We start from the raw sequence: 131,615 nt of genomic DNA, 5'->3' as shown, positions 1-131,615 counted from the left end.
CCACTCCCTGCAAACACCCAGATCATCCTGCCGGCAATGAGGAAAGCCGAGTTTTCTGAACTTCCAGCTAGATACATCATTTTGCCTCAAGAAACAAAGTGGTCACGGTGTAAAGAACACGAAATTTGAGATTCAGACTGTAGTCTCAGCAGGCTTATTGACCCCCAGCAAGTCACTTATCCCTGCTGGGCCTGAGTTTCTTCATTTGTAGGATGGAAAATACTTGTGTTGTGAGCTGAACTGTATCCCCCTCCAATTCATATGTTGAAGGTCTGAGCCCCAGTACTTCAGAATAGAAGCATATTTGAAGATAAGGTCTTTAAAGAAGTGACTGAGTAAAAACGAAGCCTTTAGGGTAGGACCCTCATCCAGTATGACTGGTGTCTTATTAGAGGGAAAATGAGGGGTGCCTACGGGGCTTGATCAGTTGAGTTTCCACCTTCTGCTCAGGTCATGATCTCATGGTTCATGAGTTTGAGCCCCGCAGCTGGCTCTGTGCTGCCAGCTCAGAGCCCAGAGCCTGCTTCAGATTCTGTGTCTCCCCCTCCCTCTTCCCCATTGCCCGCAAATAAACATTAAAAAAAAAAGAGGAAAAGAGACACCAAGGGCACATGTGCACAGAAGAGAGCCCTTCTGCTAACTGAAGAGACAGGCCTCAGAGGAAAGCAGTTCTGTCAGCACCTTGACCTTGGACTTCCAGCCTCCAGAACCATGAGAAAATAAAGTTCTCTTGTTGAAGTCACCCGGTCTGTGGTATCTAATCATGGAAGCCCCGGCAAACCAGTACAGCCTGTTTTACAGAAGAATCCTGGAAAAGCCTGGTACATAGTGGGTATTTGAAAAGGGTTAGCTGTTGCCCTTCCATAGTCAGAACCAAGGACGTGGGGTCAGAACCAAGGACGTGGGATTGTTTTGCATTCGGAGGCCGCCATGAGAGCCAGCCTTCTCTGCTGGCACAGTCTGCCTGGGGCAGCCCGGAATGTGCACACTGCGTGGCCAGAACGCCCTCCGCCTTGGACAAGACTAGAAAGATAACGAAGGGTTTGTCAGTTCTTGTTCAAGCCACCACCTTCCTGTTTGCACTTGTTGTGACAGCAAACCCTTGCTTCATTTCAATGTCTCTCTGAACAGGCCTTGATCTCTAAATACCAGCTCAATTTTCATGACATCTTTCAAGATGAGTTAATGACATCTAGGGGGCTACTTGGAGTCACTGTTGAACTACCGCTCAAAGTAGAATGGATTACTCATAGCACATAGTCATAGTTTTTCGCATCCGTAATGTGTGCATTTTGCTAACTGTAGGGCATCTACCTTTCCATGTCTGCCTGCCCTCACCTATTCTTGGCCATGCCTCCATGGTCTCTTGTGATTCAACAGGCTCCCCACCTGATCCTTTGAAGTTTATCTGAACCTCCAGCCCATGAAGGGAAAAAAGACCATATTTTGTCTTGGCATCACTGGATATCCTTACCTGCATCTGTCATAAAGCAGATATTCCTTCAGCTCCAAAATCTATATAATACTCTTCAAAAAGCAGTAGCCATTAACTTCTTTTATTTCTGGGAATGGTTCCCAATCATTTGTTGGAGAGTAACTCCCATGACTCAAGATTACTAGAGTATGGTGTTGTTTTGTGCTATTTTGAGCCATTAAGAAGACTTTTGTTAATTAAAAAAAAGTTGTGGATGTGTTCCATTATTTAGAACCATTCTGTCCACATGTGGCTGTGGCGTACTTGAACACAACAGATTTCAAAGACTTAGTATAAATGATGAGAATTATTATTAATAAGAAGTGTATCATTAATTTTTATATTAATTTTACCTTGGAATTATAATAATCTAGATGTATTGGGCTTAATAAAATTTATTCAATTAATGTTACTCATTTCTTTTTACCTTTTTTTTACTTTGAGAGAGACAGCACGCGAGTGGGGGAAGAGCAGAGAGAGAGAGAGAGAGAGAGAGAGAGAGAGAATCCCAAGCAGGCTCCACACTCAGCACAGAGCCCGACATGGGGCTCGATCTCATGACGGTGAGATCGTGACCTAAGCTGATTGACTGAGCCACCCAGGCGCTCCATTTCTTTTTACTTTTTAAATGTGATTCCAGAACACTTTAAATTACATATGCAGCTCACACTCTGTTTCTATTGGACAGTGCTGGCAAAGAAGAGAAGTTGAGACACCCAGAATATTTTTAAGTGGCTTTCTCTAAGTTCCATGGAGAGTCTGACAGCCTGACCAGGGCTCTGCCAGTAGAAGCCTACAATCCTACGAAATGGGAATGGCACCATTTGACATGGCTCTTTGAAAACATCTCCCCAACACCAAGATCTCCATCCCCCACTTTGTTTCTCCTGAGAAGAAAGAATGTGGAGATGTGGAGATGAAGCCCAGAGGATGAACAGGAACCCATAATCCTCTACGAGTCTTAAAGGGTAAACTGAATAACCCAAGAATTTTCCGTCCCTGATGTCTAGAGCAGTCATAAGAGTGGTCTGTACTCCCACTACCACATCAGAACACGTCTGACTCAGAAAGATAGTGAAAGATTCACATGACAAATATTTTCATTCTGTTATCTCTTTTTTACCAACCACAGTTGAGGTCACTCAACAAATCCCCAAATGATGTCACCTAAGATACTGAAGGGATCATTATCTTGCATTGGGACTCACCTAGGTGCGCATTGCATCCCATAAAAACATGAGGCAATGATAGGTCACCCCAAGTGACTTTGTCTCTGCCTTGAGGAGGGGAAGGCCACACATAAAGACAACCAGCCTCTAGCAGGACAGACTTTGCTGCGTGGGGATCATGCTCACGGCACAGAGGTCCTTCTCTCACCCTGATCTTGCCTGTGCCCTTAAACCCTCAACCCCGTTGGAGCCATTCAGGAAAGACCCCTGACTCACCCACCCACAGTCTGAAATACCTTCCTTATCTTGGGGTCACCGCGAGACCGGCAGGAACCTTGATACAAGAGTAAAATAAACGGTTCTGTCAACAGCTTGAAGGGCTGTTAGTTCATCGGAAACTCACTAGGTTCTTTCCAGAGCTTATTTATTCGGACTTTACATATGACTATAACAAAGCAATTTAATAGCTTCACTAGAAACGACGGGGCAGAAGAAAACAAAACAAGGAAGTACTTCCAAACAGACTCTGAAAAGATGTCAAAACTCGAGGAAGGGGAAGATGATGAAAACTATTTGCAACCCCAAAAGCACAGCAGCTTCGAGCTGCTTGGTATAGCGCTGTCTCAGTGTGGTATTCATAACACCAAAATAAAAGAACTGCGATAATCCAATTCATTGTATTCAAAAATTATTATTCATATTAATGCCTCAGAGGGCATTCATGGATGTTTATAATTTGTTCCCTGTTTTCTGCTTTCAAAGGCTCAAAGATATGTGATATTTAAAAATATTTTGGTTCATTTCCCTTAAATGTTTAATCCTTTGCAAGGGGTGAGCTTCAGTTCTGGTTCATTCCCCCAACAATCCCCACAAAGGAGGCTTTCTAGGAGAGAGGGTACTAATGATGTTCATGGAACCTACGTCCCTGTAACGCCCCCGGGCAGAAGTGCGTTTGACTCAGCCCCAGGCAGGAGCCCCTCCCAACCGTCCCTGCGCCCAGGGCCCGTCATTTTGTTCAGGGGCCGCGTGGGCCAGCATCCTGGTGCAGGCGACGCTCGGGCCTGCAGCACGCTCTCTTCTTCCCGGCAGATGGGCCAACCCTCGGGGGAAAGGAAGTTCTTCTGAGATCCTCCTGTCTTCGTTCTTCCCAAATGGGCTTTGCTATAAAAAGCAAATTAAACAGCCATTGTTCCTTTCCTCCATGAAGCTGGCAGACGGACATCCTGCCTAATCCCAAAGCTCCCGGATGTTTGCTGCGGGCCTGCAGATGCCTGCTACTGCTTAGGCAGGAAAGAAGAACTTACCCTCCACTGGGGAACAGAACGTGTCTTGAGCTCTGAGCCTTCCTTTTTCATTGGGGCCTTTAGTTTAGTTTAGTTTAGTTTTATGTTTACATTTCTTATTGAAATATAGTTGACATATTAGTTTCAGCATATCATTTGACCGTTATATACGTCATGCTGTGCTCACTACAAGTGTAGTTACCACCTGTCCCCACGCAAAGGTATTACAATACTTTTGACTGTATTCCCTACGCTGTACTTTATATCTCTGTGACTTATTTAGTTTATAACTGGAAGTTTGTGCCCCTTAATCCCCTTCACCATCCCCCCACCTACCTCCCCTCTGGCAACCACTAGTTGTTCTCTGTATTTATTTATGAGTCCGTTTCTCTTTCTTTTTTCCTCTCTTCCTTCCTTCCTTCTCTCCTTTTTTTTTCTTTCTTTCTTTCTTTTTCTTTCTTTCTTTCACTCTCTCCCTTCTTCCTTCCTTCCTTTCTTTTTTCCTTTCTTCCTTCCTTCTCTTTCTTTCTTTCTTTCTTTCCTTCCTTCCTTCCTTCTTTCTGTTTTCCTTTCTTCCTTCCTTCTTTCTTTCTTTCTTTCACTCTCTCCCTTCTTCCTTCCTTCCTTCTTTCTTTTTTCCTTTCTTCCTTCCTTCTCTTTCTCTTTCTTTCTTTCTTTCTTTCTTTCTTCCTTCCTTCCTTCCTTCCTTCCTCCCTTCCTTTCTTTCTTCCTTCCTTCTTTCTTTCTTCCTTCCTCCTTTCTTTCTTTTTTCCTTCCTTCCTTCTTTCTTTCTTCCTTTCTGAATGGATAAAGAAAATATGATGTATGTACATGATGGACCCTTACTCAGCCATAAAAAAGAATGAAATTGTGTTGCTTGAGACAACATAGATAGACCCAGAGGGTATTCTGTTAAGTGAAATGAAAGAAGTCAGACAGAGAAAGACAAATAAATACCATATGATTTCACTGTTACATGAAATCTAAACAACAAGAGCAAAAACAACAACAAAGAAAAACAGACTTGGGTCTTTTATTTTCAGTGACATATAATACACAGCAGAAGGGCTTTCATTTGAACTCTGGCCTGGAGAAGTACTCCCACTGATTTACAAAAAGGCTTAGAAGGAGCTAATCGGAGGAGATCCTAAAGGACTGGCCCTCAAGTCTTCCCCTGCCTGTGAAAGTGTGTGACATTTCGCAGTGAAAGACTTACTTCAGTGTTTTTGAGGGTCCCGCTAAAACGCCAGGTAGTCAAAAGGAGATTATGTGGAATGACTGGTGTGTTATTTAAGTTGATTGTGTTAAATATTTCACAATGTGTACATATATTAAATCATCATGTTGTATACTTTAAATGTATACAATTTTATTTGTCAGACCTCAATAAACCTGGAAAGAATAGAATAGAATAGAAGAATAAGTAGTCACCCATCCTAATGTAAAGTAGAAAACATAAAGCGCTTTGTAAAAGACAACGGAGGGAAAGACAAAAGATATTCTGAGCACTTACAAAGCAAGGCCTTGACGGTGGATAAAAAGGAAGTAAAACATCATCCATCCTCAAGTAACTTTGGGTGTCTGCAGAGAAAAGAGAAAAACTGGGAGAAGAGAGAGAAAGAAGAGCAGGAAGGGAAATTGGAAGAGAGAGAGGGAAAGGAGGCGACCTGTATTTCTCATATCGTAGCATTTATTATCATATCATAATATAATGGCTTGTGTAATACTCTCTCTCCCCTTCATAGACAGTACAGGATCTAGCTTGTAAGCTTTTACTTCATATTATTTTTTTAATTTACTTTGTATTAGTTTTAGATTTTTATTTTTATTTCGATTTTCACTGAAATCTAACATTTATCAATGGGTCACTGAAAGCTGACTCACAGGGCTAATCCTTCTGGAAGAGTATCTCTGAGGCTTCTTCGTGGACCGACCATGGGTAACACAGCACTGGCTGACGTTGTGTGACTGGACGGTGCCATTTCTATGGAAAAAGACGAGATCTCTCCCTTCACACTTTTATATGATCCTTAGGAACCATATCTCTTTGGCTGATGTAATTAATAACTTACAGCAAACAACTCAAATATCCACGTCATGACACTTCAAGAACGCTCGGGCAGAAACCCAGCATTTCCAATAAACCTCAGGGGAGCTCCAGGCACAAGGCACTGATAAGGGGCAGTTTTGTGTAACTGAGTCCCAGGAGGAAAAACAGATCTGAAAAAATTTGGTCTGAGGCTTTTAGCTTCAGGCCAAAAGGCTAATTATTCAAAATGATTTACTCTTCCATCTTTCAGAGTGAAGGCTAGAATAGGCATTTTAATCACTAGTTTCTGAAAAGTCAAGGGTAGCTACCATTGGGTCATTTCACACTTACCAGTTCTCTAAACCATTACTAAACTTGGGGGTCTTTGAGGTTTCTAACGTCAGCTCTCACATTAAGATTTTCAAAATGAAACTTCAGTACGTGTTTCCTGAACAGCTTCTCTCTACATGGTCAAGTGGACTTATTCTCAGAAAAGGAGAGCCACTTCTGGTAAATAAAGGACTGAAACAGGAAGTGAGCCCATGACAGTCGAGCAGAGGGTGTGAATGGTGTGGAAGGAGGAGGAAGTTTCCATAAGGGTGCTACTCATGCTCTTCCAGCCAGGGCTTCTCCACAGCAGGGTCTTCTCCCCCTCAGCTCCCCAGCTATGAGAGTCCTGGATAAAGCCGCTCTTTGTACCTCTGTAACCTCAGGAGCTCGTTTTCAGACCCCTGCCATTTCTCTGATGCTGCAGTATTAACAAAGCTAACATTGTGGGAGGTGCAAACTGTACTAGATTCCTAAGGCTGCTGTGACAAATGACCGCAAACTTAGTGGCTTGAACAATACAATGTATCATCTGACAGTTCTAAGGTCAGCACAGTCGGGCTGTGGTCTTACCAGGGGCCAAAATCAAGGGGTCAGCCAGTCTGTGTTCCTTCTGGAGGCTCTAAGGGAGAATCAGTTCCTTACCTTTTCCAGCTTCTAGAAGCCACCTACACTCCTAGGCTCATGGCCCCTTCTCTATCTTCCAAGCCAGCAAAGGCAGATTGAGTTCTTCTCGAATGGAATCACTTCTGCTTTTCTCATTCACTTGTAAAGACCTTGTACTGACATAGGTTCCGTCCAGACAATCCAGAATAATCTGTTTTAAGGTCATGTGATGAACAACCTTAATTCCATCTGCAATTTTAATTCTCTTTTGCTACATAGCAGAAGACGTCAGGATATAGGCCTCGTTCAGGGGGGCATTATTCCACCTACCCCACAAGCAAACCAAAATAAAAAGGATATAAAATGGGTACAACATATCCTCTATATTAACACACGTGAAAATATCTTGAAAACACCAGGAAATAAACGTGAAGTCAAGGTCAAACATAAAGAAACACAGTACAACATCAATTCACTGTATATCAGAAGAGGTCATTAATGAAATCAGGGTGGAATAAAGCACCCCAAGATCATCTATGAAACCCGGGCGGCGGGGGGGAACTTATGAAGCCATATGGCTACCAATACTTAGTGCTTGGGGTCAAACGTTCTCAAACCAATAGGACGTTCATGGTCAAACGTTTCCACAGTCAAATGTTTCGATGCAGCAGTGGATGATACTCAAAGAAGGAAACCAGCACTAAGTAAGCTGTCAATCACTGCAACATTTCGCATTGCCTTTGAAAGCAGCCCTGGCTTTCACATTATTTGTCTGATTCCCACCCCCACCCTCTCCACCTCTGAGTCACTGTGGAAAAGAACTGTTTACAGCTCAGGAGGCAAAGTTCTTACACGTCGCTGTAAAAACATGATTTGTTGTTGTTGTTTGGCAAGAGCTAGCACAGAGCAAATTGAATCCCCATTACCCTGTGTGTTGAAGTGGTTGTTGAAAATCTGACAAATATCTGGTGCCCCATTGGGGGAACAGTGCATCTTTGCACACTGCTTGAGACCCAAGGACCAATCTCTCACTCTGTCTCTTAGACTCTATTGAGACAGGGAGGCACCGCTGTCTGCATTTGGCAGACAAGGGAGACTGAAGTTCCAAGAGAACTGAGCTGGAGTCTGGACCTTTCTAGCACCGAGTCAGTATTGCTCTACTGTACTAACAGTCGCTCATCTAATCATCCCTGATGGCCCTACTGTTCTGTGACATTGCAGAGCTGGTGAATTCCTGGCTGTGTGTATGTTATTCAGATATGCAAGTTCATGTCAGTAAAGAGCTCTCTCTGTCTCTCCTCTAAGTTCTTCCAAATACTGAATTTCAATATTTTTTGTTTTTCTGTAAAATACTGCATCTGTAAAACTCTCTTTCAGGGTGCCTCAGGGTGGCTCAGTTAGTTAAGTGACCAAGTCTTGATTTCCACTTGGGTCATGATGTCACGGTTCGTGAGACGGAGCCTAGAGTCAGGCCCTCTGTGGACAGCATGGAGCCTGCTTGGGATTCTCTCTCTCCCTCTCTCTGCCCCTCCCCCACTCATGCGAACTCTGTCTCTCTCAAAATAAATAAACATTTAGAAAAATAAAAAAAATCTCTTTCTGTCTCTGTCTCCCTCAGTCTCTATCTCCCTTCCCTTCCTTTGGAAATTCACCCCAGTGTGTCACCTCTGGTGTCACATCTATATTTTGTAGTTAGGAAGAGGCAAGCTGTCTTCCATTGCAAGTTTCTGGGTACTTCCTCCTCTTAAGCCATCTCCATTCATTTTGCTCTACGTCTCTCCAGCCAGACTATCTTAGGTCTAATGCACTTGCCTTTCCTAAGATGACTTAGAGCTCTTTTCTTAGTCTCTGCCCAAATCATTGGTGGGCTACCCGTGAATTCCAGCCCTCCACCCCCACTGCCCCCGCCTTGCTGAGCTCTGCGTCTTCCTCCTCCTTCATCTGTTCATTTCAGCCACATTTGTAAGGTTCTGTCCAAAATGTTCTCATGGGAGGTTTTTTACCCCAGACCCACCCACTACCCTCCTCCCCTTCCCCATCTGGTAAACTCTTGCAAAATTTCCATCTGCCCTGCAACATTGTCACAACTGCTCTGCTTTAACAAATACACCCTTTCCTCTGGGGTGGTGGGGTATGTGAATAACAGCAGGTAGCAGCTTTTAAAAATAAGATCCAGAGACACAGTCTGACATTATAATTCATGAATGTAAATTCATGCAAGAATGGGAATGTGTTCTTCCTTTCTTCCTCAGAAGGGGCTTTACCCTGTCAAAGGAAAGGGAACGGGGTCTTATCAAGATACTCAGTCCTCTCCATTCACTCAACTGCTGAGGTTTGTAACACCTCTCCGGTGAGAGATGTTGCAAAAAGAACTTTTGCTTTGTTCAAAAGGCTTCTGTGCTAGAAAAAAAAGCTCCACGTTTCAGAAGAGCAATTAAAAGAAACCATGGAGCTTAAGCAAGGCAAGAAGAAAATCATTTTCCCTGGTGAGGCAGACAGGTGAGGGAGAAAAATGTTTGAAGATCAGAGGAGATGGGAGAGAGTGCTTGGCTAGCACAGAAATCTTGAATTGTCTTTCTGAATCAAGGGGCAGGATAGTAACACAGTCTTGCCCCAAAGCTTTTTTTTTTTTTAATGTTTATTTATTTTTGAGAGACAGAGAGTGAGCAGGGGAAGGGCAGAGAGAGAAGGAGACACAGAGTCTGAAGCAGGCTCCAGGCTCTGAGCTGTCAGCACAGAGCCTGACCTGGGGCTCGAACTCATGAACCACGAGATCATGACCTGAGCCAAAGTCAGCCGCTTAAGCGACTGAGCCACCCAGGCACCCCCCAAAGCTTGCTTTAAATGGAGATGTTTTACCCCATTGTCAGGCTGTTAGCTTTAGATTTGAGAGAATACCAGAAAGGGTTACTGTCCAGAAATACAAAACTATTTTGTTTCCCACTTTAAATGCTTGGGGAAAATACCAAATAGGAAAAACCGGACCTGAAAAAAAAAGTTGAAACAGAACACCGTAGAGGCAAGAACCTTATTCAACACTGCAGCCACCAGCCCCCAGAGAAGAATGGGTGGACTTCAGTGTTCAGAGCTACTAAGATTTTCTAGGATTTTCATTATACCTAAGGATAGAATGACTATTATTTATTTAGCAACTACTATAATGCCAGGCATGTTTCATAGCTCTAGAAATTACTGTAATCCCGCAAGAAACATATTTTTTACGCCCATTTTACGGTTGTGGAGACTACTATTTTACCGACAAGTTGGTATAGCCAAGACTCAACTCAATCTGATTCCACAACTGATGTTCCTTCGCTCTGTGAAGGCAAGAGAAGAGTGCGCACCCCTCCATACATGTCACTTAACAGTCTTCCCATAGGAAGCCCACTGATTCCTACCTTTAGGAATTAATGTGAACGACAGTCCCAATTCAAGCGCTTTGCTCCATAGTCCCCTTGAAGACATATTATTGAGCCATTTTTCTTGATGTTTAGACAGTGAATGCAGATATTTCCACATTACTAATACTCAGAATGAAAATGTCAACTGTCAACACAGAAGAAAGGATTCTTCAAGAGAGAGATGTGAAACTGACAATTTCTGATGAGACTTGAAAATCACTAGTATCTATGGTTAGTGTTCCTGGCTGCACATCAGACTCACCTGGGGAGCTTTATAAACTAAATGCCCTACTCTGTGCCTGGGGACTCTGTTCAGGAGGTAGGGGGCAGGGCTCGGCAAGCTGTACTTTAAAAAAAAATCGCTCTAATGGTTTTGATCTGCAGCCAGGGCTGGTACCCACAGACGCATGGTAAAAACAGACTTCAGATTTCCTCTCTGTTCTGTCACTTGCAAATGCAATCACAATGCAATCACAGAGAGTCACAAATCCCTAATCCAGAAACCCTTCCAAAGCAACACAAAGCAATCACAGAATAGTTTTTTTAAAAATGAAGGCCAACACCAAGCATAACTGGAGCAGGAAACCACCAGATGTGAATATATTAAGCTTTATTTTAAGAGATTGCAATTGGAAATTGTTTAAATACTAGAGAGTGCTGCGAGCTGACAGATGGCAAGCGGCACCGAGGAGGAAGGCAGCCTGGACTAGCAAGCACTACCTCAATCCCAGTCACTGTAGTGGGACACACAGGATTGTGTCCTTGACACTACTGGCTGCACCTGAACTGCCTTCATTTTCATTCAAACTTGATCCTTGAAAAAGGTCTCAAATGCTACCATGCTTAGAACTGGAATTTCTAAGAACACCAAGATCCCGCATGTATTATGCGTGTGTCCCATGTACAGAAGCTCCTCATTATCCTGATCATGGCCAATCACCACAAATGCCATGAGTTTTAAACCCAAGTGCACAGACTGCTGGGAGAAGGATAAGAGCGGTTTCCATGGGCCATAAACCGTCAGAAAGCACATATCAGCAGATACACATTCCTGCTGCCTTTGCTTAGTCTGGGGACCGCGTGGTAATGCCAGATATCCCCCAAAACTAGAGCCGCATCTGCCTGCTGCAAAGTGCTGGGCTCCGGGATCCACTCGGTTAGTTCTAAAGGTGTTTTGATGTCTTACGATGGTGCAGCTTTAAGAGTTTGGGGTCTCCGTCTTGGGTTCCTAGAGAGCCAGCACATAAACCCTGCAGTGAGCAGAGCTGGGCTGGAAGCTTCGGGGTGTGTGTGAACTCCGCAGATATGGCTCTGGGAGCAGCTGTGTAGCCCACTCCAGACAGCCCACCCCCCACATGTTGCCCGCCCTGCCACCTGAGCAGAAGGGTGAGGAACACTTTTCAAAGAAAGTCAGACTCGGTGAGCTAAAATGGGAAGGGTGCAAAGAATTCACCTGATAAAACTGGCGTGGGCAGAGAACAGCATGTGAGCAGCAACGTGGTCCATTCCAGGTGACAGAAGTTCAGTGAGACCAAAATATAGAGGAAGATGGTGAGAAACCCCAGGAGTTAGAGACGAGGCTGGGTCAGCAGCCTCGCTGATGGAAATGGCCTTGAAAAGCATGATGAGGAGTTTCAGCCTTATTCTAGAAGCCATATAGTTGAAAGGTTTAAAGCCAGGAAGTGCACACTGGCATTCTAGAACTATTCTGGGCAGGAGAATGGACCAGGAGGGGGTGTAACCAGTAAGAGGAGACCAGTTAGCAGGTCAGGCAGGGCGGGAATGAGAGTACATGCAGAAGAAGTGGTGTCGGCAGGACGTGAGGGTTAATTTGATCGGGAGGCAGGAGTTAGAAAGACAGAGAGAGACAGAGAGAGGATCTGTGCTGTGGTAGCTGTGGTGCTGTTTATTGAGGGTGAGACCCTTTTGGACTGGTTGAATTTGAGGCACTGTAGGATATGCAAGTGACTGTGTCAAGTAAGCAAATGACTAACACGCCTTGGGCTCCTTAAGGTCATCTGCCTTTTCCCCACAAGGTTAAGCCAGCAGCCCAGTTCATTCAGCCCTTCTATAGGCTCTCTGTGTTTCTCCCCAAGTGACATACTAACCATCACTAAAAAATACTCCAGGAAAAATGAATGAAAATGGCAAATGCCCAGTGGGGTGCTGGTAAATATTTACAAGTATTTACAAATATTTATTCCTCCCGTTCCCAAGGAAGCCTGGATTTGGACTATTTGCTGATTTCCGTGGTGTAGCTCTTTGTGCTATAGCCATGGTCAAGATACTAAGGGACACCTCTGAATGTGGACTTGGGAAGCGATGTGCAGATCAGCTTTGGCAAGCCAGCGTGAGCCAGTGGCAGCACACCATTGCACCCAGCCCATCAAAACTGAACCACATCAATGAAGCCTTCAGGCAGAGTCCAAACACTGACCCATCCGGCTAACCCCAGGTAACTTCTATTCTCCAAGCCATGTGTTTCACAAAAGTCCTAGAAAAACATAATCCTGTTAGGTGCTTGGGAAGATCAGAGACCTTATGGCGAAGTTGAGTTGAACCTGAAGTTGAGTTGAACCCTTAGATATCTGTTCTCTAAAACACGGGTCAGCACATTATAGTCCTTAGGCCAAACTGGGCCGGCTGCCTTCTTTTTAAGGTCTGCCAGCCACCAGTGATTTTTCCACTTTTAAATGATAGCATTTTGAATAGTTACATAAGAACCTACATCATAGTCTTCATTTTATGTGTTGACACACAATCCCTGAAGCCTAAAATATTTACCATTTGACCGTTTAAGAAAAAGTTCACTGACTCTTGCTGTCCTGAAGGTCCTGAAGACAAAGCCAATTCTGATCCCTAAAAGTTTTTAAGCAGCAAGGCTGTAGCCAGTGTTTTTCCCTCCCCACCCAGGCCATCTCCCATCTCCTGATTGGGCCGGGCCCACAATGGGCCCACAATGGAATTAGGAGACTACCTTTAATCAGCCTCCCCCCTCAAGGGCTCCTCCACCACTTGCTCCATCTGAGGCTAGCCCCGGAAGTCTTTGGGAGTTCCCACCATGTCTGGATTTGCCTGAAGTTCAAGCCCAGGGCCGGAGCTTTGGATTTCCCTGGAGCTGGGTTATGCAACCTACAAGTCCAGGGCTTAACTTCCTACGGGACAAACCTTGATCTGTGAGAGACAAAAGATAGAAGGGAGCCAGCAAATAAACTGCTTCTCCATTCCTCCTTCAGGGGACTATTCTGAACACAATATTTCCATGTCACCTGCCTTGGAATCATCCCGTGTGGCTGAGGAACTAGCTGTGTCCCTTATGAAGTAGCAGCTAGTGCAGTAAGGTAGCTTCTCTACTTCATTTCTCTTTTCCTCAATTCTGCTTACTCTGGGATTGTACCTCTTAATAAAGTATTAGCACTTAAGCTGTGCATTAGGCTCTTTTTTTTTCTAGGAAACGGACCAAAAAAATTCAGATGATAAAATATTATCTTTGACAATTCAACTCTGTCCCTAAACAATGACAACAAAAAACTAGGTCACCATGTCACACCTCCTAAATAACTTCAAATGGGATACAATTTTTTAAAAATATGCATGAAAGGAGCTTTTCAGAAAACTACAGAAGACCAAAGTATGATGTGATGACATTTTTAACGTCATAAGATACATTCATTAGAAAAGAAAGACCTAAAAAGTCAGGTATTAAAAAAAAGTTACAACTAAAAGAGAATGAGCAGAGGCAGTAAGCAAAGCAAAGAAAGACTAATTTGGGGAAATGCATCAGGGGAAAACAAGAAACAATCAAGACTCAGGTACTTGGGCTGTAATCTGACCTCAAAGGTGAGACCCAAGCAGACTAGCCAGAATGGATCTTACTTCTTTCCTCACCAGAGAAATTGAAGAAGCAGCTTTATCTGGGACAGAAATGAAAGGAAAATGGAAACCCAGTGTGGAAAAGAGAAACCAACTGCAGAGATGTGGTGAATGTGTTAAGGGGTATCAGGTGGGTTGCAGCTGATGTGACCGTACTTATGTCTCTGTAACTTCCAAGGCTGTTTTGTCCTAATGGTCGTTCCTGTCAGGACAGCTTTGCCTTCTACATAGATCTGTGCTGTGCTAAGAGACACTACCTAAGAACATCCTACTTTGAGGGATAAAAGTACTGGATCTCCAGCAACAGATTCTTGAAGGTGGGCGGGGCCTCTGAGCCTATTTGATTTACCCTTTTCCATATTTGTTAGCTTTTTTCATGAAACCCTGTCAAGCATTTATTGTTTTCTGTGACCCTAGATGAAGGTCTTAGAACTCGGTTTGTGCTCCAAATCCAAGAGCATCTAGGTGTATGGACAACAATGGATCAGTATCCAAAGTCACGCCTGGCGCCATGGACACCTAATAAATATTGTTCAGGAAATGATTGAATGCATGGCCAGTCCTTGAATGCCCATTTGTCCTCTTCCAGAGCGGGAAGCCTAGAACGCACTGTTTTTGTATACCCAAGCCCAGTGGATTTCAATCCCCTTTCCAAAGAATCAAGTGATTTCTTCCTTTGAGAAAAGAATGAGGAGCAGGCTCACTTATTCACCTCACTCTACCACATGATTTAAAATTCTGCCATTTAGGCGAAGAAGTTGGAAAATATCTAAGACAAAAGATTCCGTGGCTGTCTCTTTGCCTGAATAACCTCTTGGTGGGTCTCAAGAAGTAAGTGAAATAAGGTTTGCAAAGCATTTAGCACAATGTCTGGCACAAAGGCTAAATAAATGTTCATTGCAATGGTAGGTTTGACTTACCGTTGTTGCTGTGGCTGTGACTTACTTGTTAACTACTCCAGTGCAATAGTGAAATCATTCTTCGCATGCTAGACTTTTAATGAGCTCCATCCAAATGAAAAGTCTTATCGTAATCCTTTATCCAGACCTGCAGAGGCTTTCCTGAGATGATTTCCAAACACAGTCACACAATTTAAGCTTTTTAAAATGTGGAGGATTTAGGAGAGCTTTCTATGCAACAGAAGGAATTTGAGATTTTACAAGAAAAAACAAACAAGCAAGCAGACAAACACCATCCCTGAGCTCAGTACAGGGCTGAATTTTCCTGGAGAACGGTAAACATTTGGCTATGAATGATTTGCACTCTTAGAATTCGGGAAAGAAGTACACTCCACTAAGCCCAATGCCCCTTCCTCCTGCAGTGTGCAAGGCTCCCTCAAAACAGATCAAAACATAGCCACTGTTCTCACAGACACTCATGACCTCCACATGCCCAACCTCCCTTCATCCAGATTGCTCCTGGCTTCAAAGAATATTCTAAAATCCTGCAGGAAGAGACTAGGTAAGGTCCTAACCCATTGGTCATATTTACACAGTGTAGCTTGTACTGTCTAAGTTTATGGTATTTGAGAATGAAAACCAGAATAAAGTATTGAATTTTCTGGGGCACCTGGGTGGTTCAGTCAGTTAAGCATCCAGCTTCAGCTCAGGTCATAATCTCCCAGTTTATGGGTTCAAGTCCCACATCAGGCTCTGTGCCTCAGAGCCTGGAGCCTGCTTTGGATTCTGTGTCTCTTTCTCTGCCTCTTCCCTACCCACACTCTGTCTCTCTCTCCCTCTGTCTCTCAAAAATAAATAAACATTTAAGAATTAAATAAATAAATAAAGGCCTGATGTTGAGGTGCCTAGGTGGCTCAGTAGGTTAAGCATCCAACTTTGGCTCTTACAGTTTGTGGGTGGTAGCCCTGAGTGGGCTTTGGGCCTACTTGGGGTCCCCTCTTTCCCTCTCTCTCTCTGCCCTCCCCCACTCATGCCCCTCCCTCTCTCTCTCTCTCAAATAAATAAATTTTTTTTTTTTTTTTAATTTAAAGGAAACAGACTGGATGTCTCCAAGGACTTTTCCAGACCAGCGACATTCCAACACTTCATGAAGAAGAATGCCTCAGACTCTGGTGAAGACCCAGAATGAAAGAAGGTACTTGCCCTTGGGTGCTTGACCTAGGCTAAGACAGCAGCGCTTGGAAGAGATCAATATAAGGGGAGACAATGAAATATGCAGAAGTGGTGACACCATGACAGTTTCCATGATATTCGTGGATTTTAAGTCAATACTAAGAAAGCTTCTGGAAGAGTGAGTGCATCCATTTAGTCACCCTCAACTCATTTCAATAGTGATAAAAGAAAGAGGAGGGGAGATACTAAAATTTTACTCCATCATTTTCTAGAAATGTCCTAATTGTCCAGTTGAGATCTAGGGGAGAAAGCTGGTGCAGAGTCATGTTTGACTAGTCAGATATGCCCACAGGCTTGGGATCTTCTATATGAGGGGTAGGTCATCTTTCTGGGGCTGCCCTTGATCACTGCCCAGCTGAGTCCCCAGAAGTGTAACAGCTGTCCATCCTCCTTCCAGCCAAGTCCAGATACAACTTCCGCCCCTTTTCATGAGGCACACCATGTACTCGCCAGCAGCGGAGAGACAACAGCGGTAGTATTCGAACCAGAAAGGAGGTGTTATGGACTGAATGTTCGTGCCTTCCGAAAATTCCTATATTGAAACTTAATCTCCAACATGGTGGAACTTTGAGAGGGGATTAGGTTTAGATGAGATCTTGAGAGTGGGGTCTCCCTGTTGGGATTAGTGCCCTTATATAAGAAGAGAAATCTCTCTCTCTCTCTCTCTCTCCCCACCATATGTGGGCACAGCAAGAGGGTAGCCAATAGCAAGCTAGGAAGAACATAGCCACACTGGCACTGTCATTTTGGACTTCTCAGCCTCCAGAACTCGGAGAAATAAGTGTCTGTTTGTGGTATTTCATATGCCCCATCTATAGTATTGTGTTACAGCGGCCAGAGCTGACTAAGAGGGGGAAACTGCTAAATAGAACAGAAGTGGGTCCAACCACCTTTGCAATATCCTTTAAGCCCTGGCAAAACAACAGCTGCCTTGTTCTTATCCAATCTAATCTTTCAGAATTTATGTTCCTTAATTCTCCCATGTGGCCTCGATACAGACAAAAGAAGTACACGGCCTTTGCCAAATCAGGTGCCACCACGGTGCCAAGTCACAGGCCTCAGTCAAAGCCAGTAGGGCCATGCTCTTCCCGGCAACTACCCTATCACATACCTGGATGCGTGATGCTCGGGCATTGGGTAGGTGAAAAGTAAGTCTGTCTGGGAAAGTGGAGCTTTCCTAATGGTCTAAAGAAGAGGCGATTTCTTCTCTTAGCAAGAAGTCACATGGATTAGATGGACACTGAGGTCCTTCCCTGGAATCAGCACACAAGCTCTTGGATGCCCAGTGGAATATTCTCTACAATGGCTTCAGGAGGTGACTTTTCCTACCAGATGCAAGCCTGGGTCAGAGCACATTGGGCAGAATATACTCTCTCCCGAGGGCTCAACTGAACTCCAGCTGGACTTGAAAGCACCCACTTCAAAGGTGGGTGTTGAATTCAGCCACTTAGAACCCCATGAGCCCTCTTTAAAGAGCTTGTATCTAAAAAGAATGCAGGCTAGGATGGGGTCATCTGGATCTAGGTAAAAGAATCCTGACCCGGAAACAGGTAACACACAAATGATTTCTTTGCCTGTTTCCAGAGCCAACTTTGAACAAATCACATCAAAGTGGCATTTCTGCCTAGTGTTGAGCTTGTGCTTTGGCCACGTTGGAGGCTTTGGTAGTCCTGGGAGGCCCATTGGATCGCCAAGGCCAAGAGCGTTGGAGCAGTGCTCAAGAGCTGTAAGCGGGTGAGCAGCGATACAGAAGCAAATGACCTCTTCAGGAAGCCAAGTTTCTTGAACAAAGGGAATTCACTTCATGTAAATGAGAACTTAGCTGAGAAGAGGGAACACATTTCGAAATCCGTGGTTGTTAGTGTGGAAATACAATCCTTTGCCAACACCACACAGGTGCTGCAGAGAACAGGGGCAGGGCATGGCCTTTCCTGCAGTTTTATGACAGAAGGAAAAATGGCACTCACATCTGGAAAATGGGTGACTTCCACACGTGAAAAGCTGGCTGATTCCATCCTGTTGAGAATGAGCTGATGGATATTTGCCCCTGTTCCCTTCCCTTGTGCTGACTTTTACGGTAGTGGTGATTTTTTTTTTTTTTTTTTACAGGACAGAATTGAGGTTTTAATATAGTCGGTTCCCCTCCAGCAACCATTCAAGAGAGGTTAGAGGGACCATTGCATTTGGGGAGGAATCTGAGAAGGGCAGAACAGCAATGTAAGAAAAGGCAGTGACATCATACATGGAAGATGCAGACAGTTCTGAGAACACAAGTGAATTGAGTGACTCCAGCTGTGCTCAGACAAAGGGACCAGGAGGCAAAGTGTTTGCACAGATCAGTGAATGCCACTGGCTAGAAATTAGAGGGGCATCAGCTTTTCCTATCAGGGCAATGACACACGTGATCTGGCTCCCTTACCTAGTATCAAATTTTCTCATGCTAATACCCTGCGTGTACACACTGGCATCTGTACAACACGCTTCATTTTGTAAATGGTGCAATAAGGTACGGAGTCCATGAATTACTCACTTGAGAAAACCTAGTAGACGCTCTGTGGCAGAGCCAGTACAGGGCTCTAAATGTCCAAGATAGTGGGACAGGAATTTGAATCATCATCTTAGAACAGTTGTTTTTCTTAGATGCTGATACACACTCACATGAACAAACACCAGTTAGAGTTGCCAGATAACATACAGGAAATCTGGTATATTAGGATTTCAGATAAACACAAATACTTTTTAATATAAGTATGTGCCAAATATTATAAGTGCCAAGTAAGGGACATACTTCTACTAGAAAATCTCTCATTGTTCATTTGAAATTCAAAGTCACTTGAGCATCTTATATTTTCATTTGCTCAGTCTCACAAACCTAGTATCAATGGCTTTTCCTCCTGGGTCCCCATGGTTGGGCTGCTAGAAATGCTGTCTCCTCTCCTTGCATCTATTTAAATCATGCCCACTCTGTAAGGCTTAGGTCACACCTTGCCTATTCCAGAAATCTTTTGACTAGTCCCACTCATGCCATGTCTCCTTTTTGTGAACACCCGCACCATATTGTGATGGAGCAACTCGGGCTAGCCTGGCATACACTGCTATGCCCTATGCCCTTCTCATGTTGATTCGTAAGCCCTCACTGCCTCTCTCCAGTGATGTTTCTAGCCCCAAGGGTCAACCTCGTGTCTGACTCTCACTTTGTATCATCTCTTGCATCCATGATGGGACCAGGCAGAATAGTCAATAACGGATGGAAAATTTTTTGCTTTACAGTACACAGAGAATTAGACAAGGAGAAGAATAGGATTTTCATTTTCCCCGTAGTTTCTCCCAGGGATGAAAAAGGCAAAGGATAGAGGAGGAAGAGTCTAGAACGCTCAAAAACATGATTTGCACATACATTAAAGATAACATTTGTGTGTGAGATAAGAAGCCAAAACCAAATTGTAAATTAGTGTCATAAGAGCAGGTGCTATAAGGACCTGCAGATTTGCTTCTATGGAAATTTTCCTCCTCATCTAACATCTTGGCAAATACCATTTCATGCACTGAGCATTAGAGCTGGAAAGACCTTAGACATCATCTGGGTCAGACTGTCATCGTACAGGAAGAGAAATTGAGACCCAGAGAGGAAAGTCGCTTGTCCACAGTCATGTAGTGGGTTAATGACAGTCTCCTGGTCCCCAGGCAAAGCTCTTTCAATTTGTCAAGCTGACCTTTCCATCTCAGGGCCAGAGTCTCATGCCAGGAGGTGGGTTTTCAGCTCTGCTTATGTATGTATGTATGTATGTATGTATGTATGTATTTATTTGTGTGCCAGCAGGGGAGAGGGGTAGAGGGAAAGGGAGAGAGACAGAATCTTAAGCAGACTCCACATTCAGTGCAGAGCCCAATGCAGGGCTTGATTCAACAACCCTGGGATCATGACCTGAGCCGATATCATGAGTTGGACGCTCAACCAACCCAGGTGCCCCTCAGTTCTGCTCGTTTGAGTAAGAAGACATCTGTTGTCTTTTTTTTTTTAATCTATAAAAGATATTTACTTTTAGCAAGAAATTTAGAAGATATAGAAATACATAAAGATAAAAGTTTAAGTCATCCAGTAACCAGAAAAACTACTATGAATATATGATGTATTTGCTGCCATGCCATTTCCTATGCATAAGAGACTATAAACTCCATGAAGGCAGGGATTTAATTACCCTTGTTTGGCTCATATTGTCAGCTCCCAGCACTGTATCTGGAAGATAAAAGTCATTCCATCCATCTTCGTTGAATAAATGGCTACATAAATATGTATATGTGCATATAATTATGTTTATGTGATTTTAAAAAATTGAAGTCATGCCATTATAGTTCACTTAATGTTTTTTTCAGTTAATATTATTGGATAGATAGTCTCCTGTTAGGGGCACCTGGGTGGTTCAGTCGGTTAAGTGTCCAGTTTCGGCTCAGGTCATGATCTTGTGGTTCATGAGTTCGAGCCCCCTATCAGGCTTTGTGCTGACAGCTCAAAGCGTGGAGCCTGCTTCAGATTCTGTGTCTCCCTCTCTGTCTGCCTCTTCCCCGTGAGTGCTCTTTCTGTCTCTCTAAAAAATAAACAAACATTATAAAAAAAGTTAAAAAAAAAAAAAAAGATTGTTCCCTGTCAGTAAATATCCTTATATAACAATATTTCTCTTATTTTTATTTGTTTGTTTGTTTGTTTGTTTATGCTTTTATTTATGTTTAAAAGAGAGACAGACAGCATGAGTAGGAGATGTGCAGAGAGAGAGAGACACAGAATCTGAAGCAGGTTTCAGGCTCCAAGATGTCAACACACAGCCTGATGCAGGACTTGAACTCACAAACTATGAGATCATGACGTGAGCCAAAGTTGGACACTTAACCAACTGAGCCACCCAGGCACCCCTAATAATATTTCTAATAGTTGTAAAATTCTTCTATCATATAACTAAACCATAATTTATTGACACGTCTCCAATCAGTGTGTGTTATGGCCCTTTCCAAATTATTCTGAGTTACAAATAGTACGATGATAAACATTTCTAGAGATGAATTTCAGTAAGAATCAGTGCATGGGGAAACTGAGACTCTGTCTTCACCATCAGGTGAAGTTTGGGCAAAAAAGTATAGTAAGTGGCGTGCCTGGGATCATCTTTTCAGCCGCGTGTGCCATTTTCACTCAGCTTCCCTCACAAATCACAAACCTCAGATTGGAGCTGCCAATCTCTGACAGTAGATGTGAGGTAGTCAATTTCCATTTTATCTCTCCATGTGGGTGAGATAAAGATATCTGAACGAAAGAGCATTTCAGAGTTGAGTTCACCAGCCTTGTTCTTAGCCAAAGAGCACTAAAATCTAAATAAATGAAGTGTCCTCCTTTCCCCAGCAAATTCAAAATGTGTATTCCACTAGGAAAGCGACTTTGAATTCAAGAAAAATAATTTAGATGCTCCAAATCCCAAACTAAGTAATAGATTTCTTTTTCCAATTAAATCAGTATACATGAGTTTCCTGCTTACCCACACTTGGCGGAACATTTTTTACCGTGTATATTACATATCCACTGACATTCAGCCACCTCTGAGGTCAAGCTGCCTCTTTAATTTTCCCTTTTCACTGAAACAAAGAAAAACCAAAGCAGATCCTCCAATGGCCTGAAGCTTCTGTTCTGAGATTCCCAAGGGATCTTTGTGACATCATTGTGTGTGCTGCTCTGAGCACTGAGATAAAGGGAAGTGGCCAGGGAAGAAGCAGATGGTCCTTTCCCACCAATGTCACCTGCTTCTTTTCTCCTGTGTCCAGACTCACCTGAATTCCTGGTGTGAGGACATGACATCTGATTCCAGGATGAGGCAGAGAGCTTTGGTAACCTTTCTACTGTAAAATGTTCTGGTGTCGATATTCTGATGTGACTACAGACTACATCTGTTTCAGGATCACTCACATCGTGTCCTGGGAGCCAAGCCATGGCAGGACATGTAATGCCTCTCATGTAACCTTCCAGTAGGAATCCAACTAATGCAGATGACTGTGGCCATTTCTAGTCCCACCTTATATCCTGCTGCAGACTCAGAGCTGACTAGACTCATGCAGCAGAAACCTCAGGCATTCCAACTGAAAGATAGATTGGACAAGAAGAGCAAATATTTCTTATCTTATGAGCTAGTTCGAATTGACTAGTGGTAACTTCCTGCAGTACTATCTGAGAGATATCAGACCTCGTCCAGAGCATAGAAGAAAAAAAAGTTTCAGACTCACAGAGTGATGGGCCCAGAAAGAAAACTTAGCACACTCAAAGCCCTGAACTGTGACCCTGAGGGTAGGCATTTGTCTGACTCATCTTGTAACCCCAGTAGCTGACACAGTGCCTGGCGTGTGATGGACGTTGAGTACATGATTGAATGAAGAAACAAATTCTGAAAGTCTGGCCACAGGGCTTACGTTAAGTTGTTACTGATGGTACAAACAAAAGGAAATTCTCTGCAAAGAGAGAACATACTGGCAACACTTCATAGAGATCAAAACAAACCCTAAAATGAAAGACACCTCACCAGGAATTGCTAGGGAGGCACAGCACAGAAAGAACAGTGGAGATGCTGTCTCCCTTCCACCCCAAGCTCAGCCAACAATATGCTGAGTGTGGTTAACAGGGAAAGGCTGTATACCATACCCACTGGTGACAACATTTCAGGAGCAGAACCATCTGGAGTAAATGGGTTCCTACAAAATTGATGGTGTCCTCAGCCTAACTTCCCCCTCCCACCCACTTCTATTCTAGGGGAAACCAACTTAATTTTATATTATTAAAAAAAAATTTTTTTAATGTTTTATTTATTTCTGAGAGAGAGCGAGAGCGTGAGCAGGGGAGGGTCAGAGTGAGAGTGAGATACAGAATCTGAAGCAGGCTTCAGGCTCTGAGCTGGCTATCAGCACAGAGCCTGGCGCGGGGCTCGAACCCACAAATCATGACATCATGACCTGAGCCGAAGTCGGACATTCAGCCGACTGAGTCACCCAGACACCCCGAAAACAACTTCATTTTAGAGAGCCAAAACATCAGATATCTCAACCACCACCTCTGCAGTGAGAGCTTGAGTATCTGACCCAGTCTAGAAAGGGTTTCTCTTTAGTCAAACACTGTTTTGTCTACAGATGATCCCTTCAACCTTGGCCGTCAACTTTTAACCATGAGAAGATAATTCTAAGGATGCAGCCACTACAGGGAGGAGGGTAGAGGAGAAAAATGGGGAAAATCCAGTCCCTGGCAATACTGTTGGATGATAGAAGTGACCTGGAATGCCCTAATTAAGGAAAGTTTTTTGATGCATGATTTTAAAATTGTATTATTAAAGCTCCTTTAGTTGGGTGTTGTGTTGCTTTCTGTTAAAAACATCCTATTAGATTTCATGGCCACAGAAGAGCTGTGATAGGTATGACTCTAGGATCCAATTCACCTTTTAGAGCTGGTACCAAGTCCTTAATACAAGGGATGGAAGTTTTTCCCTAGAAGCCCAGGGGAGCCATTGCTACAGCCCAAGATTGGCTAAAACAGTACATGTCAAGTTGCAAATGACAAAGCCAGGCTGAGGAAAAGAAATTGTTCTAGAAAGGAATCATCCTTAGAAAACTGAGAAGAAATTGAAATTTGCAACCTTCCCTACTTTGTGCCTCCTAGGAGATTTTTCTTGAGGGTATGAAAAAAAAATCAAAGATCATCAAAGTAAAACAGATTACTTCTATTCTATTTATAGCTTCTAGGTGATAACCCTGACAGCAGCACCATTTATATCCTTACTTTCTTTTCTAATTACTACTTTTCTAAGTGAGTACTATAACAGAGTGTCACCAGCAATTCTCATAGGCAAAAATGAAAACATTTCAGTGGAGAATAAAGCTAACTTAAAAAAAAAAAAAAAAGGCAGTACAGTCATTCTGCAAAGATGACTGATAGTAAGAAAGAAGGAAGGGAGGGAGGAAGGAAGGCAGGAAGGAAGGAAAAGGAAGGAAAGAGAATGGCAAAGAAGAAGGAAAGAAGGTAGAAAGAAAGAGGAAAAGAATCTATTATTACAACAGATGTTCTAAATACTTGAGTAAAGAAAGTGATGAAAAATAAGTCTAATGCTCTGTCTAGTATTTGTGGTTCCCCCAGGATGACTTCACTACTGAAAATACTAGAACAATCCATTAGTAAGAGGCAGTGGAAAGAGCACAGACTTTGAAGAAGGGACACATGGATCCCAGCTATGCTAGTTGCTCTCTGCAAAACTCAGACCTGAGGTCAGCAAACTACGCCCACAGGCTGCTTCTCTGTTTTTGTAAATAAAAGGTTTTTGTTTTTTTTACGCAGTTGCAATCATTTGTCTGCATATGCTACAATGGCAGAGTTGAGTGGTTGTACAGAGGCCATATGAATTCAAGCCTAAAATATTTACTATTTTGCCCTTTAAGTAACAGTTTGCCCACCTTTGCATTAGGCAAATACCTAACCTCTTTAGACTCAGTTTCTCCACCCATAAAATAAGAGTAAGATTCAAAACAGATTTGAGCTTACAGAAGAAAGAACCAGTGAACTTGAAGACATATTCATAGAAATTTTCCAGTCTGAAGAACAGAGAGGAAAAAAAAGATTAAAGAAAAATATTCTCAGAAATCTGAGGGAAAAACATCCAGAAAACCAACGCACACCAGACAGAGAAAGAAAAGCAGAAAAAACATTTAAAGAAATAATGACTGAAAAATTCTCAAACTTGATTTTAAAAATATTAATCTGCAGGGGCACCTGGGTGGCTTTGTCAGTTAAGCATCTGACTTTGGCTTAGGTCATGATCTCATGGTTGGTGGGTTCGAGTCCCACATCAGACTCTGTGCTGACAACTCAGAGCCTGGAGCCTGCTTCAAATTCAGTTTCCCTCTCTCTCTGGTCCTACCCCATTTGCATTCTCTCTCTCTCTAAAAAAAAACTTTAATTGTTAATCTACAGATCCAAAGACCCCAAAGAACCCCATATAAGATGATCATAAAGACATCCACACCCACATACATTACAAACTGCTAAAAATCAAAGAAAAAGATAAAATCCCAAAAGAAACAAGAATAAATTGATAGATCATGTGCAAGGGAACAATACAATTAATGTCTGACTTCACATCACACCAATGGAGGCCAGAAAGTAGTGAGACAACATATTTAAAGTGCTACAAATAAAATATTGTCCCTGTCAACCAAGAACTTTATATCTGGCAAAACTATTCTTCAAGAATAAAGGCAAAATAAAGATGTTTTGGGTAAACAAAAGCTAAATGGATTTTTTTTTTCTCTGGTTTTCCTTCATGGTAAAAGAATATGAAACCAAACTAGACCGAATCCACAGGAAGCAATGAAGAGCACTGGTAATAAAAAGAATGGACCAATACATTTTTCCTCTTAAGCTTTTTATAACAACATAAGACTGTATAAAGCAACAATTATAACACTATTGCTGCATTTATAATATATATAAATGTACAATATATGACAATAATAGCATAGTGTTGGGGTGGAGATGTAATGAGTCAAAGTTGCTCTATTTTGCCAGAATTCAGTCAGTATTTACCTGAGTAGAGTGTGTGGAGTTAAGATGCAGACTTAACACCTAGGGCAACCATGAGAAAATAACTCTAAAAAATTGCCTACAGAATCAACAAAGGCACTAAAATGGTGCACTACAAGTGTTTAACATGAAAGATGATTATAAAAAAGGCACAAAAGATTAACAATTAAATGAATTATTATATGTAAGGCTTTTAGAACAGTGTTGGCAGATAGGACATGCCACGCAAGTGTGGTCACTAGTGTCCTTGTTGTGGCTGTTGTCATTCAACTCTAGGAACAAAAAGAGCTTTTACCCAGGAAGCTTTAAGGATGGTAAATCCCCAAGTGTGGAGAGTGGAAAGGGAGCTAGCAAACATCTGGAGAAAAGGGCTCTCTGATTAACTTCAGAATTCTTATGAAAATGAAAGAATTGTTAGAAGATAGAAAGGGGTTGGGGGAATGGAGATGAGGGGGACACTTGACCAAGAATAAGCCTCAAGGTCATGGACCCAAAAGACGTCTTGGAATTTTAGCCCAGAGAAAGGACTTCCATAAAGGTATCAGATTCGAAAGTTGTGTGAGTGACAAGAGCCAACTGAAGTTTGAGGCTGATGGTGTCAAGTTAATGAAAGACAAAGACAAAGGAGAGCCCCACCCACTGCTGCTTTGTAGCCGCCTTCCAAAAAAAGACTAATTCATGGGCTTCACTACATGCTAAAACTTCTCATTGAATCTTGAAACCCAGGAAGGCAGAAACTAATGCTTCCCACCGAAGAATGAAAGGAGTTGCACCTTGCTCAGGATTCAGAGCGCTTAAGTGGCAAGTCGAGATTCAAGTCCTGCATTTCCCCCCTCTGCTACTGTCTCAGTCAAATAAAATATCTCTGGTCTAAAACTGTAGATGTTAAGGGAGAGCTGAGTGAGCAGAGCAAAGGGGCCATAAGGAGGTACCGGGTTGCCCTGCATGGGCTCAGCCTCTTGACCCTGGGGAGGCCTCCCCAGGCACAGACACAGAGAGAACCGATGTGTTCATTTCCTGCAGCTGTTGTAACAACGTACCACAAAGTGGGTGGCTTTTAACAACAGCACTTCAGTCCATTATGGCCTCATCTTAACTGATTACACCTGCCAAGACCCTACTTCCAAATAAGGCCACATTCTAAGGTTCTGGGTGAGCATAAATTCGGGAGAATACCATTCAATCCAGTACAGGTGTCATGTGCAGACAAATGCCGCAGGACACTTGTCACGCATACAAGAAAGCCAGAGGGAATGTGCGGGGTGAGGAAAGAAGAGGATCAAAGTTAGAGCCAGGGGTGGGAGGAGGCTTTCCAGATGTAAAGGGGGCAAAATGGAACTCTTTTGAGACCCGTCCGGAGAACAAGAGGTGAGGGCACCATAGAAGCCACGGAAGTATAGGGTTTCAAGAGGGAAGATGCGGCCAATGTTGCAGAGAAGCCGAGCAATAAAACCCAAGCAGGCACTAGGAGCTGTGGCCATTAAAGCTCATGACGGCCCTTGTTGCATGGTTTCGGTGGAGCTACGGGAGTGGGGGCCTGGCTGCAGCGAGCTAAGGAAGGATGTGAGGACTGGGGGGTGGTAAGCAGAGACCGGTCTGCAGAGCATGTTCCGTAAAGGATGGGGAAGGTAGGTAGTCGCTGAAAGGGGTGCCGAGTCAGGAGAAACTTTGTATTCATGTACTGTTTTGAAGATGAGAGACACTTACCATGGTAATATGCTGAGATAGAAGATCCAGGCGTGATATATAGATTGTATAGTTTTCACGCAATGAAGGGGAAATTGATGAATCAGGCAACCTGAGGTGGTGGCCAGGGGAGGAATCACAACAGTTTGAAGAATAAGCCTTAGACAGAAAAAGAATCCCCTGAGACACAAAGAAGGGAGAATGCGTCCAGTTTAAAAGAGTGAAAGTTGCCACAGGAGATTAACCTGACAGCCTGAATCATAATGATGATAACAGTGATGGTTTTGTTATTAGTACTTGCTGTGGGAAGGGGCCAGATCAAGGACTGAAGCAAACACAGAGGAAGCCAGCCAAGCATTAGGGCAGCAGAAGGTTGGGGACCTCAGACTTGCAGCCACACCCACCTGCATTTCCTCCAGCGGACTGCTCTGCAAGGAATTGATCTAAGCTCCAGCATTTGTGCCCCAAACCACCACACAAGTACAGGGTGGATGGTGTATTATTTTAGCAATAGCCTGCATGAAATTGACATCAGAGTGTTGTAACTGAGCGTCTACCAGCCTAAGTGCGTGGTCTGTTCAAGACGGTGCTGCAAGTTTCATGGTTCTACTCCAAACACATAAACATGAGCAAAAACACAGATGGCCTCAGAAACAAGCTGAACATCTCCACAGGCCAGAAGCAGATGGGAACCAAAGCCATGGTTATAACTGGACCCTTGAGCCTCTTGGGTTCTGGGGTCTGAACCGGGCAGTGGTAGCTAAGAAAGAGGTCAGCCTGGGGAAACAGGGACTAAATGTGTTCCTGCTTGAGCCGCAGGTGGTGCCAGAGTTACCACGCTATGCCACCTGTAAGCAGTGGCTGAGAACGTGGGAACAGCCCGCTGCCTGGGACTGTGGCTGTGGTTTTATGGACAATCCTGGAGAGGATTAAGACTCAGCCCCAACGAACAGAAGTAACTGCTCACTGGCTGGAATGCTGGATGTGCTACACCCTAAAATCCCAGGCAGGCAGAATTCCCACCCAAATAACTGCAGATGGGAGTATGGTTCCATGTGGGGACCCCTCAAATTCACTGAACAGAGTGAAGAAAAAACAGCAAATGAGGGAACTGGCCTGTTTGAGCAATAGCAAGGAAGCCAGAGTGGAAGAGACAGAGGAAATAGGGGGACAGTGGCAGAAGATGAGGTTGAGGGGAAGCCAGCGGCCATATTGTACGGTAGGCAGTGGTGTTTGGGAATGTGATCCCAACACAAAAATAACATGACTTATTTTGGAGTCTAGATAAGCTAATCATGAAGATAACGTAAAAATTTAAATCCAGGTTATCCAGAAATTTTTGAAAATGGAGAACAAGGAAGGAATATTAGTCCTGCAAAACATCAAAATAGAAACCACAAGAAATAAAATAAGGTAATATTAATACACTAATAAGAAGATAGACCAAGATAACAGGTCTGAAAGTCCAGAAGTGGATCTCAATATAAACACTTTTAAATTTAGTATATACAAAGTAGCACTTCAAATCGGGGAATCTACTATAGACAGAGACTGACTTCACTAAAACATAGATAGGCATCAATATTCCAAAGGAAAACTAGCAAAAGTATATAAAGTTCATGGGGTGCCTGGCTGGCTCAGTTAGTGGAGTAGTGGAGCATACAAATCTTGATTTGGGGGTCATGAGTTCAAGCCCCACATTGGATGTAGAGTTTCCTTACTTAAAAACACAATAAAAATAAAATTGTTTAAAAATCAAGAGTTCACAAAAAGGGAACTCTAAGTGGCTCTTAAATGCACAAAGACTTTCAAAAGAAATGAAAAATAAAAACACATTAAGAGTTTTTATCTACAAGATTGGCAAAGATCCAATACACTGGTTTATACACCACATCGGTGAGTTTGCCAGTCATTTGCCTATTTTACTTTCAAATCCATTGCCAACTCTTTCCTTCCTGGCTAGTTTTAAGATGTACCGTATCACCACGAAGCATCTGGTAGGACAGCCGGCTGTGAGCTCAAGACTGCTTCTGTACAGCTGGGATGCTGTCCTAACAGGATGCAGGACGTGCTCTGAACCAGAAACCAATATATGTGTGAGATCGCCCATGGTGGCCAGGAGCAGAGATAGAGGAGTGGCTTCTCACTACACCTAATGGCCCATCACAGAAAGCTTCCAGTGCAGCAAGCCTGGGCTCTAGTCAATTAGGAGTATTGATTCCCAAGAGAGAAACATGTCCACCAGCAACACAGCATTAGTTGCACAGAACTGAAGTTGAGACTGCTGTTGGGCCGGCCATGTTGCCACGGAACCAATGGGCAGGGAAAGAGTTTACCATATTGGCTGCAGGGAATCATCTCAGTTACTCAGAAGAAATAGGGTTTCAGATACACAGTGGGCAGGGAAAGCTATGTCTGGAGCAGAAAGGAATCTCTCGGTGCCTCTTAGTACCACATGACCAGTAGTAAATGGAAGGCACTTTACTCAATAAAGGCACGACTATTATGACATCAGACCCTTGGGGAAAGAAAAAAGATTTCTGCCACTCCACGAGGTAAAGGTTCCCCAAACAGCCACGTGCTGGCAGAGGACAAAGGGAATATTGAAGAGGTCATATGAAAGGAGAGAGTAATGAACATCACCTGCAGCCTCATGGCCAGTTACAGACATGAAGGCGGAACAGATGTATCTGCTTTCATAGGTACATACTAAATTTTTTCTTTTTCTTTCTCAGTCCCTGATGATTATGTACGACAGATGCCGATAGGACTTAACTTCACAATCAGAAGAAACATCCAGACCTGAATGGGAGAGCCTAGGCTATTGAGACACCTGTGGTAAGTGAGGGGCTTTATATGTCCCCATCTGTGGGGGGGAAGGGCTTAAGTGCTGGTACAAAGGATAGGTGTGCTCTGTCACATTGCACAGGACATCATTGTTCCGTGGCCATTAAATACGGGCAGTGGGTGAGAAAGGGGCTGAGCACAAAAAATTGGGCTGTGCCAGGTACTGGCCTGATTTGCTCTCAGATCTGTTTCCCTTCTTTCTCTGCTCTGGTCTGTATTCATGGGAAAATGCATTTCCAAAGCTCTGGCTGAATCCAACCCTCTTCAGAAACGCGAGGCCTTGGCAGACAGTCCAGAGGGCAGTGGAAGGGAAGAGCCAGGGTATTCGCACCTGCACTCGCTGCCTGGCAGGCATCTCTATCCGGGGGCAGCTCCTTGTCCTCCAGCTCTCTCCTGTTTAAAATCCCAGCAGAGGATTCTTGTTTAACTGGCCCGTGGTTGATTTGGTGAAAAAATGGGAAAACCAGCAGGTGGATGTCAGAATAAGGTAGAACATTCTTTTCTGGCTGGAGTGTAAACTGGCAAAATTCCATGGAGGGTAATTGGGAGACATCTATAGATCTGTCAGAATTACAAAAGCATGCACCTTTTGTTCCAACATTTCCACTTCTGGAAATTTCTTCTAGAGGTACACTTGCACATGTTTAAATAATGTTTGTACAAGATTATTCATCACAGCGCTATTTGTAAAAGATTGGAAATTACCTAAAAATCCATGGGAGATAAGTTCAGTAGACCAGGATACATTCAATAGTGAACCAACTGCAATCACCCAAGACAATGAGGAAGTTTTTTATGCACAGTTAGGGTAGATCCCTGAGACCTGAAAAGACCTTGTCTTGTACCTTTACAGAGCAGTGCATATAATGCCACCATAAAATAAATGAGTGTGGCTACTGCATCTATTTGTATTCACAGCGATCTTACTTGGAAAAAACTAATAATTTTTTGGCTGCTTCTGATCCCGTCTTCTGTCCCTCCCAAGAGATTCTGGGAAGATGGGAAAAGACAAGAAGGAGAGTTTTTACTGTTTCCTCTTTAGTATATTTAGAATTTGGTAATTTATGCTGGATTACATATTTAAAGAATACATAAAGTTTAAACTAAAAAAAACCCCACACCTCTACACCACTTACACGAGACATACCTAAAATACACACATGCACGCACGGAGAGAGAGTGAAATGTTGAAAATAAATGGATGGAAAATATGTACTATGAAAAACTAAGTAAAAATCCAAAGAGTGCTGGAGAATAAATCAGAATCAGAGAAAATAAAAAGTAAGGCAAAAGCATTAATGGGGACGAAGAATGACATCATAATTTAATGGAAAAAATTCACCAATTGCAAATATGTAATCAAGCCAATCTAACCACATAGTCTTCAATGTATAAAGTTGAAGTAATCACAAGGAAGAAATTGACTGTACCAATACAAAATTAGTAAGGGCATAGACAATTGGAAGAATAAAATCAATAAGTCCGAGCTAATACACATAGAATCTTTCATCAACAAAGGGAGACACTACATTCTTTCCAAGTGCAGAGGCAGCGTGCATAGAAACTGACCGTGAGGACAGGGACAGAAGAAATCTCAGCGTGTTTCAAAGATTCCATGTTGTATAAGCCATCTTCTCTGACCACATGTTGATTAGAAATCGGCAGTGAAAAGATCGTTTTATAATATGCTTAGAAATTTAAAAGTCTGTTTTTTAAGTAAGTTGTAAACCTAAGGAGACATCACAGTGGAAATGACAAAATATTTGGAATGCACCAGCAATAACAATGGGTGCTACTAAATATCAAAACCCGTAGGAAGAATATTCAGAGGGAAATTGATAGTTTTGAATGCATCCATTTAAAAAAAGCAAGAAAGACTGAAAATAAATGAATAGACCATTCGTGTCTCAAAGCTAATACTTTTTTAAAAGTTATTTTTAAATTTGTTTATTTTTGAGAGAGAGGAAGACAGAATGCATGGTTGGAGGGGGACAGGATCAGAAGCAGGTTCTGCACGGACAGCAAAGAGTCTGATGTGGGGCTCAAACCCACAAACCATGATATCATGACCTGAACCAAAGGCAGACGTTTAACTGACTGAGCCACCCAGTCTCCCCGAAGCTAATACTTTTATAGAGACTGGAAGAAAGGATTCTGGGTTAGGATATTTGAACCCATGTACCTAATTTTCCCCCCTCCAGAGACTCCACCATGAAAGTGCAGTGAAGGGACTGCTTACAAGGACAGAAATGCACAAGCACAGGGAAACAGGAGAGGTGGGAGCAGCAGTAAGTTGTAGAAGCTAGAGCACAGGTGGGTAATGAGAAAGGACTCGCAGACGGGCCTCAACCCAATCCTCTGCTGGCCGTGGGGGGGCCGTGAGCAAGCCTGGTTTACAAGCCAGCACCCTCACAGGCTCAGACACTGGCAGCCCCAGGTCCCTGAACTTGGGAAGAAGAGGGGACTACATTAAGGAGGATTTGGTGAAAGCTATTTGGGAAACAGTTAACCCTTAGTTAACAGTTAACTTCCTGTTCTCCACACTGCTGATGACCAGGCAGGTGGTTGACCAGCAAGTCCTCTGGGCTGGAGGCCACTGAGATACAGTGGAAGGCATGGGTATCTGGGACGGTCTGAATGGCTGTGTCCCTCGCAACATTCATATGTTGAAACCGAACCCTCAAGGTGATGGGATTAGGAAGTGGGACCTCTGGGAGGTGATGAGGTCATGAGGGCAGAGCCTCTGATAGAATCCTGAGAGAGCTCCGTCACCCTTGCATGACACATCACAGCAAGAAGATGAGAAACCAAGTGCTCAGCAGGTGCTGGATCTTCTGGTACCTTGATGTTGAACCTCTCAGCCTCCGGAATGGTGAGATAATGTTTGCTGTTTATAAGCCTCCCGGTTTATGGTGATTTTGTTACAGCAGCAGGTGAGGTTGGCAAGTGATCCAGTCTCCTGCCCCAAAAAGGGAGATAAAGTGGCCCAGGCAACTGAACACTGAGGTCCCAGCCCTCTTCTGCTACTTGGTAAAAACAGGAAATTCTAAAACTTTTTTCCAAGAAAGGCACCTGGGTGGCTCAGTCAGTTAAGTGTCTGCCTTTGATTCTGTTCAGGTCATGATCTCGTGGTTGCATGAGATCAAGCCCGGCATTGGGCTCCATGCTAACAGTGCAGAGTCTGCTTGGGATTCTCTCTCTCTCTGCCCCTCCCACACTAGCATTCTCATTCTTTCTCTCTCTCTTTCTCAAAATAAATAAACAAACATTAAAAATAAATAAATAAATAAAGCTTTTCTCTAGGGAATCTGATAGTCAGAGAGGAAAGGTAGAAAGATTGACAGAGGGGTTTGTCCGACAGCCCCCCTTGATCCGTCTACAGTGAAGACAAGCGCTGACCAGCTTCACTATTCTCTCAATACTTCCAACCAGCTTTTAGATCTCTCCTCTTAAATATGAGCAGGTGCCCAGGATCACGTTCTCCCAAAGCAATTCATAAGCTCTCAAGCAATCTGAAGCCCTCGCATGACTTGAAGATTCTATTTAGCCTGTCTCCTCTGGCAGGGGAAATATTGCTCTTTCTTTGCATGGCTGACTTTGGACTGGCTACCCAGTTTTGGAAAACCTCCTTTCAAACCATCCTGAACTGGGATGCGTGCAGGCTGTAAAACTATAGTGAAACCGAGCGGCGCCTCTCCGGGAGAAGAACCGATAAAATGAGGTAGATCCATGCCATAGAGGACTGGGCTGGCTGGTCCCCGTTTGCACGCCCCGCAGATCCCTTTGCTGCCCTGCTCTGACCCCTGGGGAGGTGACCCCCACACGCTGCAGTGCCAGCCGTCTGGCTGACGTCCTCTGACTTCCTTTTGGATGTGACCAAAGGGAAAGAAGAGGCCAAAGAATAGAAGGCCTGAGAAGAGAGAGGTGGAGGTATTTATCCCCACACTCTGGCACTCCTCCGTCAGGAGCTACATCTGTCTATGCCATAATTCTTGTGGTAGCCCCTCTTCCTCAGCTCCAGGACTCACCAGTCTCCTCTGACACCATCCCTTTTCCTTGCACCTTGAGGCATAACTGAATCAGTACGGGAAAGTGGGGTTATGCAAAAAAAATATCCCGGGACAACTGGTGAGCCTTATGAAAAATATAATAAAATTAAATCCCTGCACTGCACACACACAAATCAATTCCAGGTCAATTAGAAACCTAAATTAAGGTTGGCAGGCCAGTAAAATTTAATGAAGAAAATATAGCATAATAGATTTATGACCTCTGGTGGGTAGTAGGAAGATTTCCTTAAAAAAGACAGAAAAAAAAAAAAAGAGGGCAAAACCTTTAACAACACATTTAATGATGTTAAATTTAAATCTTTTTGTTCATCAAAAGATACATAAACAAAGTTAGAGACAAGGCACAGTCTGGGAAAAGATATTTGCAACATTTAAAACTAACAGAGGATTGTGTTCAAAATTTATAAAGGATTCCTACAAATGAATAAGAAAAAAGACAAACATATCCAGGACAAAAGAGGCGAAGTACAGAAAGAGGCAAACCACAGAAGAAGAACGCTGAAAATAAACATACAGAAAACATATTCACCCTCACTGATAATTAGGGAAATGCAAATTAAATTTTTTTCTGAAGTTTATTCATTTTTGAGAGAGAGACAGAATGTGAGCGGGGGAGGGGCAGAGAGCAAGGGAGACACAGAATCCGAAGCAGACTCCAGGCTGTCGGATTCTACTGACTCAGCTGTCAGTAGAGCCCTACGTGGGGTTCGAACTCATAAACAGTGAGATCATGACCTGAGCCGAAGAAGTCTGATGCCCAACTGACTGAGCCACCCAGGCACTCCAAGGGAAATGCAAATTAAAACAACAGTGAGACGCCCTCAGATTGGTGAAGAATGTGAATATGAAAGAAATAAGCTATCAAGCCATGAAAAGACATGGAGGAATCTCAAAGGCTCATCACTAAGTGAAAGAAGCCACTCTGGAAGGCTATGTATTGTATGATTCCAACTATATGACATTCTGGAAAAGGCAAAACTATGGAGAAAAATAAAAAGATCAGTGGTTGTGAGGGGGTGAGGGATGGGAGATGCATAGGTGAGCACAGAGGATTTTTTAGGGTAGTGCAAATATACTGTATGATATTATAATCCTGGATATTTCTCCTTACCTGTTTGTTCAGACCCAGAGAGTGTGCAACACCTAGTGAACCCACAGGTTTTTGGGTCATTATGATGTGTCAACAAAAAATATCCCATTTTGGTAAGTGATGTTGATAACGGGGAAGGCTATGCATGCATAGAGGCAGGAGGTATATGGGAAATCTCTGACCTTCCTCTGAGTTTTGTTGTAAACCTAAAACTCCCCTCAAAGAAAATGAGTCTTAAGAAATGGTAATATGGGGGTCCCTGGATGGCTCAGTCGGTTAAGCTTCCAACTCTTGGTGTTGGCTCAGGTCATGATCTCATGGTTTCGTGAGTTCAAGCCCCACGTTGGGCTCCGTGCTGGCAGCATGGAGCCTGCTTGGGATTCTCTGTCTCCCTATCTCTCTGCCCCTCCCTCACTCATGCTGTCTCTGTCTCTCTCAAAATAAATAAACTTTAAATTTTTTTTAAAAATGTTAATACGGTAACACCAAAATTTGGTTAGAATGTGGAGAAATGGGACCTCACAGATGTGTATTTGGCAATATTCGCAGATCCAGCAATTCTGAGAGGTGTACATGCTGGAAAAAAATGTTGCATCTGCAAACTAGGGAATGGGCACTAGAATATACATTGCAGCATTTTGTAAAAGGCAAAGGAAACAGCACAAATATCAAATGGAGAGTGGATACATAAATTACATTACATTCATAAAATACAATTCTATACAGCAATGTAACAAAAAATGAAATAACATGAACAATCTCCAAAAAACAAAATGCTGGATAAAAACCAAGTTAGAAAAGGATCCTACCAAATGACAACATGTGTGTAAAGTTTTAAAATGTGCAAAACACCACCGTATATTTTTAAGAATATATACACGTATAGTAACAGTGTAAAAAAAAAAAAAAAAAAAAAGCAGGCATACAACTGACACCTACCAAACTTGGGAGAATGGTTACCCCCGGGGAGGGAGAGTGTGAGACAGGAAGCAAAGGAGAAGGGGAGCGATATGAAATGGGATTCCCAGGAGATGTCAAGTGTAGCTCCAAGATTTTATGGCAACAAAATTAAGAAGCTTTCAATGGAGTTGGGAAGCAGGTACATAAGCATTTGTGATTTTTGTATTTATTGTATGTTTGAAATATAAAATATTTCAACCAACTGTGATCTTAAAGGGTATTAAAAGAAATGTGGCACCATCGTAGTAGAAAGAAGACTCCCGCTCTAAGCCGTATTAGGAGGATTCCTTAGGAAGTACCATGTGCGAACTTGGACCACAGACAAACAGATGGTTGGCTGGTAAGCAGTGACCAGGGCCTGTCAACAAACACAAGCCAGGTCAGGGCAAAAAAAAAACCCAAAAAACAAAAAACAGAAGGATGCACCTGGGATGGTTAGCCTGAAGTTGAAAGACTTTCTGACATTTTACAAGCAGTGGGGCATGCCAGCCGCCCATGGAATGTCATCCTAGAAAGTGGCAGCTGGCCAGCTCCCACCGTGTATTCCACAGAGGGTACAAGTTCAGATGGAGGCAAATGCTGTTCGGTTCTCAGCCTCACCCTCATTGTACGGCAGCTCTGGCCGTCCCAATCCGTCATGAAAAGAATAACCGAACAAAGCTGCACAGAGCCAACCCTTCTGTGCCTTGCCAGAAAGGCACAAATGCCCCGACTGGCCTGTGGGTCCCAAACCAGATCCCCTGAAAGGCACAGCAGCCCAGTGGCAAAGTCAGGGTATCTTGTAGTCTTTCAGATCATCAGTATTGGTGTTTGCCCGAGCCTGGAGTGCTGTGTCTAAGTGATTAGATGCAGTGATCTATTTACATTCATTGAGCTAACCAATAAATGGGCAAAGAGCTCGTTTGTGACACTAAGTACAGCTTTCTCTCTATCGTGCACAGTCAACAACAAGCTTCCAATCACTTCTATTCCATTAAACATCGCAAATGAGAGTCCAAGGAGGAGGCTAATTTCCAATCAAACAGAAGAACCAAGGGGACCCAAATCTGTTCTCGTTTTTGCCCAGATGGCCATGTAGGCACACACTCACAAGCCAACTCGCCCACTTCAAAATATAACAGAGCAAACACACAAAAATAAACAAGTGACTAGATCCTGTGTCATGTGCTCTTTTGCTTTTATTATAGGCATCCATTTTTTGGAAGAAACTCAAGGGACAGGCTTTGGAGGCTCCACTATTTTGCAGGAAGGGTTACAGATATTGTAAATGGGTTTGCTTCCTGACTCGGTCCTCTTGCACAGGCTCTAGAAGGTTTTGCCACAAATGCACAGGCAGCCTCCAAGCGCACTACCATCTTCTGTTTGAGCCGATCTTACACTCAGCCAAATGAGAGCAGTACATCCACATTTCAGACCAATTTATTCTACTTGAATATAATGTGTCTCATTAATCTCTTCCATCTGTTGTTTATGTGCACGAACAATTCTAGTGGGAAATATAAAGGACTGACACAGGATTTACTACTTGGGCCTCTGAGTCCAGCTTTAATTTGTCAGGAGTTACTATTCCTGCAGATGGGACACAGATATCTCAGAACTGGCTCTCCCCCAGCCCCAGTGACATTGTGAGAACTTCCCCGTCTGCCCGGGCAGCGTTCCCGTGGCCAGTGCCGCACAGATGCTCATGTGTCAACCTATCCTGGTATCATCAGAAGTCAAAGGCAGAATAGGATTTCCAAGACAGGAACAGAGGGCCGCCAGCTCTGTTATTCAGGCGTTTTTCCTCTGCCTCCTGCTACTGCTGCTTTCCGATCGACTCATCGCTCAGTGCACTCTGCCTGTCCCCAGGCTCCGGACCGGACAGACAAAAGTCAATATCAGTTGGTGTTATACTTGGTAATGGCGCAGTTGAAAGTGCTCATGTGAGAAGACTCTGACATTAAATTGGTTCCATGGAGGATTGGGGATTACTGCCTATGCAGCTTCCAATCCCCACATCACCAAGGATAATCAACATCTTTGAGGGAAAATTAACACCTTATGAAAAGCCAATCTGAAAACCCCTAGTATAATTAGATGAGGATAGCTAAGTGTATTCGTTAGTTCAACGCATTTCTGAGGGTCCAATATGTGCCATGCTTGGTGCTGGACCCCAGAGCACTCGATGGTACATGAAACAGAGAATCCCTACTTGCCTAAACTATTCAGTGTTTTGCGTGCCCATTTCCCAAATTCAGATGTCAGAGTCCTAATCCCCAGTACCTCAGAATGTGACCTGATTTGGAGACAGAGCCATTACAGAGGTAACCAAGTTAAACTGAAGTCATTAGATGAACTTAATCCAATATGGAGACACACACACACACACACACACACATACACAGGGAGGATGCCCGGCAAAGATGAAGACAGAGATCAGGGTGATGCTTCTGCAAGCCAAGAAGCCCTGGAAATTGCCAAGAAACCATTAGACAGTAGGCAAGAGGCATGGAAATATTTTCTCACCAAGGCCGTAGAGGGAACCAGTTCTGCCAACACCTTGATCTTGGACTTCTAGCTTCCATAACGTGAAGCAGTGCATTGCTGTTGGTTAAGCTGCCTAGTTTGTGGTACTTTGTTCCAGCAGCCCTAAGAAACCAAATACACATGGCTTCCACAAAATAATGTCACCTAAAAGGGACAGATTCATGAAAAATTAGAAAAAGCTTTCCTGATTTTCCTTCGACCAGCTGAGGGATCTAGCTTCCAATAAACATGGCCGACTCCCGTCACTCCCAATGGCAACAAGCATTCCCAGCGATGCATGACCAGCCTCCTCTGCGGGAACGAGGGCCAGAATAAGAGGGCTCCTTGGAGGCCTGTAGACAGGACCTTAAGAGCCAGTGGAATAAGAAATAATAAGAAAAATAACCTCTCAGAAATTTGTCTGAGGGCTCCAGGATCATCCTGCCACTTTATTCATCTCAAAAGTTTCTGGGAGGTACTGGCTGGCTTCAAAGATATAAAATTTCTAAATTACTATTTCTAACTTAGGTTCTGATCCCATTTGTGCTGTCATAAATTCTATGACCTCGGGCAAGTCTTGTCTCCTCTCTGAACTTCAGTGCACCCATTTGTAGAGCAGAAATTTAGACTACAAGATACATAGGTTCTCTCTTTAAATTCAGTTACTATGCAATTTGCAGCTCACTAGTACTGGGTAGTCTATGAAAGTGATGATGATGATGATGATGATGATAAATGTGAGTGCTTCTTTTACCAAGCTTTGTTCTATGAAGTTTTATAAATTAATGAATTTAGTCCATGAAACTCTTTTGTAAGAAAAATAAAAGCAAGTAGCTCTTGATCATTCTCCAGTTTCTCCACGTACCCACACTCAGTGGAATAAAATAAGTTCTCACAAGGAAGAAAGTGAGTCTCAGCAGTGAGTAAAATGGTTCCTAACCTTTAGAGCACCAGATGAAATGGCCTGGACTGCCCTGCATGCTAGACCTGGGGCCTGAAGTCAGCTGCAGACACCCTTTCCCAGGCAAACAATCCAACACAAGTGGCCCGTGTAGCCTATTAGCAAATTCTCGTAAGCAATTCTACAGAAACCACTGGCCAAAAAGCCATTGACAGAGAATTCAGTGTGTGATGAAACCATTGCTAAGAATTCCACCTAGTCTAGAAACATTTTCCATGAAAAATAACTCCTCTCAGAAAGAGACAAAAGGCCAGTACATTATAGAGGCTTCTTGGTATTGCTAGGGGTCAATACTTTAGTCTGGAAACCAGAAGCAGTGAGGCCAGCCTAGAGGAGGAGGTCACTGGGGCCATCTCTCCTTTCACAGGGCAAGACGATAGGATCAAGATGACCAGGCGCCTCCCATGGTGGCCACCTGCTACCAGGAAAGAATTTACGAGCCCAGAAAGAACACTTCTTGGATCTCTCTGCTGCAAAGACAAGGAAGGATACGGTGAAAATTTGTGGGCTTAGTTCAGCCTCTTTTAATGCCCTCTTTGTAATTAGAGGATCTTTAAAAATTATACAAGTGAGAGCACTTTGAAAAGTGAATTAAAAGATTTTTTTAGGGGAGCCTGGGTGGTTCAGTCAGTTAAGCATCTGACCTTTGAATTCGGCTCAGGTCATGATCCCAGGGTTGTGGGACAGAGCCCCCCATGGGGCTTGGTGCAGAGTGTGGAACCTGCTTGGGATTCTCTCAATCTCTCTCTCACTCTCTCTGCCCCTCCCCTCCCTGCTTGTGCTCTATAAATAAGTAAATAAATAAATACGATTTAAAAAATATTCTTATTAATGCTAGCACCAAAACTTTAGTGTGCCTTGTCTTGTAACAAAAGACAAATCACTACATTTGAATCAATTATCCATTATTAAATCTGATACTATTTAGTCATCTCTATAGATCCGTGAGTTTGTCTTAAACCATCATCCTATAATGAACTCCTGAGCAGAGAAGCAATCAAAACTATAGATTCATATCTATGTGAAAAATCTATATGAATACATTGAACTAAAAAGAATCTTCTAGAATATCTGATCCAACTCTCTATCTTCTTACTGAGAATACCGAGATGCTAAAAGAAATAAAGTGATGTGCCTAAGATCACGCAGCTGGTTAGAGGAAGAGCTAAAAGGAAACCCAAGGCTTCTGACTCAGCACTACCCCCCCACCCCCACCTCCTAGATGGCCTCACATCCTTCCCTGCACTCACCTCAGTGACTCTCCACTGGCCTGCTTCTTTATTTCTATCTCTTGTGTGTGAAGATTTGGGAGCTGACCATCTCTGAAATGGAGCACCTTTAGAATTATATTTTTGAATATCTAGAAACATCATTTTAAGTGACTAGGCTTATAGCCAGAGTTTTCCACTGAGTTCTACCACCAAATAACTTGAATCTCATTTGCCAGACTTTTGTCCCTAATCTCCCTTCCCCTGTCCTCTATTAAAACAAACAAACAAACAAAAACAAAACAAACAAAAATCAGGAAGAAGGAACAAGGAAGAGGCTCTACATAACTAACTGCAAGAATGCAGAACCCGTCAAGGCCTGGCTGAAGTCCAGGAGAAGGCTGAGAACAGTTTTAAGGAAATGGGCCCCTCTAAAGGGTTCCCAAGGTGACAAGCAGTGATACTGGGTGCCAACTGAAGAGCTAGCGTTTGTAGGGAAGTCGCTCAGGTCAATGAAGTTCGATGGGAAACAAGTTGGGGAAACTCTAAGCCATGGCTTCCTGCATAGGACCCTTGGCCCTTAGCACCCTGGTGCTTAATGTTCTCAGCTTCAGCGTTGGACACGCAATCCCACAGTCCATGCAATACTCATCTGTAAGTTTGGGGAGGCACCAGTTTGAATCACACGCTTTGAGAGGACCGTGAAGAAGTCAGCCCCTTGGCTAGAGCATGGGCCTAACTCAGTATCCAGCTGTCATACTTCACTGGCTCTGATTCTTTTCCTTCTGACCCCAGCTTCTAACATGGCAGCATATGATAGAATGGTGTCTGTATCTGTGAGGACTTCCAGAGCTCTAGCATTCTTCTAACACGTCAAAGATCTACTCTGCAATTCCTGTCTGTGGGATCCCTCAGAGATACTCATTTGGCCCATGGCTGAAAACTGAAACTACTCGCCCTGAAATTCTTTTTTTTTTTTTTTTTTTACAAATTTGTTTTTGTTTTTGTTTTTTGAGAGAGAGAGAGAGCAAGTGACCAAGGACAGAGAGAGAGAGAGAGAGAGAGAGAATCCCATGAAGGAAAGAGACAGACAGACAGAAGGGAGGCTCACCCAAAGTGGGACACAAACTCATGAACCGTGACATTGTGACCTGAGCTAAAGTCAGATGCTTAACCGATGAAGCCACCCAGGGACTCTACTTGCCCTGAAATTCCTTCTTCATTCTCTTGGCAGTTTCCCTGCCATCTCCTCTTAGTCTTCAGCTCTATTCCTTGTCCTTCATTATGGCTTGTCTGACCTGGAGGGTCTTTCGTGCCTCACTAAGGTAGTGGTGGACCTCCACTGTCCAGAGCAAAGGGTCAGACACAGTGTGCATGTAGAGCTAGTGATACTCTGTTGCATCCTCTAGTACCCTGCTCCCTGGTTTCATCAGCTAGAAGAACCCTAGGGAAACACCTGCATGTCCACGGATAGGGGTCAGATAACTACAGACATTGTTCAGCAAGTTGGCAAGAAATGAACAGGAACCACACTGCACAAGGAGAGCTCAAGGAAGCCTCTAGCCTCAGGGAGGGTGGCAGCCAGCAGTCAACTAAGAGGTGGAGGGAAGTGGTCCCTGGAACAACGCAGGCGCTCTTTCCTGGGATCCTTTCCCATTCCACCACTCCAACAGCTTTCGTGGAAGACAGAGGCAGAGGAGCCACGTCCGTATATATTTGCAGGGGAGGAGTAAATATCAGCAGTCTGGAATGCAGCAGCAGGACGGGCACTGAGCAGAAGTCTGGGGTAAGGAAGCTCTAGTCATGGGTGTGCCCATCAGGTGGAGTGGCAGACCCAGGGGAGAACCGTGGCATGTGTGGCTGCCCCGTTGGGGTGCCCATGGGGGGTCTGCAGGAAACAGTCCTTACAGATCAGGGAGCAGCACTGTGGCCACCATTGCCCTAGAGGATCCCAATGGGTGATCCGCCAAGAGACCAACACAGGGTGGTGAGACGAAAATCTACCAAGAAGATCATTTAGACTGAAGACCTCCATTGAACTCAGACATTCTACTGAAGGGAGGATATTGACATGGAAAGGGGCCTCGGGTCCTGCAGTCAAGAAAGCGGAAAGATCCAGCAACATTTGGGCGTGCGTAGGAATGTGAACTTACCTTTCTTGAGGGTCATGAGGTCAGACGACATGAAGGTTAACAACACAAAGAGTTTATAGAGACCTGTGAACAGTTCACAGAAGAGGGGTCCTTTCATTTCTCTGTGAACCACTGCGTGCTTTGGCATAGATACAGCCATAAAAGAAGTAAATCATAAGAACCAAGCAGGCATATGAACCCACCATGGGAAATGCAGTTTGCTACAAGTTGGGATGCACAGACATCAGCTTACCAAGATGAATTCTAAATTGTGTGATGTATGGTGTGCAGGCTTTTATTTCTTCTCATTTAGATAAGCAGCATTTTTGTGTATATGTGGACTCAGATTATTGGGCCTCCACTTTGGCCTCCAGTTTACTGAAGTTCTATGCACCCCGGTGTGGACCTCCGAAGACCGCCAAAGATTGCCCTGAAGCCTTTCGGCCACTCGAAGTCACCTTGATGTTCTACATTTAGCACACTTCCATTCCACTGACCCCAGTAGAGCACTGTCCTACATTCTGGGACAAGAACGCTAACTCTTCTCCGCAGGAAGGCTCTGCGGGCTGAGGGGGCTTTCTTCCCGTGGGCCATAAAAACCATTAGTACTTATTGTTTAAAAAAAAAAATACAACTTAGATCATAGAAATGCATAAAAGTAAAATATAAAAGTTCTTTGTTTTTCAACAGAACTTACTCCCATTCAGATGATCCAGATTCCCTAAAATAGACTCTGTGAAGGGACTGGGGTACGTGGTTTTATTTTCTAAGCATATCAAAGAAGCCCCCCTCCCCCACCAACCACACACACACACACACACACACACACACACACACACACACACCAAGAAATGTAATCCTACCAAACATAGTATAGACATTTTGCTATCTTCAACCGATACTCTGTCTTGGACAACTTTCCTGTCAGCACTTACAGATTTTCCTTATTACAGTTTTTAATAGCTGCATGCTTAGTCTGTTCTATATATGAACCATATTTATTTAATCCGTCTTTTATTCATAGACATCTAAGTTATTTTGAGGTTTTCTTAGTTATTTTGAGGTTTTGGCTTTTGCAAAGAATGCTACAAATCTACCCTCATGCAGATATCCTTGCACAGTTGCATGATTTATTTCCAAAGGTAAATGTCCTGAAGTCAAGTCGCCAGATCAGAGGGTGCATGTGTGTTTTGTATTTTAATGAATATTTTCAAAAGGTTGAAACAGCCTATCCTCCCAGAGAGGTGGTGTTTGCGGATGTGGAGTGTGTTTTTGCTTCAGGTCTTGAGAGATCCCAATCTTGCCTATTCAGCTGGGAAGTAACATCCTGGGGCGCCTGGGGGGCTCAGTCGGTTAAGCATCCCACTTCGGCTCTGGTCATGATCTCCCAGTTTGTGGGTTTGAACCCTGCATCAGGCTCTGTGCTGACAGCTCCGAGCCTGGAGCCTGCTTCAGATTCTGTGTCTCCTATCTCTCGGCCCCTCCCCACTCTCTCAAAAATAAAAACATTAAAAATATTTTTTAAAAAAGAAGTAAAATCCTGGGCTTCCATTGTGACTAAAAGAACTCTCTGGTGCTCTTGGCCATTAGAAATTCAGCAAGTTTACAGGGTCCCACCAGTTTATTTATGGACAGGGTGGTCTTCAGCAGGTATGGGGGAGGTGCTGTTTCAGAACCACAGAAAGTTGGCACAATAGGGTCCCCAGGGAGATGGTTGCGGCCGACCTCCTCATTTGACAGATGAGCAAATGGAGCTGTGGGCGGATGCTGTCTCTGGGTGTGCATCACCCTGTCCCCATCCTTCTGTGAGAAGTGGGTGTTCATCAGTCATCCAGAACTTCTGGGTCTTTCCATTGCAACCTCGGTGCGGGGGGGACCTGCCTGTGGAGGTACAGCCAGCCAAGGCTGTGAGAGGTATTCCCAAAATGTACGTCATCCCAGCATGAATATGTGGTACCTGCACGGAGATGAACGAAATGATGACACTGTGTTTGTTGGACAACAGATTGAGGCATAAATCTACCTCCTGTGTCATGACTCACCCTCAGCACGTGATCTGTGGGAGCATCCCTCTCCGTCCCGCCTTCCTACCTCAGCCTGAGAGTGAGAACTCCCCCCACTGTCAGTATGTCTATCCACTTCCCCACCTCACTCTCTCCTTCCCAGAAGAAGCTGGACTCCTCTGAATGGTCAGATTGGCAAGAAGGAACGGCCACTCTGGGTCCTGTCCCAGAAGGTGTCTGCCTGGAGCGCCACCCTCCCAACTGCCTTGTCGGGCGTGCGGGCGCATATCCTGAGGAGGCACCTGACTATGTGCCCACATGCATCTGGGGATGGATGGGCAAACTGACTCAGGTTCCCTGTGGCCCTCGTTCTAAGCTGACTCAGTCTGGCTAATCAGAGGATCTTTTCATCAGACTTCTGTTTCGATCTTTTTGATACAGAACTCACAAGAAGAAGGGGTTTTATTAATTGGCTGTCTTAAAACCATAACATTGTCCCTCAAAGGCTGTGAGTTTGAGACTGGAGAGACGGATTCAATTATTCGCCTGGCAAATGCTCAAAGGCTTGCTGTGTGCAGAAGCCAGTGGACCACCGGACCCTCATCCATTCTTCCCTCAAGGAACAGGGATCCAGTTGGACTGGGTCTCTCAAGTATTTTCAGTAAGACGATGCCCTTTTTACCAGGCTGATAGGATTGGGATCCGGGAAGCGCCTGGAACCTCAACAGACTGGTTAGCAAGGGTGCAGAGGTGCCTGCAAAGCTCAATTGCACATAAGAATTGTGAGACCAAATATGCCCATGCACGCGCGTTTGCACACACGTGGGGTGGGGAGCAATTAGAAAATAATTAAAAATAAAATGGAGCCATATCCCTTGAATCGTGAGGAATGTTACTGATACGTTGTCAAGGAGAACCAAAAAACAAGTTGCAGACTAATGTATTTACTTTAATTATATTTAAGTGAAAACAAACCAAAAAAGAATCTATCTCTATGTAAATATGCATTTGCATCTGTTTGGATGAGCAACGGAAAATTGTGGAAAGTAGATAGCAGGTGTTAATGCTGGTCGTTCAAGAGGATGGGCTTGGAGAGGAGGCCAAAAGAGATGACTCCCTTTCATTTCATAAATCTTTGTACCATTTCCATTGCTACAATAAACTTATATTACTTTTGTATCAAAAAAAGCATCAGGAGAAGAAATTAGATGAAAAGGAAAAGGAAAACATCAGTTCCAAATTAGTATTTCTCTGTGTTTGGAGGGAAGGGGGTGGGGGGGAAGAAACAGATAGAATAGTGTGTATCATATGATCTATTTATGTCAACGAAAATGATTCATGCACACATATGCTAGCATTGCATCAAAATATCTTTCAGTGCAGTTTGAAATATTTGTCATGGGTATGCAATTCCTTCATTTGTCAAAAAAAACTTAATTATATTTGTGAATAATTTATAATAGAAGGAGAAAATGCTGGTGATGTTTTAAACAAAAGAGCAGTGTATCAACCGGCTTACATATTAAAATTTCAATAGTAAGGGAACAGTCGGAGGAAATGCACAGGCAAAGACTGGGCGAAAAAGTGCCATAATGTCAACAGTGACGGTTAAACTATAGGTAGCATTTGCTAAAATTAAAAACAGGTCCTGTGGGCAGGACTTTGCCTCTGATGCTTCAGGGGTGGGAAAGGTCTGGCCTGGCTGTGGATAGACTGCAGATGCTGGGACCACAGCACCTTCCTGGCAGCCCTTGGGGGTCCTGCGTGATACCCGTGGTGTCAGCTAGGACACAGGAGGGATTGCGCAAGAAACAACGCAGCCAGCACAGAGAGAAAAGCAGCTGCCAGCCCTCACCCCAGTGACAGGCTCAGTACCCTTTTCTCTGACTACAGACAATATAATGAAAGATGGAAAAAGACTCCATTGGTTTGAATAGAAGTGAAGAATGTTCTACGTTAAACAGCAGCCTTTTACTAGAGAGACACAGAACACAGACTCTAGAGTTAGACTGTTTGGATTCAGAGTCCAGCTCTGCAATCTGGGTCAGGTGCAGGCTTCTTCACCTCTCTGCGCCTTGATGTTTTCATCTGCAAAATGGGAAATATAAAAATAATGGCATATGCCTCATAGGGTCCTCATGAAGAGTTGACAAGTTAAAAGACATAAAAATCTTAGGATAATACTTTGAACATAGTACTACATAGTGTTTGCTATTGTTATTAACAATATTATCCCTTTCATATTTAGAAAATGATGGCATTAATTCTTGATCTGTGGTCACTGCCTTAGTAATTTGTACAATTTATTGAAGGTCAAAGTTGTGTCTGAAAAGTACATGGATCTCTTAAGGCGCCTGGCTGTCTCAGTCAGAAGAGTATGCAACTTTCTTTTTAATGTTTATTTATTTTTGAAAGAGAGAGACAGAGACAGAGCATGAGCAGGGGAGGGGCAGAGAGAGAGAGAGACACAGAATCTGAAGCAGGCTCCAGGCTCTGAGCTGTCAGCACAGAGCCGGATGCGGGTCTGGAACCTGAGCCAAAGTCAGTCGCCCAATCGACTGAGCCACTCAGGTGCTCCCATGTGACTCTGGATCTCAGAGTTGTTAGTTCAAGCCCCACACTGAGTATAGAGACTACTTAAAAATAAAATTATTCTTAAAAAAAGAAAATACAAAAAGGTGCCTGAGTGGCTCAGTTGGTTAAGCGTCCAACTCTTGACTGTGGCTCAGGTCATGATCTCACAGTTCATGAGATTGAGCCCCACGTCAGGCTCTGTACAGGTAGTGTGGAGCCTGCTTGGGATTCTCTCTCTCCCACTTTCTCTTCCCGGCTCTCTCTCTCTCAAAATAAATAAATAAACTTAAAAAAAAGAAAAGAAAATACATGGATCTCTTCTGAGGAAGGGCCATGGGGTCAAAACAAATAGTACATGAAAGCCTTGCTCTAATTGGCGTTTCCATGCAGGCTTGGGTTTGAGAGCCTAGGGGTCTTGCAGAAAAAGTATGCGCTGGGGCAGGTGGTGGAGACAAAAGGTATTCTCAACAGGAAACATCTCACACCAGCCTTGGAATTTTCCTTAGCAAATTTAAGAGGTATTATACTATTTCAACTCATAGAGCTAACCAACCAGGTCTGAAGCACTCCTTATATTTCAGAACATGGTCTGTATGGTTCTTGGAGCCACCACATCACATGCTATTTCATTCGTGCCATGAACCAAAGTGGGCCCAAAGGCAGCTTCTACAGCAGATATGCCATTTGCATCTCCTTGGATAAATCAGTGGGTAAAGGACAACAGCCACACAACTAAATGAGTATCTGTAAATATATTGCATCTAACTCTCTGTTTTCAGGTGCTATATATTTACTTATTGGGAATGCTCATATATTCATTCATCAGGTTCTACCTGGGTAGGGTCCTGTATGACCTTGTCTTCTGCAAAGTGTCCTCTATTAGTCACTCCCAGATCCCATGGATACCCTGCCTTTTAGAATTCTTAAGCCTCCTAAATAATTCCCAACTTAGTTCTAGACTAACTTGTATTGTTATAGGTGTTTCATAAGTGTTTGTGTCTCTTCTTGATTAACTTCCTGGTGATAAATGGTATAAATCTACTCTCTCTTCCTCCTTCCCCCACACCTGGAAAAGAAAAAAAAAAAAAAAAGCTGAGCATACTTTGAAACTTAATATAAAATCGTAGGCTCCCAGAATTTGAAAGCTAGAAGGAATTCTAATCTATGGGAGGACTCCTTTCGTAGGATGAGGAACCTCATCTAGAATCATCTACCAGGATGACTGTTACATCTAAAGTGTGGACGTGCCAATAAACACGCACAAACATACACATTCTTAATAGCCAGTCAACTTGATGTCAGATGGGCACCATTTACTATGACAGACCCAGACACAGCAGACTTCTAAAGCAACCTCTGATCAGCCAAACGGAGATCTAACACGTCTTTCTCCGTCTGCTGAGACGAGGCTCATGAGATTTCTGGGAGGTGTTCTTTTTTATTGTTTTTGCCCTACAGCTGCAATGGGAAAGCAGCATGGCTTGACTAGCCCTAAAGTCTCAGCCAATAAACCGTGGACACTAGCTTTCTAGTTCAAACTGCAAAGCACTATGTTAACACGGTACTTGATCCCATTAGTCACATTAATCGGGAAACTCTGTGCAGAGTTTTAAACCTGTATGCTCATCTGTCTTTCTCATAAAATGTAAATAAGGCCAGACATTCAGCTGAGGATACTTTTCACCATCCTATGAAAAGAAAGAACTGCTGGCTGGGGGCCCTGGGTGGGTGAACATGGACCCAAGCAACAGGGTCCATGTCTTCCTTTCTTCCTTCACTACTGAGCACAGATGGAAGCGGGAAATTGGTTCCCATAGTTACTAACTGTGAGTTGGGGGGTAAAGAAAACCCCCCCGTGCTTTCCTCACTGCATTTATAAAGCACACACGATAAGAAGGAATGGGACCTCACTGGTCACCCACAAACTTCTTGAATCCCGTGAGCCAGAAGTGCCATTGCAAGCGGGGAAGGTCTTCGCACCTTGTGTTTGGTGGCAGGGCTTCAGAATTCTGATGTGATTAATCTCGGAAAAATCTTCCTCCTCTTACCTTGCATCCATTAGACTATGCACTGATCAGTGATCATGTGTGATTTATTTTTGTATCCTCATACTAGCAAAGAACCTGGCATGTAGTAAGTGCTCCAGATGTATCAATTGAACTGATGTGTAAGTGACCAGAGTAGACAGCGGGCAGGCTACAGCTTCTGACAGTAACCAGCCCCCTCAGCACGCTTTCCCACTATCCACCACCAATCGGCACTCCTTTTCCTCTCTGCACATCTCTGAGATTGAACAGGTTGGCCCTGACTACAGACCAACCCCCAACTGGCTCTCATCTAGTTTAGAAAACTGACATTTGTTTACAGATGATCCCAGATTATGCAATGCTCGCCACTTTCCCCAAATACCATGCATCAAAACGTAGCCTGAATAGAGATAGTAAAATGATCACTGATGTTCTGCCTAACGGCCTTCCACAAGCTGCAGAAAGAATATTAATTCTGTGCCCTATTTGTTTTCATTGCCTCGGGGAAGCCCAGGACAGACACCAGTGCATTTTTAATCTCCTCTGTTTCCTGTCTGGGAAGGGGCAGACTGACTCTCCTTCCACATACTTACATATTCGACCCTATCCATTCATGTCAAGCTCCTGAGCCAGGAGAAAGCACACAGGAATCTGATGTAAGTTTTTCCCCAAGTGAGGAGTACAATTAGTGTAATATAAATAGAACAAGACCTTACAACAGTTCTGAAATGACTTGCTTCTACATCTACTCAAAGGATGTTTCTTCCTTCATAAGGGTCCAGTATAAAGTCTACCAAAATATTTTGCCTCTCTGCCAAGTTGTTTCTCAAAGTTTACCCATAGCCCAAATTTCATACAATTTTTGAATTGTAGAATTACAAGAACACCTTTAACGTTACCAGATAATACTAAGTATCTTTTTCATTTCAGAACTCTGTCGGAAAGGTTTGACTAGCCTTAAAGTCTATGTCTTTCTATAACATCCTAGGTATTTGTAGTCTTATATTCTAATAAAAGTCCAAAAAAATGGAATAGTAGCTGTACCTATGATTTAGTTTTCAGTATTGCCTGAAATTGATTTTACCATAACATAAGTGAGCTTTAGAAAGGGAAGTATGTTTAAGGACCCAGAGTCTGCTCTATTTGGACTTTGAGAAAAACTGTTCTTTTTTCTAGCAAACTTGGAAACCATTTCTTAAAAACAATTTTTAAGAAACAGAAAGGATTTTCTGATAATGCTTTGGCAAGCAGTAATCTTTGACAGGATAAGCCTTGCAAGCGCTTTTTTGACCTAGCTTTTTCAATCGTTCTCACTATTACATTTCTCTTAAAAGAACATAATAATATGTTGAATGCATTAAGGGACAGTAAAGATTATACCAACTAGTCAAGCAAAAAGTACATGTGGGCCTTACTAGTGGCAATGGTTGGCCTAGATTTTCAGTCTGCATAATTGATCCTGCACAGAGGTAAGCACGTTTGCAGCCAGCTATGCTAAGGGTGAACCGGAGCCTTCTTCAATGATTGCGGCTGACATAACAGGCTGACAAGTGGATGTCTCCTGTTACGTGCTGCCTAGCACCACAGTCCCTGTGGGTGATGAAATACAAGCCATCACCACTGGAAAACACACGCACAAGCACACATTTCATCATGCCCACTGTCTTTTGCTATATTTCTGTGTCATGGACCTCCACAGCAAGAACAAGACTAGGGTGTAATGAGTGAAGCACTTGCCTTGAGGACAAAATTTAGGATGACACCAAAAACCTCAATTACCAAGATAAATAATAATTCAATGCAATAGTCAGGAAAATAAAATTTAATGCAAAAAAAATCGATGATAAACAAAATATCGAAAGTTTAAATAACAATAGGATCCAATCTGTACTTGTACAACCTTGCCTCACTTGCCTTACCCTAAACCGCGGCCCTTCTTCCAATAAAATTTTATTTACAAGAACAGGCAGCCAGCCATGGGCCATGGTTTGCCAAACTGATTTTTTTCATATTGCATTAAAATATTTTTTTATCTTGATTACTGAGTTTTTTGGTACTGCTTTAAATTTCATACCCTTGGGGCGCCTGGGTGGCTTAGTCGGTTAAGCATCCGACTTTCGCTTAGGTCATGATCCCGCGGTTTGTGGGTTCGAGCCCCGTGTCGGGCTCTGTGCTGACTGCCAGCTCAGAGCCTGGAGCCTGTTTCAGATTCTGTATCTCTCTCTCTCTCTGACCCTACCCTGCTCACGCTGTCTCTCTCTCTCTCTCTCTCTCCTAGAAATAAATAAAAATATTAAAAAAAATTAAAAAAATAAATTTCATATCCTTGTCCTGGTTCTGTTCTCCCACTGAACAGTAAATACTGTGAGGGCAGAAACTAAGTGTTAATTTATCTTTGGTACACAGGTGCTCATTGGATTCTCAGAAGTGATTCTCAGAGCTAATACTTAAATTCACATTCAAATCATTTCCCTAAATGTAATCCTTAATTTTTTAGTAAAAAAGATATACAGATTGTCCCTTAAGAGAAATGGAAATGTATAGCATGAACTACAGATATAATCACCATATTTAATATGAATGTTCTAGTCCTAGCAATTTGTCATAAAAAAATTAATTCAGCTAAGCAAAAAGATATGGGTATGAAAATATTCATGGCAGCATAAATAATTCCCAAGCTAGGGGAGTTGTTTAATCTATTATCGTATATTAATATGATAGAATTATATGTATTATTAAAGAAAATAATTTTTAAAGACATTTAAAAATTTGACACATTTTGTATCATAAACTAATAAAAAGTAACAAAATACAAAGAAATACATATGCCGTGGAAAATAAGCCAATGTATACAACTCAAAATTAATATGCAAACCAAGGGGTTTTTTTAGGATTATGGAATTAAATTTTCACAATTTCTACTAAATTATTCTTGAATCATGTTTTCATAGTGCTTCTATTAAAACGATTGGAATGAAAACGCTTTGATAAAGTATTCTCAGCACAGGGTAAGTCCAATACCTGTAGCAGATTTCCTCTCTTGATGAATATCCCAACTCATGGTAAGAAGAATTGAAAACCAGAGAACAAAAAGTGCTCTTTCTTTTACTTCCAGTTAATTCTTGACTCTTCACTTTTCTTACAAAACTTTCAAAATTACCCTGTCTAAAAGTGTGGCAAATACTAGGGGAATCACATGGAGAGGATTTAAATATCACAAGTTTCCACTTCAAATGTAGATGAGCATAGAGATAAAGAAAGAGGGAAAGTGTTCTAGGGCAGAGATCAGTAAACCAAGGTGCTTGGGCCCAATCCAAGTTGCAAACGAAGACTGGTTTTTACATTTTTTGAGGGTTGATAAGAACAAAGAGGAAGAGAAGGAGAGGAAATGATAGAGACTTACGTAGCCAACAAAACCTAAAATATTTACCGTCTGATCTTGTACAGAAAAACTTTGCCACTCTCTGCTCTAGGAGAAAAAAATACACATCTGCGTGTTAGTCAACTTATATTTCTTTAATTAGTAACTTTTACCTTTTTAGAGCAGTTTCAGGTTTACAGAAAAATTGAGCAGAAAGTACAGAGGGTTCCCACATAGCTTTCTGCCCCCCTCCATTTCCCTTATTACTAATATTTTGCATTAGAGTAGTAATTCGCTACAATGGATAAACCAATATTGATATTATTATTATTAACTAAAGTCCATCATTTACATTAGTATTCACTCTTAGTGCTGTACAGTTCCATGAGTTTTGACAAATGCATAGTGTATCCACCGTTACAAAATATAATTTCACTGCCCTAGAAATCTCCTGTGTTTCACCTTTTCCTCTCTCCCTTTCTCCTCCCCAAACACCTGGGAACCCCTGATCTTTTTACTGTCTCTGTAGTTTTGCCTTTTCCAGAATGACATTTAGTTAGAATCATATATAGTAGGCAGCCTTTTCCGACTGGTTTCTTTCACTTACCACTATGCATTCAAGATTCCATGTCTTTTTCTGACTTTTTGTCAGAAAGCCCATTTCTTTCTATCACTGAATAATATTCAATTGCATGGATGTACCACAATGTGTTTATCCATTCACTCATTGAAGGACATCTTGATTGCTTCCAAGTTTTGGAAATTATGAATAATGATGCTATAACATTCGTGTGCAGGTTTTTGTGTGGACATAAATTTTCAATTCATTTGAGGAAATATCAAGGATTGCTAGATCCTATGGCAAGATGTGTTTAGCTTTGTAGGAAACGCAAACTGTCTTCCAAAGTAGCTGTGCCATTTTGCATTCCCACTGGCAGAGAAAGGGGGTTCCTGTTGTTCTACATCCTCACTGTTTGGTTTGGATATTGGCCACTTTTATAGGTATGTAGTAACATCTCATTCTTGTTTTAATTTACAATTTTCTAATGACATATGATATTGAATACTTATTTGCCATTCATAGATCTTCTTTAGTGAGCTATCTGTTCAAATATGTTGCCAAATTTTAAATTGGGTTGTTTTCTTATTATCAGGTTTTAAGTGTTCTTATATATTTTAGACACAAGTCTTTTATCAGATGTGGGCTTGCAAATGTTTCTCCCAGTCTATGATTTGTCATTTCATTTTCTTAACAGTATTTTTGGCAGAGCAAAAATTTTTATTTTTAATACAGTCCAATTTATCAATCTTTTGTATCATGGATCATGCTTTTTGTGTTGTATCTAAAAACTCATCACCAAACCTAAGGTAATCTAGAATTTTTACCTATGCTACCTTCTAAGAGTTTGTAGTTTTGCATTTTATATTTAGGCCTATGATCTCTTTTGAGTTATTTTTTGTGAAAGATGTAAATTCTATGTCTAGGTTCCTTTTTCTGCTTAAGGATGTCCAGTTGTTGCACTCCTATTTGTTGAAAAGAACATCCTTTCTCCATTGAATGACCTTTGCCCCTTTGTCAAAGATTAATTATACTTGTATGGGTCTATTTCAGGGATCTCTGTTCTATTCTGTTGATTGATTTATCTATTCTTCCACTGACACCCCTGGAGCTTCATAGGAAGATCTCAAGTTGGATAGTGTCTGTCCTCCAATCTTGTTTTTCTCCTTCAATATTGTGTTGAGTATTCTGGGTCTTTTACTTCCCCATATAAACTTTAAAATTAGTTTGTCAATATCTACAAAATAATTTGCTGGGATTTTGATTGGAATTGTGTTGAAACTATAGATAAATTAGGAAGAACTGACATCTTAACAAAATTGAGTCTTCTTACCCATGAACATGGAATATCTTTCCATTTATTTTTTTTTAGTCATCAGAATGTTTTAGTTTTCCTCATATAGATTATGTACATATTTTATTATATTTACACCTGTGTAGCTAATTTTTTTGTGCAACGATAAATGGTGTTGTATTTTTTATTTCAAATCCCAAATGTTCATTGTTGATATATAGGAAAGCAATTGGATTTTGTATGTTAACCTTGGATATATACAAGGATATATAATAACCTTACTATAAAATGCTTATTAGTTCTTTGAAATCTTCTACATGAGCAATAAAAGACAGTTTTATTTCCTCCTTCCTAATCTGTATACCTTTGTTTCATTTTCTTATTTTTTCTATTAATTAGAACTTGGAGTATAATGGTGAACATGAGTGGTGAAAGGAGACATCCTTTCCTTGTTTGTTAACTTAGCGGGAAAGTATCTGGTATCTCACCTTTAAACATGATGTTAGCTGTAGGGTTTTTTTGTGGCTGTTCTTTCTCAAGTTAAGGAAGTTTCCCTGCTCCTGGTTTGCAGAGAGTCTTTTATCATGAGTGGGTATTGGATTTTGTCAAATGCTTTTTCTGCATCTGTTGGATATCATCTTATGATTTTTCTTCTTTAGCCTGGTGATGTAATAGATTTTATTAATTGATTCTTGTATGTTGAACCTGCTTTGCATACGTGGGATAAACCCCACTTGGTCGTGGTGAAAATTCTTTTTATTTGTTTTTATATATCTTTTCATTGTTGGATTCTATCTGCTAATTTTGTTGAAGTTTTGCATCAATGTTCATGAGAGGCGTTGGTATATAATTTTCTTCCTTGTAAGGTCTTTGGTTTTGGTACTGGGGTCTACTTTCTCAATGAGTTAGGAAGTGTGCCCTCTGCCCTGTTTTCTGGAAGAGATTGTAGAGACTTAGTATCTTTTTTTATTAAAAAAAAAATAAATAAATTTACCATTGAAGTCATTTAGACCTAATCTTTTCTGTTTTGGAGAGTTATTAATCGTTGGTTCAATTTCTTTCACTGCTATAGGCTTATTCAGGCTATTTCTCCTTGTGTGAGTGTCAGTAGTTATGTCTTTCAAAGAATTGGTGTATTTCATCTCAGTTATCAAATTTTAAGGCATAGAGTTGTTCATAATATTTCTTTCTTATTATTTTAGTGTCCATGGATCTGTAGTGATAGCCCCTCTTTCATTTCTGATATCAGCAATTTGTATCTTCTCTCTTTTTTTCCTTGGTTGGTCCAGCTAGAAGTTTATCAATTTTACTAATCTTTTCAAAGAACCAGCTTATGGTTTTGTTTATATTCTCTATTGAGTTTCTGTTTTCAATTTCACTCATCTCTGCTGTAATTCTTATTATTGCTTTTCCTCTGCTTACTTTGGATTTAATTTCTTCTTCTTTTTCTAATTTCCTTAGGTGGGGGTTTATACTATTGATTTTAGATCTTTCTTCTTTTCCAACATATGTATTCAATGCTATACCGTTCCCTCTAACCATTGCTTTTGCTGCATCACACACATTTTGAGAAGTTGTATTTTTATACACATCTATGTGTTAAGTAGTCTGCTTTAAAAAAAAAAAGTAAGCCATATCTATATTATCATTTCTAATAAACAGTTCTCTCTCAGAGTTTCTTTAAAGTTTGAAAAGACACGATGGGAAGGAAAAATAATGGGATAGTTGGAGAGAGTGATCTACACTGACTTTCCCTGAACTAATTATTGTGAAAAGTGACTCTTACATCTTCCCAGTGCATACAGCATATGCCAAAGAGCTCAGACCAAAACCAGCCACTGTCCCCATTCCTCTTCACCTGGCCTTCCCTTGAGGAGAAGTGATGTCTTACTAAATGTTATGGTCTCAGTGGTGTGCTGAAACCAGCTTGTACCTTCTCTGGACAGTCCATTGTTAACCTAATGTGAGCTTGAAATTGGCCACGGTGAAAGTATTTGTACCAGGGAAATCGGCATGTAGCACAAATCAGGACTAATTGGGGGTGAAGGCAGTGGGGGATGAGCTGGCTCATTAGTACACCAGTGCCAGATTATAAAACCTATGAATTTCCCCTAGCTTCCTAAATTTATTGGGCACAAATAAGAAACAGAAATCTATTGTACATGAATATTAGAGAATCATAGAGTTTCCTAAGCCCACTATTTTTCCTCCATATGCTGTGAATATGCCAGGCCATGTGAGAAAAGGAATTCTTTCAAGCAGCAATGTGAAATGTAGCTGGGCAACAGTCCAAAATAGATTTTCTAAGAACATTCAGTTATGTCTTTTATAAACATAATGAAAATATTCTTCGACAAACTTCCATAGGGTTAACTGTAGGTGAAGTGATTCATCCAAATGTACTGTAAATGAAATGTAAAATGTAATGTAAAAGTGACTAAAAATGGAAGCCACAAACTTGGATTATTATTTACTCCATGGTGGTTTGGATCAAGGTTTTTCCCTAGGAATCAGTCTCATGTGCTGGTGCCAAAATAAGGCCAGTTATCTGAATTTTGGGTTTGGAGGGACTGGGCAATAACAGGGATAAGGGCTGGAAGAGAAAGAAAGGATGTTCCCATAAAGCTAAAAATACCTTTAGTGTCATTATATACTTATTTGTATACAACTGCACATTCCTGACTATAATTTGAACGGACATCTGGCCCTACAACCTAACTATTGCCAGAAAGAATAGAGACCAATGATTCTAAAACTAACGTGACTTTTAATTATTTATAAATAAAAATTATACAAAACAAATCATCTCATTTCATTTCTTTGGTATATGTTTTACAAATGCATGAAGAGAGGTGCACACATGTGCACACGCCCCACCACACACAGACATGTGAAAATCCATCCATACCCATCTCTTCAACTTTCTTCCACCTCCCCACAAAATATAATGAAATAAAAATCAGTTGTACTCTTACGTGTACAGCACTTATGGTCTAGGAAGGCTTTTCACAGACATTATCCCACTCAGTCATCACTTGTTAGTAATGTAAATATTATTTACATCCTAGTTTTAGATATGAGGAAATTGAGCCTCTGAGAGATTAGCTGAGCTGCTCCAGGTGACCCAGTAAGTCAGCATATGAATTGGGATTAGAATGTAATTTCTTTTTAACTAGAGCCCTCTATTTTCCTTTCATCACACATAAACTTCTGCTCTGTTTTACCATTTCCCCATCATGGTGCCCTGGACAAATATTTTAACCAAACTCCATCAGTAGTGGTGAAGGGTGGCAGAACATGCCATGTGGGCATAAAGATTCTTTTATTTTGAGCTGAAGGCAATGGAGAAGAAGCAGACAGAAGTAAAGCTCTCTGCTCTCCCCTCTTCCCCTAAAACCAGGACAGAAATTTACAAAGGTGTCTGTCCCTTCTCCCCTCTCTACCGGGAAGGACAGAAGTCAATCTCCAGAGACAGCTCTAGCCCCTGACCCATCCATAGACAGCATCAGAGGAATGCACCTAAAAAATTTTGTAAAACTAGTCCTTATCTCCACCATCAGTTTCCTCATGTATTTTTCTTCCCACAATTTACTGCTCTGAAGAAACTTAAAGTCCTTTCCTTTGGTCTTGTCACTTCTCGAAAACGTTGTTGTTCTTTTGTGAAGATGCTGTATCAGCAGGATTCTAGCCAGCCCTATGAGTTACTCATCACTGGGTGCTCCCAGGTTTCTGATCAATGCACCTGTTAATAAACTTTGGTTTGGTTTTTTTCTCTTGTTCATCTGTAATTTGTTGGTCTAATTGCAGGGCCACTGCCTGGCAACCTAAGATGGGTATAGGAAAAACGGGGTTTTTTCCCCCCTCTGCTACAGGGTCATACAACAGAAATAGCCTGGGACCAAGAATTTTCTTGCCCTCCTTCTAAGCTCCATGCTACACTGCACGTTAAACTGGAGGTTTAGTATCTGCATTTAGTATCTCCAGTATCTTTGGTAAGAAATGTACCTGAATTGGCCTAAAACATGATCCAGCAAAGAGCCTTTCTAAGGCAATCATTTCCCTTCTGAGTCCTTGGGCTGCGACCCTGCTTGGGTTTGGTTTTACAAAGCACAGATACTAATACTGTTACTGCTGAACTCCTAATGCTTAAAAAGAGAGCTTTCACTATGTCATAGCTTTTTTTTTGGACTTTCCTATACAGAAATAGAGAAAATCACTTTTTAAGTCAACAAGGTACTAAGGATGAAGTCATTTGCATTCCTGGAATGTCTAAATTTGCATCTATACAAAAGAAATTATTTTATTTCTCTAAAAATGAAAACTACCTGTCCAGTGTCATTAAAAGTCTCTAAGTCATTCTGATGGATGTTTTTTTTTTTTTTTCTTTTCTGATGCTTAAGGATTTTGGTCTGGTTGTTATTACCATTGATTTTCATAATCTTTGTCAGCCACTTCCTATGTATCTGCGAGCTCATGCAAAGTATACTATTCAGAACATAAAATGCAAATATGAATAGGGAGTGTGTGTGCTCATCTCAAATTCTAAGAATTTATGACCAATTTTAAGAATGTATTTTTTTAAAAAACAGCATTTTCTTCAAGTGTTTTGAAGCCCAAACTAATTTTGGAAGGATGTCTTTGGATTTCAAGAATCTTTAGATTTTAAAACGTACAAACATAGACAAATATTCAGGTTATAGAATCATGAAGAAAGGCTAAGCCAGCTGGAATCATCCCAAATGAGCTGCTTGATTGGTGTCTAAATTGCCCAAATACCCCTTTACTCTGTCTGGGGCAGAGAACCTGCTTCTGATTACAGACGCTGTTTGAAAGCAAACATGCTCTAATCAGTTTGGCCCTCCAGCATCAGGAGCTGTCAATTTGCTTCATGACTAACTCTCTCTGGGTATTTTATTAAGACGGCACCTCAAGATATTAGAAGTAGCCTCATAATTCACTCTCTAAAGCTCTTAGGCATTAAATACTCAGAACAGGGTGTTACATTAATTGAACAAGGAGACCATTAGACTGAGGTGATTCTAATACCTTAGCAGCTCATGTAAGCAAACTAAAGCCAAAGTCTGTAAATGCTTCAAGTTTAAGAAATCTAAATCTAAGGACAACCAATGACTAAACTGCCAACTAGACCTTTTCCAAATAAGGCAACTGCTTAAACTGTAGCCAATCAAATAACTTCCTTGCTTTGCTTCCCATCTTCTCTATAAAAAGTCTTGCCCCTAGGTCCTGTGTGTGATGGGCTTCTAACCACTTCCGGCTGGTTCTATCCGATGCGATTTGATATTGGCTCAAATAAACTCCTAAAAAATTTAATATGTCTCCATTTATCTTTTAACATGAGAGAAAGTAAATGGGATTATTGTGTTGTTATTTTAATTATTTATGAGGTATTCCCCCTCCCCCCCATCCTAAAATTCCTCTTTAGCTATACGGGATAAAATTGGAAAAACAGACTGGTCCCTAAATTTAAGTACGAAGTTGCTAACCCAAATGAATCCCTCCTCACCTACCCTTTGCTAGTTTAGAAGAGAACAGAAGGGGTTGGTCTTGCAACTCAATACACATGGTTACTTGGTACTGGCTGGGCTCCTGGCCTTTGGTCAGGTAGCTCTTGGGGTCTGGAAAGCCCGCACACATCTCCCTAGGGTCAGCCTGGCCTGGGTTCACAGAAGGGGAGATCTGAGTTCTGAGATGCTCCTCCCACATCCAATTAAAGAAGAGCATCCTCTGAGAAAGCTACCAAGTTTTGAGAGACCAACACCTCCCCCCAAGGCCTTCTCCCCCCAAAAAGCCTCAGGGCTCTCTGTTTGTTTCAGTTTCTTGATTAATGAACTTCCGAAGCCAGAAGTAGCAATTTTATCTCTTCTCTAAAAGTAGCAGCAGGACACACCCAGGGCTTTGTGTTTGTATTTTAAAGGTAGCTTGCAAGTACATCATTCTCCCCTGGCCCCGAAGCTCACATTGTGTTGCCTACCTAGATCTGTAAGTGCCTCATTTACAACCCAAAAGGTTAAAAAAAAAGTGATGGCAGGAATTTAAATAGTAACCCCAAGGAGTTCTTTGACTAGCAGAGAAACCAATTACACTAATCCTCTACTGTTTTAACTTCCTGGGGTCTATCCCCACCCCCCATCCACCAAAGTGGAGCAAAATTTTGTTTTGAAAGCACTGAGGTTGCACTCTTTGCCTTGGGAATGGGTGCAGAGAGCTCATCTGATTTTTGAAGACCCAAACCACCACTGTGAGGTGGAGATATGGAAATGCAATCAACAAAGCCTGAAAAAAATGAAATCAACCTGGTGCTCCCTGAACTAAATGACAGTCTCCTTGCAGCACTACTCCAGCTAGGAGGATTCGGGCTGAGACCAGCAGTCAGATGCACTACCTGTTGGGCTCCCAGTGTGATCATTTTCCCCAGAATCTGGGAAGGCTTCTGGCTTATGGATGCAATGTATTTGCATGAAAACAGTCAGAGACATAGCATTTTTCTGCCCTCCCATATGAGACAGGTAAAGTGAGTGCCCGTGGCTGGACTGTGAGACCTCCATCACTTCTTGTACTGAGTGGGACCAAGGCCATCTAAAGCCCCTTTAACTAGAAAGCGATCTTATTATTAAAATAATGTTTTAATTGAAATTTAGCAAATATACAGACAAGTGCATAAATTATAAGTATGCATCTTTATAAATTGCCACAGAGTGAGCACACCCATGTAACCACCACCCAGATCAATATATTAAAAAAGCATTACCATCATTTTCCTTGTGAAGAGTGATAACTAACAAGACTAGATGCTTTTCATATATATTTTGGTTATATGTGGTTTACGTAATGAATATAACTGTTAATATTTATATATTATTTGGATATTCCTTCTATAAAGTGACTTTTCAGTTCTTTTGCTCTTTTGTTTATTGTGTTACCTATCTTTTTTTTCTAACGTAGGTAAGCAATAATTTGTGCATTCTGGATATGAGTTAATTTTCACTTTTATGTGCTGCAAATACCTTTGTCTACAGTGTTAGTGGCCCTTCCCTTCTACGGAGACGTCTGTGATGAATGCAATTGACCGTTAATATTTGGTTTGTGTCTTGTTTAAGAAATCTTTGCTCACTTCGGAGTTATGAAGATACTCTGCTATGTTCTAGAAAACGTGTTGCATTACCATTCACATTAAAAGATACAGTCTACTTGAAATAGATTTTTGTGGGGGGGTAAGGTAGGGTTCAAGTTTCAGTTTTTCTGCATGGATATCCAGTTGACTCCACACCATTTATTGAAAAGACTATCCTTTCCCTATTGCTCTGCAGTGTTCCTATGTCATAAATATAGGGTCCATTTATGTACAGTTCTTTCTGGACTCCGTTAATCAATTTCACCTACTTATCCTTGCACCAGTTACATGCTGTATTAATTGCTGTAGCTAAATACAGTCTTGATATCAGTAGCATACATTCTCCAACCTCATTTTTCAAGATTATTTGGCTATTCTCATCCCTTTGCATTCCCACATCATTTTAGAATCAGGTTGTTCATTCTGTCACATACAAAAGAAAGCTACGGGCATCGCACTCAATCTAGGTATCAATTCAAGGAGAAGTGACATCTTTATAGGATGTTCTCACTCCATTTATTCTAGTATTTTTAAATTTCCTTAATTTCAGTAATGTCTTTTAAAATACTTTTTAGATGTTTATTTATTTGTTTTTGAGAACAAGGGAGAGAGCTCGAGCAGGGGAGGGGCAGAGAGAGAGGGAGATAGAGAATCCCATGCAGGCCCTGCGCTGATGTGCTGGTTGAACCTATGAACTGTGAGATCATGACCTGAGCTGAAATCAGGAGTCGTACGTTTTAACTGACTGAGCCACCCAGGTGCCCCTCTCTCAATAATGTAGTTTTCCATATAGCTGTCTTGCACATCTTCCTTAAATTTATTCCTAAGTAATTAATTATTTTAACTATTCTAAATGAGGATATTCAATATTATTACTAACTGTTTATTGCTGGCAAAACTATTAATTTTTATATATGGATCATGTATCTAGTGATCTTACTTAATTCACTCATGGATACTGAAAGTACCTCTGTAGATTACTTGGAATATCTATGTAATATTGTATTAACTATGATTAATGACATTTTTTTGTCTTCCTGTTGAGCCAGTCCTAATATAACCTTTTCTCAGTCCTAATTTCAGGACTAAAGTTCCATAATTTCACTGTCAGGTATACTATTTGCTATGGGATTTTTGTAGACACATACTGTAAGATTAAGAAAGTTCCCTTTTGCAGAAACCAGCTTCTAAGATGAACCCCAATTCTTCTTCTCTCTTGGTATTCAAGTCTTTGTATAGTATTCTCCTACAGAATCATGGCTAGCTTGTGTGTTCAATAGAATATGGCAGAAATAATGGGTGATTTCCAAAATTAGTGGCATAAAGCATTTCAGTTTCCGCCTAACCTCTTGGAAATCACTCATCCTGGAATAAACCAGTCATTACTTCCTGAGAAGACTCAAGCAGCCATGAGAAGAGGTTTACATGCAATAATAATGATTAGAAGAATGCCTCCACCAATAATCAACACGGACTTCTTAACCATGAGTGAGACACCTTGGGAACAGAGCCTCCCAATCAAATTTTGATATTGACAGAGAAGAAAACTAATTTGTCCTCAACCTGTCAGAGTTCCTAGCTGAGATCCTTAATAAAAGACATATTAAAAACAGAAAAACAAGTAGAAATTTATGATCATGTATTCCTTATGCGTATGCGGGAGGTACCCAGAAAATAATGGGTAACTTCTCAAGCTGGCTTGGAATTCAGGCTTAAATATCATCTTAATAGGGAAAGAGAAGAAGGGATGTAGGCCTCTTAGGGACAGGAAACGGTTTTTAGGGAAGATGAATGGGCCCTTCGCATAATAAGCAGGAGGTGCGATAGTTTGTGGAAAAGTGTGTGAGAGTGTGGTGTTGACTTCAAGTCTCCTCTTCTATGACAGGAATCAGTTCCCCCTGGTGGATGATACTTCCAGGGAGGGGATCTGCAACCCATGAGTTCCTTTTGGAGGATCTGTCCTTAGGCATTTGAGGGAAGTTCTGAGAAAGCCTCTCTCATCATTTGCTGTTTTTCAAGTGCCTACAGCTCTCAGTAATCACTATACCAAGGCAGCATATTTTGGGGTGGCATGCCGTGAACTCCTACAGTCTTATTTTGGGGTGTCATATTCTGCTATTCTTCAATATGACTGCAGCCCCAGCCAACATCATTGATTAAGACCTCATTAAAGATCCCGAGGGAGAATTCCAACTTAAGCTTTTCCAAATTCCTGATCCATAGAAAATGTAAAGATAATAAGTGCTGATTGTCATATTGAGACACAGAGTTTTGTAGTAATTGGTTTACAGTAAGAGATAATTAATACACCTACTATTCTTACTTTGCTAAGAGTTTTTAACTGGGTGTTAAATTTAATCTAATACTATTTCTGCATTATTAAGATGATTGTATGATTTTTCTCCTTTATTTTACTAATGTCATTAATTACATTGATTTTCCTTATTTTACTAAAATAAATCCAATTTGGTCATGATAGCTATATTATGTATTTCTGAATTTCATTTTCAAATTCCAATATATTGCTTAGAATTTTTGCTGGGGCACCTGGGTGGCTCAGTCGCTTAACCATCTGACTTCGGCTCAGGTCATGATCTCACAGTTTGTGGGTTCAAGCCCCGTGTCAGGCTCTGTGCTGACAGCTCAGAGCCTGGACCCTGCTTCAGATTCTGTGTCTCCCTCTCTCTTTGCTCCTCCTCCATCCATGCTGTCTCTGTCTCTCAAAAATAAACAAAAGTTTTAAAATATTTTTTAAAAAAGAATTTTTGCATTTCTATTTCTAAGAGATCTTGGCCAATACTTTTTTTTTGGTAATGTCCTAGTCAGGTTTTGGTGTTAAGGTGGGAATTATTTCCTTTTTTTCTATTCTCTGAAAAAGCCTGTGCTAGATTGATCTTCCTTACCCCTAAGAGGCTTGAAAGAATCCATCCAGGCCGGAATCCTAGCATAAGTTGTCTATGTTGTTCTTTTTCATCTCTTTATTTTTCTCTATAGAATATTACAATTTCCTTTGAAAAATTCCGTATATTGTTTATTTTTCCCTTCTCTTTTTCTTAATCAGTCTCACCAGGGGGTTATCAACATTATTAGATTTTTCTAAAGACCCTTCTTTTGGCTTTTTTTTTATAAATTTTTAAATGTTTTTTATTTATTTCTAGGAGAGAGAGAGAGAGAGACAGCTTGAACAGGGGAGGGTCAGAGAGAGAGGGAGTGACAGACTCTGAAACAGGCCCTAGGCTCTGAGCTGGCAGTCAGCACAGAGCCCGACGCAGGGCTCGAACCCACGAACCGCGAGATCATGACCTAAGCAAAAGTCGGTCGCTTAACCGACTAAGCCACCCAGGCGCCCCTTCTTTTGGCTTTTTGATCCTATGTACATTGTTTTCTGTTGCACTGATTTCTGCATTTATATTTATTATTCCCTTTTACCCGCTTCCTCCCTACTTCTTCCTTCCACTTTAGTTTTCTGTTATTTCTCTAACTTCCTGTATATCAGCTTAGATCATGGATTTTCAGCTAATATAAACATTTAAAACTGTGAATGTTTTTTTAAACACAGCTTTTCTGCATCTCACAAGTGTTGATACATTTTACATTGTAATTCTTTTCAAAATATGTTTAATTTTCCTTATAACTTCTTCTTGGGGCACCTGGGTGGTTCAGTCAGTTGAACATTGACTCTTGGTTTCAGCTCAGGTCATGATCCCAGGGTCATGAGATTGAGCTCTCAAATGTAAATACATACATACATACGTACGTACATACATACATACTTTTTAAAAATCTTTATTTCTGAGAGAGAAAGAGACAGAGCACCAGCTCATGAGGGTCAGAGAGAGAGGGAAGCACAGAACCTGAAGCAGCCTCCAGGCCCTGAGCTGTAAGCCGCAGGGCTCAAACCCACAAGCTGTGAGATCATGACCTGAGCCCAAATCATACACTTGACCGACTGAGCCACCAAGCTCACCAATAAATGAATACATTTAAAAAATATATATATAGGGGCGCCCGGGTGGCTTAGTCGGTTAAGCGTCNATATATATATATATATATATATATGCGTCTTAAATCCATGAGTTATTTAGACACATATCATTTCATGTCCAAATGCTTAGGGATTTTCTTTTCTTGTTGTTATTAAATCTCCCTGTGACTTAATGTTCTTCTCTACGGTATTCTGAAGTTCTGTATGATTTCATTCTTAAATTTGATATGACTTTATGGCCCAATTGTGGTAAATGTTCTAGATATTTCTGAAAAGAATATAAATCCTGCAGTTGTTGAGTGAGATCTTGATTAGGTCAATTCTGTTCAGCATATTGTTCAAATCTTCTGTTTCATTACTGATTGTTGTTGTTGTTAGCTGCTTCTATCGGTGACTGAGAGAGAAGTATTAAAATTTCCACAATGATTCTTTGTCAATTTCTCCTTTCGGTTCTGTCAATTGCTATATATGTATATATACATATATATGTATGTGTGTGTGCACTATTAGTGCATACACATTTAGAATTATTATGTCTCCCTGATTGCACATTTCTCTTTCTGAAATATCCCCTCTGACTTATAATGCTTCTTTCTTTAAAGCCTATTTTGTCTGATACGGCACTTTGTCTAATAGGATTGCCTGGTATATATTTTTTTCTATATTTTTGCATCTCACATCCCAGTATCTTTATATTTAATATCATATAAGCAGCATGTAATTTGAGTATTTCCTCATCTATCTTGATAAACTTTGTATTTTAATTGGAGTAATCTCCTTACATTTACTATCATTACTGATACATTTGATTTTAATATACATTAATTTCTACTTGTCCCACCTATTCTTTTATTGTTTTAGGACTATTTATTTTTGAGAAAGAGAGAGAGAGAGAACATGAGCGGGGAAAGGGCACAGGGAGAGGGAGGGAGAATCACAAGCAGGGTCCATGCTATCAGCACAGAGCCCTACGCAGGGCGAGATCGTGATCTGACTCGAAATAAAAAATCGGACGTTTAACCAACTGAGCCTCCCTAGGCGCTCTAGTTCCTACCTATTTCATGTTCCTTTCCTTTTCTTTCATGCGTTCTTTTGTATTAAATGCTTTGTATTACTCCAGTTTTCTGCTCTATTTGTTAATTCTACTTTTCAGAAAACTAATCTTTCATCAGTTACTCTAGAGATTATGATATTCACCCTTCACTTTAGTCAAATGTGAACCGCTGCTCGGCCACTTCTCTGCCAGGGCGATGACCTTAGGACATTTTAACACCATTTAATTCTTCGTTCTTTTATACCATGGTTTCATGCCTTTTGACTCTATACATACTTAAACATCTTAAGACATTTTAATTATTATTTTATGTATTTCATTTTTATTCAGATTTACCCATATATTTGCCTTTCAGGTTGTTCTTCTTCTGAATCTCTAAGCTTTAAGCTGAGGATCATTTTCCTTCTGCCTGAAAGAATTCCCTTTCTTATTTCCTTCAGTTCAGGTCTGCTGCTGCTGAATTGTTTCCATTTCTGTTAAAAATAATGGCTTGTTTTTATTTTGTTTCTGAATGGTATTGGCATTGGATCTAGAATTCTGAGTTCAGTTATTTACTTTCTGTACAGTAAAACCTTGGATTGTGAGTAATTTGTTCTGTGAGTGTTCTGCAAGACGAGCGAACATTTCTAATAAATTTGAACTTGATAAACGAGTGATGTCTTGCCATAGTAGTACTACATGACGCCGAATGTCACATGACCATACCTGAGTCAGTGGTTCTCTCTCTCTTTCTCACTGTGGGATTGTGAGTGATCATCTCCCAGGCTCAGATGCTTATCTCAGGCCATGGTGTTTGGCAGAAATTAGTGATTTGGGGGGCGCCTGGGTGGCTCAGTCGGTTGAGTGTCCAACTTCGGCTCAGGTCATGACCTCGAGGTTGACAAGTTTGAGCCCCATGTCGAGCTCTGTGCTGACAGCTCACAGCCTGGAGCCTGCTTCGGATTCTCTATCTCCCTCTCTTTTTGCCCCTCCCCTGCTCATGCTCTGTCTCTCTCTGTCTCAAAAATAAATATAAACATTAAAAAATTTTTAAAAGAAATCAGTGATTTTTTAGAACGTTGGAAGGTACCCACAACTGGCACTAGTGTATTTTTTGTCACTTCAAAGAACCTCTGGACAGACCTTTGCTTTTCCATAAAAGAGTAAGCTTACGAAAGCTTTGCTTCATTATAGGTCATTGGATAGGTTCCTTGTGAAAGTTGCACCAAAAGAAAAAGATTCCATTGAGCCAATAGATAGCAGTGATTCCATTCGTGATGGTGAAAGTTGTCCGTCACAATAACCCTCCTCTCTCCGGTCTCCCTCACGCCAGCCATGAAGGTTTTCAAAGGTAAGTGCAAGTTAATTTGCCTATTTTTCTTTACACTTTGTATTTCCTTTATTATTTTGAATTATATTACAGTATTGTGATCATTTTTATATGAATATTTTTGGGTTGTGAAACGGGTCCTCTGAGTTTCCATTATTTCCTATGGGGAAATTCACTTTGATGTACGAGTGCTTTGAATCACAGGCGTGTTTCTGGAATGAATTATGCTTGCAAACCAAGGTTTGACCGTAGTTTGAATTCATCATTCCATCGTCCCCTGGCTTCCATTATTGTGGTTGAGAAGCCAGCTGTCAGTTCCGTGTTTGCTCTTTTTTGGGTAATTAGTCTCTCTGGTTTTTTTCCAGGCTGCTTTTTAAGATTTTGCATTTGTCTTTAGAACCTGTATCACAAAGGGCTGCTACAAACTGATAGGACACTATCGGTATCCGCAGTAAAGACTGCTTACAAACCATTAAGGAAAAGACAAATAGCCCAATAGAAAAAAATGGGCAAAAAAGGGGAGCAAAATTCCCAGCAAAAGAAGACAAATGGCACTTACATGTATGGAAAGACACCCAGTCTCACTCAAAGTGAGAGGATGCAAATTAAAATAATAAAAATTTGTCATGATAGACAAATCAGTAAGTGGATAGCGCTTTGTCAGCATGGCCTATCATGTATCACTGGTAAGATGGTCAACTGATATACTTTCTTCGGGGGGCTATTTGGACATACCTGTTAACTATCGACACTAAAAATGCACATTACCTGTTGAGTCAGAAATTCCACTTCTAGGAATTTACCCATGTGCAAAATAGCATTTTGCTTTTATCAGGTATGCTAAGACGTGCAGATATGAATATGACTGTGAGGGAGAAAGGTTTTAGTCCTGGGTACTTTGGATAGGGGGCATCCTGCACCATGCCGGGTCCTATGGAGAGACGCTAGGGTCGGCCAAGAGACAGAAGGAGTGAGGGCTAAGATAAGCAAGAGTCTCTATTGTGGTTATTTTTGGTTGTTGTTTTGTTTTTAAGTTTATTTATTTTGGTGGGGAGGGGGAGAGAGAGAGAACATGAGTGGAGGAGGGGCAGAGAGAGAGGGAGACACAGAATCCTAAGCGGGCTCCAGGCTCCAAGCTGTCAGCACAGAGCCCGATGCGGGGCTCAAACCTACGGACCGTGAGATCATGACCTGTGCCGTAGTGGGATGCTTACCTGACTGAGCCACCCAGGTGCCCCTCTGTTGTGGTTTTTGAGGCAAAGAATGGGCGAGGCAAGGTAAGCAGGACAGACAGATTTAGAATCAGTGAGTTTGAAAAACTTCTGTGGGCTCTGGGCATAGAGACCGCCCCTAGTTGTCTAACACTTCCGCCCCTAGTTGTCTAACACTTGGCCCCGCATGCTTAGGGTGGATGGGTAGCAGCCTGGGAATACAAAAGCTCAAGAAAGGACCTGGTTGGGTGACATAGACTCTGGACTGTTTGGCTTGCAAATGAAAAGCACACTCACAAAGGGGCTATTTGCTCCGAGAGTTGGCTCTCCCCAGTCAGTAAGGCCCCTGATGCCAAAGCATCAAGAATGCAGAAAAAAAGAAACTACGGTTGATACACACTTATACAAGTTTATTCATTGAAGCATTATTTGCACTAGCAAAAAAGCAAACAACCTCAAATCCATCAAGAGGGAACTGGTAAATATATTCAGTTCATTCAGTGAACTATTTTTTTTTAATTTTTTAATATCTATTTTTTGAGAAACAGACTGAGTGCAAGTGGGGGAGGGGCAGGGAGAGAGGAAGACACAGAATCTGAAGCAGGTTCCAGGCTTTAAGCTGTCATGACAACAACAGAGCCCAATGCGGGGCTCAAACTCCTAGACCACAAGATCATGACCCGAGCTGAAGTTGGACGCTTAACCTGAGCCACCCAGGTGCCCAGTTTTATTATTCAATGGACTATTGCATAATTATAAATAACTGGCACTTTATGCACTAATTTGAAAGGCAATGTAATTCAGTGGTTAAGAGATTAAGCTCTTAAGCCCAATACTTTAGGGATATAACGCAGCTTTACCATTTTAAAAGTAGATTTTTAAAAGATTGTTTTGTAGTAGGGAAAGTAAGGATCCATGGAAAACAAAGTTTACTTTCTTTTTCACCTTGCTGTTTTTGTAAAGACAACTGATGTTGTCAGTTGCTCAGGGATCTAGGTTTCTAATTACAGGTGGCCAAGGAATGAGCCCTATCTAATCCACAGAATAAGCAGAACTTGGTAAGGCCAACATTGAAATGAGACTTAGGTAATTACCGTGAACTATGAACTACATAGAACAAATTTCAGGAAGCAAATGCGAACTCCCCAGGGCGATTGCATCAAACCACTGGCCTCGATTCTACCAGCAGGAAGTAACTGTGAGAGACTAAGCTATAAATATCAAGTCTTGGTGCAAAAATAGAGCAAAGTGTTAATACATGTCCTCTGGTCTTCATTCTACTGCCTTCACATTTTTGATATTTTGTCTGTCTGTCCAATTTTTGTTGGATTTTTAAGAAGAGCTCATTATAAAAAGCTAGTTTTCAAAATCCTTCACAGTATGGGACTGAAGTTCTGGGGTAAAATGGATTGAGTGGGAGCTTGCCCAAGGAAAGAATGCGTGTATACATGAAAATGATAAAGCATTACACAATCTATCCATTCAACAGCCCAACTTGTGGCAGACTGACCTTCATTTACCTAAAATCGATTCTCTCCATTGCATTTACTAACAGAAACCCCATTTTGTTGGGGAAAGAAAGGCATTGTGCTCAGCTAAACAACCTCTACGTCCCTATCCCTCCTTGAATCTCAAAAGTCTTCTTGGAAATATCTGCTTTCATAAGTATGGGTACTACTTCTTCCGCTTTATTCCTTTCTTCTTCCTGCTTAGAATCTGAACATGATGTTAAGAACTGCAGAGGCTTCTTGGAACCATGAAGGAAAACCCAAGAGTTCACAGAGAACTGACATCTTTGGGCCATTGAGCTAACAGTAGCCACTACTTGTGCCAGATTTCTTGATGCATGAGGAATCAAAATAAACCAACTTGTGGGCTTGAAGTATTAGTAAATGATAACTCTCAGCTCCGCAGGGGGAAAAAGGCCAGGTTTTGAGCATTTGCTATTATCTGTTGTATAAGTTCTCCCACTGAAGCTGATTTCAAGCTACCAATGTGATGTCCCTGAATGCAAAGATGAAAAGATGTAAGACCACACTGGTATATAGAATTCTAACTAGAAAATAAACTAGATGCGAATAATCACCGGAGCACAGATGATGGCAGATGTACTAAAATAATTAGGATGTGAGGACTTTTGTGTATTTATTACCTTTGTTTATAATATAATTGTACATCTATACTACTTAATTTTAATAATGGTTGTATTGGGGTGCCTGGGGGCTCAGTCAGTTGAGCATCTGACTCTTGGTTTCAGGTCAGATCATGATCCCAGGGTCATGGGAATCAAGCCCTGCATCAGGCTTTGCTCTGNTGGGGAGCGGCCCCCCCACCCTGGCCTCTCTCACACACTCACGTGCCCTCTCTCTCAAAATAAAAAAAACCCAAAAATTAAAATAAAAAATAAATAATAATAATGGCTGTATTTTAAAACTCACTTGCAAAAATTCCTGAAAATTCGATACTCAGTTTTTGTGAACCAGGGTGCATCCGGTTTAACACACCATTTGGTTTAAGCCTGTTGCATTCCTAGGGGAATGCAATATGAATTAATACATCAGTCAAGGTTATTTCCCACCATTCTTCAGTCTGGCCCTCTGGGTCATCTCACATCTCCCTTTCATTATTTTCCATCTTTAAAAAAATATACAGGCCTGAGTCCTATAGAAGTCCTTCTGGAAAACTCCATGCCTATGATGGACGGACCCTAGGATCACCCCTATGTCCATACCTTTTATAATCCTCTATTGTTGAATATAGGTGGTGCCTGGCACTTGCTTCTATCCAGGATCCATTGGCACTGCTACCCAATAGGATGTGGCAAAAGTGGTGGGATGTCACTTCCACGATTGTATCAGGTTATATGTGTTTGAGGCTCCGTCTTGCTACCGTGCACTAGAGAGCTCCTCCTTGCTGGCTTGATGCAATAAGAAGCCATGTTGAGGTAACTCTAATGTTAAGGAACTGCTTGTTCATGGCCTCCAGGAGGCCAGCAGCCTCCATCTGATAGCCAGCCGGGAAAAGAATGGGCCTTCAGTTATATAGTCACCCAGAAATTAATTCCAACGACAATCTGAATCAGCCTGAAAGAGGATTATACTCCAGTGAGGCCTCCAGATTAGAATCCCTCTCCATCACACAGCCTAGTGTGGTGCTGAGCAGAGAACCAGATACGCCATCCTTGGGGTTTTGTCTCACAGAAACTGCGAGATAATGAATGTGTTGTTTTAAGACACCAAGTCTATGGTGCCTTGTTACATGGCGTATGAAACAAATATAGTGTCCCATCGTTGTTCTTCCTCCCTGCTTTCATCACCACTTCATGTCCACACCAAAATATTCACATAACTTAGGTGTTCTGTGCTATGGGGTTAGCATTCATTAATTCCAAAAGTGTCATCCATGTTAGCGATGTGTATATGTGGGTCACTCCTGCCTCTTCCGCCATTAATAATTTGCATGGCACATGTTCACCAGATGCATATACAACATGATGTAGGGAGGCATGGCTAATTCTTTTAACAGATGGAATAGGTAAGATAATGGTTATGACTGTAAAGTATCTTCAAGTTCAAAAGAATAGAAGATGAGAGACCTGAATTACCAGCAATATGGACAGATATTTGGAAACAGTTGACCACAGAAGGAATGAAGAGTCCAAAGACCTGTCTGTTGTGTGTTTTTCCAACACTGATAAGCAATCAACTCAATTCTGACATTTCTCGCCTGGAGATAGTGTCTGATCCCACAGGTTAAGGGCCTGGTCCTACAACGCTGGCCCCTCCAGGCTGTCACCTGTGCTTCTCACTGACTGGCTACAGACCGAAAGTTCCAACAACCCCCTCCTTTGGTTCAATTAATTGCTGGAGTAGCTTACAGAACTCAGAGAAATACTTTACTTATTAGATTTCTAGGTTACTTCTAGGTTAAAAGGATCTAACCCAGAAATAGCCAGATGAAGAGCTATAGAAGGCCAAGTATCTGAGAAGGGGCCTGGAGCTTCCATGTCCTGAGTGCATCACTGTCCCTGAATCTCCACGTGTTTACAATCTGGATGCACTGGAAACCTTCTCCTGGCCCCACTCAGCCCTTCTCAGGTTTTATAGAAACTTTATTACATATGCACAATTGGTTTAATCATTGGCCATTGGTGACTGAACTCACCTCTCTCTCTCTCCAAGGAGAGCTTTGGTGGTGGAAGGCGGGGGGAGGGTTTGAACTGAAATTTCTAACCCTCTAGTCACATGGTTTGTCCCCTCCAAAACCAGCTCCACCCTTAGGTTACTGAGGGGCTTTCCAAAAATCACTTCATTAATATAAGCTCAAACAGTGTTCCTTATGAATGACAAAAGACACTCCTATCACTGAGGAAACTCCAAGGGTTGAAGAGCTCTCTGCCAAGAACTGGGACAAAGACCAAATATATTTTTTTATTTTATCACAACTTGTAAATACCTATGTTGAAGAAAAACCTAGGCCAGGAGGATTTCTGAAATAAGTAGTTGAGGGGCACCTGGGTGGCTCAATCGATTGAGCATCTGATTCAGGTCATGATCTCACAGTTCCTGAGATCAAGCCCCATGTCAGGCTCTGTATTGACAGCCCAGAGCCTGCTTGGGATGCTCTCTCTTTCCCTCTTTCTCTGCCCCTCCCCGTTGCCCCAAAATAAATAAATAAACTTAAAAAAAAAAGTAGTTGAATTCACCAGTATCCAAGGTGCCATTTAGGAATATGATTCTATGTGGGGAAGTATATTGGTCCCAAGGCATGCAAAAACATTGCTAATTATGGTTCTTACAGGGTCCACTTTGAAGATATAAGATCATTTTAACTCTTGGCTTGCCCATCAGCAGCTACAGCACTGTACGTCCCTCCCTCTCTCCTTGGCTTGGTCAGCCTAAATATAGTTATTTATTGCTACGGAGCAAACAACTCAAAATTTAGTGACTTAAAATAAAAACCATCTTATTTACTCATGATTTTGCAGGTCAGTAATGTGGGCTGAGGTCAACGGGGGTAGGTAACTTTTGCCTGTGTGGCCTGGAGTCACTCAGAAGAGGCTGCAGTCTTGGGGGGCAGCTGGGGGCTGGGTGGTCTAAGGAGTCCCAGCTGGTTGGGTCATCTCTGTTCTGCACAGTTTCATTCTGTAGGGCGCTAGCCCAGGCTTCTTCACGCAGCAGTGCTGGCATTTCAGGGGGGACCAGAACAGAAGGTGCAAGACCTTCTGTGGCCTAGGCTTGGAAATTGTGCAACATTATCCTCTCCAACATTTTATTGGTCAAAACCAGCCCCAAGGCCACCCAGCTGGAAGGGGTGGGGCAATAGGTTTCACCCCCTTGATGGCCATAAGCTGCAAGGGACAAATAGCTCTGTGCTATTTTTAGTCTCCCACATCAAGAAATCCATCCAACTTTATCCTTTCTTGTACCGATGCCTAGTTTTCTGTCTGTATCCGTTGGCGATGCTCGTCCAACAAGATGGGAGTGAAAGCCTTTTCCAAAAGAGATTCCAGCTGTGATGGGGAAGCTGTAGCCTCATTACAGCCTTTGTGGTTTTTAAGGTCAGGCACATGAAACCTTCTTGGAAACTCTGTCGCCAGTATCTTGTATGAAGAGGAGGCAGAATGGTCACAATTTGTTACCCATGACAGATTGCCAGGGAAATGGTTGCTTTTTACACTCAAGTGCCTTTTTCACAGCACCCTTGCTGATAAACTAGTGTTAGCTGAAGACCAGTTAGCGTGCTGACATTTCTCTAAGAGTTGTTATCTCTAGACACCTGTGGATAAATGCGCTAATGAGAGACTTTTCTTAAGGGCTCTTAGATCCATGATTATTCCAAGCCACGGTTGAATGCAAACATCATCAGAACAGCGTGTTATGCTTAATAGCCGAGAATGCCTCTGTAATACTTAATCCCCTTTATGCTCGTGACAGATCAGCTTCTGAAATAGGAACACGGCCCCGGGGGAATGGCGGCTTAATCATCAAGCCTCAGGTAGGAAAGCACCAACAAGTAATGACTTCCCAGCCGTGGGATGCTTCTAGAGTCGATATATTTTCCAGTTTAATCAAGACAGCAACCAAAGTGATCTTTTTCCATCAAACTTCATTATTCAAACCATTTATGGGATAATTCTCTGAGAGAAGCTGTTTCTTACACTTCCTTAGTAGAGTAAGTGGCTAGTGAAAAGATTCTATATATCATTCAAAGGCTCTAGTCAAAGGGAGTCTTGGTGACCCACACTGTTTACCCAAATCTGATGACCAGGCATTTGAAGTTTGTTCAAGTTCCTATGGGATCAGTATGATCCTTAATGTCTACCTAATAACATTAAGGCCTTAACCCCCGACCTCAGGGCAGTTTTACTCTTCCCTTCTTAAGGTTTTCGTGTTCTGTGTGGACTCTTCCTCAACTGTGGTTGTTACTTTATCAGTCAGTTAAAAGTATTTCTTTCTGTGGCACTTGAGTGGCTCAGTCTGTTAAGCATCTGACTACTGATCTCAGCTCAGGTCTTGATCTCAGGGTTGTGAATTCAGGCTCCACCTTGGGCTCCACTGTGGTTGTGGAGCCTACTTATGAAAAAAAAAAAAAAAGAATAAGAAGAAGTATTTCTTCTTACTGCTTGAACCTTCTCTTTCCCAACACGGCCTTTCCTTTTACTTTCTATCTTCATTCCCTGATGGGACTAGTTTACTTTTTAAGTTAGGATTTGGTGCCTGAAACAGGGTCCAAATGGATTTAATAAGGGAAACGGTGGGAAAGCCAGAGAAATGGCATTTTCGATGAGCCTCCAGGAGAAACTCCTCGAATGCCAAAGAACTACCAATGAGCGGCTCCCTCTCCTAAAATCAAGAAAGTAGGCAATCAGGAGGCTGTTCTAGAATCTATTGAGTTCAAGAACATGACACTATAACTGCAATCTAAGGCTGAAGAAACAGGGATCTGAAAGGCAGGGTCAGTGCTTCTCCTTGCCCACAAAGCTGGACAGGTACTCCAGAAAATTCCACCATCCCTTGACCTTGCTTGCCTGTAGCAAATAGCTAAAGGCAGCATGAAAATGGTCACTATCTCACTTCCTCCTTGTAAATATCACACAAGTAAATCTCATGAAAGGAAGCAATTTTCTAGCTGAAAGAATCTGGGAAATGTGGTAGTGTGGGGCTTTCTACCCTTTGCACTGAAGGCACCCTAAAAGGGGAATGAACATGAGTGGCTATTGGTTAAATCCTGTGGGGTGACTCACCGCTCATCCTCCCCTCTGACGACATTAATTGGAATATTTAACAAACAAGCATGCACGAAGCACTTCTAAACTCATTTTTCAACATTATCCCACTTAATGCTTACATCACCCCCATAAATTAGGCGCTATGCACCTAGTTGTCCAGATGAAGAAACGGGGGTCACGGAAGTGAAGGAATTTGCCCAAGGCCACAGAGTAGTAAGGGGAAAGCTGCTAATCAGACCCAGGTTTGTGTGATGCCAAAGGGAATATGCATCCAAACCTACTGGGGCCAAAGGCTATGATCTTACCCACTACATTAGACCACCTTACAGAGGTGTGCACTCGCCACCCAGAGCTGGGACTCGGCCAACCTAGCACATAAGAATAGATTTTCATTCCCCTTTCTGGAATGAGACCATTTGCTTCATTCACTTAACCCACTCCAGCCAGCTCTGGGTCCCGAGAAACATGGGCCGGTGAGAGAGGTCTGACAGCACCCTTCCTACACGACGTTTACTGTGGCTTCACCACACAGATGCCAGTTGGTTTTCTACAAAAACAATTATTCTCACAGAGAGACTGGAAAAGCACTTGGAATCTAATGGCATACAAAAGAGCTTGAGAAGGATTTTTAGCTCTGCGTTCATAATTATCCCATGCATGACGGATGTCACTCACAAACACCAGGGCAATGAGCTCAGGCCCTCGCATCTGCTGGCCTGATGGTGAGGAGCCTTTCAGTAGGTGAAAATCAAGACAAGGGCATAGGCTCACCCACTTGCCGCGGCACCGAGGGCTATTTAAAGCGTTTTCTTCAGGGGCGCCTGGGTGGCTTAGTCGGTTAAGCGTCCGACTTTCGCTCAGGTCATGATCTCGCGGTTCATGGGTTCGAGCCCCGCGTCGGGCTCTGTGCTGACTGCCAGCTCAGAGCCTGGAGCCTGTTTCAGAGTCTGTCACTCCCTCTCTCTCTGACCCTCCTCTGCTCACGCTGTCTCTCTCTCTCTCTCTCTCTCCTAGAAATAAATAAAAATAAATAAAATAAAGCGTTTTCTTCTACTCCAATAAAGAATGTAATTTAGAATCTGATGGAAAAACCCCCCTCTGGAGGCAGCTTGAAGCATCTTTCTGTCATGGCTGATTACTAGACTAGTGTTTATTGTCAGCAAAACAAAAACACAAAAATACCGTTCTTGGCATCATGCTTCTTTTCTTCCATTATAATCCAATCAACGTTTAAATCCTCTCAACTGAGCAATTCTTCATTCAAAGAGAATGCTGCAAGAGTCCACAATGGACGTGAGCGTGCATCGGCTCTGACCTTCACCGGACTCAGAACCTGGCCGGTCCTCTGGCCGTGGGCAGCCTCTGCACTCAAGACATTTCCTGCTCCTACGCAAACACCTCGAGAGAGTTTCTGGTCGTCAGAGGGAATCACTTCACACACACAAACAGATCAGTAAGAAATGCTTTCACCAGGCAGGCTCTTTGAGAACTATCACTTCCTTAAAAATGTAGCAAAAGCTGCCAAAAGGGGCTATTTTTATCCGAGGAGTCCCATGGGCTACACCCTCCTTAAAAGAATATGATCATGAAAATACACCTTTCTTCTTCCTCTTTGAGGATCTCTTTACCAATAGTAAATGTTCTCAACTAGCCATGAGATCCCCCTTCTGCCTAGAAATCACCTCAGCATGTGGGGGTGTTAACTTAGCGTGGGTGGTGATTCATCGTGAGTAATAGTCGATGCTGTGGCATCATCGGTTGGGAGAATAAGAAGTCCTCCTTTTACCAGTCAGATTGCTCTTTTTATCTTAACAGGTAATAACGTAATATCCCACACTAGCACCCAAATGCTCAATTCCCTTTTTTGTTTCTCATATAATTATTTGGGGATTCTTCCTAACTCCCGTGTGATGCACCTGTCTCCACGGGAATCGTTACTGTTTCCAAATGTGAATGGTTATTTATCATATTCAAAATCCAGTCTTCTTGGGGTTAAGTAGTTCTAGTTCATTTGGCTTTTCCTTGGCCTCCAGGGTTAGAACGTCAGCTTTGTGACTCATCTCTGAAGGCTCTCCTGCTTCTGCATCTCCCTGTTCTCTAAAACCCTGGGCAAGTTCTGATCTCCTGGAGCACAGAGTGTCATATGGCGTCCCACCCTCCATATGCGCAAGAGGAAAATGACCTGCCCTGAAAAGGAACTGACCCTTCTTTACAGATAGGGACTTAAGTTAGGAAAGGCATTTATCAGCCCAGCTGCATGTGAGTGGAGAGGTAAATGGTAGTGCCTGAGCCTGATCTCACAATGAGATGAACCAAAAATATCTCCTAGGTGGATGCTGTCCGCTCAGCTGTATTCCTGAGGCCGGCCCCAAAACGGTGACTCAGAACGTCTCCATGCCAAAAATTCCTTTATCGGTTGTTTTCTCCTGGTGACCCTTTTGTAAACTACTTTCCTTCCAACTTAAATTATATACATTTAGTCTGTTTGAAATTCAGTGGTTTAATTTGTTAACCTAATGCATGGTGGGCATTTTACCAAACGTTTATGTCTACTAATGAGGATTGAAGATCTATTTGCTATTTAATTTTTTGTCATGTTTTCTCATAAAATAAAACACAGAATAGCACCCGCAGGAGACTCCACACCCTGACCGTGCTGTGCTCATATGTCCGTAGCTGTCTCCAGGAGGGGCTTGTTATTATTAAACCAAGATGTGTACTGACACAAAATTCATAAAATAATCTCCATGCGTGAGCACAAATTCTATAACCACACAACCCATCCAGGGGGTTGGAGTATATAAAAATGAACTGATCAATTTGTCATGGGGTTTAAAAAACAAAGGATGAGGGTGAAGATGTTACCTCCTATGTCTGTGAGTGAATATTTAATTTCCTTAGCCAGCCCTTCCTGCCCACATCTAGGGTGATGTGAAAAGCGTGATACAACAGCATTACCCTTTGGCTACACGATTCTAAAAGTGAACAGTCACAAAATCCACAGTTTTCTGTCTCCCTTACCTACCCCAGTGTTTCTTCAGAGGCGTCATCCGTGAAATTAACTGGCTTCATAGCAACCCCTTGGAGAAGTGTAAGTGATTTTTAAAACTCTGACAGATACGTGTCTTCCTCAATTACACTGGGAGAGACCAGCAGGTTATTGTCTGACTTGAATAGTAAATATCATCTGCATTAATTGTTATATCATATTGGCCACTCATATGAAGGTCTGGAACACCGGCCATTCAAAACTCACGTTCTAACGTGTCCCCGCCCAAAAGCTTCACACTCATCTCCCCGCCCTGCCCCCATCATGGAAACCGTGTTTGTAAGAGTTTCTTTCCAAGGAACGTGAATTCATTCACAATTTACTTTTTCCACTTTTACTCAGTGACTGTATCAATAGGTGCCCATCGGATGTTTTGATGAACATGAGATGTTCAGAATTCTGTAATGAGTTGATAAAAATCCAGTCAAGATCATGGAATCTTGAGATTTTTTGTTAGCCCACAGCCTTGCCATGAGTCAATGAAAATTTAAGGTGCTGACCTCACCCCCACCATGCCAGACTCCTGCGGGTTCTTCCTTTACAGAATCTAAGGGTGTAGGGACTCAGCCTAGAAGCTCTGCTCCGGGAGACAGAGCCTCAGAAGACTTTCTTAGACGACCCTTCTGCCCAGTAACCCCAAGGTCAAAGCTCATGAAAATCAAAGCCACCTTCACCAGAAGCTAAAATGTAACCTAACCTAATAAATGTGGAGACCATGCCACCGTTGGGAGTTTGTAGTTGGTGATGTTGGGTTGAGGTGGGGCGTTTATTACTGATGTTTTGCTTTGCTTTTTTTCTCCCATAGTGTTTGCTTTTTGAATGACTGTGGGGGCAGATTGGTGACCATGACCTCGGTCACTCTGTTAGCAGATCCTCTTCCTTTCCTCTGTTCTCCCGGCCTCTCATCAACTCCAGTTGTCTTAGAAATTCAAGTCTTTCCTCGTCCCCCTTCCTTTACCACTTCACAGCAAGACTGAGGGCTTCAGTGGCTTTATTATTAAGCGACGAGGCAGGCAACGCCAAAGCTAAGTGTTTAATGCATCTGGCACTGGGATCCTGCATGTGTCTCCACTGACTTGCATGGGACCAGGGTCCTCTAGGGCCCAGACACCCTCGGACACATTTAGGCACTTAGGGACTAGGAATTGCAGAACAGACAAAAGCCAATCTAGAAAATGGGAATTTAGGTCTCTGAATGAAAATTCAACTTGAGGAAAGAAGACAAATCAGTCTGTCTCAGCACCCAGTGGAAGGAGGGGCAGTGTGGTTCTGGAACGTGTGTGGTAGCTCTGCCCCATGCGCATGCACCCTCCACAGATGGGCAACCGTGTGTGAAGAGCTGTATAAGGTCTTCTAGGAGGGACAAAAGGGCCAGCCAGGAAAATTCCATACTGAGGAGAAGTTACTCCCAAACCGGTCGTGGGTGTCCTTTGCTGGCTCATCTTCAGCCCCTCCCCCCACCTCCAGGGGTGATCTCACACGTTCTCATGGGTCCGGCTACCACGCGCCTCCTGATGGCTCTCAATCCCTTTCTGCAGCCCACACCTGCCCTGTGTGTATCCATGTGTGTGTCCATGGCTCCCTGAACCTGTCCATCAAAAGACACCACAGATTTTAACCTAGCCAAGCTGAACTCATTTTCCCAGCCCTCCACACCCCCTACCCACGCCTGTGTTCCCTGTCTTCCGAGCAGTATGACGCTGTGAACGACCAATAGAGCTTTTTAAAAATATAGTTCCCTGACAGGGAAAAATTAGTGCTTTTTAAGTGCTGAAAATGGGGAGTTTGCAATGATTATTGTAATTAAGAATCGAAGACTGTTGGGGATGCCTGGGTGGCTCAGCCGGTGAAGTGTTCCAGTCTTGATTTTGGCTCAGGCCATGATCTGAGGGGTTTGTGAGTTGACCCCCCACATCAGGCTCTCCACCGAAGGATTCAGCTTGGAGCCTGCTTGGGATGCTCTCTCTCCTTCTCTTTGCCCCTCCCCCTACCTCTCAAAACAAACAAATAAACTTAAAAAAAAAAAAAGAGAGAAAGCTGTTACTCCGGAATGGCCAAAGTGAGTTGACAAGTCTGCAGACAATGAAAACAAGCCCCTTACGGAGGGTGGCTGCACTTGCGGTGAGGACAGCATAACACCAGTGTCAAATCACTGTGTTGTGCACCCGAAGCTAACGGAACATTTCTGGTCAACTACACTTCAACAAAAAGCGAACAAGACAACTAGCGACAAAGAAGCCCCAGACTCCCGTTAGGTCATGGGTGTCGCTCCAGGTGCTTGTCCTTTTTGGCTCAGAGTCAGTGGTGATGGAAGATGGCTTTGATATTTCTTAGGCAAGTCTGGCTCTTGCCAGGTAACAAGTTTTCCTTTTACAGTTTCTACTCGGTCACCACGCCAAGAAATCTGGAGCTATCCTGGCTGTCCCTGTCCCCGCGCACACTGCCTCTTATGAGGCCTTGAGTGCCTCTTGTCCTGGGTGCTCGAGGTGTGGCCAGAGGGCAACATTCCCAGCGTCACCCGGAGTGTCACCCAGGAGTGGAAAGGTAGCATCTCGGGCCCTGCCTCAGGCCTGTGCAATCAGCTCTTCGACAAGCTCTCCGGGTGTGATTCGTGGGCACATGCGCATCAGAGAAGCACTGTCCTCACTCTTGTCCCTCTGGCTACGCATCTACGGCTCACCCTCCAGCTCCTTTAGAACTTTCTCAAGTGTATCTGTGACCGGTGCACCCCGAATGGTTTTATTTGTGTCACATCCTGCACCCTGGCTCCCCTTTGCCGAAATCTGTCCTTTCTAACCCTGGCTAAACAGGAGAATCACGGGGATTGCTTTAATTTTTTTCTTTTCAGTGTTTATTCATTTTTTGAGAGAGAGACAGAGCAGGAGCAGGGGAGGGTCAGAGAGAGAGGGAGACACAGAATCCGAAGCAGGCTCCAGGCTCTGAGCTGTCAGCACAGAGCCCTGCACGGGGCTCGAACTCACAGACTGCGAGATCATGACCTGAGCCAAAGTTGGACGCTTAACCGACTGAACCACCCAGGCGCCCCTTTAAAAAACATATCGATGCCCTTGCCCCAGTCCCTGAAATTCTGATTTAGTGGAAATGGAGGTTTGGTCTAATATTTAAGTTCCCCTCACCTGATGTTAATGACTAGCCACAGTTGAGAACCATTGACCCAAAGGTAAAGTTTTTTTGTTTTTTTTAACGTTTCTTTGTTTTTGAGAGACAGAGACGGAGCATGAGCAGGGAGGGGCAGAGATAGAGGGAGACACAGATTCCAAAGCAGGCTCCAGACTCTGAGGTGTCAGCAGAGAGCCCGATGCGGGGCTCGAACCCAGAACCGTGAGATCATGACCTGAGCCGAAGTCGGACACTTAACCGACTGAGCCACCCAGGTGCACAAAGATGAAGTTTTAATTTGCTGTGACGGCCGGTGAGTTCCTCCAGGACCGAGCCTCTCGCGGGCCTTCTCTGTCTCACCACCTTGTGTGCCATCGTGCCTCATCCAGAGTTGATGCCCACAGCTGCTTGTTGGCTGAATGAGTCTTTGCATCTCCTCCGCCGGGCAGGGTGATCTGTGGAAAGAATGTGTGTTCCCTGCGTTCTAAGAAATGCAGAGGCTGCATTCGTGGGCGGAATGAGGGAAGGATGGAAGATACATTTTTCAATTTACGACAAAGCAAATGCCTCATTTAACATCAACCAGGGACTGCAAACGACTCTGCAAGGAATGCCCTTTATGGTCCTATTGATGATTCTGCACAGCGACAGCTCTTTTCCCAGACTGGCAGGCACGCAGGAAGCAATGGGCTCGCGACCCAATCAAATGTTTTCTGCTTTTAATTGGGTGGCAACAGAGCTTTATCCAAAGGACTTGATCCCCGAGATGAAAACATATACATTTTTTAGTTTGCAAATAGCATCGTTGTCTTTTCCATTTGCTAAAACATGACATGCTTGGTTTTTTCTAATTTTTCTTATATTCCTGACCGCCAGAGGGGCCGTTGCTAACCACGACTTTTACACAAAATGACTGTTAAAAATTTGGTCTACTTCATGTTTTTAAAAGCCAAACAGAGGCATCATGATATCGTATCTCTCCAGCATCTCTGAAAATTTTGGACGTTGCTTCCATGCCATAATGCTGCCTGCTCTGTCCATTCAGAACAGACCCTCTGGAAAAGTACTTCCTGGGAACACCCAGCTTCAAAAGAAGAGTGAGTCACATTGAAAGTACGTCGTCATGTCCATTCCTGCCTTACACCCCATCTGTGTAGAAAAGTCATAACATTCCGATTTCTGGAAGATTAAGGCACCTGGTTTTTCTCTTAAAGAGGGAAGCCAGTAGGTCAGCTCACTTCCTTCACTAGTTTTAAATAGGCTTTTCTCTAATAATCTCCTTTCCTGTTAGACCATGGCCATATTTCTCCTTTCCTTCTCGCTTACCCTCCTCCTCACCGGCTGAAGATTAGTAAAATGGTGCTCAAAATACCAAGTTAATTTACAAACACTTCTCTGGAAAACCTAGATTTGATTTTCAGTGACCTGGGTCAAGGGTTTTCTTAAGCATTTAATTCTCAGTGTTAAACACAGTCTATTAATGATTCCATTAACAGTGATGAATCCCATGATGTCTCTTCCCCCTTAGGGCGAATTCATTCAGCAGAAGGTGGGCTTTCCACAGAGATCCATTTAAGGGAAAAGGGCATTAACATTGAAATGGATTTTTAAATATAAAATAACACTTATTTACTAACAGCAAGTTAATTCTATACAGGAATGCTTTGCGCATGGTTGAAAAGCCATTGCCAGCAAAAGTGCTGGGATGACTGGAGGCAAATTCCAGAACATAGCTATATGCTTGTAGAAGCAGACACGGTGTTTAGGACCCACACTGAATTCTAGAACAATAATCTTAGCATTTATTTAACAAATTTCCTCGGTGAATTCTTAGCACAACCCTAAAAGGTAGGTATGATCATGTCCATTTTACGATAAGTGACCCACCCAGATTGCACAGTTAGTTGGTGACAAATATGCTCCAAAGGCCTTATTTCCCAGCCAAATGCCCAGGACTCCGGTTCCCACACACCATACTTGTCACTCTGAACACAATGTCTCATTTCCCTTCCCATCACCAAACTGCATTGTTTCCTTGTACCTCTGAAGAGGCTTCTGGAAACATGACCCCGACCCCCCATTCAATTGCTTGCAAACGTTTATGTCTGTTTGCACTTGTTTATTTTTCTGGGGAAAAAAAGACTAAGTTTAACAGAAAACAAAAAAGTAAAAGTTAAGAACTACCCATTTATTTATTTATTTATTTATTATTTTTAGGTAATCTCTACCTCCAACATGGGGCTCGAACTTACGAACCCAACATCAAGAGTCACCATGCTCTACTGACTGAGCCAGCCAGGCGCCCCCAAGAACCACCCTTTTAAAACCTTGTAATTATTTTATTATTTTTTATTTTTTAGGTTTATTTATTTCGTTGAGAGGAAAAGAAAGAATGCAAGCAAGGGAGGGGAAGAGAGAGAGAGGGAAGAAGAGAATCCCAAGCAGGCTTTGCACTGTCAGTGCAGAGCCCAGTGTGGTGCTCAGTTTCACAAACCACGAGATCATGACCTGAGCAGAAATCAAGAGTTGGATGCTTAGCTGACCTTAACTGACCGAGCCACCCAGGTGTCCCAAACCCTAGAATTATCTTAAACCTCTGGTTGTGCAGTTAGTACCTACTACCTGTCCCTCCCACAACGGTAGTACATGCACGCACACATGCACACACACGCATAGGTACACATGTGCACTACATGCCTACAGAGTCTTCCTGTCCCTAATTGCCATCGATGGTAAATATTCCTCTGACCACGAGGCATTTTCAAGACCAAACTTGGCACAGCTCATATAACAACTAAACATCTATCCAGGGGAGACCATTTTTCCTGGAACAGATTGCCTTTAGACATGAAAATTCAGAGCAGTTGTTTGGCTGGAAATTGCATTACTACCTCAGTCTGTTCAGAGGACAATAGTAATCGCTACACAAATCCTTGGCTATAAATTCATTCCCGACTCAACGAGCACTAATTAAGAGACCTCTGCTTTCACAGTCTGTGAGACTTTTGCCATCAAAGGTATTTCATCAGCCAGACGTGTGTCCCAGAGAGAAAATAGCTGCCCACCTGAGAAGCTGGAGCAGCCGGGAAGGATGAGATTAAATTATCAGAACGCAGGCCAGTGAAACAGAGTTATTGCAGGCGATAGCTGGATATCTGAGGGGGGACAAATAATGAACCTCAGACTCCAGAATCCTGCAACTTAAAAATATGATTTGTAAACTGAAAATTTTAGCTGAATTCACTGTTATCTAAATCGGTGGCCTCAAAAATCAAGAACATCTCAAAGAATAGAAAGAAGAAAATTATGGGGGCAAGATAAGAAACTCAGATCATAGATTCAGGAAACAGCATGTGGAAAATTCATGTCCGCACAGGCAAGGCATTTGTTAGCAAGGTATTGCAGTTATGTTAAGAGTGACATCAATACTGGCATTCTTACGAAAGGAACGGTAAAATGTCAAGGACTTGCTGTAAAATTATCAAACCAAACAAACAAAAAAACCCAAGCAGAATGAGGAAGATTCAAATACAGGAAGTAAGAATGAGAATACGTTGATAATTGTTGAAACTGGATAAAGGTGCAAGGGGATTCTTTTCTTTTTTATGTTTATTTATTATGGAGAGAGAGAGACAGAGACAGAGTGTGAGTGGGGGAGGGGCAGGGAGAGAGGGAGACAGAATGTGAAGCAGGATCCAGGCTCGCAGCCGTTGGCACAGAGCCAGATAGGGAGCCTTCTTAACTCATGAACCATGGGATCATGACCTGAGCTGAAGTTGGACGCTTAACCGACTGAGCCACCCAGGCGCCCCGCAAGGGAATTCTTTATAGTGTTTTAAAAGAAGTCCAGTTAAAACAAAGTGACAGAGAATGATGGAAAATTGAGAGTGACAGCAGTACGGTAGACCAGATGCTCTGGAGCTCCTGCTCCCGCTGAAGTGGAAGTAGTCCCTTGATAACTTACAACAAACAAAAGTTATAATGAGAATGTATGTAGGACATACCAGAAAGTAAAGGAAATGTTCTAGAACCAGAAAGAAAAGAAAAAGAAGAGCAGGAACCTAAGTCTTGAGTTGGGAACATAAGCAATATGCCACTGGTAAAGAGGAAGATTAATAACATGGCAATCCAGTGGGGTAATCTTTTGAACAGATAGTGCTAGAATAATGGGACTTTCATATATAAAATTGTAAACAGATACATAAGCCTGACCCTTCCCTCACACCATATACAAATGGAACTTAAAAATGAATCATTGGTTGCTTGGGTGGCCCAGTCACTAAGTCAGCTCAGGTCATGATCTAGTGGTTCACGAGTTCAAGCCCTACGTCAGGCTCTGCATTGACAAAGTGGAGCCTGCTTAGGATTCTCTCTCTCTTTCTTTCTCTCTCTCTCTCTCTCACTGCCCCTCCTCCACTCATGCTCTCTTTCTCTCCCTCTCTCTCTCAAAATTAGTAAATAAACTTAAAAAAATAAAATGAATCATAGACCTTATGGAAATTTTTAAAGGGATCAAGATTGGACTTGATTAAAAAAAAAAAAAAAAGATTGGGCTTGATATTCTCTTTTACAGGTCGCAGGCCCTTTTTATCACCTCCCAGCATGAATTCCTGATGTAGAACCTAAACGGAAGTTAACACAATGACTTAGGCCTTTTTATGCCTAATTATCACCACTAACCACCAACTGTCCCTCATGATAAAAAACATTTTTATATCATTCCTATCGCTGAACTCCTACATCTGTAGTCATTACTGCTATTTGCTAAATAAGCACAGATCTACCTCCTTCCAGGCACATGATAGAAAATGCACTTTCTGTCTCCCTTGTAGCTCATTGGTTGCCACATGAATAGTTCCGGCCAATGTGTTGTGTGCAAAAGAGACGTGCGTCACTTCCAGGTTAACGTTAATTACAGTGCAACCAGCAACCTTCAGGGTAGGAACCGCTCCATCAACCTGGGTGCTTGTGAGAGTGCGGTGGGCGGAGGCCCAGACAGCCTGCGATGGACACAAAGCGAGAAGAAGGAACAGACCTTTGCTGTTCTGAGCTGCTAATACCTTGGGGTTGCTTGTTACCGCACTGTAACCTGGCCCACTTCAATTAACGCCACCCCTGAGTAGAGGAGATGTCATTTTAATCACTTCAGAATTTTGTTTATTCCTTTATTCCTTTATCTTCCGAGCCCCTCCTCTGTGCTAGTAGATGGACTAGCTCCAGGGAAACAGAAGGGCAGAGAGCACACGTGGTCCTTTGCCCAAGTCTGTGGCTACAGATTATAAAAATGTGGGGGAAATAAAAACTTTATTCAGTTACCTCACTTAGCCTGTCAGCTAGCCTCTCTGAGGTCCCTTCCCTCATCTGTAAAATACACACAATACCTACCCTGCAAGGTTTTTATAGAGATTAGCAGCAATGCCTGGCTTGTGAAGAGGAAGCTAAACAACAGCTATAAATATTTTATTCCACATTTCATAAGAAATTATTTTTGGCAAAGAATGAAAAGGTAACAGAAAATAAGAATTTAAATACTCTGAGCACCACTTGCCATTTTCACATGATTCTTTCTTCTAGGACATCTTGGTGTTTGTGTTTTTTTGTTTTTTTGTTTTTTTTTAATTTAATGATTGGTACCAACTGGCTTTCCATCCTGAACTGGAATTGGTTCCAGGATCTGTAGTAAGTAGCCTGGGTTTCCATGGAGACCAGCAGCTTCAGAGGGCCCTGTGTTTCCTTGGGCCTAGCCTGCTAAGGACAAGTACCACCTTCCCACACCAACTCTCAGGAATATGTGTGTGAAAGTGAGCCTCTGGTGTATTGGGATCTTTTCTGCAGTCAGGTCACTTCAAAGGTGGGAGAGGCAGGGTGAGAAGAGACGTCCACAGAGAATAGTTTGGACGGAGGGACTTGAGATAGTGGAAGGTGTGCCTGTGGCCTACATGATCATGCAGAGTGTGTCTGCATGAGTGGGTGTCCATGACTCAGGCCAGGTCTGAGTGGCTGAGGATGCACATGGTGTCAAAGCTGTCCCCAGCTTCCTCGGTGTCAAACAGAAATTGAGAAGAGAAGAGGCACATGGAGGAAGTTTTCTTGAGATAACCATCATCGCCATCTCGAAACAGTCCCTCAGCCCTCCCGGCAAGGGTGATGACATTTGGGCCGTCTAGAAAACATGCAAAATAGCCAGGCATTTGCTTCATCTTTAGGAGGTGAGCAGCAATGGAAAAACAAATTCGGTACTCACGCCCTGGGGGCCTAATCAAAGCCAGTGAGCTGTTGACTGACAAGACTGAGGAATGAGCAGGTCTTAGGGTGTGAGGACAATGCTTTCAGTTCGGGGACACGTTGCATTTGGGAAGCCGATGGTGGTGGTGAGTATGCGGTCAGTCGTGTGAATGTAAGCCAAGGTGAAAATGTTGGGGCTGGAGATACATATTTGGGGGTCATCCTTATATGAATAGTATTTGACACTGTGAGAATGATTAAAAATAATACAGATTCTAGGGGCGCCTGGGTGGCTCAGTCGGGTAAGTGACTGACTTCAGCTCAGGTCATGATCTCACAGTTCGTGAGTTCGAGCCCCGTGTCCGGCTTTGTGCTGACAGCTCAGAGCTTGAGCCTGCTTTGGATTCTGTGTCTCCCTCTCTCTCTGCCCTTCCCCTGCTCATGCTTGTTTCTGTCTCTTTCGAAAATCAACATTTAAAAAATTTTTTTAAAAAAGACTGTCAAAGTCATGAAAAAAATAATCCAGATTCTAGACAATGAAGGCAAAAGAGATAACAGGATGGTGTGAAAACCATTAAGATTGCTAAGAACATCAGGCCTTCTCCACGATGCCTCTAGAAAAGAACTGAGGGAAATAAAGAGGAACATTGGGTTGGTCCCTGTCTTCTGTTTCAGCCAATAAAGCCTCAAAGTGCCAGTTCTTCCTATGCGGCATAACATAAAAATTAAAAGCACGGGGTTCTGGATCAGGTAGACCGAGATTTGAATCATTTCCAAAATGTATTACATGTGTGACCTTGAATGAGTAATTTAATCCCTGAGTTTTGGTTTCTTCAGCTATAAAATATGATAATATCTACAATAAATAGTTGTTCATTAACTTGAGAGTTACATTAGATAATACAGGACACTCCTTTGTAAATACTGTATGCAAAAGATGGTACGTAAAAACAGTATGATTATGATTATAAAAGAAGGACCGCTAAGTGTCCAACAAAAATCAGCACATCCTCCTCCATGGTATGGAGTCACTGCTAGAAAGGGGTTGTCCGGCCAGAGACTGCATTTCCCAGGCGCCTTTGCAGTTAGGTGGCCATGTGACTGAGTTCTGGCTGGTAGAATGTGGGCAGAACAGACATGCGCAACTCCCGGGCCCAGCCCATAAAACCTTGCCATGTGGTGCTCCTCCATTTTTTTTTCTTTCCAATGGATAGAGTGTCAGTCAGTCTTGAAAGCCACATGTTGAAGAGAGTAGAGCCAGTGAAGCCTGGGTCCCAGGATTATAATGTGGAGGAGGGTTATCTTGCTGAACTTTTCAACCACCCACTTGCTATATGAGCAAGAAATATATTTTGAATGTGTTAGAACCATTACATACTTGGGGGTCTATTTGTTACAACAGGTACGGATAGCAAATAACCAACAAGGTAGCAGTTAGCCTATTCTAAAAAAAATTTTTTTAATGCTTTATTTATTTTTGAGAGAGAGATAGAGACAGCATGAACAAGGGAGGGTCAGAGAGAGAGGGAGACACAGAATCCAAAGACAGGCTCCAGGCTCTGAGCTGGCTGTCAGCGCGGAACCCGACATGGGGCTCGAACCCACGAACTGTGAGATCATGACCTGAGCTGAAGTCAGATGTTCAACCGACTGAGCCACCCAGGCGCCCCCAGTTAGTCTATTATAATGGGTTTTATTTTTCAGTGACATGGCTTCTGAGCATGAAAAATGTATCTAAGAGATACTAATAAATAATAGTATCATTCTAGTGCCTTCCGGCCCTACTTCTGTTCTTGTTAGGGCACTAAATACCCAGAGGTGTATACTCTAATCTTTTTGGAAGGGAGATAAGAAGTTGATAGTGTTAGGGTTAGCTATCACAGGCTTTTAATACCACCCCGTAAGAAACAGAATATGTTCTGGAAGACGGCAGGACACAGGAGGTTGAAGTTTGCAGAAATGTGGTCAGTAAGGAATTTCTTGTAGCAATGTGCGGGTGGGATTCTTAAAAACACAGGTGTCAAGAGGCGCCTGACTGACTCAGTTGGTGGAGCATGTGACCCTTGATCTTGGGGTAGTGGGCTCAAACCCCACTTTGGGTGTAGAGATTACTTAAAAATAAAATCTTTAAAGACAAAAAAAACCCCCCACAGATGTCAAATATTCATTTTTATGTTGCCTACATTGCTGAAATGTAAACCTCCTTCTCCCAAAACTTAAACAAATTTAACCATTAAGAGACCTTAAATACAGAGAACTGAGGGTGGCTGGAGGGGAGATGTGTGGAGAAGATGGGCCAAATGGGTGATGGGCATTGAGGAGGGCACTTGTGGGGATGAGCACTGAGTGTTATGTGTAAGTGATGAATCACTGGGCTCTACTCCTTAAAGTGATATTACATGGTATGTTAACTAAATTTAAATAAAGAAACTAAAAAATAAAGTAAAATAAATTTTAAAGCAAAAAAAAAAACCACCAAAAACAAGTTTGATATGTACACACACACACACACACACACACACACAGACACACTACATCTCTATACTATACATCTCTACAAGCACAGTTTTTTTGTAAAGATATGGCTGAAAAGCTTTGGGAAAGCCAAAGCCTGGTAACTTAACTATCTCAGAGAGGCACTTACTGAAGTAGGAATCTAACTAAAAAGACTAATTAACTACATTGTGCTTAGAAGGAAGGGTAATGGTAATCATGAAACCTTAGTGGGGCAAGAAGGTAGAGGGGAGAGAGTTGGAAGGAAGGGAAGGGGAGGGGAGGGGAGGGAAGGAGGGTCGGACTTTGCCAGTGTTTATCAGTATCCGGGAAGAAATCCACTGGGTCTGTCCAAAAGATCATTCTATTCAGAAGAGGGCTCTACTCCATTGGAAGAGATGGAGATTTTATTAGAGCAGTCCATGCCAAAAACAACTCTTAAAGCATTTCTTTTCTCAGTCGTAGCGAGAGATGGTAAGCCACAGATGTGCCCGTCAAATTACGGTATGTCCATACAATGAAAAAAATCAAATATCTTGGAAAGATATCCAAGGTATGATGTGAAGTGAAAAAGCAAAGCTTGTGATGGTGTGTCCAGAGTACTACCAGAAGTTCATATAAAATATGACTGAAAGAAATACACAAACACATGTGTCTCTACACATATAGAATATCTCTCGAAGGAAGCACAGATATCGGTAGGGACCGAACTGGGAACACACGCGGGAACGTGATTCTGTTTTCCCTGCATCATCTTTTTTTATCTGAAACTTTTAACATGTGCATGCTTATTTTTATTATCCAAGAATAAGAATAAGTAGTAAGAAGACAGAACAGCAGATCATCTGAAAAGCTGTTTTGTTTTGTTTTGTTTTGTTTTACTCTAGCAAGTCTGCTGCACACACAAGAACAATGCAGGGGTAGATATAATTGGACATACATTCCAAATTCACTCTTTTCCTTCCAATTCTAGCTGTATCAAGGCCTTTTCTAAAGTTATAATTGGCTTCTCACATGCACAAGTCTACAGAGAGAAAATGGCGTGCCCAGTGAGTAAGCTATCCTCTGGTCCCCTCGTGGTTATATTTCTTATCCTAAATCGATCGTCTCCCCTTGGGGAGTGCGATTATAATCGTGTTCCTGTATGTCTAATCAGAATGCTGCATCTGAAACTCCCACAAGAAGACCGAATCTGGTAGAGGGATTTCCCAGAGATTGGCAGCTGGTCAGTGGGGAACTCTCCATTCGCTAAGGGGGTAGCTAATGTCCAGAGCAGAGGACCAGCAGTTTGCCCAAGTGGCCTCCATGCCTATGTCGGCCACACTCCCGGCCTCCACTCCTCAAGTCCCTTCCTTCTGCCATTCATCCAGCCCTTTATCCCACAGAACCCAGGCCATTTCTGAGAGGAAAGGGAAGAATGCGAATTTTCCTCAGCAGGCAATGGTTCTGTACCTCACTCGAGGGCTAAAATATTAGCAGAGGGTGTGTTATGAACCAAAATAGACAAAATAACAACAAAAGGAAGCCTGGGCTATCTGGAGACTGTGTCATTAAAAATGATTTCATCCCCCCTGGGCTCCGGAGATGTGATTTACGGGAGGCAGTCAGCCTACCCAGGTGGTGAGAACTCATTTTTAATAAATGATAGTGAGTAGGTTTATCCCGACCTGTGACTGTGAGTCACCGTGTTTGAAGCTGTTTGACAAACACCATCAGAAACAGATGACCTTGTCCAGGGGACTTTTCTTTTCAGGGAAACCAAGTGCGTTTCCTGAGAGTGCTGTTGAAGGTCTCAGATCAGATCAGCGAGAGAGGCGTGGGCCTCTGTGGACCAGACCACATCGTCACCAGGGTCCCTTTCTCCTCCAGTCGCCTGTGGTTCAGCGTGCTTGGAAACCTGGTAGGAGGAATAGCATGTACTTCTGAGTAAAACCCAACTGTGGTGGGAGAGGGAGCGACCTTACCTTTTGGGGAAGAAAGCGATAGGCTTGTGATCCCTGCTGTCACTGATTTTAGTGCAGATTAATAACAGGCCAAGGGGGCGCCTGGGTGGTTCAGTTGTTTGAGCATCAGACTTCAGCTCAGGTCATGATCTCGCTGTCTGTGAGTTCAAGCCCCGCGTCAGGCTCTGTGCTGACAGCTCTGAGCCTGGAGCCTGCTTTGGATTCTGTGTGTGTGTGTGTCTCTCTCTGCCCCTCCCCTGCTCACACTGTGTCTCTCTCAAAAATAAACGTTTACAGAAATTTTAAATTGGGCTGAAAGCTCGGCAACCATTTGTTACTTGAAATCCCCTGTTACTATGACTGAGCACCTTTCCCAAGTGTGAAATGAGGAGACTGTTCACAGGCACACAGGTACCTGTGATGTGTGGGGCTATAAGCCGGGGACAGGAAGGAGGGGTTCTCTGTGAATCCCAACAGAGATAGGAGTGGCGGGGACATTGCAATCTCAGAGGACCAATGTCACCCCTTTGACGGACACTTGCCTTCCACAGTCTAGGAGCGGCACAAAAGCAGCTTGGGGACAGCTCCCCAGAGCAATAACGGCTTGCTACAACCCCTTTCTCTTCTCTTCTCCCCATTTCTTCTACTTTTTTGCTTCTTGTTTGAAGGTATCATTCTATCATCGAATAGCAATTTTTTTAGAGAGAGAGAGAGAGCGCAAACAAGGAGAGGGCAGAGGGAAAGAGAGAGAATCTCAAGGAGGCTCTGTGCTGAGCCTCCAATTTGAGGCTCCATCCCATGACCTTGGGATCGTGACCTGAGCCAGAATCAAGAGGCGGATGCTCAAACACCTGAGCCACTCAGGCGCCCCAGTAAATTTTTTTTAAGGCAAGAAGAAACAGGTGTTTGGGATCAGAGGTCAAAAGGAGTGGCGCTTTCTCGCTCAGCTAGGAGAGGAAGGGATGAGAGAATGGTAAAGATTAGAATCTGATTGAGAAGCCAGAGTCTCCATCCCAAAGAAAAAGGTAAAGTATACGGGAGATGGGTTAGCCCAGAGCAGAGCAACCTAAAAGTCTTTTAATTTCCAGTCTTCGTTTTGTTTTCATTTTGGCCCACACTCGATGCAGTAAACATTTGTGTGGACGCATGCATGCGTATTTGCTTATATAAACAAGAAAAGTCCCTGGGAAAATACGCAAGAAACAGAACTTCGTTTGCTTCCAGAGGGAACTTCTCATACGTTGAATGAGGTGGGCATATTGCCTATTCAAGCTATACATCAATAAAATATATAGAAAACAGAATGTTTCTTAACTAATGGTTGTAAGAAAACAGTGATTCCTGGGGCACCTGGGTGGCTTAGTCAGTAAAGCGCCTGACTTTGGCTCTGGTCATGGTCTCACAGGTTTGTGAGGTCGAACCCCACATTGGGCTCTGTGCTGACAGCTCAGAACCTGGAGCCAGCTCCGGATTCTGTGTCTCCCTCTCTCTCTGCCCCTCCCCCACTCACACTCTGTCTCTGTCTCTCTCTCAAAAATAAATAATTAAAAAAACATTTTAAAAAACCCCAGTGATTCCCATCTGAAGAGTAATGAGTATAATGTTATAGGAAATTGAACCTATCAGCAAATGAAACACTTCTAAATGAGAGTCACAGTAGAACATTTCACAATCAGTTACACACACACACACACACACACACACACACACACACACCACTTTCAATACATGGCAGGGTAAAGAGGTTGTACTTTGATACCCGAGAATATATAAATCTTTAATATTTCTGTTTTAATAATTGTAAAAGTAACACATCCCAGATATAAAAGATACTGAAAAAATATTTTTTTAAAATAAAATGACACTTACTCCCACAATGAGAATTAACTACCTCAAGTACTTGCCCTGCCTAGAGGAAATATAGTCGAGATACAAGACTACTTTTTGGTCCTGACAAAACCTCAATGTCGAATTGGCCCAGAGGGAGAAATCCCTTTAAAAAATCTGCCAACCCAAATCCATAGCTCGATGTTTTGAATATTTTCCATTTTAAGTCTTTGAACAAATAAGGCACTTTTTTTTCCCATCTCTGTCTTGGGGTCATCACATATCTGATTCCTGAAGTATGGAAGATTCTCTAGGATTCCTTCAGAAAATATCCTGGCTTTCCCCAATCTGGATGGACTAAGGTTGAGCTTTTCCAGACAAGAGGAGGGGGTCTACTATTAACCAGAGGCTTCTCTGTGCCAATGATAGAGACGTGCTAATCTAGGTCATCTCCATCTGTCTTCCACCCCTTTAGTATCCATCCAACAGTCCCTCCAAAGAAATAAAATTCAGTTTGTTTACTTCCTTATGTTCCTTAAGTTAAACTCCCCTTAGAGGGCTAAAGTGAAATAAATCCAGAGATGCCGCAAGCAGAAGCAAAGGAAGGCATGTTGTTTAATACAGTTTAGAGGTCTAAGTCCCTCAATAGGTCACACGAGCGATTCACAGACCACGTGCACTTTAGACTCACTTTCCTGTCCATTGCATGTGACAGAGCATTGCGATTAAAAGCGGTTGGAGCTGACCAGACCAGGATCCGCTGACTGGGACTGCCAATGACTTAATTGGGACTTTGGGCTGCATTTTTATCCACTTACGTCTCTAGTTCCTTATCTATGAGATATTACCTTCTTCATGGAGTTTTTCTGAGGGTTCAAAGAAAGAGTTATTAAAAATTAACCCAGGGCATGAGGCAGAGCACACACTGAGTCAACAGTATCTGCTACCATTGTTCACGGATCAAATCCATGGAAACGAGGGTGCCTGTTTCACAGGTGAGTCAGTTTCCTGTCCCTTTCTGCGGTTGCCAGTCTCTGACACTTGTTCCAGTCCATAGGAATAGAGGAAAAATCAATTTAATTCCTTGTATCTGGTTTACTTTATTAGGTTCAAACAGTGGAGTGTACTTGCGTTTGAAAATGTCTATGAATGTCAAATGTCTCTGCTAGCTTCCGTGTCATTTCCTCGCAATAACTGAGAGCCAGTTAATTTTTCATTTAGCTCATACATGTTTCCCCAAACTCTCATATTCTCATATTTTTCTATGTTCTAGAGCCCTTGAAGGAGCCATAGAAGGAACAGCTGATGTCTCGGGTTCCATCTAGTTTCATCCCCGCCACCCCCACACCCACCCTGTGTGAGTGAGCGAACAACACATCGTCAGAAAGGAATGGATTTTCTCATTTAGGATTCAACCCCGAGCACAGGTGAGCTGTCTTTAAGGAAACTCCAAACAATAAAAAGATGGCTTAAAATATTTTTTCTAAAATCCCAAAAAAGTCTGGGAAGCTTGGCAAGGAGCTTTCAGAATCCGGTTGGTCCCATGAAAAACGGAGAGTCTGCTGACATCGGCTTCCAGCTTCCCCGGACAAGAAGAGAGTATCCTGGCTGCTCAAAGACCCAACAAGAGACTTCGGAGGACTCTGGAGTGCCCAACCACTCTTTTCCAGATCATTGTGCGATGGTCACAAGGTCACAGAATTTGGAATTTTTTTACATAACAAACAAGGCACATTTCCTATATCCCACAGCAGTGAGAAATGTCAGCATATAAGGCACTTGTGTTCAAAACGAACACTTTCCCACCAAAATAAAGATAGACCCATGTAGATTGGCTTAATTCCAACTTGCCTGATACGTTCTGTAAATTCCTCCAGTATGTTCCTAAAAGGAGACTATGAGAACACGTCCTGTACTCCCACGGCTTTTCCCCTTTACCCCCATTCCTCTCTTACCATTCTCACCCCACCCCTACCAAATAACAATAACTAAAAAAAAAAATTAATAAATAAGATGCCTTGCATTTTGTGTGATAGGTCTTCCTAAAAGTAGGCTGCATCCTGTTTCTCTTATGAGTGGGGAAACCAGGACGAAAGAACACAGAGCGTTCATACAAGGCACTATTGTATCGTACTGAATAAAACAAGAGCTTTGGGACCAAAGGAAAGTTCTACCCTCAATATTTCAACATTGAGGAAATGAAGAAAGAAGAAGAGGAACACAAAACCCCACCCCCTGGACATCTAAGTCTAGTGAATAGTAGCTTTTTACTCTAAATTAAGAAGACTCTAGAAGCTAGGAGTCAGGGACCTGTAAGACACTTGCTAAAACGGCAGAGCAGGGGATGGAGAAGGGAGGGCTCGGGGGAGTGGGCACTGGCTGTCAGGAGAGGGTAATTTATATCTACAGGTAGGGCGACCGTACATCCCGGTTTGCCTGACGTCATCACAGGCTCCACCTGTAGCACTAGTTTAAGGAGAAGGGGCATCTCCTTTTACTCTCAAAACTGTCCTTGTTGGGATGCTAAGTGATATATTCACCCTGCCGCCGAGAAACATTATAAAGGCGTTAATGTCCCAAAAGGGATGATAAGGCTTATTTTGTTTTGGAAGAGACAAAAGCCGGGTGAGTTGATTGATATTCCACAGAGAATGTTGTACAGCGTAAGTATCAATAGAGAAGGGTTGATACTGCACAGAGGGGAGCCCGGGGCACTACTGTCCCTTGGGGACATCACAGCAAGTTGCCACCCTCTGTCCTTGGAACTCCCTGTGTAGTTTGTACTTGCCCACTTGTTGTCTTTTGTAACATTCTGTCTTACACTATAGCTGTGTGCCTGTCATACATATGGAGTAATTCTTCTACTCACAGGTAAATTTCTCAACGTAGAGGTGATACCTTAGTTTCCTCTTTATATCTTCACACAGTGATAGGAAGACACCGGGACACGAAGAGGTTGGTATACAGAGAAGTAATATATTCTTATATCTCCAATTCGAAGGTGGAAATTGAGGGGCGCCTGGGTGGCTCAGTCAGTTGAGCAGCCAACTTCAGCTCAGGTCATGATCTCGTGGTCTGTGAGTTCAAACCCTGTGTGGGGCTCTGTCTTGGCAGCTCAGGGCCTGGAGCCTGCTTCTGATTATGTGTCTCCCTCTCTCTGCCTCTCCCCTGCTTGCTCTCTGTCTTTCTCTCTCTCAAAAATAACAAACATTTAAACAATTAAAAAAAAAAAAAAGAAAGTGGTAATTGAGGCTGCCGGCTGCCCACCAACATCCATTTCATCCTTATTTCTGGGCACATAGTCGACCACATCACCCAGACTCCTTTGCAGTCAGGAGTACCCTGTGACTAAGTTCTCCATCAACAGAATGTGAATAGAAATGGCATGTCTTGGGGTACCTGGGTGGCTCAGTTGGTTAAGCGTCTGACTTCAGCTCAGGTCATGATCTTACGGTTCGTGGGTTTGAGCCCCATGTCGGGCTCTGTGCTGACAGCTAGCTCAGAGCCTGGAGCCTGCTTCAGATTCTGTGTCTCCCCCTCTCTCTGACCCTCCCCTGCTCATGCTGTGTGTGTGTCTCTCTCTCAGATATAAATAAAACATTTTTTAAAAAATTAAAAATAAAGAAATGGTATGTGTCACTTCTAAGCTTGAGCCTGAAAAAGTGGTGGTGACTCCTCTGTATTCTTTCTTTCCTACCAGAAAACCCACCCACCATTCAAGCCTCACTCGTGTAGCAATTATAGGCCCCTGGCTGATGAGTGGTGGAAGGAAACTTGGCCTTTGGTAGTTTGTGTGGAGGAGTAGTTTGTCCACCAAACTAGAATATTCCCTTGGATTGTTATGTGAGAGAAAAAGAACTTCTGTCTTCTTTAACCACTATGTCTCTATGATTATAGCGAGCCCTGACCCAACTGATAAGTTGGGGATCTTGTCAGCTTTGTGCCTGACAGGAAATGGCATTAACAAGTATTTGTTAAACTAATGAATAAAATCACCCCCCCCAATATAAATGAGAGAAAATTTGCCAATAAGACTAGAAGGTTTATCCTAGATACCACTAGAAAATGGCTTATCTATTATGGGATTATCTCTATATACATTATAAACTTAGAATGGCAACCTGTTGCAAAATTGAAGTTATAAGATAATGTTGAGTCTTGAAGGGAAAAATTAGAATGTGTTAATCAGGCAGTTCTTCTCTGATGCTGTTAATGAAAGACAGTCCCTGACCAAGTCTGCTTAGTATATGTGCCTCTTTCGAGAAGAAAATGACTGATAAACCTGGCACAGATTAATGAAAACACATTAAGATTATCCAACTCCTTTTGCTCTGCTTCTGATTTCATTAAGCCACTATGTGGTATTCTTTGATTTCATAAGAAAATGTTCCTATTAGAAAAAAAAAGAAACATTTATTCATCAATTTATATGAACTCAATTGTTACTTGTGTCCATGTATCAGTCAGTACAAGCTAGACTTTCCAGCCATAACAAACACTCCCCAGTCTAAGTGCTATGTAAGAACAAAATTTTAGTTATTGCTGTGGTTTACATGCCCATCATGGGTTTACAGGTGGATTCTGCTCACTGTATGACTCAAGGATCTAGAAAGATGGAGTACCTCCTACCTAAATTTTGTCAGTCACTGCCATAAGGTAAAAAAGAGGGCTGTGGAGGATCTGAAACCAGCAGTTAAATGTTCTAGCTAAAGTGACAACTGGCCTGGTTTTCCAAAGACTGGCCTGGTTTAACACTGAAAGTTTCACATCCTGGGAAACCTCTTAGTCTCAGGCCAATTGGTTCCTCACAGTTCTAGCTCAGCAGTGACACATCTCATTGTTATTCACAATTCAATGTCAAGAACCAGTCACATGGCTTCTCCTAACCACAGTGGCGGGCTGAGGGGGTGAGGGGACAGGGAAGTACAATCTGCAAGTGTGACCAGAAGTGGGAAGAACCAGAAATATTTGCCAGCCAGTATTAGCATAATCCCTTATCATAAATTGGTATTCTTATTAACAAATCATTCTCTTGTGGGGTTGTTGTTTGTTTTTTTTTTTTCTCCTTGCTTTTGAACTTGGTTACATAAGTAAATTCTGAATTCGGCTCAGTGTGTTGAATCCCCACCTCTATGCTGTGTTATACAGGTTCTGTAGAGATAAATAAGCTACAAGCCCTGCTCTCCAAAAGTTTAAAATTATTAGGGGAAATAAGATACAAACATAACAGAAAGTGGAAACAGAAGAATATAAAAAAAAAAGCTAGGGGGCATTGAGGATAGGAGGAAACCTACCTCGCTGAGAACACATTTGGAAAGGAATCCAAGAGGAAGGGTATTACCTCCCGATAATATTCTCTCCCTTTTTCTTCCTCAGACGATAATAGCCATTTAAACCTATCTGCCTAGGGGCACTCGGGTGGCTGGGAAGTCGGTTTTGTTGTCTGACTTCAGCTCAGGTCATGATCTCCCGGTATGTGGATTCGAGCCCCGTGTAAGGCTCTGCGCTGACAGAGCCTGCTTCGGATTCTGTCCGCCTCTCTCTCTCAAAAATAAATAAACATCAAAAACAAATCATAAAACCTATCTGCGTTGAATGAGTTTGAAGAACCATTCCCAACCTTTCTGTATGGAAAATGAAGACAGTATTTTGCCTTGAGAAACACTTGGCATTTTCCTTTCCCTCCTTGATCCATGCAGCCCGAGAAAAGCCAGTGTCATACATACTATTTTGGTACATCTAATCCCAATGCTGAAAAAAGTGCAATTACACCAAGTCAAGGAGAGAGATTTAACCACAAGTTGTGTTCACATTGGATTCCGTTCAGTTTTGTGGTAGCAGGACAGTCCCACCCGCTCTCCCAGCTCTGTGAGGGATTTCACAAATGCTCTCCTTCAAAGCCCTCCGAGGTTCCTCCATGTGATTAAAGTCACCAAGTGACTCTGTGATTGAGAGCTCCCCTTTGCCTAGGATTTATTTAGCTATTCCTCTGACACACTCTCGCTAACTCTGTAGCTCCGGTGGGAATTGTACAGGGAAATTTAATCATAAGTCACAAAAGCAAGCGAATATGACAAGCGGAGAAGAGCCATCTGGCAAATTGTTTGTAAAACACTTTCCTCATGTTTGTTAAATCCTGTTTCCTTGTAAGTCACTTACCAGGAGACCTCGAGCACGCGCTTGAACCAAATCTAAAAGTCCCCCAAAGCTTTCTCGGGGAGTATCAGGACCAGGAAAATAGTTAAAGCCTGCCAGGTATAAAATGCAGACTTAAAAAGGAAGACTCAGATCCCTTCAGCGCTAGGCTACTTAATCATGGTATTAGGAAAGAGATGCAGGCATTACAAAACAGACTCAGAAGCTTCTAGAACTTCCAATGAGTAATGTTAACAAAAGCAGCCTTTGGTAGGTTGAAGTGCCAGACAGATTGCTTGGAGTTTGCAAGAGGTTGAGAACAAGGGAAGAGAGAAGGGGAGACACACACACACACACACACACACACACACACACACACACACACACACACACACACACACACAGTTCCCGCAGGCTTAACAAGGCAGAGCCGGGGTTCTAAGATGGTCAGACCCATAGCCCTGCATTCTACCCAGGAGCAGAGGTTTGAAAAGAAAAGGCCCCAGACTCTCATGCCGCTGGTAGTAGCAGAAACCACGAGACAAAATCCAGCCAAGCCCAGGAGAGCCTTTTAACTAATAAAGCTCCAAACGTGCTCCATTTCATTTCCAAACACAGCTTATGTCTCTAGTTATTCTCTCCGGGCCCCGGGCTTATGTCTCTAGTTATTCTCTCCGGGCCCCGGGACTGCCGAATGCTGAAGGACTTTAAATGGGTCTTGGATTTGCATCTGATAATTAGCAATCCCTATTTCTCACTTTGGTGTTTATTCACGGCTTAATTGGTAAAGCCCGCATTGACCCTTGGGGTTTGGAACAGCGAAGTTGAGCCTCACACCCCGTCTCCCTGCCCCCTGCCCCCCCTCCGCCTCACTCCCTCCTGCCACCAGAAGAAACACAGGTGTGGCTCCCGCCCAACGCGGCCTCAGCTGCTCCGCCTGCGCGGCAGCTGACAGCGTGGGCCGGCTGTAGATGGCCCTTGTCACTGGGGTTCCTACAGAGGGATAGACGCCAGAGGTAGGGACCTGCAGTATGGATCGAATTTGAGTAAACTGAGGCGATGTCAGACGAAATGTTTACAAAACAGGGGCTCCAGCCTAAAGTGAAAGAAGGCTTTTAGCAGGGGCCCGTTTCCATGGTCCCCACATGTGGGAGGTGCCCCCCCCACCTCAGCGCTCGCTGACTCTCCGTGAACTCACCCAGGGCAAGTGATGGTGACCTTCCTGAATCCACTTGTGGGGGGAAAGAGATGGGAAAAGGTGCTGGTTATATCCTAAAGGGACTGCGTCCCAGGCTCGTGGGGTTGAGGGTGGCGAGTCTGGTTTAAAGTCTCATGTCGGGGATTATAGATTTTTCTACTTCATGACCTCCATCTAAGTGGAGATGGGCACGGTCAGCCCCACATCTCGTCCTGGCCCTTACTGTCTCCACAACCTTAGCTTTGCGGTACTTTGGAGAAGAATTTGTTGATTTTTAAAGAAAGAGATCTACAGATAGAAAAATTGGAAGAATTGGGACGGTTTTGTTTCAAATAAAGTTACCAAGCCCTAGACATGTCTATGGCGGCCTCTCGAGACCACGTGATTTCTACTATGTATCTTCAGAAGTCATTTTTCCACCTGCACTTGTCAATTTTCTAACTAGCCATGTTGATCAGGACTAGACCGTCTGATGACCTGAAGCCTTACTGTACCGAGTCTGAGTGGTGCTTTACCTTATTCTCATAGCAAATACATGTCGTCCCTCTTGTCTTCTCAAGAACCACCTGAGCGGAAGAGACTGAACTGAAACCCAGGTATGCTCTGTCTCACGGGAGTGCTGTGGGCTCAGGTCCTCTGTTTATTCAGTGCTGACGTCTCGCCAGCTGCCCCCAGAGATTTTCCAGGCCGCTTTCCCACCCAGTCAAATTCCACTTCCGTGCATTCCCTGGAGCTGCTGAGTGATTGAAGGTCAAAAGCCTTGTTGCCCTCTGTGCCCTCTCTGTCTTGACCCCCTGGTTAAGTTGAAAGAGTGAGCAGATGGGACGTCCGGGTGGCTCAGTCAGTTAAGCGTCCAACTTCGTCTCAGGTCATGATCTCGGGGTTGGTGGGTTCAAGCCCCACATCGGGCCCTGTGCTGACAGCTCAGAGCCTGGAATCTGCCTCAGTTTCTGTGTCCACACCTCCCCCGCCCCTCCCCTGCTTGTGCTCTATCTCTTTGTCCCTCAAAAATAAATCAACATTAATAAATAAATAAAAGAAAAAAAGAAAGAGTGAGCAGATAGGAGAAGCAGGAACAGGAAGGAAACGGGTCTCTCTGGCGGATCTTCCCCTCGTCCTAAATGTGCCTCCCACCCCTCCCCTGTCCACCGTGTCCAGCCCCAGATTATCAGGTCCCCCAACATCGGGTATGAAGAGGTGGGACAGAACAATGATGAGCAGAGCAGTGAGGAGGACAAGACCAGATAGTTCACCTCAGAGGCAGTCACATGGGAAACGAGAATAGTTGATCAACACAGGTGCTTCTTCATTCCTGGAATGTGAAGAAGAAAATTCATATCAGCGTCCCCATGCAAATTACGTCATGGATTCTGGAAAGCAATGTGCATGTTGAGAAAGAAGGGCTAACTCAGGAAAAGGAGTCACAGTGACAGGTACCCGGGGTCTGGCTGCAGCCTGTACAGGGGCTTTCAGAAGATAAGTGTTTATTTTTTTTTAAGCATATTTATTTATTTTTCAGAGAGAGACAAAGTGTGAGTGAGGGAGGGGCAGAGAGAGAATCCCAAGCAGGCTCCACACGGTCAGCACACAGCCTGATGGGGGCCTCAAGCCCACGAGCCACAAGATCATGACCTGAGCTGAAGTCAGACGTTTAACTGACCGAACCACCCAGAAACCTCCAGAAGACGAGGTTTAAATATAGACAATGGAAGAAAGAAATGTTTACAGTTTCTCCAGGCTATTTGCCTCTCTTTCTCCTTTGTTTTACTCACAATGTAACAGACCCCCTCAACTAGCTGGGAAATGCATGCAAACACAAAGTGCTGAAAAAGAGACGAAACTTGCGAGAACAGGTGGTAAGTGCTGAGGGGAAGGGATGCCACTGAGAATAATGAATGGTGAGCCCGGAAATTCCACTTCTGGGAATTTGTTCTACGACATAACTAGATACATATGTATGGGTAAGTGTACGTATCTTAGCATTGTTTATAATAGAGAGAAAAGAGAGAGAGAAAAGTATCAATCGGACATACGTTAGATAAAGTGTGGCCTATCCACAGGACAAAACACTATGGATCCATTTAAAAGCATTTGTAAAAACAACATGGTAAAGTTACATTTGACATTGGTTAGATGCCTACAGCCTGGTAAGTTTAAAAAACAGGGGCACCTGGGCGGCTCAGTCTTTTAAGCGTCTGACTTCAGCTCAGGTCATGGTCTTGCAGTTCCTGAGTTGAGTTCGAGCCCCACCATCAGTCTCTCTGCTGTCAGCACAGAGCCGGCTTTGGATCCTCTGTCTCCCTCTCTCTGCCCCTCCCCCTGCTTGTACTCTTATAAAAATAAGTAAATATTTTTTAAAAAAGCAAGTCGCAAATGGCATTTATAGATTCCATGCTTTGGTTTAAAAAAGAACAGGCACATATATGTGTGATTTAATGTTTCCCCCCAGATTATTTATATACTCTATTTGTATAGAAAAGACTGGAAGAAATCACACTGACATGTCAATGGTAACTAGGGGTGAGTGGTGGGACTTTTCTTTACATACAGATTGTCTTTATGATCTGAACTCTTTATAATGAAACACATCCACACGCCATCAATTTTCGTTCCTAAGAAAGCAAGGGCCTCGTCCAGGTAGTTAATGGGGCTCTCACATCTGTGCTCTGGAGCACACATGTTGTGCAAGCCAGCTCATGGGATGACATGTGCCAGGGCCCCTCCTGATGCCTGGAAGGAAGCTACCAGAATTCTGCTACTGTCCCCAGCTGCTTTATGGAACAGACTTGAAGATTTGTGATTTCGGTCACTCCCCAGAGGAAAATACAAACAGCAAATGAGTCCGAGAAACTGCATGTAAGGAAAAATACACTAAGCCTCCCCCACCCCACCAAATACACCAATCTGAATTTGGATGTTTCCTGGGGTCAAGTTCAGAGTGATAAAAGAGAGAATCTGAAGATAACCTCTATTTCAATGCATGAAGCCTGGATAAAACAAAGCTTATTTGAGGTAAAACAGACTAGGAGAAAATGATGTCTTGTGACAATTTAGGAGGACATCATCTTCCTTTGCTTCCTCTCCACCCCCAGTGGTTTAGATTAAGACCCTCCCAGTGGTGACATGTTACAGTTTCTGTTATTTCCCCAGGCGAAGACCCAGACAGGTAGATAAAAGCCTCTCTGAGCAGGTGAAGGATAGGGGTGGGGGGGAGGGAGTGGGAGGGAAGCATGGAGAAAAAAGATGACAAAAGAGAAGGAACGAACAGGAACAGCGCTGGAAGCAGACCCGAGTCTGAGTTGGGGGGGAGGGTGTTCCATTCTGGTGAAGAGCGAGGATGCGTGTTGGACCCTGAACGCTGAAGCCCGAAAGTTAACAAAAAAGAGAGGAGGACAGAGGGGACAGACGATCGGTCTGTGTCTATGTGAGTGTGTCTGGGTGTGAGTGTAAAACAATTAATTACCTGCACCGGCTTACTGTGTGAAAAGACAATTAAAGACTCATCCAGGATTCCACAGAGAAGGAGGAAAAGAAGGAAATGGAGTTGCCCTGCACACCCTCTGCAACACACAAGATTCTCTTTAAAAAAAAAAAAAAAAATTTATTATTAACTTATTTGAGGGAGAGAAAAAAAGAAAGAGAGCAAGTGGGGGGAGGGGCAAAGCACTAAGGGGACAGAGGATCCAAAGCGGGCTCCGTGCTGAGAGCAGAGACCCTCGGGCAGGGCTTAAACCAATGAACTATGAGATCATGACCAGAGCTGAAGTCAGACGCTTAGGTGACTGAGCCGCCCAGGCGCTCAAAGATTCTCTTTCAGAGACGAGGCAAGGGGTGGCGTAGTGGCTCAGGCCTGGCCAGAGCCCTGGGGAGGTGGGCTGTTAAAGTCTTTGGCAGAGCTCAGGGACATGCCCACACAAAGGCCTTCACCTCTCTGAGGTCGGGGAGCCTNGAGGCTCCGGTTGTTATTACTCCTGATTTCCTCTCCTGCCATTTCCACTTCCTGTTCCCACATGCCACCCGAGGAAACTCGGCTTCCTCCCCAAATGACTGTCCTGACCAAAGGCCTTATCCAGCTGGCCGACACAAGCTTGACTTTTTCTTATCAAAATATTAAAATCAGTTTGTTTGTTTTTTAATCTACTTTGGGGCGCCTGGGTGGCTCAGTTGGTTGAGTGTCTGATGCTTGCTCTTGGCTTAGGTCATGATCCCTGGGTTGTGGGATCGAGCCTCAAGTTGGGCTCTGTGCTGAGCATGGAGTCTACTTGAGAGTCTCTCTCTCTCTCTGCACCTCTCCCCCACTCATGCTCTCTCTCTCTCTCTCTCAAATAAAAGAAAAAAATGTGCTTTAACAAACATCAACTAACAGTATGAAAGCCAAACATCTGTACCACCACTAGCTACAGTCTTGTGATGTAACTTTTATTATCCCCTACTTTTACAGGAAGAGCCTCTCAAAGAAGTTGAGTACCTTACCCAAGATCACACAGTTTAATAAGTATTAGAGCTGAGTTGAAATCCAAAACCCACAGTGTGTTCTGATATCTTTGGTGGTGTCATAGTGATACTCCCAATTATGAGAGATCAGACTCCCGGTCCATCCAAGAGCAGAAGTTCGATGTGTTGTTTGTAGGTATTATTGAGTAAGGACATTTCATAATGAAATCAGGGCCAGGCCCAAATGTAATCCATCCTAAATATTTCCAACCATCCTTAATAATCCATAAAGCTCTAGCATTCAAGGTATATTTGGTCCGTTCTGAAATGCTTGGATCTTTTATCCTGAGCCACTGGAGAATGGCTTAGAGGCCCATGGCTGGTTTAGGGGCTGGTTAACAGAGTCCCCGCTGAAGTTGAAGTAAGTGACCCAAATTCCAGGTTCCAGTGTGTTAACTTGAGCAGCCACTGCTTGAATCAGTTGGTGATCCTTTTGTTCATTTCAAAAGAACCCTCCACCTCTTGAACCTCAGTTGCCTGTTGTGCGCAAAGAGGGAGTTGGCGCATCTGAAGGTGCAGCTCAGACGTGTCAAAGCCCATGGTCCTGGGCTCACCTGTGCCCTCCAGCTTCTGCTTTCCCTTTGTCTGAGTTCTAGATTACGCAGCTAGTCTGTTCCCACATCCCCTTTACCATTTCTGTGTCCCTCACTGGATGTTCTGTCTGTAGGAGGGTATGGGGTGGACTGTACCCACTATCCAGTCCAGGGGGCCATGGGTGTGGCTCCTTCCCCAGACTGGGCAGTGCTTTCTTTCCCGAAGGTGCCTTCATCAAATAAGGTCTTTCACCGGTAATGGCATCCTCTGTAGGACTTAGGTAGTGGGCATCTGAGCATCTTTGATGAAAAACTCTTGGGAAAACATCTCCAAGGAAAACTTCTTGGTTTCTCTCTTTTGCGAATTTCTTTTTATGTTATTTTCTACAAGAGCACATTTCTTTTCTTTTTATAAAAGTTTTTATTTATTTACTGAGAGAGAGAGAGAGAGAGAGAGTGTGTGTGTGTGTGTGTGTGTGTGTGTGCAAGCAGGAGGCGGGCAGAGAGAAAGGGAGAATGAATCCCAAGCAGGCTCAGCACTGTCAGTGAGGAGCCCGAAGTGGGACTCGAACTCATGAACCACAAGATCATGACCTGAACCAAAATCAAGAGCCCGACACTTAACCGACTGAGACATCCAGGTGCCCCTACAAGGGCACATTTCTGAAGGAAGAGTGGGAGTGTGACTTTGACCTCCCTTCATTTTCTTTAAAACTTCAGGAATGCCCCCAGCTCCCCATAATTCCCTGTATTTGGTATCTCTGCTTCCTTTTCCTACCCTGTCAAGTTGCTCTCTTTCCTTCTTTGGATTTCTCCAGAGCTAAGTATGAGGGGACTAATGTTTAGAAGCTTTATAGGTCAGTGAATGAACACACACACACACACACACACACACACAATTTTATTTTATACACATTATCTCCTTGAATCCTCACAACAAACCCCTAGAGGGTATTATTATCAATGTTTTATAGATGAGGAAGCTGAAATTTGGAGAGGTGTAGTAATTTGCCCTTGATCTCTGCTACATTGCCTGTAGGGTAATTTCCAGACACTTCAGTAGAAACAGTGTGATACTTGGACAGGATCCCTCGGATCTGTATACCATGGGAGCACCAAGCGAGTGAAGTATTCAAGGACACATTGGGAATGGTTAACAGATGAAGTGCCCTAACCAAGAATCAATACCTTCAGGGGCAGCTACTTAGCACTTAAATTACAGTATGTCACCGTACACTAAAGAGGTTATTAATTAGCATAAGGGATGCTAGAAGTATTTCTCTTGGTGACGTGAATAGGTGATACATTCTCAAATAGGTCATTGGTTAGAAATATGGTACAGCCTCCAGTGTCACTGCATAAACGAGGCTTAAAATGTGGGCGGGTCCAGCAGTTTAATGCCAAAGGGCATCCCGGGTGCTCCGGTGCCCTGTGGACCTACCAGAAGGCATGTCCTGACCCTCCGAGCAAACCTTCAGTGCAAGGTCCTTGTCAGAGCGCTACAAAATGAGTTAGGTGAACAGGTCACACAACTGTACCAGCATGCTAAAAAGCGTTTGTACACTTGGCTAAATTGAGCCTAAGACTGGCTTTCACCGTCACGTGGAACTCTGCTGTGGGAAAAGGGACGTCAACTCATTTGTCACTGGCCTCCAGAGACCTCCCCCCTTCCCATCTCTGTCAGGTGGTCCCTGCCGAGTGCTAAACGATCAGACTGGCTGAGTTGCGGTCCGAACCCATCCCACAGTGAGGGGCAAGGCCAGAATGTGGGGCCGGGTCCATCTCCTCCAAAGCCCACGGGCCAGCTGCCTCTTGAAGAAAGGGTGAAGGCCAATGTAAGCAAACGGAGCCATTTGAGACCGACCAATAGTTCTGTCAGTCAACAGAGGAGGGGGAAAAAATTCTCCTTATTGACTGAACCACCTTTAATCTTCAGGATCTTCCATTAAGTGAATCCTTAGAAATCCTACTCGAGTCCTAAGTTCTTTAAAGGTCAAGCTGCATATATAATCCACTTTAAGTCCTAACAGGAAATAAACGATGTTCGGCCTGAAGGATGTACTTAGAATATCTCATGTAAAATTCAGTACCAGGCCCAGAAGCGGGAGGGCCGTGGGGTGGGAACCACAGACACAAGTTTCTCAGTGTGCCTTTTCAAAAGGTCAAATTTATTTTAACTCTGGTGTCCCTGGGCCCGGCCAGGGAAATGCACTCTTCTCTTTCATGTGGTAAGACTCCAGGCTGCTGCTGTTTCAAGCAATCAGATTGTCCAGATTATCAACAAATACTTATTTTTAGACCTGAAAGGATGAGAATTTCCTATCCCTCCACCATCCTGCGAAGGCAGTAGGGGCCTTGTTTGTGAGTATTATCAACAAGGATATAAAGCAGAAAATCTTCCAGATTTGTTTCCATCCGCACTGACAGTTGACTGAAAGCATTTCCGAATGGGACCCAAAAAAAGAAAACCTTGTGAGCAGGAAGGTCACCTCAGTGGGAAACGAACAGTGAGCTGCGGTCTTTAAAACATTCGTCTTGGTTTTTCAGACACGTGTGTTTACTGCAGGAGGCTGCTGTGAGCGTTCCCCCTGAGGGCGTTTATAGCGGCCAGGCCAACAGACCAGGCTCCGAGGTTGTTATACAAGAGGGATCGGTTTGGGAGCTGGAAGGGGGTGGTAGAGATGCTCGAATCCAGCATTTTCCCTGTGCACGTGAGGGCCAACCTGAGGTGCTATCAATAGCCACTGTAGAGCCAGAAGAATGAAGGAGTTTGGGTTCCTAGTTTCCTCCCCAACACCTGCCCCCAATCCACTTACTAGAAACTACGGTGCCTGTGGGTTCCAGGCCAAGGCTTCTAGGCCAAGTGTTAGGGTTGGGGCACCATACATAACAATCTCTAGATCCTTCTATACTAATCCTCTTAAAATTTTGTTTTAAATGTTTATTTATTTTTGAGGGGGGGAGGTGCAGAGAGAGATGGAGACACAGAATCCAAAACAGCTGTGTTTGGAGCGGCTCAGCTCCATCTGAGCTGTCAGCACAGGGCCCAATGCGGGACTTGAACTCACGAGCCATGAGATCATGACCTGAGCCGAAGTCGGACTCTTAGATTGAGCCACCCAGGCGCCCCGATACGAATCCTTTTATGAAAGAAGAGTCACAATGGGGACAGAGTGCCCAGAAAACTTTCTCCACACTTCTCTTGAAAGCTTTAGTTGTGGCTTTGAATTGTTTAACACTTGTCATTTAAGGAAACAAATTGATCCCTACATTGTAACAAGCATTCTGAAACACATTTTCTACCCCCTGCAAAACCAACTTCCAATCCACCGCCAAGAGTCCGGTTTCCTGAGTTGCCAAATGGTCAGTGTCCCCGGCTGGGGTAAATGAACAGCTATCCATCATCTGGCTTTGTTCGATGCCTTTATGAAGATCTGGAAGCGTCGGCCTGAAGCAGCAACGGGAAGTGAGAGAGGCAATGGTTCTGAGACCTCGGAAGAGAGGGGAAGGTCTCCGGAAGGTCTCCTGGGGTTCCCCGGGGTTCTCCAGGTGAATTCCTTGATCCCAGAGGGAGGGGACCTGTGCTTGAGTCTACAGTCTCTAAGAATGAGAGAGATAAGGAAGGGGGCCTGGGGACAAGAGCAAGAACCAATCTGATACCGACTCTAACTTTACTCTAGAAACTCTTAACCTCCTCATCCTTATCTCCAGACACTAGACCGGTTTCCCCTGTTTGACCCTGTCCCTTTGACTCTGTACCCTGGACACTGTATCTTTCCAGGAAGCAAGGAGGATGTGAAAGGTGGGTTGACCCAAGAGCAAGAAGACCTCGTGATTTCAACATCTGACAGCCCGTTTACCCCTTTTCATTCATTCAGTGTATATTTTCTGAACATTTACCCTGTGCTGGGCCCCGTGCTTAGCACTGATGCTCTGAACTAACACCCACATTTTTCGGGCTCACGTTCTTGCCTTACTCCTGGTGAGCCAGCCAGGGCTGGTCCTCCCACCGCACCTCTGGAACTGAGCTTGAAGAACTCTGCATCCTCCTTTGCCTTTCATCCAATCAGCAAAGACTTACTGATTCAGCTGCTATGTTCAAAATGCTGTCAGGGAGCACAGATGAATTAGGTAAGCATCCTGTCCTCATTGTCTGGGGGAGAAGACGCTCAGATAAAAATAGAATGCCCATTTGGGTTGTTTCCAGTTTGGGGCCATTATGAGAAAAGCTGCTATGAATATATTTATACAGTTCTTTTTATAGACCTATGTTTTCATTTACCTTGGGTAAATATGTCATCCAAAGGTCCATTATCAGGTGAATAGAGAAACTGTGGTATAATCATCCAATGGAATATTACTCAGAAATAAAAAGGAATAGACTCCTGGTATTTGCGACATCATGGAAGAATCCCAAACACATTATGATGGGCAAAAGAAGTCAGGCACAAAAGAGTTCATTCTGTACGATTCTATTTATATAAAGTTCTAGAACAGGCAAAACTAATCTATTGTGAGAGAAATCAGGACAGTGGTTGCCTAAGGCAGGGGGGATTGACTGAAAAAGACAGATGAGAGAAAATTCTCTATCTTGTCCTGTCTGGGGTGATGGTTGGTTACACAGAGGTACACAGTTGTCAAAACTTACCACACTGTACATTTCAAATCGGTGTACTTTATTTTATGTACATTATATCTCAATCGATATTTAATTAAAAAGAAGAAACAAGTCTGCACAGGCTTTATTTGTGTCCAGAATAAAAAGTTAAAATTTGACAATTAGGTCTTAGTTACATAGGTGTCTGCTATTTGTGGTATTGTTCCTGTACTTTACCATATGCTTGAAAATTCTACAATAAAAAAAAGTCTTTTAAAAGTTCAAAAGCAAGAAAGGGATATAGAATAATCAAACCATATGGGCACCTGGGTAGCTCAGTCGGTTAAGCATCTGACTCATGATTTCAGCTCAGGTCATGATCTCATGGTTTGTGGGTTCAAGCCCTGCATCGGGCTCCGTGGTAGCAGTGTGGAGACTGCTTGGGATTCTCTCTCTCTCCCCCTCTCTCTGTCCCTCCCCTGCTCTAGCTCTCTATCCAAAAATAAATAAAGAAACTAAAAAAAAAGTTAGATCTTAAAGTTCGTTTAGCCGAACTTTCCAACTTGAACGTGGAGCTCCTCAAAACACCGTTGTTAGTTGGTCTTCCAAACTGGACCTGATCACCCTCTGGGGCAGCAGATTCTAAAACCAAAATGGTGAGTGAAGCATTCAGGAAGGTACAGAGATAGGGTGCTATGAAAATCCAGAGAAGAGGAGGACCCCTACGTAGCCCACCCTTCTCAGGAGCAGGCTCGCTGGAGCACTAGCAGTCAGTGAGCACCTACTCGGGGCCTCCGCTGGATGTGCAGGCGTGAGCAGAAGCTGACCACATGGCGACCAGCGGCAGAGCTGCAGCCGCTCGGTCTGGCAAGCACTGACAGAGCTCCGGGGCTCCTGGCTGAGCTGGTCTGAAGGAGAGAGGAAGGGCCAGGAAGGAGACAGCCAAGTTGGGGTCTGAGCTAGCAAGGAGTCAGAACTGGGAGGCCAGGCTAGATGCAGGCAAATGCTGAGATGCCCTACCTCCCTGCCATTCTGGACTCTGCAAGGTAAAGAGAACATTCTGGAAACTGCAATCCAAAATATGAATGGATTTTCTTCATGGCAACATTGACCACACGGCAGAAGGGTGGGGGCAGGCCAGCTATTTGACACACATCACAGTGCAGCTAAGTCGCTCGGCTAGCTGAACCCACCTCTCTCCAGGCCTCCTCCATCACTGGGGAAAGCAGCTTCCGAGGTCCCTGTAAGCCTCACTGGGTCTATGTCAACCTCTCCCTGTGCGGGATCAGGTCCAGGGACAAGCCGCCGATTAGCTTTCTTAGTACGTAGGGGTCTGAAGATGCCAGCAACAGAAAAGAGCTCTGGATAATCTCAGCAGGAAAATGGATGTATGGGACAGATAGAGGGAAGCTTCCAGAACTGAATAATCAAGTTTGAAAAGAATAGGAGTCAGAGCCATCTGGGATCTGAGTAGCAAAATCCTATCAACAGGCACACTGAGACATGTCCATGGCAGCTGACCTCATGTCTGCTCAAGGGAAAGACAGTCTGATAGGCTACCCTGCTGGCCGCATCCATTGAAGGCAGGCAGCTTGACTGACAAGCCCACCCAAACTGAGAGAAAGCATGTTTCCCCACAGGAAAATTGTGCCCCTGTGGCCAAAAGAACGAACACAGGGCAGGTGAAATGCCTGTCGCAGTCTCCCTGCACTCAGTGCATGGTTTGTGTCCTTACTGGATACAACGTAGAGCCTCTTCCAAATGATGTGACATCATGGCGCATCATGGCACGCTGTGGCCATCTCCCTGCATGCATCTCAAAGAGTAAGCAGAGGAGGCGAAGATCATGGATTCCAGAACATTTTCTCCAATGTTTCTCCAAATCCACGAGCCAAGCTCTGCTCACAAATGTGAGTTTCCCAGGACCCCCGCTTTGGAGCAGCCAAAGTTCCAATGGAGCAGGAGTTTTCTCTGAGCCATCACTGGAATGGCCTAAGTGAGTCACCTCTGTCCCCATCTGGTGGAGCAAGACTTCAAGTCTTCCCTTGCAAGCCCTGCCCCAAAGCTGACATTTGGGAAGTCTGGGCCTCTTCCAGGCCATGATGGGAGCTTCCGCGGGTTAGAAGAGGCCCACGGACCTGAACGTCAGCTTCGCCTCACCTTGCAATCCGTGCCAACACCCGGGGTGACCAGGACCAGAAGTGGGGGCGGGGTTGGGGGACGAGGCAGTGGGGGCACACAGGCAGGACACAGGATGATGGAATGCCCATCAGGGTTACATCGGCTGAAGGCTCTGATTCTTAAGAACCTGGTTGACTCCAACCACTCATCCACCAGAATGTGAATTCCTGAGGTGCAGAGTTTCCTGTCTGTTCAGTTCACAGCTATGCCTCCTCCACCCAGAGCAGCCCCTGGCCCGTTCGGGACTCATGACGTATTTGCACCACTTCTTCACAAAACTAGTTTGGGATCGCCACTTAGTCTGTGGCCGGGCCTGTCAGTGGAGAGGAGCTAGAAAGTCACCCCTGCCACTCGGTGCTGGCCACCCGAGGCGGCCAAGTGAGCGGGCCAGGCAGCTGGGCTGTGCTCAGGGCTGGGGGGGGACTCAGGAGCTCCGGCCTCAGCGCTGCACTGAGGAGGCTGGGCCGCGGGCCGGGGGCCCCTCTGGGCAGCAGCTCACAGCAGAAACGCGCGTGCGCGTGCACACACACACACACACACACACACACACACACACACACACGGGAGACCTCAGCCAAAGAGCGCCGGAAGGGGATCAGGATGGTTATGTAAGACAGAAGTGGGGATCAAAGGCCTGCACAGGGCGCTCTCCCACATTGCACTATTCTTGGGCTCCTTTTCTTCCTTCAGCTCCAGAGGATGTGATGAAAAGGAGGGAATAAAAACCCGCTGCAGAAAGAAGCTTCATTCACTTGGCTTGCGAGACAAGCTCTCATCTTCGCTCAGGCCCCTCAGGAGCTGAAAGGGAGCTCACCCCCCACCCCCGGCCATGCCAAGGGGCCTGGACCCACTCGTTCGGGGGAGGCGCCTTTGGAGGGCCCGGCTTCCTGCCACTGTCCCGTTAGCTAAGCCCATTAGCACATACCCCCTCTTTCCCCACCCCCACCATTCTAGTGTGTTTTTGGGGGGCCAGGCGACTGTGGTCCCTAACTGCGGCCCCCTGAGGGCTTCCTCCTTGTTGGCTTCTCCCCATGGTTTCTGTGGTCAAGAAGTCCCTCCTCTTGAAAACCAGCTGTCTTGGGGTTAAGGAGAGCTGCCTGCCTGGGCTGTGTCCCCAGCAGCCCTACGAAGATCGCCTCCTGCTTTGCCCAGTTCAGCTCCCCTGGGCCGGGCGAGGAGGTTCGCTGCACCCCACGCTCGCTCCCGAGCTGCCTTATGCCACCTTTGTTCTCCTCCGCGTGTACCCACTGGGGCTCGTAGTGGGGAGGCAGGAGGGTCAGGATGCAGAGCCAGACACCCGAGTCACAGTTCTGGCTCTGCGAAGCACCACGTTCCTAGCCGGGACCCTGACCAGGGGCCCCAGACTCTGCGTGCCTCACCGCCCTCCTCTGTAAATTGGGGCTCATTGCAGGAGCCACCTCCTAGGCCTGCTGTGAGGATTAGCTGGGCTCCCGTAGCACCTACAACAGCTCCTGACACGTAGCGAATGCTTGACAAATATTTATAATCACGATTACATCTCTCCTAACCTCTCTTACCCTTCAGGGCCGAGTTAGATGTCTCGTCAGGGTCTTTCTCTTCTCCAAGCTCCCCAAGGATGTTCATCTGAACCTCGAAAGATAATGCTTTGCGTCACACATTGTCCATGGCACTCTGTGACTCTGGATTGCTCTGGTCACTCGGCAAGGCTCCTCAGGAAGGCTGTGAACGCACGGCTCCGGGCGCGGCCTCTCCCACCGTGGCCGGTTGCCCTGGACCCCGGCTAACAGTCTCCACGAACTAGGACATTGTGGGGGTGTGGGAGGGCGTGGATTTCTTACAAACTAATTTCAAAACTTTTAGGGTTTCTATATTTAAATTCAGCCACTAAGAACGATTCTGCATGATTCTATCGTATGTGGAGCCATAAAGATTAATCAACCCAAACCTTTGAGTCATGCCTCCCTCTCGTGCCTCTCTATCCCCTGGTCCCCGTCTCAGTCTGTCACTGGGTCCTGTGGCCTTCACCGCATCCTTCCCCTCCTGAACTTCCGCAAAGCATTTGCCCTGCTTGGGGCCCCTCCGTTTCTTGCCTGGCCTGTTGCAAAAAGTCCTCCCTGGTCTCTCTGCCTCTGGGGCAGGGTTTCCAGAATGCAAATTAGAGCCTTCTCCTCTGAGAGTTAGAAACTGGCAGTGTTACCTCTTGACCACCGAGTCCAGGTTCCAACTCCACACGAGGCCATTGGCCCTGTGGTTACTCACCCTCACCAGACTCAGCTCCCCGTGTTCCTTCCAAGCACCTCATCTTGGGGTCCTGACAACTCTTTGTTCTGCTGAGCACAGCTTTCTTCCCCAACTCCACCTGGCAATGGCCACCCTCGCTTCGGGACCAGATCAGATGTCACTTCCTTGAACGTCCCCCACGGTTGTCTCCGCGTCTTTTTGTTCCCAGAGAACTTGGTACAATCCTTACTAGGATGCCTGTGGCGGTCTGGTGGTGGCGCCCAGGGGAGCCATGGCTCCAGCTCTGTTCCTTTGGCACCCGTCCCTGGCACGCAGTAGATGGCCAGGAAACATGGGATTGACCTAAAGTGAAGAGCACCCTAAAGGGACTTACCTCCCATTCTCTTGCTCTTTTCAGCAATACTGATCAAAAGGGTGGATTATACTCACTGCCTCAACTTTGTTCACCCCATTCGCCCTTGCATCCACTTCAACCGAGGCATGGAGTCTCATCAAGGGCACCGGTGACCCCCGTGTTGTTAAACCTCCGATCTCTGTCCCCATTGTCACAGTGCATCACCACCTCCTCGCTCACTTTCCTCCCGTGGTTCCCTGGACACACAATTCTGGTGATCATCCGTTTCACTGGTGGCTCCTTCTCAGACTCAGCTAGGTCCTCCTCGTCTCCCTGACCTCCCTGACCTTAGGGCTGGATCCCAGGACCTCTTCTCTTTTCTATTTACTTTCTGCCTAACTCTCTGGGCCCCCTCATCCAGAGTGATGGCTGTAGCACCATCTCTCCATTGATTACTTCCGAATTGAGAACGCCTGCCTGTCCTTCTCTCTTGAACGTAAGGCTCCTGTATCCAGCTGAAGAGTCCGCATCTCCACTCCACCGTTCAAACCTGTCCAACGGAAATCTTGATCTACCTTCCCAACACCCTCTTCCCCCTCAGTCCCCCCACTGCAGTGAATTTCAACTCTAGCCTGCTGGCTTCTCAGCTCAAACACCTTGAGTCAACTTGGAGACCTTTCTTTCTCTGATACCCTACCTCCGATCTGTGCCCAAACCCCCATGCTTTGTCTTCACTGTATTTGCAGACTCCCACCACTTCTCACTGCTCTGGCCATTCTCACCTGGCCTATTCTCATAGGTCCCTAACTGGTCACCTTGCTGTGGCTTTGTCCCCATCAGTTTATTTCAATAAGACTACCTGATCGATCTCGTGAAAACCTGAGCCCGATCACATCGCTGCTCTGTGCAGAACTCTCCAGGGGCTCCCGTCTCACTTACAATGGCCTTCAAGGCTCCATGTGCTGCGGCCCTAGTACCTTTCTGCCCCTACCTGCTGCTGTTCTCTCCCTCCTTCCTTGACTCAGCTTACCCACACTGGCTTCTTTGCCCCTTACTGTTCCGCAAACAGGTAAGGCACCCTTTGCTTCAGAGATATTGGACTTAACGACTCTTTCAGCCTAGAACGCTTCCCAAAGATACAGGCTCACCCCTCCCCGACCTGCAAGTCTTTCCACAGGCCACCCTCCCGGTGACCGTCCCTCAACACCTGTTATGATACTTGTAATTTAATTTAAAATGCATCAGTATGGTCAGTGGTATGTGACGGATGTGCCTGTTACTTACATTTTCATTCTAGAGATGGTTGGTTCATGTGCAGTCCAGAACGGGCAGTTCAGGAATGTCCAGCCGGTGCTCCGTGGGCCAAGGCCACACTCCACGGCAGCTGCTCCCAGAGCTTCTGTTGTCCCCTCTCACGCAAAGACCGACACTGGTAATCAAAACAGTCAATTAAAAAAAACAAAAAAGCTCTTTACTGGTGAAACTACAAACCTGTTAAGCAGCATGGCGAAAGTGAAGAATTGCCTTTCTTAGGAAAAATTAAAATCATCTCTGTGGATTGGCTCCCTTAGTTTGCTACAATCATACATAATTAGGGTATATGATTCCAGTAAGGCTGCAGCATATACCCACTAGGAGAGGCTTGTTCCCTACCCTGCCTCATCTCCAGACATCAGTTTGGAAGAATCTGTGGTGCATGATCCCAACGAGAAGGCAGAGAACCTTGGAAATGTGGAAAGGTCACTGGGAACTCAGAACAGGTTTGATGAATGCTGCTGGGCCTGCTTTGCTAACAATTATTTGGCTAACAGATGTCATAAGCAGAATCTGGTTTGAGATTCCCTGATGGTGACATTATGGGGAATGGCCTACCATCACCTGCCTCAAACTTCTTAGTGGCCACCATCATCTGCCAAAAAGAACACAAGAACTGAGCATGTACAAACCAGCTTGGGTCAGGTTTGCAAACCTTCTTATTTAAAATCTTTGCCATTCTCCCACACTCTGCATCTCCATCCCTGCTTTATTCTCCATGACCTCTCAACATCTCACACACTATACATGTTAGCTCTTTGTGTTTATTGCCTGTCTACCTGTATACTATATAGCTTATAGACAATATAAGCTCCATGAAGTCAGGGATTTTCATCATAATTTATTGGGCTGTCTTGCTTACTACCATAACCCGGTACAAAGAACAGTGCCTGGTATAATAACAGTGCCTGGATATTTGTTAGCTGAATGAATAAAAAAAAATGGAGTGCTGAGTTCCAAAGAAAAGAGGGTTACTTTTGGCTAGAGCATCAGAAGACATAGCACTTGATTGTGACAAGGAACAAAAGCCACCAGTGTAGTCTAAGTGTAGAGGCGTGAATGTATCGTTCGCCAGGCTAGGAAGAGCCACATCATTTCAGAAAGTTCGGTGAGTCTCCCTGAATCGAAAGTGAAAGGGGCAGATATCATGGCACCAGAAGTTTTGTCCAAATTTCCAGTTGATTCAAAAGGGAAGTTTGAAGTCTCCTCTTGAGGTGGGTTACTCTTCTGGTTTTGCCTCACTCGGATGTGGGGCGACTCTCAAAACCACGATGGGTTGCAGGAGGCCCGGCTGGGAGCAGACCGGGAATCCCAAATTCGTCTGTGCATGCGCAGAGTGCCATGCACTCTCTCTTCTGCTGTCTCGAGAGATCTGGGAGAAGGACCCGTGGGAGCCAAAGCACTCGGGAAAGAAAATACAGAGCACGTCCAAGGAAGACACAGAGCAAAGGGTAACTCCAGACAAAGGCTGGAAGATGTTGGGAGAGCAGGTGGATGCTTCAGGGTAGACTCCCTGAACGTGGCCAGCAATAGAGTCATCAGACATTTAAAATCAGGAAGTACGATCAGGGCTGTTTTTTAGACAGTTAATCCCGCAGCAGCGAAGGGAAAAGACGGACACATGACCAGTCTTGATGGGAGATGGCGGGGTTGAGCGACGTCTGTGTCTTCATGGATATACTGGAGAGGGCTGGGAATTCCTCTTCCGATGCACCATTTCCCTTCCCCACTCCCCAGCAAAGCTTTGGGCAGATGCTCTGCTATGGAATGACCTGTGTTTATTTAACCTTTGTCTCTTTTCCGCTGCATCGGGAAGAAACGGGGTACCTTTAAGGACACGGTACCCAAATAACTCTAACACAGCGCCTGCCCTTGGCAAGCATATTGTACCTGCCTCTCTGTCAACTCTTCCCCTTTCAGCATCTTTTGGAGAAGATGGGAACTAGGCTAGGAAGGGCAGGAAGAGGCAAAAGAGAGGCAGGAGAGAAAACCGCCACCGATGGGCTGCCTTGCACCCAGGCAATGCCCTTCACGGGGCTGATCTCTTCTCTCCCCCGGTTCCTCGGCCAGAAAGTGCTACCCACCAGGGCCCTGACCACAGAGCAGGAGAGTGTGGGAACAACGGGGTGCGGGGTGGGTGGTACTTGGAAGGTGCTGATTTCAGCAGCCCTGCAACACGCCTTTTGATCTAGAAACTCCTTCCCCGTCTTCAGGGACATCCTCCATACGCTGCCTTCTAGAGCAAGGAGAGCCAAGCTCTCCTAGGGAATCTGGCACTCTCCCCTGTCACCTTCTCTTTCCTCAGCTGCTCTTAGCAATTGCTTCTGATTCTCCTGACGAGCCATAGGTCACCTTCCACAGCCTGGGAAACTGCTCATCATTGCAATCTGACAACCTAGTACGAGCGGATTTGCCTTGGCCCCAATCCAAGGTTAGAGCATTTCGATTTCCGTCTGTGGCCACACTGGCCTCTCCACCAGAAGACCTCTGCCCTCTCCCTGGCTGTCCGGGGACAAGCGCCCTTGGAGTTGAGGCTCCCTAACCCTCCCCCATGCCCAGCGCAGCGTGGGCACGAGCTGCTGGAGGAAAGGTCTGGGAGCACAAAGCAGGTTCAGCTCTGCATGTGGGAACCGCGAACAGCCGAGGGCCCCGGGAGACCAAGATCCTTCCCTTGAGGCCCTGAGATATCATGAGGGGGGGCATAAGCTACTGACCCGGCAGGCAATTGGTCTCTTGGTCAGAAATAAATGTACCTGTCTGATCTCTAGATGGGCACGTGCTTGGGGACCTCAGGGAAGTGAACGAGTCAAGAGATAAAGTAGGGGACCTGGGTCTCGAACCAGCTAGCAAGCCAGGCTCTTTTACATCATCGTACTGAATCCTGGGGCTCTTGAGGTGTGTCGGCAGAGGAAACTGGAGCTCAGAAACATTAAGTAACTGACCTAAGGGCACACAGCTAGAAAGGGCCAATCTGGGGTCCAAATCCAGTTCCGGCTGATTCTAGAACCCGAGCTCTCTCAGCCACATAGAACTACCCCCCTGGGGAGAGCATCAAGAAGAATGATACTGAAGATTCTGAGCCTCTTTCTGGGAAGAGTTAACAGCAGTTCTGTTGTGTCACCAAAATTCATGTTAAAATCCTAACTCCCCATACCTCAGGATGTGGTGCATGTATTTGGAGATGGGGTTTTCGAGGCGGTAATTAAGTTAAGATGAAGTCATAAGGGTGGGCCCTAAGCCAATATGACGGGTGCCCTTATACGAAGAGGAAAGTAGGACACAGACACACGGAGGAAAGGCCACTGTGAGGACACAGAGAGAGGTCAGCCAGCCATGAACCAAGGGGAGAGAAGGGACCACCCCTGCCGGCACCTTGATCTTGGACTTCTGGCCTCCAGACCCGAGGAAGTAACTTCCTGTTGGCTAAGCCACTCTGTCTGTGGTCCTTTGTTCTAGCAGCCCAAGCTGACTAACGCAGGTCCGCATTTTCTGGGTGCTCATTGTTGTCTCTACTGCATGCAGGGTATTTGACATGGACTCCTGTTCACAAAGGAACCACATCCAAGAGGGAGGCAGAAGAGGTCGCTTGGTCCTCTCAAAATAGGACTAGAAGTAGGGGCGCCTGGCTGGCTCAGTCGGTTAAGGGACCGACTCTTGGTTTCAGCTCGAGTCATGGTCTCGTGGTTTCATGAGTTCGAGCCCTGCGTCAGACTCTGTGTTCACAGTGAGGAACCTGCTTGGAATTCTCTCTCTCTCTCTCTCTCTGCCCCTCCCCTCATGCTGTCTCTGTCTCTCTCAAAATACATAAACTTAAAAAAAAAAAAAAAAAAACAGGACCAGAAGAAGTGCAGGGGGAATTCGGATCGACAGACACTGACCTTCCCAGATGACAGACACAAGCTGACTTGAGGCACTGGCCGGTAGGGGGTCAGGCCCTTCTTCTCCCGGCCTTATTTGAGCAACTGCTTCTCCCCTCTGCAGTGATGCCAGTGAAACGCAAGATGGCTCACTGCTGGATCCTCCCTGCACCTCCCTGTTCCCCCATCAATCCTCACCCAGTCTTTACCGCTGACCGTCCAGAGTGGTGACGAGCTGAAGACACGCGGGAAAACCCAGCCTGGAGGCAGAAGAGAATCGGTCTTTGAATTTTGCGAACACTTCATTTGAATACATCCTATCACCAGTGAACAGGAGTTAACACACACAACGGAAGAGGAAGAAAACCCCTTTGAATGGCAGGGTGGGGAGGGAACAAGGAGGTTTCACAGAAGGGAGCCCAGGCATGGAGAGGGAGGTCGGAAATGGGTGTTTCGAGAAGAAAAAAAATGTATACACATGCATTTGTGCAGATGTACACGTATATATAAACACATGCATACATGCATGTGTGTGCATATATGTACGTGTACCCACACACAGATGCGCACACACACACATTTCATCTTCTGAAATCTTGGGGAATTTCATACAGGAAAAAGGCCTTTGCCAGAGCCGCCCTACAGAGAAGGATTAAGCCTGTCTGCAACATTTCTTTTCTTTTTCTTTTTGAGAGAGAGAGAGCATGAGTAGGGGAGGAGCAGAAAGAGAGGGAGACAGAGGATCTGAAGCAGAGGATCCAAATCAAGCACAGAGCCTGATGCAGGGTTCAATCCCATGAACTGTGAGCTCATGATCTGAGCTGAAGGCAGCCACCTAACCGACTGAGCCACCCAAGTGTCCCGCACAACATTTTTCTTGATTCTTCAGTCAGCTGGAGAGAAGGCACAGAAACGGGGGTCCTCGTAAGTGAGACCAAAAGAATCTGTGTTTTTAGCATTCTGCAGCTTGGTATTTCTCAAACTTGTTAACTCCCAAGTGGAAATCCTGATCCTTTAAAAAACCATTTCAGTGTTTTTCGCAGCCCAACCCTGTGAAGTTACTGCTAAAGGTACCTCATCTGATTTCTTGCCTTTCCTCCTAAACCAACACCAAATCCCCCAGAAAAATGTCTGCTCTAGAATTACATCCACTGACATTTGTGTAAAATGTTTAACAGTATGCTTTGTTTGCTCCACTTTTATTCACATGTATAAAAGAGAAAAAGGGGGAAAATATCCTCTGCCTGACTTAATATTCTAGAAGAGAATACATTCTGACCACACTTCATTACAAGCCTGAAAAATATCCCTTATGAAAGGAGAAAAAAAAATTATATGTGGTGTTTATGCCTCGGGCCAGGAAGTATATCCTTTAGCTTGGGTTCTGCTCTGCACAGCCATCTACACACATAAGCCTGCTTCAGTGTGACTGCCTTTGTGCGCCTCAGCTGAGCGGAAGCAGCGGGTCTGGTCAGGAGTTCCTGCGAAGCACACGCCTCTTCAGGGCAGGATCGGAAAGCGCCCGGGGCTTTGGACAGTTGATCAAGCTAAAGGGGTCCAAAGGGCAGCTGGCCCAGTGGACTAGCTGGAGGCTGAGGGGTCCGGATGGGTGTCTCCAGACAACTGAGCCGTGGTCCTGGGTCTCGTGGCGACAAACATCGAAACCACATAAAAGGTGCAGGAAATGGTGGGCAGAGAAGCCAGCAACAGTGGTGGTGCGCTGGAGCAGGTGGATCCTGCAAGGCGTGAGGGGCACAGATGAAGCAGAGATGGGGGGCGGGGGGAGATACAAGAAGCCTCCGTTTTTTCCGAGCACCGTCACAGTAATCGGTATGTTGACAGATCTCGGTTCCAGGCGTTCTGTAGAGCTCTGGCCTGAGGACTGTAGAAGTTTCATCAAGGCTCAAGTACAGAGCTTACGGCGTTGCCCTTAATGCACAGTAGGCAACGGTTTTCATGTGAACTTGCTGCAATGTCTAAAATGAGTTTAATTCTACCGCTGAAAATAAGGAAAATTCCTTTCGGAAGCGAGAAGCTTGCTGCAGACTGGGTAGTTGTGTCTCCTCGAAATTCATGTGTTGAAACCCTCACTGCCAAGGTGATGGCCCGCCCAGGAGGTGGGGCTCTGGGAGGTGATTAGGCAGTGAGGGTGGAGCCCTCATGAATGGGATCAGTGCCCTTGTAAGTAGAGATGGGCCAGAGCTTGCGTCTTCCTCTCCATTCTGTGTGATGTCATGGAAAGACGGCCATCTGCAAGCCAGAATGCGGGTCACCCCACCAGCCCCCAGATCTGCTGGCACCGTGACCTTGGGCAGAATCCGCAGCCTCTGGGAAATAAAAATCTGTTGTCTCAGCCGCTCTGTCTGCGGTATTTTGTTACAGCAGCCCGAACAACCCAAGACAGACAGCTTGCCCAGGAGTAGGATGGGAGGCTCCGTTTCGTCAGGGACATGTCTCACATCTCTTGGTGAAAAGAGAAGTTACCTTGCAGAAACAGTAAGAAAGGCATGAGCGTGAGGCAGCAAGGGTTAGAGGAAATCAGAAGCGGGAAGGGTCACGTTTCCCGCTGAAGGGGTCACAGGTCTCACTGATACAGTGAGATGTGTGTGGAGATACATGGGGGTGGGTGGCGACATGTCGAAGGGGACGGGGCGGGGAGGGGGGTCACGGAGCAGTCCAGGATAGCAGGAAGCAGCAGAAAGGATCTAGGGGCCTTCCATGGCACGTTGGCCGATGGGCAAACACCTGGCTTAACAGCTGGGCCAGCTCAGTAGCCTGGCCCGATGACACTGAACCTGCCTGTGCTTTCCAATGCACTTGGACTTTTGCCTGTTGCACCTCCGTGGAGAGAATTATGTATAAATCAGAAATGCCGCCTCACAGGCATCTCCCAGCTTCTAAAAAAATACTCTAAAAGAGGGGCGCCTGGGTGGCTCATTTGGTTAAGCGTCCGGCTTCGGCTCAGGTCATGATCTCACGGTTTGTGGATTCGAGCCCCGCATCGGGCTCTGTGCTGACAGCCAGCTCAGAGCCTGGAGCCTGCTTCTGATTCTGTATCTCCCTCTCTCTCTGACCCTCCCCTGCTCATGCTGCCTCTCTCTCTCAGAAATAAATAAAACATTAAAAAATTTTCTCCAAAAGAAAGGGAATACGTTGTGAAGAACGACGCTCCCCCAAATTCGTCTAAGCGTTTAGTCACACTCCCATTGAGAAGACGTGGAAAGTGAAGGTCAGAACTCATCCAAGGTTCCCCAGGTGCTAAATGGCCACATGGAAACCCACATTTGTCTGGCTCCAAAGCCTGCACCAAACGAAAGCCAGGTCTGGTGAGGATATAGCTCAGGTTCAAGGTAGGGGCATCGGATGGGCCTTGAAAAGGGACCTTTGGCCACCTGACGGAGAAGACAGTTCTCATTACTTTTTTCCTTGGTAGGGAGGTTCAAGACTGTGTGACAGACCAGATACAGGACACCGAGAGTCTGGGGAAAAAGAGAAATAGATTAGATTAAAAATGGAGTTGGCTGGGTGCAAATTAGTTAACCTCTAATCAATGGGATAAATAGCAGGATGTAATTAACCACTGCTTAAAGAGGACCCTGGGTATTTCCCTCAGTGAGCAAACCCCTGGGGATTGTTATGCTAATCTCAGCTGAAGAGGTAGACAGAGACTACAATTCTCATCTGGAAAAGAATAGAGCACATTTAGCGGTTTTCCTTTTGTATGTTGATGCCTGATGGCCCAAAGCATTTCTTTTAAAAAGCAAAAAATGGATTAAGCAGCAGATTAGATTATATGGAGGAAAATTTGCACTGTAGGAGGGGCAGCTCCTGGTGCAGAATGATGGAGGCAGACATGGTGACCAGGGTGCATGGAGGGGGGGCGGTCTGTCATTGTGCAGGGGAGTCTCAGAACCGAAGCCCACTGAGAAGCTTGAGGGAGACAGCAGAGACCTTTGGCTCCTCCTCACCTCGGTTTCTCCTTTTGTTCCTTTGAGGGGCTGGTAATCTGAGCATTTTATCCAGCTGGGAGAGGCTGTTCACACGGAGTCCAGACAACGATTATTTCAACTGGAGTGAACCGATCAATCTCCTGCACCGTCATAGGTCTTTTGCTTTTTGCTAAAACTGTCAGTTAAAGGTGGATATTTTTCATTCATGAATTGTTGGTTCTTGGCCTCTCCCTCCCGTCTACCTGAAAACTCAGAAATAAGGGCTTCAGGGTTTCTAAAGGATTAAGGGTTTCTAAAGCCACTGATTATTTGGACCAGCTCATCACTCAAGCAAAGGCCACGCTGAAACTCTGGTACGTTTCTTTGCACTACCCAGTACCTGCTTCAGCTGTGATATGGTTACGAAGGGGTCAGGGTGCGGCGTCCCCAAATATGCCCCTTTGCCATAAGGATTGTTTGGAGCTAAAGGCAATTGAAACAAGAAGAGCTCTCTGTTCCATTTCCCATCTGCCTAAAAGCAGTGCATAAATTTCCCTTGTGCAGGTGTCTCCTTCTCCTTCTGTATAAGGAAGAGGAGAGCAATCCTCATCACCAGAGACAGACATAGCACCCAGATGCATCTGTACATATCTTACTAAACAATCCTTACCTACCATTAGTCTCCCCCATAGATTTCCTAGTTGTCTTTCCTTATCGGCCCTAGAAGCCCAACCCCCTTTGTCTAATCATTTATCTACAATTTATTGCCCTTTGTTAAAATGGCATATAAGTCCTTACATTTAATCATTTCCTTGGTTTCCATTTCTATTTCGTGAAGCTCCTGTGCATGTAAAAAAAAAAAAAAAAAGACAACCCCCCCCAAAGCAAAACCCCAAATAAACAACAACAAAAACAAAAATCCCAACCAACATCAATTAAAATTAAATGCTTTTTCGGGTACCTGTGTGGTTCATTCAGTTAAGTGTCCAACTTCGGCTCCGGTTATGATTTTGCAGTTTGTAAGTTCGAGTCCTGCATCCGGCTGTGTGCTGACAGCTCGGAGCCTGGAGCCTTCTTTGGATTCTGTGTCTCCCTCTCTCTCTGCCCCTCCCCTGCTCGCACTCTGTTTCTCTCTCCCTCAAAATAAATAAACATTAAAATTAAATGCTTTTTCTCCTGCTAACCTATCTTTGTCAGTTTAATTTGCAGGCCCCATGTACCAACCTAAGAGGGTAAAGATTTTTTTTCCTCTCCTACAGTTCTGATGAGCGTTAATCAACTGTTACACAAACAAAACCTCAATGAAGCCAAAATGTAGAAGCAAAGAATAGCATAACATCTAATAGGCAGGACACACACTCCCCACACTTACTGGGTGGGACCATCTGCAGAATGAATGTGGGGATGTAAGTGGGTAATGATGATCTGGGGCTATGGTGGCAACTATGGTAGCAAATAGGTGGACTGACATGGGTCTTCTTGGTTTTGTTTTTGTTTTGTTTTTACTGTTTCTCTAATGAAGAAATAATGCCACTAAATCCCAGATTTTTTGTGACAGTCTTAATTTGGGGCTCTTCCTACTGCTTTCGATTAAAGAAGATTTAGAAAACATAGAAACAAATGTGATTTAATGTTCACTTCTTGGTAAGAATTTTTATAGAAATAATTTTATAAGTCCAAAAATCTTTTCTGAGCATGTACTCGACATGTGATTTGGCAAATATGTTCACCAAGGCTGGGTCCTTAGAAAGGTGATTTAGATATTTTGTTGTCCTAAAAAAAAAAGACAAAGTAAATAAGAATGACATTATTTTTCCCAGTTTTACAGGTCATAAAATTAAGATCTAGATCAACTGACTTGCTTGAGATGGTGTCACTGTCACTTGAGTTGGGCCCACACCCAGGTTACCTGGCATCTAAGGTCGGCTCACTGTCCACGGCATAGATTTTCCAGAGTTTTTGCATCATCTTGTCTCTCTTGTAGCTTCCGACCAATCGCTCATCTATTTTTAGCAGGCAAAACCACTGGGGAAGAGAGAGGTTAACAAATGAAAGGAAAAATATAAGGTACAAGGACAGAATGAATGTCAGAGGTGGGATAAAAGTTAAAAAAGAAAAGAAAAAGGGCCTAACAGAGAAGTCAAGGATAACATTTAAGCAGATGAAATGCATTTTATTTGCACTGGCTTTTTTCTTCCATTTCCCTAATCCCGCAGCACCATGCAATCCCTCCCCCTTTTTCCTGAATCCCACTGGCATTTTGTTGTTGTTGTTCTTCCCTAATGATATTTATTAGATCCTACCCTGCACTAACGCGCAGTGACATTCACACCCTGACTAAACTCTTTGAAATCATGGTCAATGTTTTGGACAAACTTGTTTCCCCCACTGAGTTTAATGTGTTTGTCGAATAAATGTTATCAGGCTACTTGGGGTATCAGCACTTGACAAAAACCATCTAAATCAAAACTCCCAACTTTGCCTTCCATGAGCAAAAGAGGGACAGATAGGGGTTAGAGACCGTTCTTGGTCTTGGGCATTTAGTGCATGGCAGGCTCTGGGGACGGAAAAGAGAGGGCTGCTGAAGTTTGGGGTTGACAGGAAGCTCTCCTTCGTGGATTCACACAGGGTGGAAAGTGGACTCCACCTTAAAAACTGCCCTGCCCCAACTCTTCATTTGCAGACAAAGAAACTGAGACCCAGGGAGACTGTCTTGCCCAGGATCATACATGGTGGTATAGCCTGGATTGGATAGTTTTCAAATAGATTAGTGAACCAAGCAATGGATTAAAACCTTTCTGCTGAGACCCTAAGGTTAGAAACCTAGCATTTAAAATCATTAGCAAGTGTTACAGTATTATGCAGAGAAAATAAGTGTGACAAAGTCAGGTCTAAAACTTCAGGCTATGTTTTTGACATTGCTTGGTGATTTCAGCCTAAATGCTGGAGAACGTTCCATGTTCCATTGCTTTTGAGTTCTGACTTGATGAGCAGAGGGAGCAGGGAAGGACTTGCCTCAATTTCATTTGTACATGTCGCCTAAGAACACGTAGGGGACACACACCTGCTTTGAGGAGCATGGGACAGATTCCCCGTCCTTTTGAGCATTCTCACTGCCAGAGGGGAAGCTTCCCAATCAGCTGACCTAGCAAGCCTCACCAACAGGTCCTTGGAAAGTGGATCATTTCTGTTCCAAGTGAGAGTAATGAGCAAGGTAATTTTTCTGCTCAGGAAAGAGGAATCCACAGACCCTTTCTTTCCAATGCCACCTTGATTAATTCATTAATGGGTTTCCAGGCAAGTTTTATCCAGGCACTTCGGGACAGGGCAGTGAGTCAGAGGCTGGCATCGAAACCAGAATAGAAGCCATCGTACTCTCTGGGGATCCTACTCTGGGCTTTAAGGTCCCTGATCACACAACATCCTAATTGGAAAGAAATGTTCTTAAACAAGAGGAGGGGTTTTGCCAGGTCGGCCAGTGACTAATAAGGTCGGTCTGAGGACTGTCTGATGAAAGAGAAGTTGGGTTTACATGTCACAGCGAATTTTTAAAGTATTTTCACCCGGAGGTTTACTGCTGAATATAAATAAAATCTCTCTCCCTGGGCAATCCCACCCGAACTCCGGCAGATATGCCTTCCTTAATTAAATTAACTTTGAAATGACATTCAAACAATGTCTTCCTATCAAATGCCTTTGTTTTCTTCTAAGATCTACCTCATTGACCACTCCCAGCCTGCACACTAATTGGGAACGAGTTTAGACGTCTCTATAGCGGTATCAGGTAGCCCTCACATTGTATTTATTGAACCGTGTACCAAATGGCCCGCACACTTACAATACCAAATATTAAAAATTCAGAAAAAATTATCTAGGGCGCTTACAGAGGATCGGGTAAATACAAAATTTAAATTTCATCTGCTGAAATTCACACAACTGAAGGCTCTGGAATTTCCCGAGTTGAGGAAAGAATTTTTTTTTTTAATCTATCAGAAACTAGGCATTCGCATTTGTAATTAAAGCTGCTGGGGCTTAAATACATGAAGTCTGAAGCTGCGGCTCCCCTCCAGGGTGCGGGCGCGCAGGCGCGGGCACGCAGATATGGACACACACACACACACACACGCGCCCGCGCGCGCGCCCGCGCGCGCGCCCGCCCACACTACCTTCCCTGTGAATCGCCTGCGGGATTTACGGGCTTCGCCACCAAGGATTACTGTCAGGTGCAGAAAGCAAGCCTTTGTCCTCGGGCATTTTCCTCCCCCCGCCCCCGGATTTGACGGTTATTTACCGGCCACGTGAGCGCTGGGCGGGGGTCGGGCAGGGAAACAAAGGCTAGCTGAGCGCGGCCAGTGTAGCCCAGGGACGGCTCCCCGGCTCCTGCGACACGTGTGAAATTAGCCCAGACCTGCCTCCGATTGAGAGGCTCATCCAAGAGAAATCTTGCCCAAGCCCTTATAAAGGTGTCGACGTTTCCTGAGGCCAGGGGAGCCAGTCGGCGGGTTCCTGGGTCGCCCCGGACGGCCGGGGCTTGGCAGGAGCTCCTTGGAAAGGGCGCGCACCCCTGCTGTACCAGTGAGAGCGAGTCTGTAGACAGACCTCGGCTCAGCAAATGAGAAACCGCACACGGGCCCCCTTTGCCTTCGGGAGGAAGTACAAACCCCTCCCCACAGGAGAGGTCACGCAGTGAGCCTCAGACTGCTTACCTCCGCCCGCCCCCCGGAGTGCCTGGNGAGGCCTCGGTCGGTGCGCAGTTGTGGCCCCCTCCAGGGCTCCGATTATGAGCAGCGTGCCTTGGGCGTCAAAATTTCGGAGGCACCGAGAAGTCAGGGATCAGAACTGCAGTGCTTTTTTAAAACAAAGTTAATTGCAAAAAATTGCATGAACGAAATAGCAGAGTCTAAATAGAGACAGGATCAGTGCAGAGCCACGCCGAGCCATTTTGTAGTCCGAGGTAAAAGGAAGATCTCCTACTCGGCCTGAGCCAGGATTATCAAGGGATTCGCGGCGCAGGGGGCGGGGAGCGCGGGTGGTAGGCGTCGCAGGCGGAGGCCCCCTCCCGAGGCCGGCTTGGGGAG

General features: G+C 43.9%; 1 long non-coding RNA gene across 1 annotated transcript; it reads left to right on the top strand.

The window, feature by feature from the left end:
• The first annotated feature begins 30,211 nt into the window (after positions 1 to 30,211).
• LOC144239393 (uncharacterized) lies at positions 30,212 to 97,711 on the top strand. Its single transcript, XR_013337418.1, has 4 exons — positions 30,212 to 30,410; positions 68,508 to 68,664; positions 93,726 to 93,872; positions 97,016 to 97,711. It is a non-coding gene; the product is annotated as an uncharacterized LOC144239393 (long non-coding RNA).
• Positions 97,712 to 131,615: the final 33,904 nt, after the last annotated feature.

The sequence above is a fragment of the Crocuta crocuta genome, unplaced genomic scaffold (genome assembly GCF_008692635.1).
Source record: "Crocuta crocuta isolate KB4526 unplaced genomic scaffold, BGI_CrCroc_1.0 scaffold140, whole genome shotgun sequence".
Lineage (NCBI taxonomy): Eukaryota > Metazoa > Chordata > Mammalia > Carnivora > Hyaenidae > Crocuta > Crocuta crocuta.
The sequence above is the reverse complement of the archived record's forward strand: the minus strand, read 5'-3'. Positions and strand labels throughout refer to the sequence as shown.